Raw genomic sequence first — 121,896 nt, 5'->3', positions numbered from 1 at the left:
TTGGATGTTAAGAAGGGTCATTCGGATTTGGATAGCAAAATATAATATAAAAATGAAATAATGAAATTCTTAGTTTTAATTTTCTTATATTAGAAAAAAATTCTTCGATTAGTCGTTATAAGCTACCTTTTTTAATTTAGTAAAACAATTAGATTGGAATGTGCTTACTATTAATTAGTGTTAGTTTTTTCGAGATTCCTAAATCATTTAGATAAACAGATAATAAGACATATATCTTATATAGTATTAACATATTTGTAATTTTAATACAGTCAACCTATAAACAAAATATAGTTTTTAATATTTCTCCAAAAGCAATTATATAATTTGGAATTTGTTTTAAAAAAATGAATTCCCGTGCGGTATCGCACGGGTTCCTTACCTAGTATAGTTTAAAAGAGATTGAAGATTTTCCTTTTTTCAGAAAATCTAGGTAGTACCCTGTTGCACAATTCTTGTTGATTTACATTATATTTCTAGCAGAATGAAGGATCTTATTCTAGTTGGAGGATTTGGAACTCGATTGAGACAGCTTACGTTCAGCATGCCAAAACCCCTTGTTGATTTTGGTAACAAGCCCATGATTTTGCATCAGGTAGGTGGTGGTAGCTTCTTGATGTAGCGTACATCCTTATTCTTCTATCATTTGATTTCTATTTTGTTTTAGATAAACATTAGTTTTTCCTTATTTGATTAGGATTAAGACTTAAGGATAGAAGATTAGATTCTAATTCCTAAGGACTTAGGACTTTTCATATTATTATATATAGTGATCTCTTGATTTGTAAGAGACACAACTTGATTAATATTTTATAAAACTTAGAGCTTTGTTTTACAAACATCTCTTATCCTTGCAATCGGCTAGAACATAGGTGTTCTCAACGATCACACGAAGACTTTGATCTTAGGCATTCGCAGACTAAATAGGATCATCGTGTTATCGGTTACTAAACGGTACTTCCGCTCCGTTAATTGGTATCAGAGACTTGGAACTTCGACTTTGTTCGATTGTTTCGATCTTGTGATGGCTCCTCGAGCAGGCAAAGAACCAGCTAACGACTGGACACACTTACAACAATTCTTGGAAGATTTTCAAGAAAACTTTCATGATGAAATCCGCAGAACCTTGGCTGAATCAAGTCAGGCAGGAGTTCAAGCCGGAGTTCAGGCTGCACTAGCAGCTAACGTAGCAAACGCGCCACCTCCTCAACGACAGCGACGCAACAACAACCCTATCTTTGAGGAACAGGAAGATGACGACATAGAGAATCCTTTTGGAGATCAGCAGCGTCATCACCACCATCAGAGGCAACGACAGAACGACGACGATCCTTGTTGGACTTCGGGTATTAAGATTGAAATCCCTGAGTTTAAAGGAGGATCACAACCGGAAGAGCTACTCGATTGGTTTGTAACCGTCGATGAATTCCTCGAGTTCAAAGACGTACCAGAACAGAAGAGAGTTCCGCTCATCACAACGCGTTTTCGTGGACATGCCGCCTCATGGTGGAACCAACTTAAACTCTCGCGTACACGACGAGGGAAAGATAAAATCACATCGTGGGACAAGTTAAAGAAACATATGCGCAAGACATTCATTCCGTACAATTTTGAGCGTCTTCTTTTTCAGAAATTCCACAATATACGGCAAGGTTCACGCTCCGTGGAAGATTATGCTAACGAGTTCTACCAGATGTTGACAAGAGTCGACATTCAAGATTCTGAAGATCAGTTGGTAGCTCGCTTTATTGCAGGCCTACGACCACAACTACAGAATATGCTTCATCAGTTTGATCCGTGTTCTGTCTCTGAAGCACGCCAACGAGCATTACTTGTCGAGCAGCAAACTCGTGCCAGCACCAACCAATGGACAGGCAACACACGCCCTCGTAACACAACAACATCTGATGACACCAAATCTGCGACGACTCAAACAGCAACAACGACTTCGGGTTCCAAAACCACTACACACGCTGACGAGCAAGCAGACGCACGGCCTTCTCGCCCTAATGCTCTAAGGTGTTTTACGTGTGGGGAAAGGGGTCATATTCAAACAGCCTGCCCAAATCGTGGCCGCAGAGGGTTACTGGCTACAGATAAAGAACTTGACGGCGATCCTATTTATGATGAAGAAGACGACCAGTTCAATGATGTGGAGGAGGACCAAGTCACCGGAGATACGGAAACTTTCCTCATGATACGAAGAAATTGCTTTGCTCCAAAAACAAGTGAAGCGTGGCAAAGAACGTCATTATTCAGCTCTACTTGCACAATCAAAGGAAAAGTATGTCGGTTCGTGATTGATTCGGGATGATACATTCATTCTCATGAATCATACTTTTTTTTAAATGATTATTAAACAGATTGAAGCAGTAAAAGCTGCTGGTGTTACTGAAGTTGTATTAGCTATCAACCACCAACAACCAGAGGTAACTACTACCTTCATTATTTATTTACCCTTTGCGTAGTGATGATTCTCATTTTCTTTGTTATTTATTTTAAGGTCATGTTGAATTTTGTGAAAGAATATGAGAAGAAGCTTGATATGAAGATCACCTTTTCTCAAGAAACCGAACCCCTCGGGACAGCAGGGCCTCTCGCTTTGGCTCGGGACAAGCTCATCGACGAATCAGGCAAACCCTTTTTCGTGCTCAACAGCGATGTCATCTGCGAATATCCACTCCTCGAGATGATCCAATTCCACAAGAACCACGGCGCTGAAGCTTCCATCATGGTGACCAAAGTAGATGATCCTTCAAAGTACGGTGTGGTGGTTATGGAGGAAGCTTCCGAAGCGAGAGTCGAAAGGTTCGTCCAGAAACCAAAACATTTTGTCGGGGACAAGATCAACGCTGGGATATACCTCTTGAACCCGTCTGTGCTCGACAGGATCGAGCTCAGACGGACGCCGATAGAGAAAGAGATATTCCCCAAGATCGCTTCGGAGAAGAAGCTTTACGCCATGGTGCTACCAGGTTTCTGGATGGACATTGGTCAGCCGAAAGATTATTTGACAGGGCAGAGAATGTACCTCAACTATCTGAGAAAGAATGCGCCTGGGGAGCTTTTAGTGTCGTCGGGAGATGACGTGATCGGGAATGTTATGGCGGATGAGACCGCTGTTATAGGAGAACGATGCTTGATAGGACCTGACGTGGTGATTGGTGCAGGATGCGTGATTGAACCTGGTGTGAGATTGTTTGGTTGCACTGTGATGAGAGGTGTGAGGATCAAGGAGCATGCTTGTGTGTCTGATAGTATCGTGGGGTGGGACTCGACCGTTGGAAGTTGAGCTCGTGTTGCTGACGTGACGGTTCTCGGCAAAGATGTTCAGGTCGGGGATGCAGAGGTTATACAAATGTCTGCGAAACCAGAGATCATACAGAAAGTGTGATTCACTTTTTATTTTCTTAGCTCTTGTAGTATGATTTTATTTTAGGTTGATCAACTTTCTCATTCGGTTAACATTCTTTTGAATGCATTCCCTTGGTCGAACATCGAATGACAAAAATGAATTTGAGTGCAACTTATTTGTTATTATCCACTCTCTTCTCTATATCCAATTGAGTATGAGTAACAAGTATTGTGAAATTCAATGCTTAGTCTCCCCTCATGGCCTCACAGGTCTTTTTTTTTACTCTTACACATATTTTTCTTTCTTTCAATATTTTTGTTAATCCGAATCATTTTATAGAATTCTATAAAACTGACAAAAAAATACAAAAATTCTTCCTAACAATATAACGATTGGGCGATGAAAGAATAATAAATCAACATTCTGTTTTGGTATAAAATCTGTCATACTTGAATCCGAATTTGGTAAGTTGCCAAACTACAAAAAAGCTACAACGCATGTATGTTTTCAAAATGGAATAGTTAGATATCATTATCTCAAATTAAAAAAAAATACAAGCCCTTTTTCAAAAAAAAAAAATTAAAAAAATACTATTGTCTAAAGGTTTTTTACTATTGTCTAAAGGTTTTTTTACTATTGTCTAAAGGTTTTTTTATTTTAAAAATACATGTGAAAAATAAGAGAATAATTTAATTTGCAACCTTTTGTTTTTATTGTACAGCAAATCGTTATTATTTTGTGTGTAAATATTTTAAAATATTCAATGTAAAAAGCAATAAAAAATATTAAGTAGGGTTAACTTAATTGATTTTATTAATAACTAACGAACGCAAAAAGAATTAGAGAGATGGGACGGCAGTAAGTAAAGAGGGGTGGGTGGACCCGACCCGGGCGGCACGGAGAGACAGTTTCTCAATTTTCGTCTCAAAAATCCTTTCTTTTATAAATCTCTCTTTGTCTGAAACGACTTCGTCTCCTTCTTCCACCCATTCTTCTCTTTCTTCTTCCTCTTCATCTCCGCCTGCAACTTCTTCATATACCCTCTTACTTCTTCTTCTTCTTCGGTATTCATTACACTCCCTATTAATTACTCTTGTCTAATGATCTTTGATTGTCTACTTCTTGCACCGTTTTGATGCTGCGAAAAAATAAAAAAAAACTCATTTTATATTTAAAGTGATGATTTTTCGTATGAGCCGTCCTTCCTTTACAGATGTTTCGATTTAAAGGTTTTAAATTTTCAGTCAATTTGGAATATTAGGTCAACGACAATGGATGAATGTTCTTACTGTATTACCGGCTTTTAAAACCAAACCATGATACCAATGATTCTGACAGAAATTCTGGAACCAAACATCACATGTTTGGTTCTTTTATATATTCAGTTTTTTTTTTTTAATGATAACTGTCTCTTTATTTATTTTTTATTTGCGTAAAAGCAGGTTTTGCACTTTGTGATTCATGAGTTAAGTCACAGAGGGAGGGAGACAAAAGCATGTTCGACTGTGTCAAAAAATCAGTAAAATCACAAGTTATCAGTGGCCAACGCGAGAAGTTCGTAAGGTAACTTAGTTTTAATTGTTCAGACAAAGACTTTAGCATGTTTCAGACATCTTGTGTTGTCCTTTTATTTTTTTTGGTTTTGAAAGTTGAAGTCTGAGTTTGAAAAAAAAAAAAGAAAGTTAAAGTCTTTCTTTAGTTTCTTTTGTTCTTCACAGGTTGGATAGTATGGATTCTAGATACTCGCAGGGCGCTGAAGCAGGTCTCAACAAATGCACACTCAATCTCCAAGGACCATCACGTGCTAATGGTGCTGGCCAAGGCAACAACAACAATGCGTCATCTGGTTCGTTTAAGAAAGGTTTTAGAAGAGGCTCCAAAGGGCTCTGGTCTCTAGGAAGATCGATCGGTCTCGGCGTTTCGCGAGCTGTGTTCCCTGAAGATCTCAAAGTATCTGAGAAGAAGATATTCGATCCGCAGGACAAGTTTCTTTTGCTATGCAACAAGCTCTTTGTCACTTCTTGCATCCTCGCTGTGTCAGTGGATCCTCTCTTCTTGTATCTTCCGTTTATTAATGATAGCGGCAAGTGTATCGGCATTGACCGGAGATTGGCTACCATTGCAACAACGCTGAGGACTTTCATCGATGTGTTTTATCTTTTCCGGATGGCTCTGCAGTTTAGGACAGCTTTTGTGGCTCCCTCTTCTAGGGTTTTTGGTCGGGGGGAGCTTGTGATTGATCCTGCACAGATAGCTAAACGGTATCTGCAGCAGTACTTCATCGTTGACTTTCTTTCTGTGCTTCCACTTCCACAGGTAATAACAGTAAACACTTTCGTTGATTCATTGCTTCAAAAAATCGCTAGGCTGTAACTAGGTGCTTTATAGTCTATTATTGATTAGGCCGATTTTTTTAACACAATGTTTTATACAAAAATTGTTATGCCGACTTAAAGCTATTTTTTAGAACACTGCTTCATATTGAACTAAAATGATGACTAGTTAATGTCATTTTTGTTGTTGTTGTTGTTTCAGATTGTAGTTTGGAGATTTCTCTACACATCTACAGGTGGGAGTGTGTTGGAAACAAAGCAAGCGTTACGTTCCATCATTTTAGTTCAGTATATTCCGCGGTTTATTCGGATATATCCCTTAAGCAAAGAGCTCAAGAGAACAGCTGGGGTGTTTGCTGAGACAGCTTGGGCTGGTGCAGCTTATTACTTGCTACTCTACATGCTTGCTAGTCATGTCAGTTACTTACTACTTTTTGCACTCTCTTCCTTTTATATCTTTTAAAAACACTATGTTCATATAACTCTTTACCTTTTCAGATTGTTGGGGCGTTATGGTACTTGCTGGCTTTAGAACGAGTCAACGGTTGCTGGAAGAAGGCTTGTCTTGTTGATGGCCAGAACTGTACCAGAAACTTCCTGTTTTGCGGTAATGAAAACATGGATGGTTACGCTGCTTGGAACACTATCAAAGAGTCTGTTCTTCAGAAAAGCTGTCCTGTCAATGTGACTGATGGTGACAATCCTCCTTTTGATTTCGGAATCTACTTAAGAGCCTTGTCTTCTGGCATTGTCTCGTCTGAGAGCTTTGTTGCTAAATACTTCTTCTGTTTGTGGTGGGGACTTCAGAATCTCAGGTACATCCGCATTTATAACGTCATAACCACATGTCTTGAACATTGACTAACCTCGTTTGATGTCTAAATGCAGCACACTTGGTCAAGGGCTTGAGACGAGTACATACCCTGGAGAGATCATATTCTCCATAGCACTAGCTGTTGCTGGGCTTCTACTCTTTGCTCTTCTCATTGGGAACATGCAGACTTATCTCCAGTCACTCACAATCCGCCTTGAGGAGATGAGAGTGAAGAGACGTGACTCAGAGCAGTGGATGCATCACCGGATGCTTCCACCAGACCTGAGAGAACGGGTCAGACGTTATGATCAGTACAAGTGGTTGGAGACGAAAGGAGTCGATGAAGAGAATCTGGTTCAGAACCTCCCAAAGGATCTGAGAAGAGACATCAAACGCCATCTCTGTCTGGCTTTGGTCCGGAGGGTAAGTAAGTTAGAATCTTATTTTAATAAGTCTTTACGTAACCAAACCATCTTGTTACAGGTTCCATTGTTTGAGAATATGGAAGAGAGGCTGCTTGATGCAATATGCGAGAGGTTGAAGCCGTGTCTATACACGGAGAAATCTTACCTGGTCCGTGAAGGTGACCCTGTCAACGAGATGCTCTTCATTATCCGTGGCCGGCTCGAGAGTGTGACGACAGACGGTGGGAGAAGTGGTTTCTTCAACCGTAGTTTGCTCAAAGAAGGAGACTTCTGCGGTGAAGAGCTTTTGACATGGGCGCTTGATCCCAAGTCCGGCTCCAACCTGCCTTCCTCCACAAGAACCGCAAAGGCTCTAACAGAAGTAGAAGCCTTCGCTTTGATAGCTGATGAGCTCAAGTTCGTGGCGAGCCAGTTCAGGAGACTGCACAGCAGGCAAGTTCAGCATACTTTCAGATTCTACTCGCAGCAATGGAGGACTTGGGCTGCTATTTTTATACAAGCCGCGTGGAGACGGTACGTGAAGAAGAAGAAACTTGAGCAGCTTAAGAAGGAAGAGGAGGAAGAAGAAGAAGAAGGAGAAGGGCATGTTGCTAGCATTAGAGCTACGTTCTTGGCTTCTAAGTTTGCAGCGAATGCGCTTCGTAAAGTTCACCAGAACCGTATTGCAGCAAAGTCTACTAAAGAGCTTGTGATTTTTCAGAAGCCTTCTGAACCTGATTTCTCTGCTGATGATCCTTAAAAACAAAGATGCTGACTATATTTTACATAACTACATATATATATATATACATCTCTCTATGAATCCTTTTGACTCAGATTGAAGTTTATTTATTTATACTTTTCATTTGATTTGTATTCCAACATTACGATAAGAAAAATGTGGTAGTATAAATGATCATCTTAGTTTGTTGAAGACAGGTTTGTGAAGGAAATGGCAGGTTCATAGCAAACTCAGATTTGCCTTTCAGAAAGTTTTTACTTCACATTGCAATACTTATTGAAGACATGAACACTCTTTTTGAAAGTGAGCATAGAGCATATGCATGAACAAACGTCCATAAACTTCATATTGATGACACGGTCCACTTGGATGACCTTGGATGCAGAGGAAGTGGTCTCCTATTGAGAACATCTCGGCTTGGCATACCTCGGAAGAAGCAAGAACCATGGCAGACTCAGAGTTTCAGCACTTCGTCCTGATGGCATTTTATAATGGCAAAAGGGGAGAAGACCCGGTCTCCAAAGTAACTGCCAAGTATCTCATTGTGTCCTTAGCTATGGTTATGTTTCTGAGTCATATGTCCGGACTATCAGAGACGGAGACTTCTATATTGATAATTGGAAGAGATCATAAGTAATATATAAGTATCAACAATTGGTTTTAAACTGATTGACCACATCTATCTTACATATTACTTATCCCTTCCAACTATCTATGTTGGAGACTTTCCCTCTAATATAGACCTCTCGATCATATCCAAATCGGAAATGTGAAAACATAGATAAATATGCCACGGTTGAGATTAATAGGTTATACATAGAATATGAATAATGCAAGATCATAAAATCCATAAATGTTCCAATATAATAAGAGCCAAATAGATAACTTGGTAGTGAAACAACTAGTTAGCTGGAACTCTGCCTTTGAGGAAGTTCTTGCAAATCGTCTCCAAAAGTTTCCTGTCAGCTCCCTTACCCTCCATCGAGGCCTTTGCCGCATCAGCCATTTCTTGCTGCAAATGTGATTCATAACTCGTCAGATACATACCAGTGATACCACATTCTATTTCCATTGTTATGTTATATGATGATCATTTAAGTAAAACAAACCTTGATGTAGCCAAGACGAAGAACACGATCTACAATCTCAAACAGAATCTCTTTGTTATATTCTGGATGTCCTTGAATACAGAATAAATGATCTTCAATGGAGAACATCTCCACCTCGTACTTGTCTGAATAAGCTAGTACTTTGGCACCTTCCGGCAACACCAACACTTCGTCCTGGTGTAGTTTTATGATGTCTATGCTGTCTGGAATCTCGTCTCCGAAGTAACTTCCTGGTGTGATTGCATCCTTCACGATGGTTATCTTTCCAAGTTTAAGCTCTGGTCCCTTCCTTGCTCTCCCAACTGTTCCTCCTCTAACTCTAGCTATGATCTAAAGGAGTTCAAAATTTTCTGTTTAGAGGAGTCTTATCATCTCAATAGAAAACATTATATTAAGTGGCAAGTGAATACTTTATTAGTTCACTTGCAAATATTTTTTTAAATAATTAGGATTTTTTGGCTAGAATGGCGTGTTTTAAACCATGTTAATTTAATTTTTATTTGAAGATCACCCTTTCTTACGGTGATCCAATTTAATTTTTATTTAAACTTCTATTAGGTGATCCAATAATATTAGCCGTTAGATCAATTCTATCATTCGTATATATTTCACCCACTAATCAAAAAAATTATATAAAGAGTATGATTAACTTGTTAACTCAAAGACATTATACCAAGTGATGAGTGGTCCTTGCTAATATTAATAGATCTTAACTGTCATGTCATGACTTATTGAATACCGTACTACTTCATTCATAAACTAATATGATAAAGTTTAACTCAATATACTTTAGCAAAAAAAAAGCACTTAATATATCGTCTATAAGTAATAGGTTCAATTTAAAACCACTAGCTATGAATTAAATTGGTGAACAAAAATAATAATAATAAACAAGTGATAAGAAACTAATAAGAGGAAGAAGAAGATAACCTGGTGACCAAAGCAGATGCCAAGAACCTTCTTCTTCATCTCATCAAGTTTCTTGACAATCTCACATAGCTTAAGGATCCAAGGATCATTCTGGAAGGAATCATGAGAGCTTCCACTTATAACAAAACCGTCGTACTTCTCAAGATCTTTCTCGTCGGGGAACTCGCCGTCCACGACTCTAAACGAGTCCCAATGCTCTCCCTCGTCTCCGAACGTCTCCACGAACACGTTGTGGTACCCTCCGTACGCTTTCTTAACGAACTCTGAATCAGGAGTTGCTAGAAACAGAGCGAATTTCTTCTGGTCAACCATTTTTTAACCGGCTAAGAAAACACAAAGAGAGAAGTTGATTACGTGAGAAGAGAGAGAGAGAGAGAGAGAGAGAGAGAGAGAGAGAGAGAGAGAGAGAGAGAGAGAGACAAGGAGCAATGGAGAAGAAACACGTAAGTATGTGTGTATTTAAATGAGATTGGACTTGGTCGACCCATCAACTTGGTTTTTAATGTTGCACGTTTTATGTAATAATATTGTTATGGTCACACTTGGACAGCTTGCTAACCGTTGTGGACCGACCATTTGTCCAGACATGATTCACGCATTATTGAAGTTTAAATGATATCATTCTTACTAATATTAATAGAATTGTTTGTTTTAGAATGATTCCTCTGCCACTATCAGTTATATGTTTATATTATCTTATCGTATCTCATTCTCATGTAGTTTTCTTTTAAGAGAAATTTAGAGAAGTTACTTCTGTGATGGCCAAAATAAAATACCTGAGAAATTATACTGTCATCATTACTGAATTACTAAACGACTCTGGATAGAATAAAAAATATTTTGAGGACTTTTTCTTCACTATATTGAGGGGCTTGTAATTCTTATGTAATTGGAACTGAAATTTGGAAGTAGTTTCCTCTTATATAATTTTCACGTTTTTTTTAACCAAGAATTATGTGTTAAACTTGGTGAAAAATGTATTAAATTTAAACCCATCTTTCTCAGTATCGTGTCTTCTAGACCATGACCATTATATAATTCGCAAGTTGTAACTTGTAAGCAACGCGGCGTTACTAACGCCGGTTTTTAATGTTTTCTCCAACATGTTGAAAATAGATCTCATAGATTTTTTTTAATCATTTTTATTCTGAACACTGTATATTCTTACATTTAAAACCAATCAAGATCTGCGCGATCATGGGCTCTGGTCTAATGTCTTCTTCCCATGCACATGATTTGTTTGAGTTACTTATTGTTATGAAAATCGGTACTCTTAAATCTCAAAAGAAAGGGATGTGATCTCAAAAGAGAGGGATGTGTTTCGCGCTCCGCCTCTTGCAAACGATTTGTTAGCTTTCACAATTCACCATCTCTTCTATAATATTATTTGAGAAGTCATTTCTCTATGTGTCGCGCTTACGTTAACTTTCACAGTGGTTGATTACTACGATACCCCTAATAAAATAAAAAAGTACTTTCAAATATTATTCTTTACTTTTTAAAATTTTCCAAATAACAATATAAATAAAAAGGAAACATTTATAAAGTTTTAAAAATAATTTAAAAACGAAAAATATATGTACATATAATATGATTTCATAAAAAAAAAAGTTCACAAAATAGTAATATTCCATTTAAAAGATATCTTTAAGTAACAAAAAATATATACTTTTGAAGTAATAAAATACTTTTTTTTATCTACATCTTCTTAGATGAAAAAATATATTTGTATATAATGTGATTTCATAAAAAAAAAGTTCACACAAATGATCTTAATATTAGAAAAAGAAATATTTTTCTTTTAAAACATAATTTTACACAATACAAATATATATTTCAAAGTAACTGAATTTTACGTATACATACATATATATATATATATATATATATATATATATATATATATATCTATATATTTTCTTAGATGATTACACAAAATAATTAAGTAACATAAACATATATAGGTTTAATTGACAAAAAAATATTTTTTTTTATTATTATTATTGAAATGATTTTTTATGTGTTTTCATATATTTAGTTTACTATAATATCTTAAAATTACGGAAAAATAAATAAATTTTATCTTACTTAATAATTTATAAAATACAATTACATTTTTACTGTATATTTTAAGAGATACTGAAAAAACTAAAAATAAATTTTAGCAATAAACATATTAACAAATGAACATATTAGCAACTAATCCAACTTATATCTAAAATCATAGATGTAACTACAATAAGAATGTATAATTTATTAGCAACAAACCCAATTTATATAATAATAATTTATTTATTTTGTTTATATAATAATTATTTATTTATTTTGTTTCTTTTATAAATTTAAATTATATGATGACTTAAAACATATTAACAAATGATAAATAAAATATTAACTCACTGTTACAATTTAGATCTTTTGTAAAATTTATATATATACATGAGACTTTAGAATATTATCATTATATTAATTTATGTAATTTAGAATCATACATTTAAGTTTATTTTTTATTTCATTCTAATCACAATATATTTTAAATTATACATAATCTTAATAAAATATACTTATGTATTTAAGACAACAACCAACCTAAAATGCAAATAAGAAAATTAATCAAAAATTAATATATTTACAAAAAATAAATTTTATAATTTAATTCAAATAAATAGACAGAATCCAATATGTCCAAATGACAAATAAATTGACTGTAAAAACAACAAAATCAATTAGATAAATATTTAATTAAAGTAATATGATATAATTAATATAAATTATAACATACAAATTATAAATTAATTTAAAATTAAAAATAAATACCAATTAATTATTATATTATATTTATTTTATAAATATTTATGTCCGTGCAAGAGCACGGGAAAATCACCAAGTCGCATATAATAATACATGGCCTCAAAATCTTGTTTTCTTCTTTACAGTGATAATAGGTTCTCCTTATTCAGTAGAATTGAACATTATGTTTAAGGTTCGTTACAACCAAATATAGACAATTAGACATATTACTATTTCCGCGCCGTCCAAAAAGTGTTCTCACTAGTCATTTTTCGATTCTCAATTACAGTATTCTATAATTAAATACGTCTGAAAATATCTTTAGGAAAATTACAAAGATGAAACTTGAATATCGTCCCTAACCGCGTCCAGATACGTACACTGGAAAATTAATTAATATGATGTCTACATCTATTGCTTTTTCTTTTTCTTGTGTCCAGTATAATTTTGGTTTTATTTAATTAGTGGGTTTCTTTTCCGAATTTTGGTAATTCAAAAATTGTAACTCAAAAGATCATAAAGTTTGGTAGAAACAATAATTTAGTAAATTTCAAAAACAAATTGAATGATTTTTGGAAATTTTATTTCAGTTACATTAATCGAATATTATAAAGTGAAACTTAATGGTCCAAACAATTCGTTTCGGGATGTTTTTTATCATAAATTTGGAAAAAAAGTTTAATATAATGTTTTGGAATGTTATTCACTTATGAAAAGCAGATCATTTCAAGGGTTTGAATTTTATCACCGTTTAAACCAAAACACTAAATGGTTTACTCATAATCTCACCATTCCATGCCGGATCCAATTAATTTTGGATCTGTGAAACAAGTCTACAAACAAAAATATGGGCCTGAGAGGTAAAACAGTGTTACGATGGACAGAGGAAGCACATTCTGTCTCATTCATAACTCTTTTTCATATTTTTCTGCATTTCCTCTGTCATTTCACCTCACAAGTCACAAGTCATTACATCTCTCTCTGGTTCTTTCATCTTACTCTTATAATTTTCGTACACGTGTAGTTCTTTATCCCGTTAGATCTTTCTCCTTATGCAATAATGCAACACAACCAACACCTACCACAAATTTTCAGTTCCGGTTCGGTTCAATTATTACACGGGCCCCAATTATATATAGATATATTTGCGTGTGTACCATGTCAAAAGGAAAATATGTAAATTTGTATAGTGATTGGTGGTGATAGTCTCCATAAAATCTAGTTTCAACTAGGGTGCACATGTTACTGGTCAGACCATCTTAAAGCTTGTACTAATTTAATCATATAATAGCCATATTGGTTTGCTAATCAATTTACTATGACAATTAAAATATAGTGAACTAAAGTAACCCACCTTTAAATCTGTAATAACATGTTGACAAAAGAATCCCTACCTGTTATAGAATAATAAAACATCTAATACAATTTGACAAAAATTGAAGATTATTAATTTACAAATGACATTTGGTTTATATTCTTCTTAAATAAATGAACAAAGCCGATCAGGAATTCAAAACGTAGGTTTCCAGCAAGTCAATCCATATCAAAGGTAGAAATCACATAAATAGCTAGCTTCTTTTAATAGAAACTAGGTTATTTTCCTTGTAATAATCAGGGGAAAATTAGTTTTCCAAATAATGTCTTACTACGAGAGAAAGAGAACGTAACGTTTACAAGGAGGTTTCTTTTTTTTTGGTCAAGTTTACAAGGAGGCTTCTCTCAGACGAAACGAATAAAGAGCAAAATAACAAAGCTGAGAAAAATCCACAAAAGGTGAAATAAACAAGAAGAAGCAAATATGTGTTCTTACCGATCATTTACACACCATTCTTCTTCATCTTTACCAAAATGAGTTCCTCTCTCTCTTTCTTGTTCGTGTTGTTTTATGTTTTATCTGATTTTGTTCTTCTTGAAATTTTCTTTTGCAGAAGAAGACAAATGGATGATACTGAGTGTTACGACAATAATGGTTGGGGGTGCAAGAGATAGCATTTGACTATTTTCGGCAGAGAAGAAGGAAAATGAGTTTCAAAACTCGTCAAATGTCGTTGATCAGATTCATTTACTTATTATGCCTTTAATTATTTCCTTTTATTGAGAAAGATTAGGGTAACACTCTGGGAAGTAGAAGTAGTGGTATTTGGCAGAATGGCTCAAGCTCCTTGTCGCATTGTCACTTTATACACATTATTTTCCTCGCTCTGAAATTTTATTTTTGTTGTGTGGTTTCCATACTTAATCTATTAAACTAATAACTTGTTATTGCTTCTTGCCAAAAAAACCTTTGTACTAGTTACTTTCATCAATTATGCAAGAACTTGACTGTAAGAGGCCAAGAGCTTTGAGCAGGGTTCGTTTTAATTTTAAGCCATTGTATATATGTTTTGATTATACTTGTTCTGAATTCTCGATCTGTCATTTTCCAAGGATTAAATGTGTATATTTTGATCGGCGATGATATTGGCATATTGCATTATGTGTTTTTTATTGTGCAAACTGGATTTATGTCTAAAGACCCTAAACTCTAAAGGAAGAGAGCGAGATGGTTGTTTCTTGGTTATACATTATACGGGAGAGAGTGTGCCTTCCATAACACCGTAAAACCGGATAACTTTATTACTCATTATGTTACTTATTTAGGGCTTTTACTCAACTATTACGTACACTAGTTAGATACAGGTGAACAACTAATCAGTATATGCTTAATTATGGAATGATAAGAAAAATGAAATTATCATCTGAGCAAAGATAAAAGAAAATTAAAAGTAAGAGAAAAAGAGAATGTTTCAATGCAAAAAGCAGTAGTTCTAATAAGTAAACCCTACACATGTTGATACATTGTGCTAAACTTAGATATTGCCTATTATTTTCAAAACAAACTCAGATATTGCCAATAGTAGTAATTAACGTTCAAGTGAGTCTGTAGATCACATGCATCGTTAGTATTATCTCCACCTCTTAACTTCAAAGTATTATAATTTACAATATAACAGAACAATTCGCAGCAGATGTTCTATAGTATGTAAAAACACGAGTAACATTGATTTTATATAGGTTGGACAACAAATGGGGTGCAGCAAAAAGGCATATTGAATATGGGCTTTAAATTTTCGGTATAAATCATAATGGGCCTATTATTTCAGGAGTATTTTCCCACATCCAAATTCTAAATCACCGGTTTGTTCATCCGAGCAATTTTGAGTTTTGGCCCTTGTTTTCTAATTTGTTCTAGTTTCAAACTGAAAAAGGCTACTAATTAGGATTTGGTAGAAGATAAAATATAAAGTACATGCTTGCTAACTAATAACGATTACTATATATTCAATTTATTTCTTGACTACATGTATTTTCTTAGTTTGTTTAGCACTATAACAATGCTCACTTGCTCATCCTACTATATAAAAGTTACTAATTTTGAGGCTTTTTAAGAGTGCCACATAGGATAAAATATTCTCCACCAATCAAACGGCCACGTCATTGCGAATGTTTAGATGATGGATTTCGAACCATCCAAACCCATCAAAATAGTCAGCCCATTGTATAACTTATCGCTTCCTTTTCTTTAGCCTACTTGCCTCAGACGTCTCCAGCGACTCCAAATCTGTTCGTCTACCCAACTTCACCGGTGTAACTCTTACGACTACAACAATAGCACTTCAATGCTCCATTATAACTCATGAAGTGAAGACTCTTTGTACCTCTCTACATCCCTCCTCTCAATCTCTTGCCCAGTTCCTTAAATTTGTTTTGTCACAAAAAGTTAGTGCATCACGTAGTTTTTGAAATTCAAATAATACTAGGTGTTTTTCTGCACCATGTGCAATGATAATTTTTTTAAAAATTAAATTATATTTAAAATGAAATTTATTAATATTATATATTTTATTATTTTAACTAATATTTAATATAAAGTTGACTATTTTTGAGACTATAATATTTGCTATTGTGAACAACACATTTTTACAGTACTCTGTTTGTATCTTTTTTTATTCATCTTCCTGTTCTTTTTTTCTTTTTGGTAAAATGATTAAAAAAACAGACTGAAGCTAAAGTTAATCTTTTTGTTCTTGATCATTCACGTTATCTTCAAAGTTAATAACATGGCCAACGTAAATGATCGACGTTGAGATTTCAGCTTTTCTGATTTTTACTATTCTAATGTTTCAATATAATTTGAATATTCTCTTTGTTTTATAATATAATCGTTTAAAAGTATTTTTTGTTTCCCTATATAAATTATTTTTATATTTCAATGTAACTTTATATTTATTAGATATTGTGTAGCCAATTAAATTAAGTAAATTACTGTGTAATTGATTAAATTTATATATTAAATGACAGTTTTCTAAAGTAATAACTTTTAAATATTACATATTTTAATTAAAATTGATTACATTGTGAAACAGATAGAGTAATCTATAGACTAACTCTATATAGATATGAGGACAAAATTGTAAAGTGATCTCATCTTGAATTTCTCTCATTCTGTGCATTCTTAATTGGGAGGAGATAATCAACATCTAATTTTATGTTACTCTCAGTATATTAGAAATAGTCCAACCATAAACCAATTAAAGATGATGTAAGAAAGACATAAAGATGTATTTCCAGTTATCACAAATATAGAATCAATTGACAACAACTTAATTATGTCCAGCGTATGACAACATAGAAGAGTTTCCATACCTTCTAATATTATAATATCTCACTATATTATTGGTTAATCAGTTTTCTCTAGCACAAATACTCACTCCATTCTTAAAGTTTAAGCTTTTCTATCTGATGATATTAGTAGTTTGATCCCAAAAAAAAAAAGAAACGGTCGAACTGTACATTATAATTGGAGAAAGAAAACAAACAAAAATCAACCGAAGACTTTTAAGGTATATGAAACAAAAATTGGAAATATCAATTCTCTCCATTTAAAGAATAATGCAATAAAATTGTAAAAATACAAAATAAAACCAAAAAAATACACAGAAAGAAAGATTTAGTAAAATAAAATCATAATATAATTTCTATAATTGATAGTGCTCAGCTACACTAAAAAGTCTAAATTTACAACATACACAGTTTTATTTACATCTTGAAACCTATTATCTAATTAAAATGATTCTAAAAAAAGTGCCAGCACGAAGAGTTAAAAAATATACTAAAAATATAATACATAACGTTAAAAATATATTATCACTGATCACTAAAAAATCATGTTAGTAGTAATAAAAATGAAATGACAACACATTTATTAAAACCATATAACGACACGCAATAAGGTGTTATTAAATATACAAATTACAAATTAAATATGCTCAACGCAAACACACATAAAAATGAGACATCATATTTGGATATATTTAAATAAATAATTTTAAATATATTATATTCTTGATAATTTTAAAATTACTTAAAAGAAACTAAATTATTAAAAAAATAATATACAAATAAAACTAAAGCAATATTTTGTAACGTTAAAATAATAAATTAATAAAAAATATAGTATGTTAATAAAATAGATTTTAGATTTTAAAGACTTCCAATTCATGTAATATTACAAAATTCATAATTTGTTTATTACAATTAATATTTTACATTAGATATATTAAAATAATATTCTAGATCGATATTCAATTGTCAGTTTTCAACTATTACACGTAAAAAATATTATTAAGTACGCTTTTTTTTAAAAGGAGGTTTTATAATTTAAGTAGATTATTAGAGTACTTTTTTCGTAAATTTATTCGAGATGAGATTCCGATCTTTTAAACTAAAATAATTTGTGTTCTATACATAATTATATTTTTTTTACATAACTCTAAAATCTCGAACTTGATTCTTCCTATTTTATTAGTTAATTGTGTTACATATAATAGAAATATTTACTTCAAACTAAAAAAAAATCAAATTTAAAAGTTAGTTATATATAATTTAATATAGAAAATTTTGCATACAAATAAAAATGATAAATATAACAAATTTAAATATATTATCCGCGCGTAGCGCGGAGAAAGGATCTAGTATATATAAACTATAACCAAGAAATAGCAAAGAAGTATAAAAAATTAGAGAACGTGGAAGGATCAGGTCGACCACATAAGCAGTGGGAAATCACAGAAGAATAATCGCACTCCAACGAAGATTTGCTGCCCCAATTCTCTCCTTTTTATTAACTTCAATTTTTTTACTCTCTCCCTGGCTCCGATCCCTCTCTCTCTCTTGAAATTAGGTCTGGGTATCCGGATTCTCGGGTCGGGTCTTGTCGGATCCGGGTCCTAAAAATTTAGATCCATATAGGTACCTATAATTTTTGAGTCGGTTACGACTCGGGTCTTTGAATCCGGGTAAAATGACCAGGCCTATGTTTTTTACTTTTGATTTGTTTCTTTGTTTGCTTTCGGTAGGCTTTTAAACTTAACTAGGTTAAGATCCGCGCCTTTCGCGGGATAAACATTATATATATAAATTATTTTATATATTATATATTTATAACATATTATGAAATAAGAAATATATATTGAATAATTAAAAAGTCATTATCTACTACTTATATAATTAAATTGGTGCAAACATATAAATAAATTTTATAAATCGAAAAAAATATTTTTTCTATTTGATATGATATATAATTAAATTTAAATGATAGTAACATATATATGGTATATTTTAATATTAATATTTATTAGATGATGCTTTTTGCTCATATTTTTTTTATCATTTGTATATGTTATAGCAAAAAATCTAAATTAGTGATAACAAAAATTTTAATGTGGGATTAATGGTTTAAGTAATTTATAATATTTTAAATAATTAAGTTGTCAATATTTTTTCAAATTTTTTATCAAAAAAATATTCAAAGTAAATTTCAAAATTAAGATATTTATATATTTTTATATGGCATATAGTTTAATTTAAAATGATACATATATTTATATATATTTTATTTTTGGGACTTATTAAATGAGACTTTTAACCTATATTATTTTTTAATTATTTGTATCATGTCATAACAAAAGTTTTAAATCATAGATCACAAAATTTGAATGTGAAACTTTTAACAGTTTTAGTAATTTATACTCGTTTTTAAAAATTCAAAATATAATATATAAATAATTTTTAAAATTTTTATTATATAGTTACTATGATTGTTTAATTTATTTTAATAGCTTAAAATTAAACAAATATTATTATAATACACACTTATTTTTATCAAATCTTTATTATTCAAAATCATTAATTGTCATATATACTTTAGCCACATTAGGAAATTACGTAATCTTATTTAAGGAAATAATGAAGCACATTTAATAAGGTATTTATTGTGGTTTAATAAAAAACTTATTATATATTTAGATGGACCAACCTATTTCTCTAAGGATTCTAAGAACTATTCTAGTGATGACATGTGGCTACAAAAAAATGTTGTAATGCTTCTCAAATAATATATAGGGGATTTATACAAACTAAAATACAATTAACACATGTTTGCTTGTAAAATTGTTAACCTGATGCAAGTCACTAGAATTTTTATAGGTCATTAAATTCACCGGACTAATATAAACTTTTATGGTCTTACAAATATTTTAAAATAGAGATTTAATCAGGTAATAATCAGCATTTTTATATTGTTATTAATCTGATACTTGGTAAATTGAGCGTTTTCCACTTCTTCACTTTTTTGAACACTAACATAACATCAAGATCCATTAATTAATGATTGATGACTCATGTTCCATTGCTAGGCTGCACAATCAACACTGTTCTGCTACAACGATGAAGATATGCTTATACATTGTGAAGTTAGTAGTCACAAAGCAAATACAATTGGCCACCATAAAAGGTAAAAAAGTAACAAATAATATTTTTAAAGAACTTTAATGAAATAAAGCATTTTATAATTGGTGCATATCAGAATATGGTCCAGTGGATAAAAAGATGAAACAAACATTACTGAAGAAAATAGAAACAAAAAATAACCAACATTTTTTATGTGGTGCAAATTATTGGGAAGATGAATCTACTTTTATAAATCCCTTCGTGAGTGTTAATTATTTCCCCCTTTTGACATTATACTTAAAATTTTGTAAAATATATAAGAAGATTGAAACAAAAACCAAGTAGTTTTACATGACCCTTCCAAAGGAGTGAGAAGTCAGGTATTGGGTTCAAGTCTGCTTGGGAGGAATCTTGAAGTGACTCATTCCAACCTGGAAAAAATGTATGGGTCTTTGGGTTTATCAAAAACGAAGAAGAAGATTGAAACAGAAGCCAGAACGCATAAGAATGTTGATATGTAGCTCGATTTGTCCCATCATTCAGACTTTCTCCACTTTCTTGAACGACCAGAATTTTAAGTCACAAATTATGTTGATTTGTTACAGCCAAATGAATCTGATTCCGATTCTTAATCACTTGTGAAACATTCAACAGTATATCTCGGGGGTGAATGAACCCATCACAAAAAGGCCACCATGAATTATTATTATATGAGTAAAGAACAGATTATGAAGTTAATTAGGGAATATATATATATGAAACAAGTACAAAGATGCATGCATGATGTAATAAGGAAGGATCATTGATAATATGTGATGAGAAAATAAGGTGATTGGTTACAAAGCATCTCATTGCTTACCTCATATTGCTCATCCTAATTTGGCATTTTGACCAGCTCTTATTTTTGGTACTCGGTACATAGACTACTTCAAAATGTAATGAATATATCTAATTAAGAACATGCAAATTTCTAAAAACTTGTTTCTTATTAGCTTCGAGTTCGAGAGTTCATTGTTATGTGCGAAAATGTAAAGTGGGCAATGCATGATTGATTATTTATTAGTTAGTACATGTAAATGTTAACAAAAACTTAATTATTTTCTAGCATTTTTATACGAAAACTTTATTAAACATACATTCGAAACGTGGGGGTCATGAATGTTCTGGCAGTAAAGAAAGACGTGATTGAAAGGGGAAAAAGATAGAAAAAGTAATAAAATAAGGAAAAGAAAGACAAAGACGTAGTAATTATTAGAGGAGGGTGCAGTATTAAAGTAATACAAAAAGTGGGCAAAAATAATGACAGAGAAAAGAAATAAATCAAAAGTATAGGGACTTATCATAAATAGTGTAATATCACAAATAAATAGCACCTCATTAGGCAAGCGTGGATTATCCCTATTTCAAGGCTTTACTTGACTTGTTGCTAGTTTCTCTTGTTACCACTCTCTGATCTCATGTTATTGCATTTTGACTAGCATTTATATATAACAATTTCTACAAATGTGAATTATTGGATATATCACTACATTAAGTTTCAAAATTAGGTGGGGAGACAGCAATTTATCAAATTTCATCTTGTGGTAAAGGCTTTGTTTCCATTGAGATGGAAGAAAGAGATGAAAAAAAAAACATTAAAAAAAATAGAGGAAACGAATTTTAGAGTTACAAAATCACCTAAGTCCTATAGCCTGTCACTGGTGGTACATTACATCAATTCTGTCTTTTTTTTCTTCTCATTATACAGTAAAATGCAGAATAAAACAGATTTGTAAATTTGAACAACAAAAAAATGCATTTCACAGAGTTTATAATAGGGAAATCTCTTAGATATATACATATGAGTAGACTCCAGTAGCTTTCTAGTATATATATACTTTTTTTTGTTATTTTACATAAGATAACTAGAGATTTAACTTTAAAGCTTTGAAAACACAAACAAAATATTGAATAAATACTAAATTTAATATAAAAGGTAAAAAAATATTAATAATCAGAAATTAAATTAAATTAAAAATAGGAAATTAGCAATAAGAAAAGGAGACAGAAAAGAGAGAGAGAGAGAGAGAGAGAGTGTAGAGTAGACTAGCATCCTCCACCATCCCGGGTCCGACAGTCCGTATCAGCTTCCCCCTGATTCTCTCCCTCTCTCTCTCTCCATTTAAACCTCTCATCTTCTTCTTTACCTTCTTCTCCTCTCCTGTGTGAGAGAGACTGTTTGAGAAGAAGGTTGAAAGAAAGACTTCTTTGATAGACCCGAGACGCTTCTTTCTTCTTTGTTTGCTTTTTGCTTTCTCTTCTTTTCCTATGCGTGTTTGTGGTCACAACCCCAACTAAAAAATAATAATAATAACGCTCTCTCCCTTCTCCTTAGCTAAAACCTTCCACGGTGGTGGTAACTAAGAAGACCACCATGTTGAACTTGAATCAACTCCATCTCCTCTACTTGTTCTGCTTCCTCTGTTTCTCAACTCCTACGCTCTCTTCCGAGCCTAGAAACCCCGAAGGTAAAAAAACATTGCAATATACTAAAGACCGTATCATTTTGTTCCTATTGGTTTAAAAGTTCAATCTTTTTAATATATGATGGAACAGTGGAGGCGTTAATAAATATAAAGAACGGTTTGCATGATCCTCGTGGAGCTTTGAACAACTGGGACGAGTTTTCAGTTGATCCTTGTAGCTGGGCTATGATCACTTGCTCCTCCGACAACCTCGTCATTGGCCTGTGAGTTTCTTCTTTTTTTTTGTTCTGTCCTCTATGGAGTTCATTAATGGCGAAAAGTCTCACTCTTTCTCTCTCTCTCTCTCTCCAACTGTTTTAGAGGAGCTCCAAGCCAATCTCTCTCGGGAACTCTATCTGAGTCAATCGGAAACCTCACTAATCTCGGACAAGTGTACGATTACGACAACCTCGGATCCTCCATCCTCTCTTGTCTTCTTCCAAAAAAAAAATTGTTTTTTTTGTTTGTATCTCTAAACCTCAGTTTCCTATTTGTGGTTCCTTTTGAAGGTCATTGCAGAACAACAACATCTCCGGGAAAATCCCACCGGAGCTCGGTTTACTTCCGAAGTTACAAACTTTGGATCTCTCCAACAACAGATTCTCCGGCGAAATACCCCTTTCCGTCCAGCAGCTAAGCACCCTTCAATATCTGTGAGCTTCTGACTCTTTACTCTTTGTTTCACCATCTAATGATTTGATGATCAGTTCATTAATCATCTTACCTCGTACAAATAGGAGACTAAACAACAACTCATTGTCTGGGCCCTTCCCTGCTTCTTTGTCTCAAATCCCTCATCTCACCTTCTTGTAAGTATTATTATGTATATAAAGATTTGTCTTTTCTTCCTCTTATGAAGGTTGTCTTCTTTGTTATTATCTGATTTTTTTTTGGAATTTAGGGACTTGTCTTACAACAACCTCAGTGGCCCTGTTCCTAAGTTCCCAGCCCGGACCTTCAAGTAAGAAAAAAACACTTATTTTGTGTGTGTTTTTCAATTTAAAATATAATCAGGACTAAGTGTGGCTTCTGCTTTGTTTGTTGAGTCTAGTGTTGCTGGGAACCCTTTGATATGTAGAAGCAGCCCACCTGAGATTTGTTCTGGATCAATCACTCCAAGTCCTCTTTCTGTTTCTTTGAGCTCCTCGTCAGGTAAAATTCTTCTCCTTCTTGCATCAGTTGTTATTGATCGTTTCACTAACCACTCTTGTTATTCGTGTGTGTGTGTGTGTAGGAGGCAGGTCTAATAGATTGGCTATAGCTCTCGGTGTAAGCCTTGGCTTTGTTGTTTTACTCACCCTTGCTCTCGGTTTCTTCTGTTGGTACCGAAAGAAACAAAGAAGGCTACTGATCCTTAACTTAAACGGTTCGTTAGCTTTTGAGCTTATGTGCTATATACACCTTTGATTCATGAAGATGGTTTAAAGTTTTGCCTTTTTATAACAGACAAGCAAGAGGAAGGGATACAGGGACTTGGGAATCTAAGAAGCTTCACGTTCAGAGAACTTCATGTAGCTACAGATGGTTTCAGTTCCAAGAACATTCTCGGCGCTGGAGGGTTCGGTAATGTCTACAGAGGGAAGCTAGGAGACGGGACTATGGTTGCAGTGAAACGGCTAAAAGATGTTAATGGAACTACAGGAGATTCACAGTTTCGAACCGAGCTAGAGATGATTAGCTTAGCTGTTCATAGGAACCTGCTTCGGTTAATCGGTTATTGCAAAACATCTAGTGAAAGGCTTCTTGTTTACCCTTACATGCCTAATGGCAGCGTCGCCTTGAAGCTTAAATGTCAGTATAAGTCTTGCATCCTCAGCTTAAGTCTCATTTTCGTTGACTCTTGAGTCTTAACCAGTTTTTTGTTTTAACTGTTGTAGCTAAACCGGCATTGGACTGGAACATGAGGAAGAGGATTGCGATTGGAGCGGCGAGAGGTTTGTTGTATCTACATGAGCAGTGTGATCCAAAGATCATCCACAGAGATGTAAAAGCGGCTAATGTACTCTTAGACGAGTGCTTTGAGGCTGTTGTTGGTGACTTTGGGCTTGCTAAGCTCCTCAACCACGAGGATTCTCATGTCACCACCGCGGTTCGAGGCACGGTTGGCCACATTGCGCCTGAGTATCTCTCAACCGGTCAGTCTTCTGAGAAGACCGATGTGTTTGGGTTTGGTATACTCTTGCTTGAGCTCATAACCGGTTTGAGAGCTCTTGAGTTTGGTAAAACCGCTAGCCAAAAAGGAGCTATGCTTGAATGGGTAAGCAATGAGACTCATAATCACTTGTCTTTATTACTTTATATATTCAACAGAAGTCAACATTTTTCTTTTAACTTTGTGTTTAGGCGAGGAAGTTGCATGAGGAGATGAAAGTAGAGGAGTTAGTGGACAGAGAGCTTGGGACAAACTATGATAAGATTGAGGTTGGAGAGATGTTACAAGTGGCTTTGCTATGCACACAGTATCTTCCAGCACATCGTCCCAAAATGTCTGAAGTGGTTCTGATGCTGGAAGGAGACGGTTTAGCCGAGAGATGGGCTGCGTCGCATAACCATTCACATTTCTACCATGCCAACATCTCTTTCAAGACAAACTCATCTCTGTCTACTACTTCACATTGCAATGATCCAACTTATCAAATGTTTGGCTCTTCGGCTTTCGATGATGATGATGATCAACAGCCTCTAGATTTGTTAGCCATGGAGCTATCCGGTCCAAGATAACCACACAAAAAGAAAGCAAACAAACCCTAAGGAAGAAGAAGCTCTACAGCTTTTATAATATAGACATGTATATGTTGGTGAATGATGCAAATGTGCTCTATAGTTTGAGATTCTGTGTTGGTTATGGTTATGTGTATATACACTTTTTTGGTATGTATTTTGTTGTTGTTATGGTAGCAAAGCCATAAACTGTATGAGAGTGATGTTGTTTGATCTCTATGTCTCTCATTTCCATCAATACTTTAGCTTATGTTATCATACTTTAGCTTGTGGTCATCTTCTAGTAATGCTTATGCCTTGAGACTTTTGTCTAACTTTGACTCTCATGTGTCGTTTTCAGTTCTTATCACAATGTACTCACATTTTCACTTCAAGACAATTGTTTGGCTTGTAATGACCCAAGCTCATCTCTGTCTACTTCACATTGCAATGATCCTACTTATCAAATGTTTGGCTCTTCGGGTTTCGATGATGACGATGATCAGCAGCTTTTAGATTTGTTAGCTATGGAGCTATCCGGTCCAAGATAAACCACACAGAAAGAAAGTAAACAAACCCAAGGAAGAAGAAGAAGAAGCTCTACAGTTTTTATAATATAGACATGTATATGTTGGTGAATGATGCTAAAATTTTCTCTATAGTTTGAGATTCTGTGTTGGTTATGTTGATGTGTATATACACTTTTTGGTATGTATTTTTCCTTGTGGTTATGGTGGCAAAGCCCGAAACTATATGAGAGTGATGTTGTTTGACTCTTGTTTTGATCTCTTTGTCTCTCATTTGCATCAATACTTTTCTTTAGTTGTTATCATAACCTGTTTGATGTTTGTGGTCCTATAGTAATGCTTATATGCCTTGTGACTTTTGTCTAACTTTGACTCTCATGTGTCACTTTCAGTTTCTTACCACAAACCAACAATTAACTGAGTCACATTTTCACCTCACTCGACAACAAAACAGTTAAAAGAAGAAGAAAACGACAGCGTTTTTGAGATAAGAACAAGAAGAGGAAGACGGAAACAGAGCATATCTATACTATTATTTGCGAAGTAAATTTTTGGAATCGAGCTCTCACGTTAAAAGTTAGAGCGGTTAATATCTATAATACCCTTAATGAATTTTCTAAATAATTAATTATATAATCAAAAACGAATTTTAATTAATAATATTAACTTTTTGGAAAATAAGATAAGTCTTATATATTGTGTTGTTATCTTAAAATATATTTTTTAATTATAAAATTTAAAAATAAACTATAAAACAATTATAATAAATTCAGTGGTTAAAGTCAATGTTATCTTTAATAAATTTTAATTAAACATACATATTTAATTAGATTTTTGTCATATATATATATATATGTTTGATTTAATTTTTTTGAAAACATAAATAATAAGTTATTATGATGGTTTTTGAATTAATAAAAAATAAACTAATAAATATTTGTTAAACGATTAAGCCCGCATATGCGGGCAAGACACCTAGTCTATAAAGTAAAGAGTGAGCAATTCACTGAGTCACATTCCTCCTCATCCAGCCACAAACAGTTAAAAGAAGAAGAAACGCAGCGTTTTGGAGGTAAAGAACAAGAGGTTGAAGAGGAAAAACAGAGCATATATAAAGTAAACGAAAGAGAGAGTCTTTATACAATTTGGCGACATGGCGAATCAGTCGTCTCCATCTTCTTCTATCTACTGTGCTTCTTTCAATCAAGATAACAGGTGCGTTTGACAACGAAAAATTCGATTCCTTTCCTGGATTTTCCAGGAAAGTTGCTGCCTTTTTCTTTGGTTGCTCGATCTTTCTTTGGTTCGGTGAAAACGTAACTCAAAAGCTAACCCTTTTGATGTTGGCTGCTCGATCTTTCTTTTTGTAGTGGGTTTGCGATAAGTTCGAAAGATTCCTTCAAGATATTCGATTCAACTACAGGCAGACTCTGCTATGAACGAGGTGAGTTCTTATCATTCAAAGGATCAAACTTTATGTTTGGCTATGTTCTTTGTATTGAATCTCAGAACGATTAGGATGATGGGTTTAGTTAATCGAAGTATGATCGTTGTAATGCAGACATTAGGCTCGGTCAAAAGCTAGTGTAATTGGCATAGGATCATGATGATATGTATGTATTGAAGTTTGATTTGTTTGATGTTGGTATATAGCTGCTGGAGCTTTTGTCATAGTTGAGATGTTGTATAGCTCTGATCTTCTTGCACTTGTTGGTGCTGGTGAACAGGTTTGTGCTTTTATGAATCTTTTCACTTCTGTGATTGGATTTGATCTTTGTATGATCTGGGAAAGTTTTATATATATAGGCTTCTCTATCTCCACGGAGGCTATGCTTGTTCAATACCACAAAGGGTGCTCCTCTTAAAGAACTGAACTTTCTTACTTCTATACTCGCTGTCCGTATGAACAAGAAACGGTTAGTTACCAAACTGAGCAAAGGTTGTTTTGATTTGTCTTTTGAGTGTGAATCCATGGTGCTGTGATTGATTCTTATCAGGCTTGTTGTTGTGCTGGTGGAGAAGACATTCGTTTACGACTTGAATACGCTTGTGATGCTTGATACTGTTGACACCGTGCCAAATCCAAAAGGTAGCTCAGAAAGTTTCCTTCATCACTTTTATATTAGCAGTTCGTTTGTGAACAAGAATGTGTGTTTCCGTCTTTGGGCAGGTCTCTGTGCGTTTTCTCCAAGTCTTGAAGGCTGCTTCTTAGCTGTTCCGGCTAGTACAACGAAAGGAGCTGTTTTGGTTTATAACGTCATGGATTTGCAGTCTCATAGTGAGGTTTACTAGATATGCTTCACCTGATTTTTTGATCAACTATTTGGGTTCTTGAGTTGCATACTAAACCCAATTACTAACAAACCTTTTTATAGATTGATGCACATCGTTCTCCGTTGGCTGCGATTGCACTCTCTTCAAATGGAATGTATATTGCTACGGCATCTGAGCAAGGAACTCTGATCCGAGTCCATCTTGTTTCTGAATCAACTAAGGTGAATGAATAAGTTCTCTTCAGTACATTTGGTCTTTCTGCAGATTCTTAAATGTTTCTTTTCTTGTGTTTGCAGTCATATAGTTTCAGGAGAGGAACATACCCATCAACGATATACTCACTCTCTTTTGGACCGTCCACACAGCTACCGGATATATTGATTGCAACGAGCTCTTCAGGCTCCGTTCATGCCTTCTCTTTGATGTTGGCCATAAATCAAAGGTGAGGATTCAAAATACATTCACACTCTTACTTCCCTTACATTTGTGTCAGAGTCTTCTTCATGTTTTCTTTGTTCGCAGAAGCAAAAGGTCTACTAGCTTTCTTGGATCAGTTCTTCCTGACAGCGTGAGTGATGCACTAGACCCAGCACATCATCACGTGCTTCAAAATGCAGTTTCTTCCGGAATTAGAAGGTGGGAAGTCTATTCTTTTTGGAAGCTGCTGAATGACCTATTAGGCTATGTATAACTCCAAGAGGTTTATTGGCTGTTGCTTGCCTTGTGTTTAACAGTTATGCAGTGGTTAGGAAGGTAGACAAACTTGAAGGAACATCATCTCCGTCTCAGTTTACATCCATTAGGTAAGATATAGGATATCACCATGTTGAAGGAACATCATGGCCATCTCAGTTTTGCTGCTTGTTTTGGAACATAATCTTTCATGTTTCTCCTTTTCAGGGCGACGGTATCGGTGATTACATATAGTGGGTATTTCCAGGAGTATACGATGAGTATCAATAGCAAGAATGAATCGTTATGGACACTGGAGCGTGAGTTCAACCTCTACCCCGTAATCAGCAGTTGATACTATTAGTACTAACCCAAATACCAAAGATATCAAAGTACATGGCAGCTTCTTCTTTTTGTATATAACAATATGTACTTAGGTTTCATCAAAGATTGTTTTGTTGTTGTCTCATGTTCTCTGTCTATTATCAAATACTCGTCTTCTCAAACAGTCAATTTGTGTTCAATAAAACGAAGTACAAAATGGTGTCTCTTGAGTTCCAAGCTCTTTTTCATCATTTCTTTAATGACTCCATAGCTACTTACAGTCAAGTCTCTAGCTATGAAGAAGTTGTTTCACCTAAATAACATCCATGAACTCAAATAGTGTAAAGACAGCTATATCTGTCTGCTATAATAACTCAACAAAACAATAATATCTTCAGGGAGTTTACTCTGGATAACTAAAAAACCTCAATCTTAACATTAACAACATCCATTCAATTCAAACAGTGTAAAGACAGCTACAACCGTACAACAAAGGACTTTGCAAAGCCAAGACAGAGTGTTGTTGCCCGTTGATTTTGCATTTTGTATGTTTTGAGGAAAGATTTTCCCAAGTTATGTTGGCTAAAGATGATGTCAACACATTCATCGTGATCTTGTCCTGACGGCTTGCCCTCTAGAAGCTTTTCTCTCCATCTTCTCCCTCTTTTTGCGAGTTTTCTCATCCTCTACACCTCCCTACAGTTCAGTCACAGAGACCCATTACAGTCAATTTTATTAATAACGCTCCCTTGTTCAAAAATGACTGACTTTGAGAGGTATTCAAAACTAAGTGATTACCTCTGAACCTTGTGACATGAATCCTCTAATCAACCCAGAAGCTTTGTACGCTCCAAATGCAGGAATCTAAAAAAAAAGAAGAAGATAACATCATTGCTTTCCAACAGAAGCTGCAATCTATAGTTTGTCTAAGTAGTATTCAGTTTTTGCAAAAAATATTCAAATGGGCGTACCACTAGATAAGTGTACCAAAACTTTCCAGAGATGATAGATGCCAGCTGCACGAAGCAAGTAATGTAGAGCACATCGTGCAAATATCTACAAGGACCATTAGTTAGGCTTGTGATGAATATAGAAGACTCCATTATCAAAATCCTATCCACCATAAATGGTGACTCAAACATCACATGTCAAACAGTCCTCTAATCATACATAGAGACACTGAGACAAAAAAAGGCAGACACTTTCTGTTTCTTAGTAGAGAACAAAAACGTACCCACAAATACCACCAGTGCTCATGTCGAACCCACCATCGATAAGCTCCCCATCATCACTAACACTAGGCTTCGCCATCCCATCGAGAAACTTATAAGGCACCCCGTAACCTATCGACGTCACCACAAGACCAATCCAATGCTTCCACGTAAAGCTCGAATGGAAAATAACCATCCTCACTATCACGTACACAACCTGTGATACCCCAACCACATAAACCAATCCGATCAAATCAACGAAGTAACGAATCTAATTACATCGAAAGTTTGCAGATTTGAGCTCGAGAAAGGCGAGAAAATGAGAGGATCAAAAGAGGGGGAAGGATGTACGTTGCAAGCGATGATGATACGACGGAGCTTGGCCATGTGTCGAGCGTTCTCATCCTTCCGCTTCTTTGCTCCTTGATTCGCCATTAACAATCAGCTTAAGAGACGAGTCAAATGTGAGATCGAAGAGGATGATAGTTGTTAAGCTCCCGATGACTAAATTATATCAAGTTTTATGGGCCAAGGCCCAATAATCTATTGAAGCCCATGTGTTGGCCCAGTCTGCTGCTGGCGTAAGGAAAGTAAACAACTACTACGGGGTTTGGTCAGAAAGAGACATGATTACCAATGTAAGAACTGACGTGGGCACGTGGGAGCATGCGTAATGCAACCAGTCACCGTTAAGGTCCATGGGCCATGACTATGATTCATCTACTACTAATCAAGATTTCAAAAAGGAAAAATCTTTTGTTTTTCTAGTATTTAGACTGTTCAAAACACTATATTATTATTATTCAATTCAACTACTATATAAATACAACAATTTAAGAGAATTTATTGACGGGACCAAACTCTTTTAGGATGGGCGTTGAAATTTTCTTTTGTTAAGAGAGGGACCAAGAAGGATTCACGTCGGTATATTCCACGTGGAAGATGCTTAGCCCTTGAATGGGGCATTTGCAACTAGCTTAGGCCCACCGTTATGGGAGACGCAAACGCAACATCGAGAAGCTTCATTTTGAATAAGTATATGAGAAAAAGACTATAATAGCACTAAACCAAGTTTTTGTTCCCAAAGTAGCACTCAAGGCTCAAAGTCACAAAAATAGGTTTCATTAAAGAGGTAAATATACACTTATATCTCTTGGATTAATTAATCCAAACCTTAAGGTTTAGAGTTAAGGGGTGGGGTTTTAGAATTAGGGTTTAAAATTTTATAAAAAATAAATACTAAAATAAAAAATAAAAATTTTAAAAACTGTTTCAAAAAGTATTTTTAAATTATAAAAAGAAAATTTGAAAAAAAAAATTAAAAAAAATTTCAAAAAAAAATTTATAAAATTTCGAATCTGAAAACATATAATCTGAAACTATAAAAAAATTCTTTTTTTAATTTTTTTAATTTTTATTTTAATTTTATTTTTTTTATTTTTGTTTATTTATTTAATTTTAAATCAAGGGTATTATGGATATTTTACCCTTTATTGAATGTCATTTTTGTGACTTTCTCCTTCTAGTGCTATTTTTGAGACATAAACTTTAAAAGGTGCTATTATTGACAATCGCCCTAAGTATATAGTATTTTTTTTTTAATTAATGTAGTTTTATTATTAGGTAAAAAAAACTCATTTGACTTGTATTTGTTTATACATTAAAGTAGGGTAAGTTTAGTAAGTCATTAAAAATGGAAAAAGAAATATCTCAAGAACATTATTACTTCACAATTTCAAAGTCAACTCTTCTAACAATAACATTAATTGATTTTCTCATGATCTGGAAAACAACTGTGCATATAAGTTTAACACTAATAACAATTTAATAATTAGCGGATACCACTACTTATTCAATAATTAAACAAAAATAAAAAGAGATACACACGTGTCTCAGACGATAAAAGAAGGTATATCCTATTTTGATCACGTCTCTATCTCTCAAGTCTTAACTGTTAATCTTCTTCTTCTTCTTCTTCGCTGTTTTGCTTCTTTGATAACATCTCCTCCTTTCTTGGCCCTCTCTCTATCTGTATCTTATCCAGATATATCATCCCATTGCGTAATAAATTCTTCACACCCTTGTGCCCAATTCTATCATCCGGTTCAGATTCTTCATAATTTAATTCAAAATTTTCATTTTTCTTCCTGGGTTTTGTTTTGCCTCTGTAACTGAATCCACAAAGTTTTCCCTTTTTCCCCGGGAATCCAGACTTTCTCAAAATAAAAATAAAAACGTTCTGTAAAATAAAAATTTCTAGCTGTTCATAGTTCAAGGTGAGTACTTCATCAATTATTGCTCTGTTTCTGTAACATCTATTGTTGTTATTGAGCGTTACATCACATGTAGTGAGACTTTTATGTTAATATCAAGAAAAGAATAACTGCAATAATGCAAATAGTAGTATATGTCAATAGCTTTGAATATTTCTATCCTCTCTTTTTGAGTTACTTGATTCTTCTTTCATTGGATAAGCAAACCAAAAGAAAATAGTTTTATTTTTCCTGGTGATAGTGATACATTTACTAGACAATTCTCAAAACTATATGCATCCCTGTTTTTAAAAGAAGTAGTTTCATTGTTCTTCTTCTGGTTTCTGCAAGCATAATTCAGTTTTGCATTGATCTGCAGATGAGACCAGTCTTTAGATCATCTTCGTCTCTAAGTAGAATTAGATGGGCCCTGAGGAATCAAGAACGCTATAACTCCTCAACTTTCTCCTCCAAAAGCCGCAAACTTTTGATAGGTGCCAATCAAAACGAAGCTCTGGTGAACACAAACACTTGTAACTCAACTTTGCATTCGAGGTTAAGTTTCTCGAGAGGCTTATCAGCAGAGGCCGTAGAAGCAGCTGATGCTGCTATTAAGCTAACTGTCTCATCCTCAGGTTTGTTTCTTTCTAATCAAACTCGAGCAATCATCTCTGAGGTTTTTGTTTTGTTAGAGTTTAGTATGATGAATGATGTTTGTAATATGTAAAACAGCAGATGTGAATAGAACAGGACCGCTTGTTGAGTATGAGAGACGAATCAGTGATGGCGAGCTCATGACTGGTGATATCTGCCAAGTACGTTAAAAAAGAAATTGATCAATATGATTAAGCCTGGCTCATGTTACTTGCGGCTGAAGCTTTTGTTTGAAATGTTGCAGCTAGGTGCATTGAAAGAGCTTCAGAGACTACATGATCAGCTTGTGGAATCAGTAGATACATGTCGTCTAGATCGTTACAACACTTCTGATAAATCATCAAGGTGATTCTTCTCTTCTTTTGAGTCTCTTTGTTAGAATTGAGAATTTAAATCTCATGCAAACCTGTCTTCTTCTGTGAAGCAGAAGCCGTTGGTTCTGGTCTAGGATCATGCCACAGTCTTCCGTCTCACCTGTAAAAGGATTGTACCTCTATGGAGGTGTAGGCACAGGAAAAACCATGTTGATGGACTTATTCTTTGATCAACTGTAAGTTTCAGTATGATGATAACATTCTTTTAATCTTTCTTGATCTCTCCTTTGTGTCTCATTAGGCCTTGCACTTGGAAGAAGCAGAGGATTCATTTCCATGATTTCATGTTAACCGTTCATAGTCGATTACAAGTATGAATGATCAAACTTCCTTTGTTTATCTGCTTGAGATAGCTGTTTGATTTTGCTTCAAAATGTTAATGCAGAAGCACAAGGGTTTATCAGATCCACTTGAAGTAGTTGCACAAGAGATAGCTCATGATGCAATCTTATTATGTCTAGATGAGTTCATGGTATCTTCTTCTTTTTACATATATATATCCTTCTTCTTGAAACTGATCATCTTTGGTTCAACCCATTTTTAATTAAGGCTTGTGTTTCTGTTACTACAGGTAACTGATGTTGCCGATGCTCTGATACTTAACCGACTCTTTGGACATCTCTTCAGTAATGGCATAGTAAGAGTGATACTTGTTTAAATTAAGATGCTACAATCATCTCTTCTCATTTAAGTTGAAACTGACTTTTGTCTATATTTGTGAAAAACTTACTGTAGATTCTTGTTGCCACATCGAATAGGAATCCTGATAAACTCTATGAAGGAGGACTCCAAAGAGATCTCTTCCTACCTTTCATTGCCTCACTAAAGGTATCTCCATTACTTCCATCAATCAGTTTCTAGTCTTTTTTTCTCCTTTCGGACTCTCATAGAAGTTCCATCTCTTTGCAGGAAAGGAATGTGGTTCATGAGATTGGCTCAGCCGTTGATTACCGGAAACTAACTTCGGTATAACTCAAGAAACTCCCTAGATTGGCTTTCAAACTTAAAACCAAAGTAGAGTTTAGTAACCAGCATGGTTCTTGACTTGTGCAGGCTGAGCAAGGATTCTATTTCATCGGTACAGATCTCTCCACCCTTTTGAAACAGAAGTTTCAAGAACTTATTGGAGGCAATGTTGTTGCGCGTCCACAAGTAGTTGAAGTGGTTATGGGAAGAAAACTACAGGTATATTTAATACAAGCCTCTGTGTAATCCGAGTGTTGTGTCTATATGAGTTCATCATTAGACCAATTCTGCTTCATGAACAGGTTCCATTAGGTGCTAAGGGATGTGCGTACTTCCCTTTTGAAGAGTTATGCGACCGACCTCTTGGAGCTGCTGATTACTTCGGACTGTTCAGTAAGTTAGTCTCTCTCATCTGTCACATCAACCAACTCTTGTCTCAAATTATTTTTTCTTGTCCTGATGTTGCAGAGAAGTTTCATACACTTGCATTGGAAGGAGTGCCTGTCTTTGGGCTTCATAACCGGACTGCTGCGTATAGATTCGTCACGCTAGTCGATGTATGCAGCTCCCTGGTTCTGCCTCTTTACATTTTTGTAGTCTTCTAAGATGGTATTAACAAACTGAGTTGCAGGTGATGTATGAGAACAGAGCGAGGCTGTTGTGTACAGCTGAAGCAACTCCTCAAGAACTCTTGGAAAAGATTGTAACGATCTCTGATGCGAAGTCAATGTCTCCTAGAACATCGTCGAGGTCAAGAAAGAACGATGTATCCGAGCTATGCGTGGACAATGAGTTAGGTTTTGCCAAAGATAGAACCATCAGTAGGTAATGTCAATGAAAGAGAACCATCAGTATAATCTAAAAGCTTTATTAAGTTTCTTGCTCATCAAGTGAGTTTGTTTATTGCGTGCAGATTAACAGAAATGAACAGCAAAGAGTACTTGGAGCAGCATGCCATAACACACAAACTGTAACACACACAAAACACATTCAAGTTCCTCTGTGGGGTGCTTTTAAGGGATTCAATAGTGACTACTTGTATTTTCTGTACCATGTGAGAACATTATCCATTGTTGTAAGTTGTAACATTTGAATTTTGAATTTAAAGAAGAGATTGCACATCATTTTAGTGCCAATGCATCAAGAACATAACACATTGCAATATTAACCATTTTGTTGTTGCTATAAATCAAGTGGTAGAAAGAACTACATAATGATATAGTGACTAGTTTTGGAGTTAAACATGCAGCCTTGAAGTTGTCCATGCTCTTCCCAAATCGACCCAAAATCGAGTTTCCCATCTCCTTCAGCTTAGCTACAGCCACAAATACATCTACTCAGGGATATGTGACACCAAAGAACCACAACTGATGCTGATTACAAAAGATAAAGGTTTATGATGAGATACGCTCAGAACTTACTTAGAGCCTCTTCTTTCATCAAGAGTTCTAAGATCTTCTTCAAATCTGCATATGAGAAAAAAAGAGAAAGACTCAGAAGTGAACTCTTCCATTTAACCTATACAACAACAACTAAGACATAACTCCTCTGTGTTCTCACCAGCGACAGCTTCTTCAAAGTGTTCAAGCTTCTCGTGCGCTTCTGCCCTGCGAACCAAGGCCTTAAAGTAATTAAGTAGGATTCAGCTTTAACGCTTTCGTGCATTCCTTGATCGTCTCTTCGTACTTACCCTGAGCAACATTTCAGAAATAACATGAGTACTATTGATAGTGTGTGATCCCAAAACTCTCAATGTAGGGTTCTTCGAGAGGAAGTAAGGTTTGGGTTTCAAGTCGAGAGCAGAACGGAACACGCAAGGGGTAAGGGATGCCGCAACGGCGTCGTTTCGCTGAACTTGGTTGGTTATAAGTTTTTTATTGGGTCTACTCAGACACAATCTTGGCCCAATTAAGATTTTAAGTATTCAGTTATCAAGGAAACTGTATATTTGTTTGTCCAGAAAAAGAAAGGAAACTGTTCTTTTTTTTTTTCTCAAAAAGGAAACTGTTCTTTTATAACAAATAAATGATTATGTCACAGAAGCGTGGTTGTTTATGTAGTAGATAGTAAAATCAGGGTTCTATGATATGGTTGTAAATTAGAAAAGGAAATAGTTAATAAATTTATTGATAATTAGTGGAATTATCTTCGTCATTTGCATTTTAGATGTGTTATTATCAATGTTTTGAAACAAATATTATTTTTGGCACAAAACAACCAAAACTTTATAAAGCATTCTTATATATTAGGGAACATTGCTGTAAAGTATAAAATTGGCGAAGCATTGACATTGTGCTCCCGGGAAAATATAAGAGTTATTAACACTGCAGGACAGTTTTATGTTTTTTCTTTACACAGAAAGGCAGTTAATGCTACAAGGGTAGTTTTTTAGGTGAAATGTCTTAATTTATCCCTGAAGTTGTAACTCTCTCCTAACTGGAAATTATGGCGCCGGTTAGGTTTCTTATTTCGTTTCACATTTCGAAATTCGAAATCTGATGGAGGACCCCACCACCTTTTAATCCTGGCTTTAGTTGGTGGATTCATTTAATTAAAGAAACACGACGGGAGTTACCTTTTACAGAGAGAGGGAGAAAAGGTGAAACCCAAGAGCCGCCGTAGGAGATGGAGAACGATGACGGAGGCCAACGCGATAACCGCCGCAAAAGCTTACGACAGAACAAAAATGTAGGGGGAAGCGTATCTCCCCGTCGGAGTGCCCGGAATAGAACGACGTCGCCGGAGGAGGAAGCGACAGGGATCGGAGGGCCAAGCGTTTGTCTAAACAACCCGCGAATGGTAAGTTCGTGAGAGTGTTATGTTGTGGCTATATTGAAACTTCATTGGGTTTTGTAGACTCAAGTATTAACCTTGTATTTTTGTTTGTCTTTAGAGAAAGACGGGTGCGACGAAATTGCAAAGCGTTTGCCGGAGAGGCTTTTCGCGACCGATCGGTTTCCGAGCGAGAGGGTAAATATGTACTCTACGGTTGATTTTCTGTTGTGGGTTCGCGACGTTCTGAGGGGAACTCCGGAGATGGAATTGTTGTTGGGATCTTGTTTTGGAGGCCTATTTCGGATCCCCGCCCGGAGGCTTTTCGCCGGAAAAGTTGTGCACAGTATGATGACGAGACAAGTTGTTACGAAGAAAAAGTACGAGATGTGGCCCGTTTTTGGTGGGAAACCTTTGCGTTTCTCTCTTGTGGAGTTCGGTGAGGTTACGGGGTTGCCCTATGGCGAGTTCGAAGATGGCTACAGGTTTGATTACCAACTCCAGGCGACGGACGAAAATTATGAGTTTTGGGGAAGGTTAATTGGAAGGAACCGCAACGCCACTGTGGAGGATCTCATGGCGATGGTGGAAAGCTGACCCGCAGATGTCTGGGGAGAAGAAACTGAAGCTCTGTTTGATAGTTATTGTTGATGGTGTGTTGGTGGCGACCTTGCAGAAACCAAAGCCAACTCTGAAATATGTCAAGTTGCTGGAAAACCTTGATGAGTTTTTTGACTTTCCATGGGGGAGAGAGTCATTTATGTGGACGCTTAGTACTCTGAAGCCGCCACCTAAGGTGTTCGGTAAGCTCGAGGACCCCCTGGGTGTTTTTTGCCAAAAACTAAGGCAGCAGACAGTGAAAACTGTAGGCTTCCCTTCACCAGCGGAGGTCCATTCACTGGGGATAACCATGCAGTGGTCAGCCATGGAGAACGGAGGATGAAAACGGTTTCTGCTTCGTGAAATGACGGGAATGAAAAACAAAGAGGGGAGAGATTAGATTGACTTTTTCATGACCATGTAATCTAAACCGTAGATGTGTAAAGTGAAAAGGTAAATCAGAGGGCTGAAAAAAAAACAGATATCAGTCTTGTCAAGAAAAAGCAGAATAAATCTGGACCATCTAGGAGGTGTGGGGATCGACGGCTGGGGGAATCTCCCGCTAATAACAAAATCTAGTTAAGTTGTGGGTTGGTTAGCACATAACTAGGTAGTTGGTCCAAAAGGAAGCTGTTAGTGGAAACTGTGTTGGTATAAGAAACTGTCTTTATGTGATATTAAAAAGTCAAAACTGCCTTTTGGTGTAATTGTTTCAAAATATAAAAACCTCTACCCATCACCAGAGGTGTGCCTACGGTTGTAGAATATTGAAAAAGACTTCGGCTTAGGCTCCCGATTAATATGAATTTTTTAGGGTCCCAAAATTTAAAATAGTTTCTAATCTAGTAGTTTAAACTTGTTTTATAAGAAAAATCTTTCCATATAATAGACTAACTAACCTTTTTAATTCATGTGTTTTTTTATATGACATAATATAACATAAACTTATTCTTTTACAGTGTTAAACTTGTGTATTTGATGAAAGTGATATTTCATATTGCAAAATTATTTTTATTATAGTTGTAAATAAGTTTATTTTTAAAATTTGTCTTAAACCCATAAAACTTTTCTGCACGGCACTGTCCATCACTCGTATGAAATATGATTTTTATAAATAAATAGTTCACGAGAACACATGCTACTATGAAATATGAATTGAGAAGCTTAATATACAAACTATAACCCTTTCTTGTATAAGCTCCTCATCTTCAATTTAAATAATTTAAATATTTGTTTAACAAGCAGAGCCAGCTTCCACCAGCTTGCTCAATTTATTGTTCCTCAGTCTTTCTTCGTAAACTTCGCTTCCTTGCATTACACTCTCATACCTACATGACATTTATACACAAAGTATTAATTAGACTAAGTTGCATCAATTGGACTACCATCCTCGCATGAAAACAGCAAAGTTTATAGTCAATTATAGAATAAAATGTACCTCGGTGGCATAGGTATCAAAGGAGACAAACTCTCGACAAGCTTGAGAGCTTCTTCTTCTGTGTTAACGATTTGGTTGAAGCAGAAATATCGACCACAAGCTGAAACATCCTCGTATGCTCTAATATGAACATCCGCTAAAAATTTAACGTCTACGTACGCCAACACTCCATTCTCATACATTTGTGCAGCTCCTGTTACCAACACCTTTTCGTCAAATTCAAACCAAAACAAAAATATAGGGAAATATTTCCTAAAAACTTGAAACAAAAATACAGGGAGAAATTTCCTAATTTTTTTTTTCAGAATTTCAACCCAAAACAATATATATCTCATATAGGACCTCACTTTTTTTTTGAACTTTGGCTCATTTAGGACCTCTTTCTCAAAACTTTTTTTTGCTTCTCTACAATAGTACCTTCCTACATGCTTTCTAAATCAACTTGTGGTATTTTTTGAATTTTAGTAAGGAAAACATATAAAACGATATTGTCCTATATTCTTTAAATGTATGTATACTAGTTGTGGTCCTTGTGGAGCACTTCTTTTCTTACAGATTGGAACATAAACTCTATATATTTCGGTTGTTTACTTCTAAATAGTTTGACCGAGTTATAAATGTACATTAATGAACATCTACAAGTATATTGAGTGTATATACATGATTATGTAGTATGTACCTTTGAGGTAGGACATGGTGGGCCTAGGGTTATATTGTGCAACCGATGGTCCAACGATAAGACCAGGATTGATAGAGACCATGTTGAGCCTACGGTCCATGGCTAGTGCCCAAGCTGCTTTCTCGGACAACATCTTTGCCAATGCGTGCCACAACTGCATCCAACATACAAAATGTACGCACGTGAATTTGAGCTTGTGCGTATGAAAAAAGTAGTTACTACTAATAGTAACCAAAAAAGCCCCAAAAGTAACAACAAGAAAGCAAAAAAAAAAAGGTATGCCATTAATTTCAGCTTTTTTATTGACTGTCCGATTCGATGTCATACAGCTATAACACGTTAATATTGTCCCCGAATAATTTACGCACAAGTTAGATAAGTTCATTTATGACGATCACAATGATAACATGTATATAGTATAGGCATGCACATTTACATATAAAACATGTCACCGTTTAATATAGTGATGATAGTCATAAAAGACTACTAGATCAACTGTATCTAATTAATCAATAAACATTTGAACAAAAAAATTAATCAATAAACACAAATTATGCCCTTTAATTTTTCCAAAGGCAACTATACAGGAATCAAGAGCTGTATGTATTTATGAGTCATAGAATTGAATATATTCAATTAATCTGCAACCTTACAAATTTTCTATGTCGCACAATTAAATTATTCGAGATAATGTGACAATACATTTGATGAAACCCCAACTTTGACTATTAAAAAGATACCTATCCAAATTTATAAATTAAATTAATACTTTTAACATATCCAAGTTTTCTGCCAATAAATTAATTATGTGTATAGTTTTTCAAAATTCAAACATATAGAACTGACAAATAAAATACTGAAATAATTTGAGCTACCTACATTAAATGAAATGTCAGGAAAATTATATTTTAGCTATTCCAATCCGGCCTATAAACTTTTAGTTGTGGGTCCAATTTATTCACCAAAATTTTCACATAAATCAAATTACGATTAATACCTAAAAATCATAACAAAAGAGAGTGAAGAAAGATTAGAAACCTTTTTGTTGCGACAGAAGTCTTGATCACTCCAACACTTCTCATCAACATCCTTCTGAGTTCCAATGTTGTCTCTCCAAATTGAAGCTGTTAAAGAAGAAGAGAATACAATCTTCTCTATGCTCTCTGTTCTTCCACATGCTTCCACCACATTGATAGCTCCTCTCACCTCCAAATCCACTTCCTTCTCCTATAATAATGATTTACACAAAATCTCAAACAAAACTCTTAATCTACACAAATATATATTTAGAAGATGATTGATGAAGTCACTCACATCGTATCCTTCAGGGCTATCTAAGCAGCAGAAGACAGCGTTACATGTCTTGAGAGAGACAAGTATGCTTTGATAATCCAACACATCAACATCGTACACAACTAATCTCTCCTCTGTTGCTTCCATCTCTCGGATTGTCTCCTCAATTTCACTATCTCCTAATTATCAGACGAAAACAATTGAATGAAACAACCAGAAAAATATTATTTTTAGTTGCGCCAAGAAGAGATAGATACCGTTTTTACGAATAGCTGCGTGAACAGAGTATCCTCTGCTAAGCAACTTCTTGAGAATCCAGAAACCCACATAAGTGGAAGCATCAAGAACGCAGCAGCAGGAATGAGACTTTTCTTGATCCATTGTTTTCTTGTTCTTGTTCTTGTTCTATATTATCAAAAGCGTGTCTGTATTTATGTGTGTGGAAGAAGAGAAGGTTAGAAGTAGGAAGAGAAAAGAAGATGGAAGCATATTAATAGGAGAAAGTTGGGTGAACTATTTTCTGTTGCACGTTCCCAGCTACTCATCTTTTATTTATTGTCTCATCTCTTATAATAGTGCTAAAGTATTTCTTAATTAATGCTTAAAACCCTGTAACCATCTTAATTAATATTTTGGTTATCCAATATCTACAAGTCAAGCCCCTAATGGGTTCTGTGTACGCGTTGATCTTTTTTGGCAACGTGTCTTCTTTCAGAACTCACTTCAAAATTAGTTCCAGCTAATATCAAATCCCATAATCTTTTCTAATTGAATATTACAAATATATACAAATGCAATCAAAGAAGAGAAATTCCCTAGAATATACATAAATTTTTTTTGTTCACCTTAAAAATAAAAATGATCGAAATAGAATTAAATGTTTTATCAAAAAGTAAATATACACTTATATTTCTAGGATTAATTAATCTAGACATTAGGGTTTAAATTTAAGAAGTGGGATTTGGGGTTTAAAGTTTAGGGTTTAGAGTTGATGAGTGGAATTTTGGGAAAATGAATTCAGATGTCATTTTAGTTTTTGAGTTCTATTTTTGTGACAAAAACTTAAAAATGTATAATTACCCATAAAAAAAAATCCAGATACAAGATTTCTTAAAATGCATTTCTGACATCCCTCACGTCTGACGAAAAAAAAACTATATAAGAATTAATTTGCTCAAAAAAAATTATGAGAATTTTTTTTTATTTTAATGACCATGATTATTAATAATTTCAGATGTCTATAACTCGGACATCAGTTAACAGAGGGTACATATACACGCTAACTTTTTATAAGAATTGATTTAGATTTAATGGAAATGAAATAACTAAAAAATAATTGTTACCTGAATAAAATTATACTTATAAGATGTATATAAAAATATTAAGTAAAACCAAATATTTTTTTAAAAAATTGCTATATATTTTTGCAAGGAGACAATCTACCTTTTTTTTTTAAACTACCTATATTACGCACAATTCGTATTTGCCAAACTGTACACTAAAACTCATAGATATGTCGTGTAAATCTAAGATAGTTTAAAACATTTCTTTAAATTGGACTTGATACTAGATACAAAAAAAATTATGTATTGAAAATTATAAATCAAAAATCAAAATGTGATGCGTCACATTTCTATAACTCAATTAATGTGAATATGTAAGAAATTCAATATTTTTTTAAAAAACAATGGTGCTGACAATTAGTCATATTTATAATTTAGTTCATTTAAACTAGACTGACAATTGTAGTAAAACTGCTGCTTATATTACTATTTACTGCATAAATCAGTATATATAAAAACGATTTCAATATAGATGAATGTTGGAATACGGAATTAGAAAGAGTTAGGTTTCAGAATGCCAGAATTGAACAAACTTGTAGGTCGGTAATTACATACGCAAAACTCACACAAAGGTGGCTTGTATTAACAAACTATAACATAGCCGAATTTAAAGATTGTAGAAAATTAAAATATGATAGAAATGAGGAGGAAATATAAGAGCATTAATTAATAAACATAAAACAGCGAAAGGGCGCTGGGCGTAAAGTAGTTAGCAGTTAGTAGGTAGAGATTGTGGCGAGAAGAGAAATTACGTGGGGAAGTTTCATCGCAAGCTACATACAACCTACCAACATCTCGTAAGTATTTGTATAATCCATTAAAAGTTTGATATTTACGAGTTGATGTAGTTTTTTTTGCTAAGGATGTTAATTATCATATAAAATGAAATAAGTCTACCAGAGTTGCAAACCGTTACAAGAGATACCCTGGCAAAAAGAGAGTTGATGCAGTTATAGTTTATACTATAACTTTATGTAATTAACGAAAGATGTCATGTACTATCTACACAATCGAATTGTTGTGACTGAAGCAGAAAGAGCTAGGTCTTAAATATTGTGGAGATATGTTGATGTATACATGTTTGAACGTGATTGCATCAGTTATAAAATTAGGTTAAATGTTAATCGTAGCTAATATGTATCCTAATTAAGTTCCTAACTCTTATTTCCCATACAATTGTCTAGCGTCAATTCAATAGCGGTGATTATGATGCTCATGTGCATTAAATTCTATAAAAATGTGGTTGTATGATTAGTATAGTTGAAGTAATGAATGAAGTCAACTTGTTGAAGGATCAAATGTTGTTAAAACTTATGTTGAAGATAAATTATTTTAAAGAAAAGGTCAAGATGATCTATTTACCCTTATGAATACTGGTTTATTTCATTTTTTTTAACACTTTTTTTTTGAAACACTACTACTGGTTTATTTCTTTTTTTTTGGTAAGCAGGTATATAAAGACCTTCAAAATACCAAAGAGATACATATAGGTATCTATTGCCTCAGCCCTTCGGTTACAACTTGCCACTGAGCTGTGAATATCTATTCAATGATTCAGTCATTTGAAAGGGACACGATGTTTGTTTTATTGATGATGGTGATGACGACTAATGAGAAAACACAATTCAATACGTATCCCCCGCTAAAGTTTTTTTTTTCTGGGTTAACCTCTGTTTTTCTTCAGTAATATTGTTTACAAAAATATTGAAATAGAAGAGGGTTGTGGCGAAAGTCGGCAAGGCATTACACGTGGCAAAATCTCATAAAATTTGTGGCTAAAGATTGACGAATGAAACCGTGGGGCCCGATATGCGTGCCAACGTGGTGAGAAAGTGAAAAGGGTTTTGGTGAAGGTCGTCAAGGCACTACACGTGGCAAAGTCTCAAAATTTTGTACTTTTGCCATATAGTTGAACACAAAGAGGTTTCTTCGTGTTGCCCAAAAAAAGAAAAGAAAAGAGGTTTCTTCGTGAAAACTCAAATTTGGTAACTAGACAAATTAATGTATTGAAATAACTAAGCCACGTGTTCATAGATCAGGATCATGTCTTCATAAAGACCACACGAAATTGTTTATCCCTTCTCTTTTCAGTTCAGAAAGTTGACTTGTGTCGCATTTCCCGTTCACCTAATTCGATTCCTCTCATATTATATAAGAATACAAATAGGATAATAAAACTGTGGTAGTTTAACTATAGTATATCATTAGAAAAGTGATCTTATGAAACATTGTTTATTTCAAACATTGGCCAAGAAGTGTAAACCCGAGATTACTGATAAATGACTTGTCTATTCTTAGCTGTTATGGAAATCTGGAAGACTTATAAGTTCATCCAAAATAATTCACGACGCCAAAAATTTAGTGATAAGAACTCTGGTAAAAAAAACTCTGGTAAAAGTAAGAGGATTAAGATTTCTGAGAGGCCATCTTACTCTTAATGGTCCTTTCTTTGGCTTGGTGAATTGTAACACCAGTAATATCTTGAAAAAAATAGTTTGGAGTTTGTGGTGGGCTAGGATGTGGACTATAAGATGAAACACACAACATTCTCTAGTTCGGTGGGCCGGGTCTGAACACAAGCTAATAAAGCATGTGCTTCAGGGCCCGAACAACTATTATATTTTATACGGCCGATATGTACGTAAAGTTGATGTAACTCTATTGGATAGAACATCATGCCTTGATCTCAAGGTGACGGGTTCGGCGTATGAGGAAGCAATTTTCAACCTTTTTATATATTTTCTGAAAGTAAAGGGCCAAAAAAAATTTGTTTGCTTCAGGGCCAATTTTTCAGGTACGGCCCTGTTCGGTGCAAAAGCAATCCCACCAATAGTAGACAGTTGATTTATCGTTTCCCACAATATGGTAACACATTGCTTTAAGCAAAAAAGGCCCATTGTTTTGAGGAAGATGCACTCTCAGTAGATTCTTGTGTACCAAATTGGTTACAAGTTTATCCCATGTTCGTTTGGCAGTGGCTGGCAGCAGCGACTAGCGATAGCGATTAAAATGTTGTTCGTTTACCAATTGTTGAACCAACGACTAATTGATTGCTGCGATCAATGATAAATTACTCGCTAAATTTTTAAGCGACGAATCCAAAATTGTGTTTTAAAATTAACAGCATAGTGATTGATCGCAGCAAATTAAATTAAAATTTAAAATTAAAAATTTAAAAATTAAAATTAAAATTAAAATTAAAATTAAAATTAAAATTAAAATTAAAATTAAAATTAAAATTAAAATTAAAATTAAAATTAAAATTAAAATTAAAATTAAAATTAAAATTAAAATTAAAATTAAAATTAAAATTAAAATTTAAATTTAAATTTAAATTTAAATTAAAATTAAAATTAAAATTAAAATTAAAATTAAAATTAAAATTAAAATTTAAATTTAAATTACTCTTAAAAATTAAAAATTTATTGTACAATTTAAAGTTATTTAATTAAAAATATCAAATATCATTAAATTATGTATTTTAAAAATATATATATAATAGACTAGTAGATAGCTATAGCAAACCGAACAACACAGTGACCAATAACATCAATTAATCTCTAGCGATTACAAAATAGTGATTGTTAAACGAAAAAAAAAAATTATCGCTAGTCGTTGCCGCTGGTCGTTATCGTCAGCGATTGCCAAACGAAGCCTAGTTAAGGAGAAAGTATCACCGACCAATCTGACGGCCCCCATTTTTTTTTTGGGAAATTGCCCAGCCCAAATTTCATTGGGTCAAGTCCATGCACTAGTCCGTTCCATAGCGCCATAATATTTGATGGATTGTTGCTTACTTCTTGAAGCCTTAGCGATGATATTTGACTAGGCTGGTGTAGTGATGAAATTTCTAGATAATAGGGTTTAAGCGAGGTTGGGGAAAATCTCTGAGTCTGTATGGGTATCCAACCTATCATAACTAAATCAGATTAATATATGGTTTGCGTTTGACGCAAATTCCACAATTGTAATACATAAAAGATCCAGATGGAAGCCGAGAAAAAAAAGGAGATAAATGGGTAATGCTTGTTTTGCACGAAAATAAATACGTGGATGTTAAAATGTACAACGTTGCAACAACACCCTTTAGTGCCTGCTCCACTATCAAACTCTCCTTTAGTGGACTTCTCATAGGTCGGTCATGCCTCCAATTTTAACAATTTTTTTTTCTGCTATAGTTATAATGAAGTAGTGGTTGTCTTGGAGATAACGTTCTGATCAAGGTTATTATAAGTATGTTTTAGTCATTATTAGTTCTATATCATAATTGGTGTGTACACAAGTTTGACTTGTAGGATTTTCACTACCATATTGATAAGCTCTGGATTGCCTATAAATACCTTTAACATCTTGTATCATATTCATCAATAGCACTACAAAGAGATAGAAAAGAAAAAAAGGAAAAGAAAAACATTACCATATACGAAACAATAGATAAAACTATGGCTGTGAGTAAGTCATCATCACTGGTTCTGATCACCTTAATATTGGCCACGTCGTGCCTAGTCTCCGAGAGCCGGATTGCAAGAAAAGACTTGGGTTTGGACCTTGGCGGGATAGGGGTAGGGATCGGTACTGGCATCGGCATAGGTCTCGGTGGAGGTGGATCCGGATCAGGAGCTGGTGCCGGGTCAGGATCCGGAGGAGGAGGAGGGTCAAGCTCTTCTTCCTCAGCTAGCTCCAGCAGTTCTTCGAGCTCTGGTGGTGGTGGAGGTGATGCGGGATCGGAAGCTGGATCATACGCGGGGTCACGTGCAGGGTCTGGTTCTGGCAGAAGTTCCGGGTCAGGTCGTGGAAGAGGAGGTGGTGGTGGAGGGGGTCATGGCGGAGGGGGTGGAGGAGGAGGTGGTCGCGGTGGAGGAGGTGGATCCGGTAACGGAGGAGGGTACGGTGAAGGCGGTGGATATGGAGGAGGTTACGGTGGCGGCGGTGACTGAATGAAGAATATCGCATGCATGCAATATCTAATTGCTGCTATGTATTTTACGTAATTATTATTAGTATGAAATAAAATAAAATGTTAGAAATTTAATTTTCTAAAGTTGGTGAATAAAGGAGATGGAAAAAGCTCCTGACGTGTTTGGTTATTTATACTCTTCCATATTCGAAATGGATTCTTGTTGTTGTTGATGCTTTTCTTTTGTACTATATATAAGTTGTAATTTGAGGATTTTCCTGTTATGATAGTCGATAAAATAAATGCATTGTCGTGTTTTTATTCCCCGGCACGTAACGTTTGTTCTTTTTTTTTTTTTAATTTTGTCTTCTCAGTTTTTGCTTGTATGATGTATCAGTCATCAAATAACCTTTAACTAACAAAAATCAATCATCAAATTTATAAGATAGAGCAAAACAGAGTAGCAAACACCATGAAATAGAAAGTTTGCATTCATTTTTAGAATGACTTAACTAGTATATATAATTTTTTCCAGAATTTGAACAATTTTTGTCACGTGTTACAGTCAGTATGTTAGATAACGACATATATGCCAACAACATACAGATTTGCTTATCGAAAATTCACAAAATAATTTGTCAGTTGTATCTCAAAAAAACTATAATAAACAAACCAATCCGCACCAATCCATACATAATTTAGATATGTTAAACACTAAAATAATAATAAGAAGATGTGTATTGATTGAAATTATATTTTGTAATCAAATTAAAAATTTACGTTTAGAATATAACTTAGATCCAAAGATTTAAACATCCGGCGTCATACAAAAAAAAGTTAAAATATAGCATTTTAAAGGATCGTTGTCGTAAAAAGAATTACAATATATATTTACAAATGGTTGAATCTGCTAACTGCAAAGGTTACAATTTTACCTATATAATTCAACTTAGATCCAAGAATTATAACATCATACTTCATATAAAGGATTGTTATCGTAACTAGAACTATAATATACTCAAAATGGTTAAATATGTTAATCTTAGTGACTGTAAAAGCATGTTTATTGCAGGTTTTTTAGGTTGGATCTTTTAACGTAATATAAGATACGGTCTCTTAATTTTTAACTAAAAAAATTAAGAAATGTCTCTTATATCTCTTATTTAAGAGACGTCCCTTAACTTTTTTAGTTAAAAACTAAGATACCGTATCTTATATTACGCTAAGAGATCCAACCTAAAAAACTTACAATAAACATGCTCTAATATTTTTATTTTATAATATTCCAAAATCACAAACATAAATATTTAGGTTCAAAATAATCAAATAAGTATTGGTCTAAAATTGCTTTTGTAAGTTGATAGCCGGATTAAGAAAAAATGAAGTAAAATTTTTTGAATTCTATATGAGAAGTGAACATTATTGGTCATTCATGGTAATAACAACATAACCAATGTGAACGATCTTTCTCGAACAATTTAAGCACGTGTAATAGGTTGACCAATACTTCATAGTGGTGGGGACTATAGATTAGTGACTAATAATATATATGAGTGACTAGTTTCTGCGTGTATAAACCACCAGGTCCACCACTACTCTTCCACTCTACTTAGTGGTCCGTCGACTCTGGTGGATTGGCATCAGTAAAAAGATAATGCACACATCACCTGCATTCCTACCTTAAATGTGCACTAACTATTTCTATTATCTTTAAATTTTTGTTAGAACTAAATTAGGATGAGCTAACAATCTTTTTTTTTTTTTTTCTTCAAACGGTTGTTCTGTTACTCAAATTTGAGGTGGTCTAAGAAACCAGAGTGGAACAGAACAACCAATGTAATACAAGTCTCTATGGAAGGATCTCGCTATCTTAGCTAATGAATCAGACAAAACATTTTCCTGGCATGTTAACAATCTTGTTATGCATTACGGATGATCATAAATTATATATAAGACATGTTTGTGATTGAAACCCGTGAAATATATTTGACGTAGATTTATAGTGAAACCTCAACTTTTCCTTTTATTTTTTTTTACCTCACCGGTTAAAATACCTCGCGAACTAAATTGGGTTAAGCTTCAATTTTTTAATGTAATTTATAAGTCATCATATTTCATCATTTTACATATTTTACCGATCAAAAATTATATTTCGCCTACATATGTGTTTAATTGGTATTCATGGTTCTTTAAATGTAATTCTGAGGAAACTATGAATTAAAAATGACAAAGTGGTAAAAGTCTGAATTTGGTGATAAACACGTAATGGCTCACTCTATCCTAGAGCTTCTATAAATACCCGAACATGTTATTGTCTCTTCTATCTAATTAAGTGACTACAAACTCAAAACACACTGATTGGCAAGGTTTACACGCAAGTTTTTTTTAAAGGTCTTTTTACAAACGAAGAATTCAAAAATGGCCAGGGTCCAAGGTCTAGTTCTTCTTGGTTTATTAGTGATTTCAAGTTTACTTATGTTATCCGAGAGCCGAGTGGCAAGAAAAGACTTGGGGCTTGACCTAGGTGGGATTGGGGTCGGTCTAGGCGTTGGATTGGGGATTGGTCTTGGCGGCGGATCAGGCTCTGGTTCTGGTGCAGGTGCAGGTTCCGGATCATCATCTAGCTCTAGCTCTAGTTCGTCATCAAGTTCTAGTTCTCGTGGTTCGGGTGGTTCAGGTGCCGGTTCATCTGCTGGTTCATTTGCTGGATCTAGAGCTGGATCAGGATCTGTTAACTAAATTAAAAAAGTAAGACTTATTTCTACTTAAAGTGCGAAACAAAAAGTATGTTTTATGTTGTTGGTTTGTCGTAATTAATATCGTGTGTACGAAGTTGGATGAATATATTGTCGGCATAAGTTATGCTTTGTTTGAAACTTTGAGTGTGTCTATATCCCGACAAGTCTAAACTGTTCTATAGTCTCTTAGATTTGGGCCATAGCATGTGCAATCGTAAATTGCAGTCTTCTTTCTCGAAGAAATGTTTCGAAAGATTCTAATAAATCAAACCATATGATCACAAAGTTATACTATATAATAGACATACACTTTAAATAAAACAGAGTTTTTATACAATCAACACCGAATATAACAAATCACTGAAATTTATTTTCCTTTAATTTTCTAACATCAAAACTGAAACAAACAAAAAGCAACAAAAGAATAGCTTCAAATTTCTATATTGCTTCTAGTCGACTGTCGACATGCTGTCATGTGGCGTCGTTACCAAAGATCTATTTCTAGACGAAAAGACGAGACTTATGCTTATCGAATAATTTTTAGAAAGCTCAGTTAAAGTTCTTTACTTTTCATCTGCATACCAAAATCTAGTGTCATCTGCATACCAAACTCCACTCAAATGGTTAAACTCTTGTTTTTTTAAAAATATTAGTGTTCCGTCACTTAGGTAATAGTTTCGAACTTTTATTAATACAAAATTAATCTTTATTTAATCGAGTAAGTGCACCTAATGATAGTATATAATGTGAGCTTTATTTGCATAATTGTGTTTGTATTAGACACGTTTACTAAACAAAGTTAACGTGTTCTTGCATAATGCCCAACCTCAAATAAATAAAGTATGTTCAATCTACATGAATCAAGTCGAATAATTATATATCAACATTTTGATATTATATGACACTAGTTAAAATTCACTTTATTTCTCTATCACTATATGTATCAAAATAATCGACACAAATTCCTAATAAACATGGTGTAATTTTGGCGTCTCCGGGTACATTTTTTCCGCAAAACCTAACCAAATGATATAAGAGTTAAAGGATCCTAGTTTTTTTTTTTAATAATTAGTTACCATGGATTCAAATTTACGTAAGATAAATGAAGCAATGCTGCGTAAAGACAAAGACTCCAACAATGGTTAACCAGTGCTATGTATTTAAGTACTAGAAACTTGGTCCATTAAAAACGCTTACTCCATTGTTTAAATAAAATACAGTAAATATATAATTTCTAATTCAAGCGGGATCTCGCAAATCTTGTATTGCTCAAATCCAAACTTAGTCTGGAAACAAAGAATCTTCCCAAATGAAGCTAAAACAATGAACTAGCCGGAGACGACATTTCATGTAAAGAAATAGAACATAAATACATAATAACGAAACCCATAATTATCAACTAATTCACGCATTTGTAACGTGTCTTTTCTTTTCCTACCAAAAGAGTATGAACCTATTTTTAGTTTAAGAAAAAAAGAGTATGAACCTATTTTCCGAGATAGTTCGATTCGGTTTATGTGTTTGAACTTTGAAATAAATAATCCATTTTGAAAGATGTTCAAAAGATCAAATGAAGAAGTAATATACCAAATATAACCCACACCGTCCAAATTTAATAAAATCCGACAACGTAATATAATATCGAATATAAACATTTTCTATTACAAGATATACTGTATGAATCAGTCTTTGAGATTGTATAAATAATGTCTTATCTTTTGAAAGTAAAATTAATTCTTTTAAAAATGAAGGAACATTGAAGTAAAGAAGAAATATACCCAAAATAAATAATTTTAAAAAAACACGACCAGAGCACCGTCCAAATTCACCGGATATCACCGGTTGTTCCAGTCTCGAAACAGTAGTCTCTCCCGATTCTTCCGGTAAGAAGGTGGCCCATACCATTCTCTTTTATGGTGAAACCGTGACTTGGGGAAGCGGTAATGTTAGAGAAGGGCACGCAGTTTTTTATTGTGTCATTCTCTCATTGCTTTCCCAAAACAGCCAATGGTGAATGCTGTGGTCTGGTCCGCACGTCCTCTCTCTACTTTATCTTGTTTGAGAAAAGTACAATTATTTCCTCACACAAATTATTTAGACATTTTGTAATTAAAAGTTAAATAACAAAAAAAATTTCTGCTGAAATCTGACTCAATGCGGGCCATGACCAGTCGACAAAATCATATAAAGAGCACTAATTAGTAGAGTACTAGATTGAGTAATTACATATATCAAAATAACTTGTTATTCTGTTCTTTGGCTATCCGGAATTCGAAGGCACACTGCTCTCAATGCATCAACTATTCACATATCACAAGATTTACAACTTAATGAGTATTAGGGCAACATTATTGGTTCTACAAAATTTTGTCCTTAGAATAAATTAGTATTATTTTTTAGTTAGGGACAAATGCATAAGGACTTTTTTAATTTTGTTGATTATTGGTAGGACAAAAAAAGTCCTTAGCATATTTTATAATATTTATTTGAGACAAACGTTTGATCAAAATGTGTTTGCTTCTTTTGTTTGGTGGGATGGATAGAATATGAGACAAACGTTTGATCAAAATGTGTTTGTTTCTTTTGTTTGGAGAGAACGAGAGAAGGTGAACTTGTTATGCTAAACATGTTTTGACAGGGAACAAGATAATCTCAACAATGAAACGTGAAGCACAAATAAGTAGAGTAAATCTTTGATTACAAACTATATAAAAAGGTAGTTTCTATGTTCTATGTGCAAGAGACTCCTCCTTGCACAATCAGAACAACGATCACAAAATCAAATCCACATACCCGAAACCAAAAAAAAAGAACAGAACAATTAAGAAAAAATCAGATAATGTTTGCCCCTGCATCCAGATTTGCCCAGCAAAATCAGCTCAACCACAATCTTTCCCTCTACGCCTGCAAGAATCAAGCAACAAGAACCCAGAAGAAAGTATTACAACTTGCACATATATAAGAAGAAAACAAATTGTGGTTTGGCAAGAGAAACGTTATAAGCAAGAAAAAAAGAACAGGAACTAGTTGTCAAGTGTCTGTCGGATTCTCTCGGGAGCTCATTCTCCTACCATTTCACCCAGTAACATAGCAAAATAAATATGAACTGATTAAGCTAAAACCAAATTGGGAAAAACACAGAGCTTACAAGCCCAATGAAGAAGAGGGGACAAAGTAAACTTTGTGGGTAACTCATTCAGGTCAACCATTGATCTGAATATCAAAGTAAACTTTATGGGTAACTCCTTCTAAATCCTCTCCTACCTGATAAATCCCACAACACAGAGAAACCCCAATTACAAAGTCTGACCACATCTTTACAAAACCAAAAAATGCAAATGAGTTCAAGTTCAATGCTCACCCGATCAGCAACCTTCTCATTGACCATGGGATCAGTAACATCAGTCAATTTAATTTGAGTTGCATTAGTGAAACCCAGAAATCGTAAGTAATGTAGCAAGCCCAGATCGATAAACTATAAGAAAAGTGAGGAGCAAGGATCAAAAGTTTTAACCTGGATGAGGGCAAGTGTGATGCAGTCATCGGAGACAGTCTCGAAGAGGCGGAGGAGAGACATCTCGTGATGTTGGAGTCTAGGATTCAGCCTCTGCCTGATGATAGGCGTCGAAGAAAGGGTTCAGAGAAGTAGCCTCTGCCTGAAGCTATGGCTTCCCTTCTTCAGTTGCTGGGGATCATCGTGCCTTCCGCCATCGATCTTCAACTCTCTCTCTCTCTTTCAAAGAGACAAGGCCCAAAGGGCAACACGTGAATCATTTCTCAAACCAAAACGCTTCCACCATTCCATTGCCGACACGTATCACCTAAGGACAAAAAAAAAATATGTTAGCCAACGACAAACCGCGTCCGTCCCAGCGAAATTATACAATTTTTATTTAAATAAAATCATATAAAGCCTAACGACTTCCTCTATCATACCCCGTTAATGTTGCTCTTAGTTTTTCTAATCATATACGATTTTGATACATTTATTCAATTGTAACTATTAGTGACTGATTAAAGCTTTTTGTTGCTGCTAATATGCAAATTTGGATTAAAGATAATATATACTTTTATGCACATCCCACGCCTTGCAAACCGAACTATGATGTATCAGATGACCCAAAAACAAACCACACACGTTGACCTAAGCATTTGATCTTTTTTTAAGTTTAGACAACATTAGTTGTAAGTTGTTCGCACATTCTTGTTTTCAATATCTTTAACAATGTTGATTAGGGATTAGATAACATGTGCTAATTGTTGAATGAGTGAAACTGATGAGTTATTGGCCAAATTTGCAAATGGTTATATAAAATGAACTGTTGGAAGGTGCTGTAAATTAAATTGTCTAATTGTACATCTTAAATTTGGATGCTGTAAATTAAGTTAACTAATTGTAAATTTAAAATTTAGATGTTGTAAATTGAATTAACTAACTATATATTTTAATCCGGATAAGAAAATATTTAATTTAATAAAAATAAAACTATTACTAGGGATTTTTAGTTATTTACCTGTAAACAAATTAATCTATACTATTAAAGCAGAATACTTCTTATGAATCTGCCCCTGAATTTTTCTATTAATTACAAAACATTCCATTTCTTTTTTCAATTGTTTTTAGTGGGTTTCAGAAATTAAAAGCCCAACACATTTGCTTCTGTCCAACTAAACAAAACAGCCCAATAATTTAAAAACTTAAAGTCAAAGAAGGCCAACAATATTTTCTTTTAAAAATAATTATAAGTTAATTTAAATACATAATTATTATTTAATATTTGTGTAATTATAATTTAATATTTATGCATTATTGAAAAATATGTAGAATGAAAAACGTAATGTCTATTACATTTGTCATATAATATTTAATTAATAAGTTAAAATTGTAAATAAATAACCTTAGTAAATATATAATCACAATATGATTAAATTTATTGAGTAGAAGTTTGCACAAATTAATTAGTACACAAATTTATTATTATATAATAAAAAATAAAGAAGATAAAATTATAAAAAATTACTATAAACAAATATAAAATCTATTAAAATATAGATTAGACAAATATTTATTAATTTAAATAAAATTTTAAAAAGAAATGATTCCGCGCTTTGAAAGCACGGTTCAAAATCTAGTTAGGAGTTAAGACAAAAGCCAATCTGTCAAACTCAGAATTAACGCGTCTCCTTGTCCCCTTCGTCTTCTGTATATATACTTCTCCGCGTCTTCCTCTTCTCCTTAGCAGATGCTTTTGGAAAAATAACCAAAAACAAAAAAAATCTGCATCTGTCCTCTCTCTCTCTCTCTTCTAAATTCACCATTTTTATTTTCATTTCCATAAATTTTTCTAGAGAATATTTAGGAAGTTTTAAATCATGCCTTCCATAGAAGATGAGCTCATGTTCCCGTCAACGCCTGGTAAGTTCAAGATCGACCGTTCAAACCGACAGCTAAACCGCTGTTTCGCGTCAACAAGCACCATGTTCCTCTGGGCCCTCTTCCTCATCGCCCTCACCGCCTCCTACCTTAGCTTCCAGAGCTTCGTCGACTCCGGCAGCCGCTACCTCACCGCCTCCTGGGGCGGCATCCAGTGGGAGAAACAAGTCCGAACCTCCGCTCAGATCCACCGCTCCGGCGGCATCTCCGTCCTCGTCACCGGCGCTACGGGCTTCGTCGGCAGCCACGTGTCCCTCGCCCTTAGAAAACGCGGAGACGGCGTCGTGGGGCTCGACAACTTCAACAACTACTACGACCCTTCGTTGAAACGCGCGAGGATGTCTCTCCTCTCTTCCCGTGGGATCTTCGTCGTGGAAGGAGATCTTAACGACGGTAAGCTCCTGTCAAAGCTCTTCGACGTGGTGGCCTTCACTCACGTGATGCACCTCGCGGCTCAGGCCGGGGTTCGATACGCGCTGGAGAATCCTCAGTCGTATGTTCACAGCAACATCGCCGGACTAGTCAACCTCCTCGAGACTTGCAAGGCGGCGAATCCTCAGCCGGCGGTGGTATGGGCTTCGTCGAGCTCCGTTTACGGTCTTAACGAGAAGGTGCCTTTCTCGGAATCGGACAGGACAGATCAACCGGCGAGTCTCTACGCGGCGACCAAGAAAGCCGGTGAGGAAATCACCCACACTTATAATCATATTTACGGTCTTGCCATTACCGGTTTACGATTCTTCACGGTTTACGGTCCGTGGGGTAGACCGGACATGGCTTACTTCTCATTCACGCGGAATATTCTCCAAGGTAAACCGATCACGATATACCGGGGCAAAAACCGGGTCGATTTGGCCCGGGATTTTACTTTCATCGACGACATAGTCAAAGGATGTTTAGGATCTCTTGACTCGTCGGGTAAAAGTACCGGGTCGGGTGGGAAGAAACGTGGAGCCGCACCGTACCGGATCTTCAATTTAGGGAACACGTCGCCGGTTACGGTTCCCATCTTGGTGGATATATTGGAGAAGCATCTCAAGGTGAAGGCGAAGAGGAACTTCGTGGAGATGCCTGGAAACGGCGACGTTCCGTTCACGCACGCTAATATTAGCTCCGCCCGGAGAGAGTTCGGGTATAAACCGACAACTGATTTGGAAACCGGGTTGAAAAAGTTCGTTAGATGGTATCTTTCCTATTACGGGTACAATACCAAAGCCAAGCTTGTACAATAACGGTGAAAATTTGTTTTAAACGAATTTATTTATTTTTACACTCGGTTATTGCTGTTTATTTTGGGGAAGAGATGTTTATGACTAGGATAATAGAGGAAAATCTAAATATTCTTTGCTCTTAAGACAAGCAAAGAAAAAAAGGACAGCGAATAAATCTATTTTCTTAATTATATTTGATCTTACTTCTTAGCAAATCATTTCCTGCCAAAAAAGTGTTGATTACCGGATTTACGGTATATAAATAAAATCGTTGATATTCTGGGGGAAATAAATAAAACAAAACAAAATTGGAGTATCGGACAGCTGGGAGGCTGTGACAGCAGATAAAGTGGGCTTTTAGTGGTGTGTTGGGTCCACGATACTTGTGTATAAAGGTGAAAGAAGACCTGAGCTGTACGGTAACCGTTGGATTCGATGTGGGAATTTAATTTTTTCAGTCGTAATCTTACTGATGGTCCAGCTGTGAAGTACTCATGTCACGTTATCTTATCTGCCGACACTCAGTACAATAAACCATATTCATCATTTCACTGTGTGTGTCTGAAAGGAGTAGCAAAGAAAAGCCTTGTATGCGGGGGTAGGAAGTAGTTTTTGATTTTTTGTTCTAAAGTCTGTTAAAATTTAGCATTTTAAGTGTATATATATTTTTCAGAAATTGCACCCTATAGCATCCAAAAAAATTCTAATTCAGTGAGTGACACATGAACCTAATTTTCTAAGATATAGTGTATTTTGTGTAAAAATGCATTTTTCTCCTTATGAATAACCGGTGGAACCTGCTAACTCAAAAAAAAAAAAAACTAGTTTTCTCAAATATAAGTCGTGGCTCTTTAATATTTACGTATATCTGTAAAGATTATTTTTATTAGTAAATGGTGGGGAAGGTTAATCAATTTCTTTCATATGTGTTGTTTCTTTACATGGTCGGGAAGGGTTGTGGTGAAGAATAGAGTTTCAAAAGATTCGGCTAGAAAGAGGAGACTCGTTCAAGAGAGACTCGACTCGTGCGGCGAGAAGAATGTGAAAGTTATGGGTTGTCGGCGTCGGGTTTGGCGAGGAAGATGGTACTGATTGTGACGGCAAGTTTAAGGCGTAATTTCTGATTTGATTTCGACGACGTGTAGTATCGGAGGAAAATTCACGGAGGCTAGTTGGTTTGCTTCTCTTAGATTTTTTTAATATGCTTCTATACATCATTGTGTGTGTCGGAATCGGTTTTAGTAAACTAAGGTAACCACAAGTTTGTGAGTTTATTGTATGAAAAGGTTGTTCCTATTTCATTTTTAAAGCCAGTCCATATGAGTGAATATGTAGATGGAATAGATTTGTATCTGAACATGAAAAGAAATACCAACAATATGGTGGAATGAACAAATGTGCAGGGTGTGCACTTATATGAAACATGATTTAAACCATTGAGTCCTGAGAAGAAACCAGATGGTTGCTGCTGTCAATCTTTTCAACTATAAATTTTAGATAATATACCAAACAATTTTCCCTAATATATATTATTATATTTATTTTGTTCTATTCTATTTGGGTTTAGAGTTTATATCTGAATTTATGGTTTATATTTGAGTTTAGTATTTAGTTATTAGAGTTTAATATTTAAGGGTTGAGAGTGGAGTTAGGATAATGTTTATTATGTAGCGGTTCTGATTGGATTGGTGTACTATATTATTTTGGTGATATGAAATAGAATATTCTGGAAATTTCATTAACTTGTATTATATTATATATTATATTGTAAATCATTTGTATTTTTGTTTGTATAATATATTCTAATTTATTGATTTGTATACTTTATGTTTATCAACACCAAAATATATTTCATACTATTTTATACTACATAAGTTTCATACTATATGAATTAGTATGTGGTAAATAAGTGTTGAACGTGGACTTTGTTACGTAATAAGATTATAATTTGTTGTGCTTTACTTGTGCCCATAACTACGATCAACGACGTCATCCATTATCTTCCTTTTCACCGGATACTTGCCAAAGAAGAGGGTATAACCGGCTCAAATATGGACAAAATGTTAGTAAGTTAATAATGTTAAAGTCAATGTCATTTTTTTCATTTTCATTGAGATTTTGGTTACTCACCACATTAACCCTATATTTTTTCCACCAAAATATATATATTTCAGGAACGAGACGCAAATTTCTTCAACATCTTTGTGTTTTTTTTGGGTTCAGTCAAACGTGTTATACTTGGACAATGGATATATATTGTGGGTCATTGGGTGCAAAGAAGTACCTAGTTTAAGAGTGATTAGAAATAAAAATTGATGAATATATAAGTATTTGATCAAAACGATATAAATTCTTTGATAAACTACGGTGATAGTTTGTTATTAGTGAAGCTAGACTTGGAGTCTTGGACTATGCATTCATACATCAGTTTACATTTATTAGAGCAAACATATATCAGAGTTTGAGAAAGTGAAGAAGAAATAAATCTTGAATTAGTTTAATTGTTGCTGTATTTGGATTTATTCTGTTGGTTCCTATTAGGACAGAAGTGGATTCTTCAGATCTCCGTTACAGTTTACTGTGTTTGAAGAATCTTCGATCTGAATTTTCACGTCTGAGTTATTCGTAATGTCTCTCTGTTCTTGATTTATCATGACATCTTCGGCTTTACCCCAGAGCACAATGTAAAGTCCCATGATCACACATATTCCTCCGATTAAGCTAAGGAAAAGATAGAAAAATGATGTTTAATTAATTATGGATTGTATGTATTATTCTTATATTAAGGAAATATTACTTTACCTTCCGGTGAACATCTCTTCTTTAAGGATCAGAGAAGCCAAGATTGTGACAATGACTGTACAGAGAGGGTTAAACATTGCAGAGAACAAAGGGCCTCTCTTAGATATAACCCAAGCTTGGACCGTAAAAGCAAGCGCTGACGATACAACTCCCTAACAATCATATTTCAATATTAGGCTTTATGTTCATATTTTGATTATTCAATTGCTAAAAAGAGAAAAGAAAATATAAATCTTATATGTGCATACAGCGTAGAGACAAGTCGCTAACTCTGAGTAAGAATGGATAATCCAAGCGTTTGGGTCTTTATCAAAGAAGAAAGTGACGACTGCACATTGTATCGTGCCGAATAAACACATCCACGCTGATAAAGAGAGGTGGTCTGGGTAATAAGCAGAGACTGGGACCTAGGGTATGTTGTAGCAAAATTGCTTTCTTTGTGAAGCAAGAAACGTTACCAAAAGACTAACACTCTTTGCTGTTCAATAAAGTTTACCTGAAATGTTAGCCATAAAGAATAGCAAACAGTGCTAGCGAACACACACAAACAACCAATGAGCCACATGTTCTGGTCCGCAAGATCTCCTAGTAACGAATTTTCTAACGGTAAAGTAGATTCCGAGTTAAGAATCTTTGGTCCACGAAGCAAAGTCATGGAGATTGCTCCTACTACACATAGAACCGTCCCTGATATCTTTGCTAAGCCTCTAACATTCCGGATATTGACTGTCTCGTATCTAAAGATCAGCAATAATTTGTTACACATGAATCTTGTTTTCCCAATTTTTCATATAAAGAGAGGTGTATAAATGCTATTTATGTATGTACCCGGCGAGATATGAGATTAAGAAGGTTAGTGCAGGAATGATGTTACACATGGCACTTCCCGTCGACGATGAAGCTAAGTAAATACCTTCACAATACAGATTTTGATTCATTGTAATGCTGACAACAAAAAACAAGGAAAAATAGTCTAAGATTCATCAACTTAGAGGTCTTACTACAAAAGCACAAACAAATTTTTTATATATACTAATACACATATACACTCTTACCCTAGAAGCGAGGCCATGAATATTAAAGAAAAGCTCTTTAGATCCAAATAAGATATCTTTGATCTTCTCTCACAGACATACACACGAATTATCAAGAGCTAGGTACAAATTAATATCCATATATGTAGAGAGAGAGGGACGTGACTTAATTACCTTGAGAAGTAGAGAAATGGGAAGATGAAAATGGTTGCAAAGACTTGCCTGTATAGGATAAAAACCCGAGGGCTTGTTCCATTAACCAAAGTAACTCTTGCAGAAAGAGTCACTCCTGCGTAACACAGTTGCAACAATATCATCGCCATTACCGGCTTGTACTCCTCTACATTCCCCATCTCTCTCTCTCTCTCTCTCTCTCTCTCTCTCTCTCTCTCTCTCTCTCTCTCTCTCTCTCTCTCTCTCTCTCTCTCTCTCTCTCTCTCTCTCTCTCTCTCTCTCTCTCTCTCTCTCTCTTCGTTATATGTTTATGTTGTGAACAGTAGTATATTTTAGAAACTAATATGTTTTTTGCCAGTTTCATTCTTTATCCTCTTGTTAGAAACGATGACATATTTTATATATCCATTATCGTCGACGAAGGAGTCCATGAGTTATCACTATCTTTTTGTGAATTATATTTTTGTTTGATCAATTGTTAAAGTCGTGCAAAATGCAGGCACTTATTTAGTACTGTCAAAGAATAATATCTGCTTCTACGAATCTAAATATGAACTAAGATTACATTTAAATACAATTGTTATCGTTGCAGATATCTGGCCGTCCGTTCGATTATTTAGAAGATCAAATGAAGTATTATTCTTCCCAACCTCGTCTTGTTAAATCTGGTGAATTAACTGAAGAACGACATTAATATGAATTCCGTTATACCTATTACCTCCCTACCTTATATAGCTCTGAATTTGTGTTTCTCCTAATTAATTTGAAACAAAAATGTGTAAAGTTACTAATATAATTTGGTATAGAGGATTTTGAATTTCTACCTGATCTTAAAGTCAAATACATTGTTTAATTGCAATAAGATTATGTTTAGGAAATACAAATTCAAAACTTATATAATGATTACGTGTATTACCAACGACTTCTCTATATTTAGTCTGCTTCTTAACAATATGCAATATCATCGAATTTCAAACATATATTTGATGACATGTTTAGATATTTCTCAATGATAAAAACTATTCCCTGTGTTTCAAATTAGATGTTTAAAAAATCCCATAAACCAAAACAGTTAAATATTTAATCTAATTTTTATTAACTATCAAATTATATAATATTTATTATTTTAATTAATATAATTAGAGGCAAGTAGATAAAGAATAAAAGTTACAAGACTTACTAATTTATTTTATAAAACTTTTAACTAAATAGCAATAAATAATTTAAATGGAGAGTCTATTATATATGCAAAAAACTATAGCAACTCAACAAACAAGATCAAATTAAATAACACAAAGGATCGAGACTGATAATATTTCAATCAGTTTAATACTAACCAGGAGCCCAAAATAAACTGCGTCCCTATTTTTCAACACAGAATGTTCTAAGTTGGCACCATTATTATTATGGCATCTTCTAACGTTTCTATCAGCTGGCACCATTTTACTCATTATATTTTTTCCAAGGCTAAATTAAACTTAGATCTTAGTACAAGAGATATGATCTTCTTAACATGACAGCTCTTCTACAAGTGGTCTTGGGATAGTGCTCACGAGTTAGTCCAATGCTTATCGTAGGACGAGATGGACCACACTAAAGTTTGTTATTATTGAAGCTAGACTTAGATTATTTATTCATAACTACATTTACGTTTATTACAAAAAATATATTTCAAAATTTAAGAAACAGAAGAAGCAAGAGATCTTGAATTCGTTTAACTGTTGTTGTGTTTGGATTTCTGCTGTTGATTTGTGTTAGGATAGAAGGGGTTTCTTCAGATCTTTGTTACACTTTTCAGTGTCTGAAGAATCCTCGATTTGAATCTTCACTTCTGAGTTCTTACTATCGTCTATCTGTTCTTGAATTATCATGACATCAACATCTTTTGCTTTACCCCAGAGCACCATGTAAAGTCCCATGATCACAAATAATCCTCCGATTAAACTAAGAAAAAGGAATCAAACAGATATAATAAATATAATGTTTATGAATTGCAGCAATATTATATTAAGGAAAGTTTAAATTTTACCTTCCGGTGTACATCTCTTCTTTAAGGAACATAGAAGCCAAGATTGTGACAATGACTGTAGCGAGAGGACTAAACATTGCTGAGAACAAAGGGCCTCTTTGAGATATTACCCAAGCTTGGACCGTAGTAGAAAGCGCTGACGTCACAACTCCCTAACAATCATATTTTAAAAATTAGGGTTTATGTCTGCTTAAAAAAAGCAAAAATTCAACTGAGTTATTTATGTGCTTACAGCGTAGAGACACGTCGCTAACTCGGAGTAAGAATGGAGAATCCACGCCTTTGGGTCTTTCTCGAGAAAGAAAGTGATGATTGCACATTGTATCGTGCTGAATAAACACAGCCACGCTGATAAAGAGAGGTGGTCTGGGTAATAGGCAGAGATTGGAACCTAGGGTATTGTTGTAACAAAGTTTAACTTTCTTGTAAAGCAAGAAACGTTACCAAAAAAAAAGAAGTAATTATCGTTCATGTTTAATGAAGTTTACCTGAACAATGAGCGAAAAAGACCAGCAAAGAGTGCTAACGAACACCAATAAACAACCAAGCAGCCATAAGTTCTGGTCCTTGATATCTCCTAGTAACGATTTCGCTATCGGTAAAGAAAATTCCGAGTTGAGAATCTTTGGTCCACGAATCAGAGCCATGGAGACGGCTCCTACTACACATATGACCGTCCCTAATATCTTCGCTAAGCCTCTGATATTCCGGAAATTCACCTTTTCATATCTGAGGATCAGCAGTAATTGGTTACACCTGAATTTTCCCAATATTTGCATATAAAGAGAGATGCATAAATGTAATATTATGTATATACCCGGCGAGAAATGAGACTACGAAGGTGAATGCAGGGATCATGTTACACATGGCACTTCCCATTGACGATGAAGCTAAGTAAATACCTTCAAAATACAGATTTTGATACAGGGTAATGCTGCAACAACAACAAGGAAAAATAGTCCAAGATTCATCAACTTAGAGGTCTAAAGAAATAAAGCACAAACAAATCTCTTATGTGTACGTATACACTTACCCTATAAGCGAGGCCATGAATATTAAAGAAAAGCTTCTTCGATCCAAATTAGATATCTTCGATCTTCCCCTACAATAACACACACATATATAGGAATTAGCAAGAACTAGTCACAAATTTATATACATATATTCACAGAGAGGGATATATGACTTTAAGTACCTTGAGAAGAGGATAAATGGGAAGATGAAAATGGTTGCAAAGGCTTGCCTATATAGGATAAAAACCCGAGGGCTTAGTCCATTAACCAAAGTAGCTTCTGAGGTAAGAGTCACTCCTGCATAACACAGTTGCAGCCCCAACATGGCTATCACCGGCTTGTACTCCTCTACATTCCCCATCTTCTATCTTTCTCTCTTTCTATCGTGCGCTCTATTTCTCTCTCTCGCTCTCCCCTCTTTATATGTTTACGTTATTAATAGTAGCTAGTAGTATAGTAATATTATTTTTGCCAAAGGCAACCCCAGCTAGCTAACAATTGTGTAACATTTACAAACCTTTCTCATATTTATATGTACATGTTTGGTAAAAAAGAAACTTTTTGCTAATTTGATTTTTTTTGTTTTTTCGTTTCTTTTTGATAACCGAGTGTCTGACTCTACCGTAGTGGTCCAGACTAAAGACCGAACCCTTTAGCAGCGCTGACGCACACCCGAGGGTGGGTTGCCAGGCAACGGTCTTCGGTCTCGGGCGCCAGAGCAAGTCCGCATGTAAATTCCCTGATAGCCAGTGCGAGTAACCCGAGGCCGTACTTGGAGCCGCAAGCCGTTTACCAATTTGATTTTTTTTATTCTCCTGCTAAAAACAAGGTTTTATTTTTATATATTCATTACTGTAGACGAATGAGTCACTTTTTAAAAGTATATCTTTGCTAATTTCGTGTCAAATGCAGCCACTTATTTCTGCTTCGCACGGATATAGAATGTGAACTAAGATAACGTGTGAATACAATCTTTTTTTGGGTGTATTGTATGTAAATACAATCTTTATAGTCGCAAATACCTGCTTCCAACTGGCCGTTCAATTATTTAGAAGATAAATAAATAATTATTCTGCTCAACCTTCGTGAATTTACTGAAACACGACATTAATATCTGTTCAATTTGACCTACGACCTCATGTATTTATGTTTCTCCTAAATAAATTGAAGCAAAAAAAAAATGTAAAGTTTTTTTTGGTAAACAAATATATGTAAAGTTAACCGGTACGGAGGATGAATTTCAACCTGATCTTAAATTCGAATACATTGTTTGATTTCTATAAATGTTTAGGAATTAAAATTAAAACTAAATATTTATTAGATGTATTACCATCGACTTCTCTAATATACAGACTAAATTAAGATCCAACCTTCCCACATGCAACGACTTCTCCAATATAAAGAGGCACGAGCCTTAGGCAACCACATAATTTATAAAATTTGGGATCCCAAATCTTCATAAACAATTCTTTGCCTAATGGTTGAAAGATATTTATATTTGTGTTTTTTTTTTCTACTTAGCTCAAAACCAAACTTATTGTTTAGATTTTTGTAGATATTATAAAAAGAAAATATTTATTTACTTATTTTACTTATTCAAATTATAAAGATCCAAATTATTTTCATTTTTCAAATTTAGTTCCACAAAATATTATTTTACTTCCATTTTATAATTATTTGTTTTTCATATTTAGTGGTGTGAGTTTTGATGACTAACATGCTAGATTTTGATTTTGTTTTCTTATTATATATATACAAAATATTTGAATCCAAGAAAATTAAAAATGCTTTCATAAATAAATATTAATATAATTTATAAGAAAAATGAGCAAATAAATTAGAAGTTTTAAATGTTATATCCTTGTTGTTCTAAATGTTATTTCACTATTAGTTTTTTATCTTTGATATTTTATCACTGAAATTATATTACTATTATTATTTAAAAAATATATAAAATCATGTTTTGAAAAATTGCCTCAGGCTCCTAGAAGGACTAGCACGGCCCTGCTATCATGCAATCATATTAAAATTCACAATATGAAAACTATAGAAAAGGAGTTATAAGGTCTGAAGCCTTTGATCACGAACAAAAGTTTCCACATGGAAGCAATAACTCAACTAGGCAATATATAATTTATAGGTCATATGCATTGCATGATTGATTGTACCCTGAAAGCCTTTATTAATATTTAGTCTACGTCATGCAAATGTGTAATGTCGTTGACTTTTAAGCATACGTTTGAGTACATGCTTATCGTTTATCTCAGATGATACTATGTAATATTGCAAAACAAAACTATAGCAGATGCTGCAGATCAACAAACTAAGATCAAATTGTGAGTAAATCATGAGTCCAAAAATGATCGAGGTTGAAAATATTTCACTTAATTTAACTTGGGAGTAATCATGAGTCCAAAAATGAACTGGCAATTATATGAAAAACGTTTTTTACATGAATTGAAATCGTCCCTATTTTTCAACGCAGGATATTCTAACACAATTTACCAACTAAGAAGCGAGCAAATGACCCAAAGTCAACCTTTTATTCGCTTCCATTAACGTGAGAAGCTTTTTTTTTCTTTTTTTTTTTTTGCCAAAATGTGAATTTCATATTAATATGAGAAGAGTTTGTAACTATACAAAAGGGGTTTAAACTAGGTCAAGTTAGTCAAGGCAAAAAATAAACAAGGCTAAGTTGACAATAAAGAGATCAAGTGTTCTACTCATATCGTAACCAAAGCTGCATCAGAGGCTGAAAGCGTTTGAGCTTCCTTTTTCCTAGGAGGGTATCTCTGATGAAGCGATCAATCACCTTGAAAATAGCTGCTGGAGTTCGGGATTCTGAGTCATGAAGGCGCTTATTCCTCTCAGTCCAGATGCTTGAGATTGTAGCTTGTGAGACCAGCCTCTTAAGGGTTCTACTGGTGACAGAGTCGTTCAGTGCTGTCCATTCTGCAAAAGCTATCCAAGTGTGGAATGCGCGATGAGAATACCCAAGTCTTCTCAGAACCAAGCCCCAAATTTCCTCACTGATTTCACATTGCAGGAATAAATGTGTTCTGGTTTCATCCACCCTGTTACAGAGACAGCAAGAAGGTGATATATTCAAGCCCCACCTTATCAATCTTGCCCTGGTAGGGAGGCGATCTTGGTGAGCTACCCACGCCGTGAAAGCCTGACGGGGAACATGACCCTTGAACCAGATATTTCGAGTCCAATCTTTCTCCTCTTCCCTATTTCGAACCACGCTCCAAGTCTTACGAGTAGAGAAAGAGTTTAGCTCGGTTCCTTCAATTTCCCAGGCATAGGAGTCCTCTGTTGGGGAGAGAGCAGGAAGCGGGATAGTTGTGAAATGAGTCTGTAGCTCCTCTGCTGCTGGGGATCGAGCACCACGAAGAAGCCAGCCAGATTGAGTACAAGTTTCAGAGACGGTAGCGGAGATAGAGGTAGATAGTTCCCTTGGCCCCAAGTCACCAAATCTATGGATGAGAGGACCTAAAGGAGTCCAGTGATCAAACCAAAAGCTTATCCGCTGACCATTCCCAATTTTAGCTCTGATGAATTGAGCTGCTAGGCCCCTCAACGATAGTAACGCTTTCCAAGTCGAGGATGTGGTTTTATCTGCATCAAGGGACCAGAGGTTCTCTCCCTTCATCCGGTATTCTTTCACCCAGCTAGCCCAAAGGGAGTCATTTTTAGAGAATAGTTTCCAGATCAGCTTTAAGCACAGAGTTTTATTCCAAAGACTGATGTCTCTTAAGCCCAGGCCACCTTCACGCTTAGGGAGACAAACTGTTTGCCACGAAACTTTAGCAATGCATTTCTTCGTTTCAGTTCCACCCCATAAGAATTTAGAGCACATACTTTCAATTTTCTTTATGCATCCTTTAGGTAGAATGAAAGCAGACGTCCAAAAGTTTATTGATCCATAGATGACAGAGGATAGGAGCTGTCTCCTGCCAGCAAAAGAAAGCGCCTTAGCAGACCAGCAGTTGAAGTTTGAAGAGATCTTTTCCACCAGAGATCTGTAATCTGTTATCCTCAGCTTCCTATACATCAATGGCAGCCCAAGATACCGGATTGGCATTGAACCCATGTTGAATCCAAGCCTAGAGATGTCAAGAGTCTCTGCATCGTTCAGACCAGCGGTGAAAAGTTCAGTCTTTGCCCTATTCATTCTCAGACCCGACCATAAAGCAAATTCCTCCATGGTGTCAGCGATACATTGTACAGAGCGGGATGTTCCATCAGTGAAAATCATTAGATCATCAGCAAAGGAGAGATGTATGACCTGGAGAACAGCCGTGTTTGGATGGTACCCAATAGATCCATCTAAGTACTTCTGTTTTAGTTGCTGAGAGAATACTTCCAAAGCAAGGACAAATAGGTAAGGAGAGAGTGGATCACCTTGGCGGAGACCCCTTGTTCCTTTGAAGTAGCCACAAGACTCGCCGTTTATAGCCACTGAGAATTGAGTAGTTGTCAGGCATTTCTTGATAAGGTTTCTGAAAACTGGAGGGAAATCAAGTGCTTCCAGGGTATGGAGAATGAAGTCCCAATCAAGGGTATCAAATGCTTTTTGGAGATCAACCTTTAGCATGCAACGCTTTGAGATTTTTTTCCAGTTGTAACCCGAGACAAGTTCTGTGACTAGAAGAACATTCTCAACTAGCAGACGACCTGGAACAAAAGCCGACTGGGAGCTCGAGATTAGGGCCGACAAGTGTACCTTCAGTCTGTTGGCAAGGAGCTTTGAGGCCACTTTGTAGACTGTATTGCAGCAAGAGATAGGTCTGAACTCAGTAATCTTATTTGCATTGACCTTCTTAGGGACCAAAGTGATAAGAGTCGCATTCCATTGCTGTAAAAGCTCCCCTGTGTTCAAAAATTCTCTGACTGCACCTATCATGTCTCGGCCAACAGCTTTCCAATGTCCGATGAAGAACTCAGCAGGGTAACCATCCGGGCCAGGGGATTTATTCCTTGGAAGAGACATGAAAGCATCTTGGATGTCCATGTCAGTGAAGGGAGTCGATAGAGCAGTGATAGCATCCTGAGAGCATTTAATTTGCATGAGAGAAGCAATGTCCTCTGGCGTGGAGGTTGTTGGCACGTTAGAACCACCAAGCAGCCGTTTGAAATATGCTACATCATGCTGCTTAACTCCATCAAGAGTATCAATCACCGTGTCATCATCATCAATGAGGAAGTGGATGTGGTTTTGATTCTGTCTGACCCTTATAACTCGGTGATAGAAGGTTGTGTTTGCGTCTCCATCCACTGTCCATTGGATCCGAGAGCGTTGTCTGAGGAATTTGTCTTCAGCTCGAGCTAACTCAAACCATTTTGAATGTGCTTCCCGCTCCGCTTCATAGGTCGTAGAGCTTGGGTGAGTTAGAGACAGGTGCTGGCATCGGGTGAGGTGATCAAAAGCTTCTTGGACTCGTTTCTCCAAATCCGAGTAGTTTTCTTTATGGAATGAACGAATAAGAGGCTTCAGGTGCTTTAGCTTCTTAGACACACAAAGCTGCTTTGAACCATGAAACGACAAAGAGTTCCAAGTTGTTTTGATAAGCTCTGCAAAATCAGGGTGCAGGTTCAAGTGGGCAAAGAATCTGAAGGACCGCTTCTGTAGGGATTTCAATTGATCAAGGAAAACACAACAAGGACTGTGATCAGACATTCCTGGTTCCCCAAAGACTACAATAGATTCAGGAGACCGTTCCAACCACTTTTCATTACAAAGGACACGATCAAGCTTCTTGGAGACTGATGAGTTGGACCAGGTAAAAGTAGTACCACTGAACTGGAGATCAGAAAGAGAGCACCTTTGAAGGCATTCCCTGAAGTCTCGCATACCCCTTGATGAGGTTGATTGATCAGCGCGGGAGTGTTCTGAGGGTGAGATGATCTCGTTGAAATCACCCGTAACAATCCAAGGAAGACCGCAAAGCTGAGGTAAGCAAGAAGTGGTTTCAAGCTTGCCCCATAATAGTCTTCGTTCTTTTCTGCAATTTGAACCGTAGACAAAAGACACTCCGAACTCACACGACTGAAATGGCAGTTTGACAAGACAGGTGATCATTTGGAGGGACTTAGATATTATTTTCATCTGCACTGAAGGCTTCCAGACGACCCAGAGCTTCCCAAGATCAGAAAACTCATAGTTCTCCTCAGAAACCCAACCAGGCAAGATGTTATTTATCGTAGAGACCGCATTAATCTGCTGTACATGAGTCTCAACGAGGCAACCAAAAGAAGGATTATATTTGCGAATGAGACAACCAACGTGAGAAGCTTCGCACCTCATATGAGACATCCCACTTCTCCAGTGTCCCTTAACAATGATTGCGAAAATAGAATAAAAAAAGAGATTATTGTTTGGGATAATTTGAAAAATACAATATTTATTAATTAATGATAATTTCAAAAATATACTATTTATTAGTTTTCAAAGAAATTAAAAAATAGTGTAGTTTTCAAAATAAATTCTTTTTCTAAGGTATTTTCCAAATTTTCCTTTATTTTTTAATTTTGAAATTCAAGAAGTTCTTGGCCTAATTAAGTTTATAGTCTCCTTGGACTAAGCAAGGACAAAAGCCGGTTGTTTACTCCCTTGCAGTTGCTGAAACTCGCATCCCTATCCTTTAGGAAGAAGCTTGTTTTTTCATTGTACTATTAATTTCCTGTGCTAAACCTTGTTTTAAACATGTTTTACACTATTTGTTTGTTCGGCTACGACCATTGTAAGAACTATCCACATTAGATAAAACTTAAATGGATCTCTCAAATCATTATTTTAATAATTAAAAATGGTAGTCATTGTTATTGGAGAAAAAATCTCACATCGGAAATATAAAAGGAACTTGAGTAATATATAAGGAATTTGGGTCAATCCACTAATTGCCAATTGATTTTAAGTTGGAAGCCCAAAAAACTTATCATGGTATCAGAGCCGGTCCAATACCCTGACCCATTAATCCGGCCCGGATAGTGGCCCGATCATCTCATTAGCTGATGGCCCATAGAAGGCTCAGTTCCGCCGAGATCGCTAGAAAATAAAAGCATGATTTCGGAGGGGGTAGATGGATTCTGCGAGATTAATGGTTATATGCACCATTATTTCGAAGGAGGATATTGGAAAAAAGATCCCACATCGGAAATATAAAAGGAACTTGAGTAATATATAAGGGACTTAGTCCAATCTACTAATTGCCAATTAGTTTTAAGTTGGAAGCCCAAGAAACTTATCAATCGTAAAAATGACAATTTAAAAAAAAAATCATCTACTGCTTATTAAATGACATGTGCATCAATTTTCGATTTCTCAAATGAGAAACGATTTTGTATTTCTCTCATATTGTTATAGTTATTTATTATTTATTTGAGAATAATGCTGATGGCATAAATATTCACATATTTCAGTACACCAATTCATATATATCATATGTACGATTATATATATACATATTAATTACAGTGATATTTTTCTTAAATTATAATGAAAGCAAGAATGATAGTTGATTTTTCTTTCTTTTTATTATAACGTTCTGTTCTAGAAACTTGTTTTCAACATGTTTCACGTGGCTTTGTTTGTTCGGCTACGAATGAGTACATATCGTATACAAATTAGTGTTACAATGACATATTTTCTCAAAGCTTATCGTTTCATAGTAAAGTCGAAATTAAGCTTTTTTACAAACTTCTCCGATATGACTAAATTTAAGTAATTAAGGAGGGGGAATGTTTTTAATTTGGTCCTTGGAAGAGTAGAAGCCACGTATTAGTCTTCCCGTTAATTTAATGGGACAAACATATCATTATATCTTATCCTATTATATACTTATTTATTACCCGTTACTTTATATAAATCTTGGGCCGTCTCGGTCGTAGATTCGTAATAATATCTCATGACTCACGAAATTGAAGCTAATCCACTCATCATTCCGTCGATTCTACCGTTTTGACTTCAAGTGATTTCACATGGCTGATAGATTAGAACACCCTTAACAATGGTATGAGCATGGAACTCTTAAAAAGTGATTAGTTGTTAATTAAACCAAAAGTGATTGATGGAATTCTAATATCCACCTGATAAATTTCATAGTATAGAGTTCTCAAAAAGTGATTAGTTGCTAATTAAAACAAAAGTGATTGATATGGTTCTAACACCCACCCATAAATTTTGATAATTTATCCCATCAATCACTTTTGTTTTAATTAGCAACTCATCACTTTTTGAAAACCCCATACTCCTACCATTGATAGAGTTGCTCTTAGTTTGATATTGATTTTTCATGCATTAACTTTCAAACTCAATCCCAGAACACAAAAATCCTCTGTTCAATGACACATGGCCAACCTATATGTACATAACAATATGAAAAAATGGAGATCGTAAATAGCACATCAAATCATACAAAATTAATGAAAAGAAAAGTTGATTGGTAGACTTATATAGTAGAATTATATACAACTCCAAAATACTCGGATCCTCGCCAAATGAGTACCCTTTACTCGTTTATTACATCAAATTTTACGCGTTTTAGCTATCAAACCGGGTAACTCAATTTTTATGAATGTAAAACTCAAGTCCTCCTTCAATATTTAGAATATTGGTTAGTATTCATTTTCATACCAAAAAGATATTGAATATTGATATTTCTATGCAACCTGTATATATTAAGGGCACGAAATTTTTTCATAAATATTTGGGTATTGACAATATCAATCAACTGAATCAGAATCAGAATCAGAATCAGATATAGATGGTGGACGTGGGGTGGTGGGCGTTGAGAGTTAAGGAGAATGATTGTTGAACGTGAATTACGGATATCCACTATTTAGATATGAATGCTCGCGTTACCAGACTATCCATGTTGGAGAACAAATTATATATATTTTATAGAACGGCAAATTCTATATGCTGTACTGACTGTACATCTATCAATTTCATTGTCATCCATGTGTGAATATTTATGTTCAACAAATATCAGTTTTTTCGTTTTCTCGATTTAAATTTCCGGATAATAATTTATATATACATATCTTCTTTAAATTATATTATTGATGTTTCTCTTTTCTTTTCGAAACCAGGCTTTTCCAAAGTTTGCTATCGCCACATTTCACCACTAAACCGTGTTGATGTTTAATGTTGTTGTATGGGTATTAAAAAATTCACAGCCGGCAACAGTTTTTTTGTCAGTATCTGATTGTTTAGATAAAGTGGTAATCTAGATTAATTCGTTCCAAAAAATACTTATTTCAACTCAGTCTGGTCTACATGGAAAACATGACATCATTGCTTATCGCCTTCTTCGTAAGAGAGTCTACATGAAAAACTCGTCCCGGTGGAATGAGACTAGCTCAAAAGAAAAGACCGTCCAACAGATTGTGTTAATAATCATATCCACTAAATCTGAGCAATTCTTTTATTTGGACCGTAGTGATATGTAAATATCGTAAATAGAATATCGCTCATAATAGTCCCTCCATCTCAGCATGAAGAACCTAGAAACTTTTACGGCAACCTTGTAGTCCAAATTCCAAAACGATCAATTCCCATCTGATCAATATTGGTTCACCTTATTCCACTGATCAAACCATGATTGACCATGAAGCGTCAATTTTAACAGGTCAGATTTGGGATTCCACGGGAAACAATGGCATGAGCTTGTGATGCGTCATCTTCCTCGTTTTCTTCCCAGGGGTTAGATTTTCTCCAGTCTTCCATTTCATGAGAGGCTACTCTGAGGGTGTCTACTGGTGAGACATCCTTTCCTTTAATTTTTTTATATATCATTTTTTACCTTTGAAATGTACCACAAGATCTAAGGGATAGTGTCAATTAGTGGTTATGTATAGGTCACATCTTTTTTCTTCCAAAACAGAAAATCTATGTTTTGGCAAACAAAGGTACTCAAGAAGAAACCCGAAAAAAAAACAAATAGTCCGATGTAGATGGGTATAGTTTCCTCTGAGCCAAGCAAATCATATATGAATTTAACCGAGTAAACTTTAGATTTTGTATGATTTCATGGGTAGTCGCCCATGGACCATGTATGACTATGTCTCAAATCAAGGAGAAAATGAATGTCCTCAAGATAGAAAAATCTTGTAAGAAAGAAATATCTCAATCCTTGAAAGGAATGACTCAGGAGTATGGATGTATGTAAGTCACTCAGTCATAAGCTCTAGGTGGTCGTACCTCTGTGTCTGGGATCCATGGTTCGTTTCATACACTAATATTAAAGTCTGTTCCGCTAATCTTCCCTAAGCCTAATTTTAAGAGTGGTCTCGCTGCCATAATAATGGGCCAATCATAAGTAGACGAATAAATCTCTCAGCATCAACTGATGTGGTGATATATATATGCGTTTTAGGTTTGATACGAAATTACGAATAGTAATTTGTAGTAAAATGTATCAGTGTTAGCAAGAACCAGGGCTGCCGTTGTGCAATATTGCAGCATAGACTTTTTGAAAAAATTTCTTCCATGTATGTAAATGTTATTAGATTCAGAATTGGTCCCAAAAATATATAATAGAGTATTGATCAATATCATTAATCGCCAAAATAAATTATTGCTTTATGTGATTGTTTCAATTCAGAATCTATTACAGTTGGCAGCTATAAATTCTATAAAGCTCGATAACTAGTAAATTATAAAGAAAATATCCGCTTAAGTATGGATCTTTCTTTACACGCTGTCTTTGATATACAATCTATTAATGGTTATGATGGAAGGATTAGCCGGCGTAAGTATATATATAAAATGGATGGAGGGATCAATCTACAACAATTAAGCAGAACCACAACTAATAATATTTCACGTTCTTTAACATTTAAATCTCAAACGTGAGGTAAACTTTTTTAGGTATTATGTTTTTAATGAAACTTTAAAAATCAAAGTTTAAAGTTAACTAGACCATGGGTTTTATTTTTGTTTTTATACATTTCGAGTTTGTCCAATTCCTTTTTCTTTTGTTTAAAAAACAATATTTAAACTGTGTTTTGTATTACTAGTTTTTCATCGGTATATTAGAGATATAACCGTGCAGTAAAAACACTAACATAATATAAAGTAATACGATTTGGATCGAAATAACAGTGTATTATAGATGTTCTGTGAAACACTAACCTAATAGTAATAAATACGATTTGGATTAACATATCAATGTACTATAAACATAGACATAAGGTGAAAATACTAATCCAATATTAACGAAAACGAAATAGACTAACATCCCTGAGTCTTCATTATAATTCTAATAAAATAATTGTAATAATAAAATAGATAAACAAACAAAAGTGTATATTTAAAAAAAAAAAAAGATTAACCCCATGCGGATATATAAATGTATAAATTGATAGATATAACATTTTTTTTGGTTAAGTAATTTAAATAAAAGTGTACTAATCGAAAAACAATTATAGTTTTAATTTGTTTTTATTAATAGAATAGTATTTTCAATGTGTATGAAAGAATTCCAATAAATAAAGAAACAAAATGTGTTTGTTTAAAAAATTAAGTGCAATCATAAAATTGTTTTTGTTTTATATTTAATGTCAATCTAACTATTATGATCCATAAAGCAAAATTTTATTGTAAATGCACAAGTCCATATCTCCGTAAATATATTCCCTAACCTATTAAGTTAGGTATAATAAATACAAAATCTCTAGATTTTATTGAAACCGAGATTTTAGGTATAGTAGAATAAATTTGGAGAAGGGAGTTTTCCATATTAATGATTTTCAAATCTGGCAAATCGATTTTTTGATAGAGAAATTTAAAACTCCATATTTGATTGTATCCGAGATTTTAGGCATATAATGCATAACTTGGGGAATGGGTTTTGTTATAAACGTTTTTTTAAAGTATAAACTGATGTTTCTGTTATTGAAATAAGAATAGGGAAATACCTTAGGATATCACTAAAAAAAGTTTCTATCACAAATATAGATTCTAAGAATCAAAATGACCAAAATATTTCATTAAAGAGGTAAATATACACTTATATCCCTAGGGTTAGCTAATCCAAACTTTAGAGTTTAGAGTTAAGGGGTGGAGATTTGGGTTTGAGGTTTAAAATTTTATAAAATAGAAAATAAATATTAAAATTTTGAAAATAAAATTTTTTAAAAAATAGTTTCAAAAAGTATTTTCGAATTACAAAAAGAAAATTTGAAAAAAAAATCAAAAAAAGAATTATAAAAAAGTTTGAATTTGAAAACATATAATCTAAAACTATAAAAAAATATTTTTTTTATTTTTTTTGTTTTTTTTATATATCTAGGGTATTAGTGTACTTTTACCTATTAAGTGAAACATTTTAGTAATTTTCCTTTTTGTGGTCTATTTTTGTGACCAAAACTTGAAAATGATCTATTTACGAGAATTGCCCATAAGAATATACGGTTAATATCAAATCCGGAGATTTAAACTGATGTTTCTGTTATTGAAAATAATAATTATACCATGGACAAATCTAGGTGAAACTACTGGCAACTTTCTTGTTTCTTGTTTCTTGTTTCCGAAGATTTAAATTTCTTGTTTCTTTAAATTATACCATGGACAAATGATTTGGATATATGACCATATCATTTAAGTAACATAAATAAACTATGTTGTTATAGTTTTTAAAATATAATGACAAACAATGCTTTAGATATACGGCCATACGAGTTTTGTAACTTAAGAAGTTTTATAAAATATAATGACTACTCAATGTTGTTAATCTTGCAATGTGATATGGACCAGTGTGAAGAGTGCGTTTTTTATATATTGTAACTATGATATAATATAAGTATGACAATGTGAGTAAATGTATGTTAACGTTTGACATTAAAGCGAGGGTTTTTTAATAGATGTTTTTTTAATATATGTATAATAATAGATGTATAATGTGACGAAATAATAGATATAAAATAATAGTTGTATAATGTATAATAAGATAGATCTTACGGTGGATTTAAATAGAGTTATATGATGGAGTTAAATGGACTTTATTGAACCAATGGTTGATATTGAACCAATTAAGGAAATATTTAAATGTAAGGTTAGGCTATGAATAATAATGTGATGTCCAACTTAAAAATCCACCTAGAAGAAGTTGTAATGTTTCTGTTTTAATAAGATAGATCATTAGATTGTTATACAGGCCTTTTTCATCATCTTCTTCTTCTCCTTTATTTGCGTGGATTCTTATGCCAATGTGGTGGCTAAGCCGATTAATAAGCTTGTCAGATATATAGTGCCTTTTTTTGTCAACTGCTTGTCAGATAGTAATCATATGTTAAATCAAAGATGTGAGCAGAAGCGAATCAAAATAATATTTAAACGGGGTGCATTAATGGTATGAGCTTAAAATGAAGAAAATCTGGAGTTGATCGTGAAATGATATGGTGGGTGCACAAAACAGTTTTAGTCACCAAATTAAAAAAAGTACTAGTTTTTTTTTATCTGCACACCTATGCAGGTATTCGTTTTAACTTGTATGTTAATGTATTTTAGCATATATATAATTATTAGTAATAATACTATAAGTAATTAGTTATTATATATAATATAAATAGACTACTTAGTTTTGGAAAGGAAAAAAATTGATATGTTTTAATATTTTTGGCACAGTAAAAATAATTTTATATTGATTTTATATCATATCATTTGTATTAATTTATATTTATACAATTAATTACAGGTAAAATTAATTAATTGTTAGCTTTAAGAAAGATTTTTTTAAGATATATTATCATTTGAAACAATAATTAATATTTTTCATATATAAAAGAAATTGATTGTATATTTTTTAAGGAAGATTTTGTTAAGTTAACTAACGATGAAAATTAGGACTAGTTAGTTTCTAGTGGAACTATAGTGCTCTTTTGCGAAATACACACTTTTTGATATTGCAGAGTTAATAATTAATTTGGATGAAAGCAATAGTATTTACAGAATGGGCGTGGAGAATATTTGCAATGATCTTTTTTTTTTTTTTTGAACGTCAAACGGCTATTCTATTACTCAAACTTGAGTGGTATGGGTAACCAGACCGGAATAGAACAACCAACAAAATGTAACTTTCTATGGAAGGATCTAGCAGTCTTAGCTAAAAAATTTGAAAACTGATTGCGCGCTCGTGGAACATGAATGATGTTGAAATCCGGAAAGCAAATCAGCAGCGTCTCTATCCTTTCCAACTCTGTCGCAAAGCTGGGCCATGCATGAGGATCCTTTATCATTGCTATCAGCTCCTTGCAGTCTGTCCTAAAGTTCTGGCACGTTGAGTGTTGAAGCATATTCTCCATTGCCCATCGCAGAGCCTCTACTTCCGAATGCAAAGCTGATTCTCGTCGATTGAGATTTCTTGTCCCCAACAGTTGAATGTTTCCTCCACTGTCCAACCAGGCCCATCCACATCCAGTATACTGAGCGGAGGCTGTCCAAGATCCATCTAGCAAGCAAATGTTACCCAAGCTTATGACTTGGGTCTCCGCTGAAATGATTTCTTGTACCATAGGTTGTACCACTTCATTCGCATTAAACCATGCCTGACATTCACTCTCTGCATGTCGGACTGTCTCCAAAGGATCTCTATCTATTCCCCTGAAAAGTTTGTCATTCCTAGTCTTTCAAATGTACCAAATTATCCAGGGATAAGGATCCTTGCCCTCTTCCGGCTCGATAATGTTGTTTTTTCTCCAGAATAGGTAATCCATATTTGCGTAAATGCTTGATACAGGAAATAGGCCAGGACTTGACTGAGTGGATGCTAAGGTCCAGACCTGTAGAGCCGGTGGACACTCAAAAATAGCATGGCTACAGATTCTTCTAGCTCTCCACATCGTGGGCAGTAGTTGTCACATCTCATATTGCGTCTCGCTAGATTCCTTGTTACTGCCACATGGCCAGATAGCAGCTGCCATATAAGATGACATATCTTCGTAGGTGCTTTTACCTTCCAAGCAAAGGCTTGAAGTTCTGTGATACTCGGTTCTAGGGCTTCCTTCTCCCCCTCTATCTTTAGCTCATTCTGGGCGATCTAATATCCAGATTTAACCGTATATTGGTCATTCCTTGTATAATTCCAACAGAATGTATCCCGACGATGTGTCGAACTTGTGGTCAAACACCTTATCAGCGGTATATCCTCCGGGTTGACATACATCTCCAAAAGTCCAACATCCCACTCTTTCGTTTCCGGGTCAATGAAATCACTAACTCGCATATTAGGATGCATTACCGGCGCCAAAGGAAGAGCTGGTCTCGCAGGGGTCGTTGGAATCCATGGATCCTCCCACACCTTTACATCATAGCCTGAATGTATCTTCTGTCTGATTCCCTTCAGAAGCAGCTTTCGCGCAGCACTAATACTAGACCACACGTACGATGGGCTACTAGCAGAGATTACTCTAAGTGGCGAACTCATCCTGTAGTATCTTCCCCTTAAAACCCGAGCGACCAAAGAGTCTGGGAATTGAACTAGTCTCCATAGTTGTTTTGCCAATAATGCCAAATTGAACTCATGAATCATGCGAAACCCAATCCCACCCTCTTCCCTTGGTAAACAGACTTTCTCCCATTTCGCTCAGTGTAGTCCTCTTTTTGGTGGATTTGAACTCCACCAGAATTTAGCAATGGCACTTGCAAGGTTTTCACATATCTCCAAAGGGAGCAGGAAAGTAGACATTACATATGTCGGAAGAGCTAGCAGAATGGATTTAATCAACACTTCCTTTCCTCCTTTTGAGAGCCATCTGTCTGTCCATCCATTCACTCTATGCATTTGCAATGATCTTTATGAATACTTGGTTGAGAAGATTTAGGGATTTAAAAAAGAATATGCTTGAACATAACATATATTTGAGGCAAGATTACGGATAATAATAAAAGATACATATCCTAAATTTATGTAAATTAATTATAATCTACACATTAGTACATATGAAAACTATATGTTAGGAAAGCATATCAATATATATATATATGGTTTGTTTTGGTATTGTTTGATCTTCAGCATATAGAGTGAAGAATGACAAAGGATTGACCCGAGAGGAAGAAACAACTGTGTTTATATGTTGTTGTACCATGGTTGATTTTCTGGTTTGATCTTCAGCATATTTAAAAGTATGGTTTGAAATAGTATATTACACTTAAAAATACCATAATATTTAAAATACTCTATAGTTTATTTTTGAAAGTCTTTTTTTTTATATGAGCTTGGTAGATATATTCTTTTTTCGTTTAGTCAATTAAGATGTTTGAAACCAAACGTTTGGTTTAGTAAGAAACAAGTATTACATCTGAATATAAATATTGAAAATTATGTTTTACGGGAGTTATTTATTATATCTGAATATGAATATTGAAAATAAGGTAAATATGATAATTAATAAAAATTTAAAATATATAGTTATTATTAAGATAATGATATAAGATGGTAATTATCGAGTAAAACTCATGGCTACGTACAAAATGTAGTCATGTTTTAATATATTAAATAATTAGTTTTTTATGCTAAATTTTGGAATATCAAAACGATTTTGGGTGAACGTGTCCCCATATCCAACAACCTACATTCCTCACCAGTTGTAAACATATATGCGTTGCATTCATGCTTACAAACTTACAGTGTGAGATCATTGGAATAGTCACCGATTGCGAAAAGATAAAAATAAAAATAACCTAGAAACGCATAAAACCGCACATGGGGCCTGTTCGTTTGTCAATTTGGATGAACTATCTGGATGGAGATGAAAAATTTTTCGGTTTAGGCAATAAAAATGGAACTCATTCAGATAGATCATCGGATGACTTTTGGAACTTTAGGCTTAATTTTGAAAATCAGTTGGCTGATCCAAATTGAACGATCCGGATGGAGATGGTTTTGTCAAAATGGTATAATGTCTATTATACCCCTGATGTAATTTATAAATTACAAATCTAAATATAATATCATTTTGTCACACACGAAAAATAACAAAACTAAAAAAATGTAATTTTTGCTCAAAACTTAAAATACACTTTCCCGTCAAAATAAAAAAAAAACACATTTTTCCGCCAAAATCGCAAGAACATACTTTTCCACCAAAACCACAAAAACGTGGTTTCCCGCAAAAATCGTAAAATGCGTTTTTATGTCAAAACCGCAAAAACGTGTTTCCCGCCAAAACAGCCAAAACGCGTTTTCCTGCTAAAACCACAAAAATGTATTTTGTCCGCTAAAACCACAAAAAACGTTTTCCAGCCAAAACCGAAAAAACATGTTTTCTTGCCAAAACTGCAACCCGCCAAACCGCAAAAACCACAAAAAATGCGTTTCCCGCCAAAACCACAGAAACACATTTTCCCACCAAACCTGAAAACGCGTTTTCCTGCTAAAACCTCCAAAAAAGCATTTTCTCGCCAAAATCACAAAAATGTGTTTTTCCTCCAAAACCACAAAAACATGTTTTCCCGCCAAAACCTCAAAAACATGTTTTTCCGCCAAAACTGCAAAAGTGCGTTTTCCCGTAAAAACTGCAAAAACGTGTTTTCCATTACAACCACAAAAATGTGTTTTCCCGCCAAACCCGAAAAAATCTTGTTTTCTTGCCAAAACTGAAAATTGTATTTTCCCGCTAAAACGATTTTTTTTTTGTTTTTTTCCGTCAAAACCGAAACATCTCATTTTTTTTGCTAAAACCGAAGTTACATGTTTATCTACCTTTTTTTATTAGAAGTTATTACTGTAGTAAAATTTTAATACAAATCTAAATAAACAAATGTCAAAATGGTAATTTTAAAATAATTCTAATGTTAAATATATTAGACTAAATAATTAAAGGTAATATAGTTAAAATTAATATCAAACATATGATTAAATCAAAACAATGGTGTTTTAGTAATTTGTTTACTAAACTCATTTGGATGGGAATGAAAAAAAAACATAAGATCCACTTAGATGATTCATCTAGATGAGCTATTTGGATGGACAAACAAAGAATCTTAAAATTTTGAATGGATCATCTGAATAGATCATACAAATAGATCATCTGGATGGAGATGAGAGATGGTGAAACGAACAGCCCCTAAAACAAATGAGTCATCATCATAACTTTACTGATAAACTACTAATATGTCTCACAAATCCTCTTCTCAAAAGCTTTAATTAAAATCTAGATGCAACATCTTCCATTAACTTTATTTTCTACTTCAAAGAAAAAGGCTTCGTTGACATACTCTCAACATGTTACATGATGAATAAGATTTCCAGATGAGTTACAAAAAACTAAGAAATCGATACACTTCAAAAAAAATCTTTGAGAATGTTGTACTAAGCCACATATCCTATTTTTGTTCACACTAGGTTAAGAATCTTAGTTGATATTTCAAATCACAAAAATCAGATAAATATATTTGTTGCATGGACACATAAAAAACATATAGACTTTAAAAGGAAAAATCAAATCATAAAAATCATAATGTTGCATGAACACACACTGCCCACTCAGTCTCCGCATAAGACCGAAGCAAACTGAGAAAATGAAAATCGTTGAACTAGCTACCAAACGTGACAATTAGACTATGTACAATGGTTTCAAGATTCAACATCATCCATTTCATCTTTTAACACTCCATGTCATCTTGTCTTTCTTCCACATTATCATTCAACATACATTCAACTTTTATCCACTACAATGGTCTTGTTGAATAAAATTCAACACTCTATTTTATTAATTAATAATTATTTTTTTCTATATATAAATTAAATAAACCTAGTCTCTATTTATAGATAATCTAAAATGATAAATTTTAGTATAAGAAATAAAAATAAATTATGTAATTTATAATGAGATTAATTAGTTTTAAATAACTAAGAGAATATCAAAATATCAAAAATATTTAGAAAGTGATATGTATCGTCGGTGGTTCCCACTTTCTTCTTATTCAACATGTTGAATCTTTTCAACACCAATTAATCTACATCATCAAATTTCATTTTTCAACACCCTCATTGTAGCGATTCAACTGTTGAATTTTTTATTCAACACCCCCATTGTACTTAACAAACAATATTATCACATTTAAGGAAAAAGTTATCGGAAGCTGAATCAATTGGAACTCGCCACCTTTTAGGAGACCACCGCAAATTTTATTCAAATAGCTACTGAGCTTAACTTTAGCTTCTTCCCAAAACCGTTACTTCTAATCATGAACTATTATTTTGTTTCAAAATTCTCTTCTCATATGTTTAAGAATCTCAGTGCAACATCTTCCTATAACTTTACTTTCTTCTCCAAAGAAAAGGCTTTGATGCATACTCTCAAAAAGTTATAAGAGAAAGCAGTGTGAATATTGGACGATAGGACACAGAAATAAAATAAAAATAATAGCTTGACATAGAACCATGCACATAAGTTATAGGTGATTCTGTAGAGAATCTTTCCTAAGGATCCTAGTATGCTGGTGAAAGAAGTCGCGGACAAGGAGGTTTTGTCCGAGACAAGCTGAGAAAGAAATCCCTAAATATTTTTTTTTAAAAGAGCGAGAAATTTAGGACATTGTCCCTGAGTCGCGTGATCTTGTCTGAAGTACATTAATTCACTACATATATACATCTTTGCGCCACTAATAATAACAGATTCCATCATAACTGTTCTAAAAGAGAGAATCTCACATGTGCATGGTAAATACAATTTACCAATCTCTCTTCAGGATGGATAAGGAGTCAGCGTCCCACATGGCTGCTTGTGATTCGAACCTGCATAACCATACTATTGATTATACGAGTAACTATATCTTATATAGATATCTTTGAATATTTTCATGTGATTGTGTTGAAGAGTGCCATAGTGGCGACTCTGCTTATCAGCTCGATTAAGTTTTGTCTTCGTTTGATGGCTGATTGGAATCTTTAATGTGATTTCCAAGCCACTGTGTTCTAAGCTTTGCTTCATCTTATTGTCTTTTTGTGTACGCAGTTCATGGAAACTTTGTCTCGGCCCTTAATGAGTTCTTCAAGGTATAATGTGATAGCTTTCCATAAATCTTACACCTTCTTGTTCAACAAGGAGAAATACCCTCTTGCTTTTTTCATTGTGTTTTTTTCTTCTTCTAGTTTATGGCCTCGTATGCTCGAATGAATAGATAAAGTTAGCTAAGAATAAAACCTTATAGTAAAAGTTCATATACGAAATGGATTGTATCTTAGAAATGGACCATTTTGTAAATTTTAAGAGTTTGGAGCAGAAGTGAAACAATCTGAAAGTCGGAAGACCTGTTATAAAAATATCGAAGAAACCTACCATTGGAAAGGTTCGAGATTTAGCCCGAACTCATAAACGGTTCAGACTGGTCCCCGTAGATTTGGCCCAAGCATTTTAATTGTACAGACTAGAATTTCTTCATAATTGCACAAGGGTCCTCATGTTTTGTTTGATTTAAGAGACAACGGCTTGATTTCGACTCAAACTTCCAATTATAAAATTTAGACCATGTTATATGCAAACGTTATTTACATAAAGGGCCCAATACCTAATTTTCTCCATGGGCCTTTCCAGTTACAAATAAACCACTACTTCCTAATTACCTGTACAGTTAAAGCTAAAATATTTTGAATTTACTCGTAAAACATCTGTAGATCATTTGAGTGCGACTATAGCTGCCTAAGAAGGTATTCATATGCATAAATTATATTTCTAATTAGCATGTGTATAAGAACATGTATTCAACTAATATTTTCTTTTATTCAACGTCCTATGAAGTTGTTGGTTCTGATTAGAGGTACCAATTCAAATATTAGAAACAGAAAAGAACTAAAACCTTAAAAACCATAACAAACATGAATATCCATAAGAAAGAGACAGACAGAGATTACCATCTCCTCTATTTCAAACACAATCTCAATCTCTTCAACATCCTCATCAAGCTTCTTTGTCGATTCAACAGCCTTCTCCAGCTAAAAAACAAAAAGAAGAAGCAAAAAATATAACGATAGAAAAATCTAGTTTTTCATTGTGTCATTTTAGTGCATTTTGTTTATCTTGTTTGATTCTAATGTTATTATTTCATTTTTGTTAAGCGGCTTGGTTGATAGGTAAGATTGACATAGATGCATAAGATTTACATGTTCCCAAACTAGAAGATATTATTTGTTGTGCTCTTCTAGACAATGGGTCTCCATGTAAACAATATAACATGTAAAAAAAATAACGTTGAACTATATACTTATATTATATTAAATATTATTTGTTATGATATTATTTGTTCCGCTTAGTTTTAGGGGAAAAATGTTTTTAGTGGTAAACCCCTCAACTATTTTTGAATCATAAGAAAAATCTTCAACTAATTTTTGAATGTTTTAACCCATCAACTTAGAAAATGTTAACGCCTATCATCTATCACCCTCTGTCTATAATTTTGTAACGGCAGGTAACAGACGTTAACTGTTTATAAGTTAAGGGATTAAAACATTCAAAACTTAATTGCAGGATTTTCTTTCGATTGAAAAATGGTCGAGGGTTTTAATCACTATAACACATTTGAAATAAATTATTAAACAAATAATGAAAATTTGATTTTTCTATACGTATCAAATGTTTCTTGTTAATTAAGAACTCTTTGGCTTTGACAAAATGATTGTAAAATGTCAGTGGGATGATGGTAACCTAAGTACAGAAAGAACGTAATTGTAAAGCCAATTAAAGAAAATTCGTTTATCGGATAATGCTGGTTCCAAGTAAGAAATGTTTGATTAGCAATCGTTGCGGGATTATACAAAACAAAGATCGGGTTTTCTGGAAACAGTTAAGAAAAATATTTTAGGGAATGAGTTAGCCATTTGACGGTGATATTTTACTAAGCCAAATATGAAAACTGTCATTAAGTGTCTAGCTTGGTGAGAAATCTTGAGAAATCCTATTTAAGGATGCCTTGAGCATGTTCAATGGTCTAAGTCATTCTCTAAAACCAAATTCTTTAACTAGTTCCCATACACTCTATCTTCTTTTCGTATAATCTCGCTACAGTTGTGAATCAAACTTCCTTACTTTGAATCTGTATTATCTGATAACTGAACCTTTTAAAATTGTATTTACAGTCCGGTTATTTATGTACTTATGCTACTACTGTCTCATTGTCAGATTATAGTCATTTTGTCTAAGCTAAAATGTTCTTAGTTAACAAATAAACATTTGATAATTAGAGGAAAATTAACTTCTTTGTTCTTTTTTTGTAAATCAATTTCTTTAAAAATATGTTTTAGTGATTAAAACCCTTAACCATTTTCCAATCGAAAGAAAATCCCTCAATTAATTTTTTAATGTTTCAACCCCTCAACTTACAAACTTTTAACGTTTGTCACCTTGTATTATAGAATTATAGACGAAGGATGACAGAATTTAACGGTTTGTTAGTTGAGGGATTAAAACATTAAAAATTTAGTTGGGTCTTTTATTACGAATCAAAAATAGTTGAAGAATTTTATCACTAAAACCTGAAAACCATATTTTTGACTTATCTTGACTTTCTTCTCGCAAACTTGTTGTGTGAGCTTAATTTTTGTGGATTTGATCGCTTCTACACTATTGTGATATGTTGTGCGCTTGTAGTATTGAATAAAAGGGATAAAATATTCAGTTATCACTCTCAATAAAAATTTGTTTTAAATAAAATGTTTAGAAGTTTATTTTTTATTTTGCAACGTCAACTGATGTAACAAATTACAGTTATACAAAATTTGAATGTATTTATTGACAATAATCTTAGTCATCTTTTTAAAAAATGATGTAAGATAAATTTGTATTCGATTAGACTTGATAATAAAAAAAAGTCTTCATTCTGTTTATAATAATTTAATATGACTGAAAATTTTGAATGTTCAAAGGACGTAAACTATTCTTTCGCTTCTTTATAAATCAGATGTTTCATGTTATATTTTTATTATTGGAATATTTGACAACACATGTGTGATAAATTTCCAATATTATTTTTATTCATAACATTATTTAGATTGTTCAGCAATTGATATAATTTGGCATATGATTATTTTCTATTTTAAATCAAATTGAATAAATATAAAATAAAAATCTTCGATCGATTAAATTATAAATTTAATCTAACAACTCACATACACGGTAAAAAATCACTTAATGACTTTTTCTAATATATCGCATGATGTATTTCTAACAATGTTCAAATGTTATTAAGCAAAAAAAAAGTTGCATAGTTAACTACATATGGAAAGAATATGTATTCCTACCAATGTTCAAATGTTACTAGGTAAGAAATTAATCTATTTATTTTTGTTTTGACTAAATCTTTTTTTCTTTTTTTGAACGTTTCGACTAAATCTTATAAAAAAGTAATGCACATTACATTCCTTCTTTATCTTTGACCATGACAGCTATTTTGAATTTTTGTATTAGTATATATGTAATCAGTCTAAGACTCTAAGTAATATACTCAACAAAACGATTAAGAAGAACATCATCAAAATGGTTATAACCGTAAAAATTTGGTCTCATTTGTTTTAACTCTCTTTCTATTCATATCTTTTAACAACTGTCGTACAATAACTGCTGAAACTCCTTCAACAACTTTAGATTCTCCGGGTAATAACTTATTTTTAGTTGCAAATATGTTTTTGTCATGTGGATATTGTATTAATGATTTCTTTTATTGATAAACAAGATTTGGAATAGAAGACGTGTGCTTTGGAGGAATTTGGCTGTGTAAGGATGACATTCTCTTTGGTTGTGTTAGATATTGCAATAAATATAATTACGAATTTGGCCGATGTACTGACATCCAAGGATGTTGTTATTGAAAAAGTGTTTAAGATGAAATAATATAATAAAATATGTTGTTTGAAATATAACATCAATAGTTTTGATATGTTTTGAATATTTATACAAAGGATCTAGAGTAAGATACACGAAATTTACCAAATCTGTTTGGTGAAATTCAAAAGTAGGTTTTGTAAGCTGCACGAAATCTAAAATAAAATCGAAAGTACAAGTTAATGGATGCTGAATGACTTGTGTGTTGAGTGAAGCAGAGATTAGGTTTGTGTCAAGCCAGGTCTGGTCATATATGTTTCATAATGGTTCATGTGCATAATAGCATATGTTGCATCTTTGAACTAAGATGGAAGATGTTTGTACATAAAAGCTCAAAACCCATTAAAGCATTACTAGAAATTAAGGGGGAATGTAATCGAAAATAATATTGACTATAAGTCTATAACAATCTACATAAGCCTGATTAGAGAAATTAGCTAGACAAGCTCTATTCTACCACATGACAATTCAAAAGATAAAACAATAACATACTCAATGACGCATTACAATAGGAGGCGACTACAAACATGATCACCGTCTTTAATGCCAAAGTCATCGAAGTGATGCTCATGGGTTAAGGGTAGGATTATCAAGAATCATATATAGATGCTAAACTCAAAAATCAAGAAAAATGAATTGTACCATGAAATATTTCCAAAGGATTTGATGGGTAAGTGAGAAAACGATATAACACTCAACATCGTTGTAGAACCAACCAGCAGGTGGAGCAATAGAGAGATAGGTTTTATTATTATAAATTGGAAACTTATGTATTTGAATGTATTTTTTAATAATAATCTTAGTCATCTTTTTAAAAAATGTTGTAAGATAAATTTGTAATCGGTTAGATTTGATAATAAAAAAGTCTTCATTTTGTTTAAAATAATTTAGTATGACTCAAAATTTTGAATGTTCAAAGAATGTAAAATATCCTAACGATTCTTTATAAATAAGATGTTTCAAGTTATATTTTTATTTTTAGATATATTTGAAAGCACATTTGTCGTAAATTTTGACTTTTATTCATAATATTATTTAGGACAATTCTCTTAAATAGCATTTTTTAAAGTTTTTGTCACAAAAATAGCATTCAAGAAAGAAATTGACCAAAATAGCCCCTTTTTTATTTTGAAAATTTTAATATTTATTTTTTATTTTTTAAAATTTGAAACTCTATCCCCAAAACTCCACCACTTGACTCTAAACCATAAGTCTAGATTAGTTAACCCTAGGATTGAAAATGTATTTTTACCCTTTAATAAAACTTATTTTGGTTATTTTCTTCATTGAGTGCTATTTTTGTGACAAAAACTTAAAAATGGTATCCTAGGGAATTTCTCATTTTAATATTTATTTTTTATTTTTTAAAATTTGAAATCCTATCCCCAAAACCCCACCACTTGACTCTAAACCCTAAGTATAGATTAGTTAACCCTAGAGTAAATATGCATTTTTATCCTTTAATAAAATTTATTTGGTCATTCTCTTCATTGAACGCTATTTTTGTGACAAAAATTTTAAAAAACTATCTTAGAAAATTTGTCAATTTAAAAGCTAAGGGCCAATTCCAAAATCCAAACCAGCTAAAATAAGAGATGAGAAAAAAAAATATGGACCAAACCAACATTGAAGTTAAGATCTGTCGGCAAACATCAACATTAAGTTGTAAGTTTATAACAAATATTGGAGCATCAAAACATATTCAAAAGTAGAAGACAATGCAAATGTTTTCCATAAGTAACTACTCAAGTTTGCAAATTTAGAGGAGAAGTCTATCTAGTTCTCTTTGATTTCAGGCAATTGAGATTCATGTTCAACGAAGAGTCATCTGGTTGTGAAGGTTGAGACGACCTCATGAATCTCCGTGGTTTGACGTGTGGTCTCATGTTCAGCCAAGAAATCACAATTCAATGAGTTTCCAAACACATTAGTTTATAGAAGAACACATCATTGCGCCCCTTCCGCGTATAAAAGAAGAACTTTAAGATTTGTATGAATCACAAACACGAGAAGTAAAATCATTCACCACATAGGCATATATACATATCCACAAGCTAGCACCAACTCAGCTAGAGATGTTAAAATGGTACAACCCACTCCATTTAGACCCACCCCATTTAGAACCCACTCCATTTAGAACTCATATCCGTTTAGACCCATTTAAAAATAGACCTATTAGGGATACCCATTTAGAACCCGCGAAATTTACATGTACCCATTTAAACCCATTTAGACCCATTTAAATTAGATTCTTTTATTTATTTTTTCGTTTTAATTATGTTTGTAAAACTATTTTACAAAGATAATTTTTATTTTTTTATTTTTTAACCTTATGAACTCTAACTAAATTTAGTTAAACAAATAAATTATTTATCAATAACTTTTGATATGTATTTTTTAGAGCAAATTTGTTTCACTGAAAATTACTTGTTTAGGTATTTTTTAGAGCAAATTTGTTTCACTGAAAATAAATATGTATCAATAAATTATTTGTTTCACCAAAAGAAGCAAAGTGTCGAGTCTGCTGCAAAGAAAACCAAACTGAATATCACAGCAACATTTTGTGAAAAGATAAGACGATGATTTCACTTTTTCCTGAAAGAGCAACCCTCAGTAAGCCTAGCTTTACCACCAGTTTGAGAGTGGCTGAACACAGTTGTTCTGCAGATGAACACAAAAGCAATGCGTTACTAAAGTGTAATCACTCCACATCACGACTACTTACTACAAAGAAGTAAAGCGACTCTTACAAGAAGCAAAGAAACAATAAAATACAAGCCTAACCACTAACAAGCCTAACCACTAACAAGCCACAAATCTACTTTACTACATCTTCTGTCATCTACCAACTTAAAGACCAAACACAATCAATATAAGCAAGAGATTCTAACATCAGTCAATATAAACAAGAGATCCTAAGCAGTGTAAGATAAGAACCAATGATATTACCTCAAATGTTCAACGTACATTTGAATCTTCTGATCTTGAACCCTCGACTCCAGAAGTACTTGTAGTCTTCCTAGCATCTTCGTTGCACATATCATCAACATCTTCTATTGTACCTTCATACTCTGCAAATCCTCGCAACCAGTTACGAGTACAGAGTAAAGCCTGGACATTCTTGGGAAGCAAGCGACTTCGGTATGGAGTTAACACCCGAGCTCCAATACTGAAAGCTGATTCAGATGCTACTGTGGTGATAGGGATACTCAGTATATCACGTGCCATCATCGCCAAATCACCAAATCGAGCTTGGTTTTCCCTCCAATAGCTTAATACATCCAAATTGCGAAAAGACCTTCTATCTAACCTCTTCTCATCCAGATACACATCTAAATGTGTTCTTGTGTTTCCTACATTACTCCCAAGGCTTCTTTCCAATTCAAAGAGATCCTGTAATATATTACATTGCCCAAGACGTTTAGGTTTCCGGCGAGTTTGTTGTGAGAGATGTCGAGAGTTCCGAGATTGACGAGGCTAGAGAACCGCGACGGGATTGCTCCGGCGAAGGAGTTGCAGCTCAGGTTCAGAAATAAACGGCGGAGGAGGGTCGGGATACGGCCTATCTCGTCAGAGATATCGAAGTCGAAGTCGCAGCAGCAGAGAGATATCGATATCGAAGATGAAAACGGAAAAAAAAAACTAAAAGCCCTTAAGAAACCAAACGACAACGTTTAAACAAAAAAAAAATATTAGTGGATTAAACGGGTTCCCGTTTATTTTAGCAAAACCCCATTTAATAAATGGGTCTCAAGTGGGTTACCCATTTAAAACCCGACTAGCTTAATGGGTCTAAATGGACATTTATTTTTTTCAGAACCCATTAAAAGCCCGCGAACCTAAACCCATCTTAACATCCCTAAACTCAGCACTTGGTATGTTTTTGTAGCTGTCAAGCAATTTGCAAGCTGAACATAATTATCTCCTAATTATTGTGAATATAGCAAAGAAGAAACCTCATAGTCTTTTTTGGTTCCTGGATTTGGGTTGAAACGTGTGTTTGCCTTATTATTGTAACTTGCGAGTGGCAGAAATTAGTTAGAGCTGAAATGTTTCTTAATGCTGAATAAAACAAGTGCAGAGGAGTTTTGTTGTATAAGAATATAAGTTTCTTTAATTAGTTCTAGTTAATGTTTTGATCAGGAGTAAGTATGTTACCGTACCAAACCATAGTGACTTCGTTTGTATTCTCATGTTATACATAGATCCCCCACAGAGACATAGACTATAAGATCGTCTATGCGACATATAGCTGGTGACTTTCTAATTTTAGTATAAAGGAAAACCATCACATGTTCAAAACAACGAAGGTACATAAAACATTAGGACATGCATGCATCATCCAACACATATCATTTCGACAAAAGTTGAGACCCTCGGAATATCTCTTAACTCCTCGATGATCAAATTTTTATTTTCAAGATCGGGTTTCACAGAGATTATCGCCTTCCTTAAACGCTTAGAGTTAGCTAGGATATACATCACAAATTCTTTCTCTTCTTTTCTGCCTCCATATTCTCTATACTCAAAAAATTTGAGTTGTGACGACAAGCATCCAGGAATAGAATTTGGTTGGTTCCATGAAAGTGGGATCCCATCTGGGGTAAATGCCTGAGAAGCAATGAAGGTTCTATATTAAGCAAATAATGACTAACATTTTAGCCCGTTGAAGCTAAAAGAAGAGGCTGATATATATACGTACATAATCGACCAAAAGTTCTGTAAGTTTTGGAGAATTTTTAAGTAAAAGTAAGAGTGCTTCCAACCAGTCTGATCTATGTGGACATATTCTTAACTTCATAAGTCGAGAGAACTTGACGGTGCTAAAGGGAAAAATCTGCAACGAAACAAACGACAACATATACAGTTAATTATATGCCACAATGTAACCAAAACTAACAGGTTTGTTACACAGATAAAGAGATAGAGAGCTACCACTTGATCGGTCATATACAACACAAGAGACCGGACTGCTGAAAGAGATGTTTTCGACTTGTCGATATCGGGGAAAGACTTTACATTGATTAATGCAAAATCAAGACAAGGCATATTCTCAATCGAGAAAGAGTCTCCAGAATGATCAATGATGGTTAAGTCTAATAATGCCGGAGTATCTATAGCCAAACACTTACCGGTATCTACTACCTCATCCTCATCTGGCAGTGACGAAATAATCTCATCACTAACATAGAATAAGCCTTCTAAAGAAGGAATTTTCACACTAAACTTTGTTATATTGTCATCCCTGTTTCGTCTGTTTCGTTTCACCACCAAAATATTAAGAACTGGACAATGCGAAAAAAACCTATCAAGAGAAGCATCGTCTTTATAGACCACAAAGAGAAGTTCAAGAAACACGAGGGATGGGAGGAAACAAGACGATGGGAAATCCAAAAGAACTTTGTGAGCGAGAGTTAGTTCCTTGAGTGTTCCACATGTGTAAATTCTTTTAGGCAATCTGGTTGGGCCGTTGGAGCATGAAAGCTTGAATCTTAGCACAACCACTCGGTGATCAACAGCTTTAGCAATCCACTTTCTGACATCAATATCACTAGAACATCCAGGACCAAGTTTGATAAGCAAGGTTGTTAAAACAGGCGCTTTGTGGAGTTCCATTGACTTATCAAAAAAACACCAACTAGTTTTCTTGCTCTCATCATCATCATCATTATCAACAACTTTATCATCGTCATCTTCATCACCATCAGAAAAGAAATCATACTCAAGTTTAGGCAGGATCGTCCAGATAAAGCGCCATCGTTTAGACAAAATCATGGTGGCAATTGCATCTTTAATCGGGACATGCAACAGTATTGTCACAAGCAGATCTTCTGGTAAAGCACTGATCCTGTCTTCATAAACCATCTCTTCAATTTTGGCGGCAGCCATCCCCACGAGGCAAAACCCTAGTAAAAGGATTCGGCGTCAAAAGAAACACAAGAAAATCGTCATCACGTAATATGCCTACTAGAAAGCATTATATATAATACGTCTGAATTAACTTTTTTAAATAAATTATAAATACTAAATTAACTTTTTCAAATAAATTATGAATGGGAAAATCCCATTAAAAACCTCCAAAGTGGTCATGCCTTCCACTTTAAACCTTCAAGCTTTAAACTTCCATAATAAACCTTCAAACTAATAACTTTCTTAACAAAAACCATGAGAATGGCTTATGTGTTTCTTTATTATTATGGTGGACAGAATTATAAACACAATTGACGTGATGATTAACTCTGTTTGTTTTATTTAAACATATATTTTATTAAATTTTGTCTTTTTAGTAAAAAAAATGTCTTTCATTGCAGCGTAAGCAAATAAAATTTACCATAATAAACAATTAATATACTAAGAATATATCAACCAAGAATTATGTAAGAGTTTTGTTTTTTTGTCAGAAAAAAACATAATTTCTTTTTTCGGATTTTTAGGACTACTCTACACAATAAGCCAATTAGAAATTTAAAATTAATTTATTTATAAATTAAAATAAAGATATGTTTTGGTAACAAATTAATTAATTTTAATAAAAGGCTCATTCCTCGCACAATAAGTTAATACCTTTGTGTCATGAGCTCTACCCGGCACACCCACATAAGCATATATGAACTTCATATCAAAGTTACATATAGCAAGGACATTCATGGTTGGCTCCTGTTTTCTGCCTCTGTATGCTTCTGCATTTCGCTTAGGAGGACGGACTGAGATATGAGTTCCATCCAATGCTCCAATACAGTCTTTAAAAAATGGCCAGTATCGATCATCATTTCTCAAAGCAGGACATACTCTTGTGAACTCACCATCTTCTGGTTTTAGTGCATCTGCAGCAAATTTCAAGAGAGCACTTAAAACCTCACCAAGTTTCCTTTTGACTGTATCCAACGAACGCTGATATCTTTGTGCAATAACCCGTACTGTCTTATCTTGACCCACCACTTCAAGGAACATTGCAACCGCTTCTTCAATATAGACATTTTGCGTCTCTTGTAACCCATATCTCGTTGCTAACATTTTACACAGATCTTGAAATGTCCTCTGATTCATGCGAAGAATATCATAGCACTGTTGATCTGACCCGTGCATAAGCTGCTGAACATGATTCCATCCAGCACCTCGATCTGTTCTATGAAGCAATCTCTCTGGCTTAAGCATATCAACTTCATGCTCTTCCTCATAATCATCATCCTCATCATCATCATCCAAGTACCACCTAACCATCTGCAAAGCATTAAAATCACATATATATATAAGTTGATGTTGGTCACATTAAAAAACAGAGATTTGATAATCAAAATCTTGAATCTAAAAGTAACCCATATCAAGAATCAAAAAACCCAACATCCAACTTAATTAATCTAAAGGTTCCATTATTCTAACACAAAACGCTAAGAGAGAAAGAGAGAGAGAGAGAGAGAGAGAGAGAGAGAGAGAGAGAGAGAGAGAGAGAGAGAGAGAGAGAGAGAGAGAGAGAGAGAGAGAGAGATGGTGGAGAGAAGCGTGAGAGATGGTGGAGAGAGATCGTGAGAGATGGTGAAGAGAGGTGTGAGAGATGGAGATGAGAGATCGTGAGAGATGGTGAAGAGAGGTGTGAGAGAGGCGTGAGAGATGGTGAAGGGAGAGAGAGAGAGCCGAGGCCTGAGAGATCGTGAGAGATGGTGAAGAGAGAGAGAGAGAGAGAGAGAGAGAGAGAGAGAGAGAAGAGAGGCGAGAGAGATTTTAGGATTTAGGTTTAATGGTATTGTTTTGTAATTTTGAAGATAGATTGAGGGTATTTTTGTATTTTGAGTTTTTTTTTTTTTTCTGATCGCAGGTTTTGGTCGCAAACGCTGAATTTCTCGGCGATCAAAATTTTTAATCGCGGGTCGCTAGCGTCTGGTCGCTGCGATCAGTCGCTGAACGTGCGACCGGTAAACGAACAACGTTTAGTCGCTCAGGTTGGTCGCTGACGCTAGCACAACCACTCGGTGATCAACAGCTTTAGCAATCCACTTTCTGACATCAATATCACTAGAACATCCAGGACCAAGTTTGATAAGCAAGGTTGTTAAAACAGGCGCTTTGTGGAGTTCCATTGACTTATCAAAAAAACACCAACTAGTTTTCTTGCTCTCATCATCATCATCATTATCAACAACTTTATCATCGTCATCTTCATCACCATCAGAAAAGAAATCATACTCAAGTTTAGGCAGGATCGTCCAGATAAAGCGCCATCGTTTAGACAAAATCATGGTGGCAATTGCATCTTTAATCGGGACATGCAACAGTATTGTCACAAGCAGATCTTCTGGTAAAGCACTGATCCTGTCTTCATAAACCATCTCTTCAATTTTGGCGGCAGCCATCCCCACGAGGCAAAACCCTAGTAAAAGGATTCGGCGTCAAAAGAAACACAAGAAAATCGTCATCACGTAATATGCCTACTAGAAAGCATTATATATAATACGTCTGAATTAACTTTTTTAAATAAATTATAAATACTAAATTAACTTTTTCAAATAAATTATGAATGGGAAAATCCCATTAAAAACCTCCAAAGTGGTCATGCCTTCCACTTTAAACCTTCAAGCTTTAAACTTCCATAATAAACCTTCAAACTAATAACTTTCTTAACAAAAACCATGAGAATGGCTTATGTGTTTCTTTATTATTATGGTGGACAGAATTATAAACACAATTGACGTGATGATTAACTCTGTTTGTTTTATTTAAACATATATTTTATTAAATTTTGTCTTTTTAGTAAAAAAATGTCTTTCATTGCAGCGTAAGCAAATAAAATTTACCATAATAAACAATTAATATACTAAGAATATATCAACCAAGAATTATGTAAGAGTTTTGTTTTTTTGTCAGAAAAAAACATAATTTCTTTTTTCGGATTTTTAGGACTACTCTACACAATAAGCCAATTAGAAATTTAAAATTAATTTATTTATAAATTAAAATAAAGATATGTTTTGGTAACAAATTAATTAATTTTAATAAAATATATGCATTTTTATTAATAGAAAAATATATTTGAAGAGTAATATTTATTTTGTAATTTAATTACAACACTGCCATTTTGCAAATGTGTCCGCTCTCAATTCTTTTTAGTTAACTTATTTGAATACGCTTTCATTACTATAAAAATTACACATTATGCCACTAGCCTAAATAATTTCGTCCAACTGATACTCATACAAAGACGACAATAACTTCGTCCGACTAATTATCCTTCTTTTTGTGGTGATATTCAAAAAAATTTCATATGTTTACTTGTTTTATACTCTTACAAAACGACAATTTATTAGAATATACCAATTCGGTTCACTTTTTCTGAACGCACCAACACGGCAACACCATTATCAACTAATGGTTCTTCAGTGAATCCCATATACATTTGTACCTACAAAATGAAGATTAATAATTAATGTAGCTCATAGCCATTTTTCATAATCTAGATATTTTTGATATAGGTGCTTTACAAAGATTAGCCACTGTTTAGGATAGCATTTTTCAAAGTTCGACCCGCATTTTTCAAGGCCGGACGGGTTATATAACACATTCCACTAAAAACCGTTGGAAACATGTGCCAAAGCTAAGTTTAAAAAAAAAAAAAAAATCAAAGCTACACCATTGTATATAAGAAACATATACATGTCTATCAACGACTGTTTCAACAATTTCGGTTCACCCTCTGACATTAGTCGGAAAGTATTCTAAACTCGGGTCAGGCAGTGTGGTAGGCAATCCACTCTGTAGCACTAAGTGTGTTCCTCCCGAGACCGATCGGATCAGGCGATAGGGTTTATCAAAAAAGAAAATATTAGTTGTTCAATCTTTTATTATGGATGCATTACAATTTACGATGGTGAAACCCGGTAAAATGTAACATAGTTTAGTCTGGTTTAAAGTTTTACCAATTTCTGGTTTGTTTGATTCGCTTTTCTATTTTTCAATAGTCATTTACTTTGTCCTTATCATGCAATTAATAGAAGTACCTTAAGCTTTTGTTTAGTAACATAGATAGGAGTTAAAAGAAATAGCCATGTTTGGAAACATGGATAGCAGTAAGTTAGGAAAAAAATAATGGGTTTATACTATTAAAAAAATTAAAAATCCATTACATTATATTAAAAAATAATGAGTTTATGTTACTTGATATACATATTCAAATCAAAATAAGAAATTAAAATTGATTTATATCAAAAATTCATTCAAAAATATATATATATCCCCGGAAACTAAGCTCATACAAGAAAATCAAAAGTCTAAGAAACAGACCACCAATAAACGAAGCATTAAACGAGAAATTCTTTCAACAATGGCCCTCCACAACTCATTCGAGATTCACATTGGGAAGATAGTGACTTTTCACAATGGGAAGGGGTGGAATCATATGAACAATATGGTGATGATCAAGAAGAAGAGCATGATCGATACATTCCGGTGGGTGATAAGAGTGATGGAGAGTATGCGCCACTGTATTACTATGGAGATGGCAAGAGGAACTAGACTTCCATACTAGCATCATACAGGTATGTGTCTATGGTCTTTTTATGTTTTAGTCTTGTTGAATTGCTGGAATAAACAGAGAATCTGAGTGCATGTGTTCGCTAGATTATGAGTGTGGTTAAATTGTTTCAGTCTTTCTTTTGATGGGTCTCTCTAGAATGATGTGTGTCTTAATGAAAGGATTAAGAAATTGGATTTGAATGTGAACGTATGCTTTGTTTGCTTTGCAATGAGTCTGATATTATGTGTTTATGAGTATTGAATTGTTGGGTCTGTACACTTTTGTTCACTTGGGTCTGTACACTTTTGTTTTTGATTCTAGTTGCCTTCTATGATCAGGTTGCTCGTGGAGTGTTGTTTTAAGAGCCACAAAAGTTCTTACAGATTGACATTTTGCTCTCATTTGACAGGTTTTGATTGGATCATCTCTTGGAATCGGATGCATGAGGAATGAATTGTGTAGTTGGCTCAATTCTTAAAGCATGAGTAATGACTTGTGTTTCTCAAGCTTGTTATCTTTTGTTTTATCAAACTCAAACTTGTTATCTTTAAAACCTTGTTACCAATGCTTTTGAAACCTTGTTATCTTTCATTTTTTAGATTTAAATATCTTGAAACTTTATATCACATTATGTAATATGTGGGTTCTCATCTTCTAGATTTAAATATTTTGAAACTTTAATTACATTCTATAATGTTGGTTCTCATTTATGAATGTCAAAATGCAAATTTAAATATTTGAAACTTATAAATTTATGAATTTATGAATGTCAAAATGCAAATTTAAATAAAATTTTATTAATTTATATGAAAAAATTATAAATGTCAAAATGATAATTTTAAAATAATTTTAGTGTAAATATATTTTAGACTAAATAATAAAAATTAGTATAGTTAAAATTAATATCAAACATATGATTAAATCAAAGCAAAGGTATATATGTAATTTGTGTATCAAACTCATTTGGGTGGAAATGAAAAAAAAAGAAACAAACACAAAATTCATTCAAATGGTTCATTTAGATGGCTCATCTAGATGGAGAAACGAACAATCCCTAAAATCTGAATGAATCATCTGAATGGATCATACAAATGGATCATTTGAATGGAGATTACAAATGGAGAAACAAACAGGGTCTATTTAACAAAGTTATCAATGAAAACTCAGTTGGGAAAAAAAAATAGAGCTCGTGTGTGTTTTAGCTATTTCGTGAAGCTTTAGGAAGGAGAGAATACATGCCACCGTCACGTGACGGTACGGTAAGAGCATCAGTTAGAGCATGTTTATAGGCAGTCCTTAAGCTGGTATCTTAGGTTTAGTTGCATTAAAAATAAAAGAAAAACATGAATTAAACTAAGCTCCGTCCCTTAATTAAGGGAGCGAGGGCACGTCCCTTACGAGCCACGTGTCTATTGTTCATTGGATTGAGGAGAAGTAGGTCTGTCGGTTTGGTCTCTTTTCTTTTTTTCCTTCTTTTTCTTTTCCTTCGCTCCTCTCTGCGTTCGTCGATTTCTCTTCTTCAAGGAGCTTCTCCTCAACGAAACGTCGGCGCTCCCGGAGGCTTTTGTCGATGATGGAAATCAGCGTCCCCTCTATCAGTTTCTGTCTTCGACCAAAAAAAACGACGAGATCTAAAACTCGTGGTGGCTGTCGGAGACGAAGGAGAACGGTGACTGTTTCAAGCGAATCGAAAGGTCAAATCTTTCTCTCTACCAGACAAAACCCCCCAAGATTTTTTATAAAGGTAAAACCTTTGTCTTTGATCTTTTGAATTGGATATAACCGTTGTATTTGCTATGTTGAATTGGATAAACCGTTGTTTCAATTGGACAAAACCTTTCTATTTGCTCTGTTTTGATATTTTCCTGTCTTTGTGTCTTTAGATTGGAAGAACAAGAGGCATGCTAAAGTTAAGGGAGGATAAAGAAACGACAGAGTGATGGTTTCTCGGGCACCGTTGCATTGTCTTGTGATAGTATCTCAAACACATACCAATTGTTAATCAAGGTAAAAGCTATAGTTGAAGTGAAGTGGTGAAAGCACTGTGATTTGATAAATGGTGAAAGGTCTGTGATTTTCAGAAGAAGAGTATAGTTGTTGTTGTAGTCTTGTGTAGTCAGTCACGAGAGATGTAGTTGTTGTGTGTGTGTAGTGATGAGAAATGTATGTGTGTGTGTGTTCTCGTTGTAGTCTGGTGTCACAAGACACCCTTGTAATTCACGAGACACACTTGTAATTCATAAACAAACTTTATAAATCAGATACCATTCTTCTCTTTCTCAAAATATTGAAGTCTCCATCATCTTTCTTGTTTATCTCACATTCTTTATCTCCATTTTCTTAACTTGTGTTCTTATATACCATCATTAAGAAACAACCAATAAACCATTAAAATTGAAGGTCTCTTAACAAACTTTTTTATCTTAAATTTAATAGTTAAAAATTCACTAAGAACCACCTAAGGGTTTTACCAATAAACATGCTCTTAAATACAGTAGTAGTAGTATTTATTTACCACACAAACCATACACAGTTTCTATCAATTCTAATCTAACCCAAAAGTTTTTCAATTGTTCCACTGTAGCCCAGAGGATAAAACTTGGTCGTTTTGTCCTTAAACCCTGAGACGGAGTCCCCAAATCAGAGATCCAATTCCTTCTGGGCCTTCCAAATTTAGTAACGTTCTCCCCCAAATTCTGATCGGGGTTTTCTATTAATTTTTATCATTTATCAACACTGAACCTTTCGCTATCGGTCAATTTGAAGGAGGTTGGTCTTGCCTAATCTAAGGTATGAAATGATTACTATTTGTTATTTGACTTCAATCGTTATTTCTCATCAATGATTGGTTTTATTCTGTTGCTCTCTGGAAGTACTGAAGCTTGGGCTAGTCTCTTTCTTCAGGTACGTTTTTGCTCTATACTATAGAGTCTATACTAGGCTCCTTTTATGGCTTTGTGTATGTTGAAGATGGATATCTATAATAGCTCCACTACTTGTTCATATGTTATCAGTCACGAAACACACTTTGATATCCTTTGTTTTTGTTAGTCTTGTAACATGGATGAAGCAGCATAATGGAGTGGATGATATGAGTAAGCTGACTTACAATCTACAGAGGAGATACGCTCTCAATGATATCAACGTGAGTTTTTGCTTTGGAGGTTATCAGTATGACTTTGGAGTTTCTTGTTGTGATCTAAGACATGGTTCCACATGAAGTAGATTCAGTTTTTAGCTCATGTACAAGTTTTGGGTGTGTTGAAGACTGAAGACTTCAAATTTAGCTGTGAGGTATGCATTTAGGTCTGTTATCTTTGGATAATCAGTCTTGTATAATCATAGCCCACTTTTTGCTAGTTTGTCAACCTGCCCTGTGAATTATAAAGGCTGAATTTTCTCTCTGAAGGGGAGCTTCGTTTCCTTATGTAGTTGGCGAAAGCAATTATGTTACACATGTTTTTTTCACTCTGCTAGATCCCTTTGATGTGAATCCTGGCTTCCCCATTTGAATATTTTTGTCGCCGCTTGGTGTTTTTTCGCTCATTTGGAACTATTTGTGGTATAGTAACTTCAGTATCATTCTTGTTCCTGACTGTTGTATCTTCTTACAACTACGCACTATTTCTTTTGCAGACATACACTGGAAGCATTCTGATCGCTGTTAATCCCGTTTAAAAAGCTTCCACATCGCTACAACGGGTACATGATGGAGCAGTACAAGGGAGCACCATTCGGTGAGCTCAGTTCTCATGTTTCTGCAGTTTCTGAAGTTGCATGCAGGTGGTTCACCCTTTTCCCTTACTTGTGCTGACATTTTTACCTGTTACTCTCTGTCACGTTAATCAACTAACCGCATGTATGTTTCATAATTCAGAGCAATTATTGGCGACAGTCGAAGTCAGTCTCTATACTCGTTAGCGGTGAAAGTGGAGCTGGAAAAACTGAGACTACTAAACTAATCATGCAGTATCTTACATATGTTGGGGGACGTGCTGCTGAAGATAATAGAAGTGTTGAGCAGCAAGTCCTTGAAGTAAGATTTTGCTCACACAATTTGTAGCTTTTATCTTTGCTCAAAGATGTTTTTTTACTTACCCTCTGGTATCTATTTGCAAATAAATTCTAGGCGATCATATCTGACTTTCTTTGTTGCGAGTGATATAATCTAAGTATTCCTTTTCTGCAGTCAAACCCTCTCTTGGAAGCATTTGGGAATGCGGAAACAGTTAGAAACGATAATTCCAGGTGGGTTATGGAAATTTTGTTTGGCCCTGTTCGTTTCGTGGTCGCCAGCGTCAGCGACCAGAGTCAGCGACCAGCGACTGCGACATGATGTCGCTGATAGTTGTTCGTTTGAAGGTCGCGCGATTGATCGCAGCGGTTGTCGCTATGTTGTTCGTTTCTATGTCGCGCGATTGATCGCAGCGGTTGTCGCTATGCTGTTCGTTTCTGTATCGCTGGCGATCAAATATTTACTTTTGACATACATTTGCTCTTGTGTACTTAGGTTTCGTCAAAAACGTGGCTAAATCATTAAAACTGTAAAGTGTAATAAATCACACCATGGATGCAATATGTTTAATCGTTTCAGTTTCTTATATTTTTCCTTGTACAAGTTCACTTTTGTTTATGAGTTGTCACATTAATAAACTATAACTCTAATTAAAAAGTCTACACTTGAATATTATTCCTTGTAACTTAGAATATTGAAAAAGTCTAAATAATAAAAAAAAAGTGATCATACGAGTAACTTATAATAATAATCAGTACAAACTCAAATCAAATAAACTAGTAAGGTAATCGATATCCTCTACTCAACTCATTACCAATACGATCACGTAAACCTTCCATGGCTCTATCACCAGTCGGCTCATATGGAATATGTCCACCATGACCATCACCATCTTCTTCTTCTTCTTCATCTTCATCTTCATCTTCATCTTCCTCTTCATCTCTTTCTTCTTCATCATTATCACCATGAGTATGATATTCTTCTCTTCTCTGCCAATGCACAAAATCATTATCTTCTCGATGTGAATCACGTATGAAGTTGTGTAGAGCCATCGTTGCCGTCACTAGCTTTATCCATTTGATCAAACCATATTTTGGATGCCTACGGTCAAGAATCCTCCATTTTGCTTTCCACACTCCAAATGTCCGCTCAATCACTGATCGCAAGCTTGAATGTCTCCGGTTGAACACCTCTCGAGTGTTCGTTGGTGGTCCTCCTCTGTTGAACTGATCGAGATGATATCGAACTCTACGATACGGACCAAGATACCCTGTTCTTGTGGGATATCCAGCATCAACCAAATAATACTTTCCATTTGGCGGATGTGGAAAAAAAGGCTCATTCCTCGCACAATAAGTTAATACCTTTGTGTCATGAGCTCTACCCGGCACACCCACATAAGCATATATGAACTTCATATCAAAGTTACATATAGCAAGGACATTCATGGTTGGCTCCTGTTTTCTGCCCCTGTATGCTTCTGCATTTCGCTTAGGAGGACGGACTGAGATATGAGTTCCATCCAATGCTCCAATACAGTCTTTAAAAAATGGCCAGTATCGATCATCATTTCTCAAAGCAGGACATACTCTTGTGAACTCACCATCTTCTGGTTTTAGTGCATCTGCAGCAAATTTCAAGAGAGCACTTAAAACCTCACCAAGTTTCCTTTTGACTGTATCCAACGAACGCTGATATCTTTGTGCAATAACCCGTACTGTCTTATCTTGACCCACCACTTCAAGGAACATTGCAACCGCTTCTTCAATATAGACATTTTGCGTCTCTTGTAACCCATATCTCGTTGCTAACATTTTACACAGATCTTGAAATGTCCTCTGATTCATGCGAAGAATATCATAGCACTGTTGATCTGACCCGTGCATAAGCTGCTGAACATGATTCCATCCAGCACCTCGATCTGTTCTATGAAGCAATCTCTCTGGCTTAAGCATATCAACTTCATGCTCTTCCTCATAATCATCATCCTCATCATCATCATCCAAGTACCACCTAACCATCTGCAAAGCATTAAAATCACATATATATATAAGTTGATGTTGGTCACATTAAAAAACAGAGATTTGATAATCAAAATCTTGAATCTAAAAGTAACCCATATCAAGAATCAAAAAACCCAACATCCAACTTAATTAATCTAAAGGTTCCATTATTCTAACACAAAACGCTAAGAGAGAAAGAAGAGAGAGAGAGAGAGAGAGAGAGAGAGAGAGAGAGAGAGAGAGAGAGAGAGAGAGAGAGAGAGAGAGGGGACTGACCTTTAAGAGAGCTAAGGCGTGAGAGATGGTGGAGAGAAGCGTGAGAGATGGTGGAGAGAGATCGTGAGAGATGGTGAAGAGAGGTGTGAGAGATGGAGATGAGAGATCGTGAGAGATGGTGAAGAGAGGTGTGAGAGAGGCGTGAGAGATGGTGAAGGGAGAGAGAGAGAGCCGAGGCCTGAGAGATCGTGAGAGATGGTGAAGAGAGAGAGAGAGAGAGAGAGAGAGAGAGAGAGAGAGAGAGAGAGAGAGAGAGAGAGAGAGAGATTTTAGGATTTAGGTTTAATGGTATTGTTTTGTAATTTTGAAGATAGATTGAGGGTATTTTTGTATTTTGAGTTTTTTTTTTTTTTCTGATCGCAGGTTTTGGTCGCAAACGCTGAATTTCTCGGCGATCAAAATTTTTAATCGCGGGTCGCTAGCGTCTGGTCGCTGCGATCAGTCGCTGAACGTGCGACCGGTAAACGAACAACGTTTAGTCGCTCAGGTTGGTCGCTGACGCTAGCACAACCACTCGGTGATCAACAGCTTTAGCAATCCACTTTCTGACATCAATATCACTAGAACATCCAGGACCAAGTTTGATAAGCAAGGTTGTTAAAACAGGCGCTTTGTGGAGTTCCATTGACTTATCAAAAAAACACCAACTAGTTTTCTTGCTCTCATCATCATCATCATTATCAACAACTTTATCATCGTCATCTTCATCACCATCAGAAAAGAAATCATACTCAAGTTTAGGCAGGATCGTCCAGATAAAGCGCCATCGTTTAGACAAAATCATGGTGGCAATTGCATCTTTAATCGGGACATGCAACAGTATTGTCACAAGCAGATCTTCTGGTAAAGCACTGATCCTGTCTTCATAAACCATCTCTTCAATTTTGGCGGCAGCCATCCCCACGAGGCAAAACCCTAGTAAAAGGATTCGGCGTCAAAAGAAACACAAGAAAATCGTCATCACGTAATATGCCTACTAGAAAGCATTATATATAATACGTCTGAATTAACTTTTTTAAATAAATTATAAATACTAAATTAACTTTTTCAAATAAATTATGAATGGGAAAATCCCATTAAAAACCTCCAAAGTGGTCATGCCTTCCACTTTAAACCTTCAAGCTTTAAACTTCCATAATAAACCTTCAAACTAATAACTTTCTTAACAAAAACCATGAGAATGGCTTATGTGTTTCTTTATTATTATGGTGGACAGAATTATAAACACAATTGACGTGATGATTAACTCTGTTTGTTTTATTTAAACATATATTTTATTAAATTTTGTCTTTTTAGTAAAAAAAATGTCTTTCATTGCAGCGTAAGCAAATAAAATTTACCATAATAAACAATTAATATACTAAGAATATATCAACCAAGAATTATGTAAGAGTTTTGTTTTTTTGTCAGAAAAAAACATAATTTCTTTTTTCGGATTTTTAGGACTACTCTACACAATAAGCCAATTAGAAATTTAAAATTAATTTATTTATAAATTAAAATAAAGATATGTTTTGGTAACAAATTAATTAATTTTAATAAAATATATGCATTTTTATTAATAGAAAAATATATTTGAAGAGTAATATTTATTTTGTAATTTAATTACAACACTGCCATTTTGCAAATGTGTCCGCTCTCAATTCTTTTTAGTTAACTTATTTGAATACGCTTTCATTACTATAAAAATTACACATTATGCCACTAGCCTAAATAATTTCGTCCAACTGATACTCATACAAAGACGACAATAACTTCGTCCGACTAATTATCCTTCTTTTTGTGGTGATATTCAAAAAAATTTCATATGTTTACTTGTTTTATACTCTTACAAAACGACAATTTATTAGAATATACCAATTCGGTTCACTTTTTCTGAACGCACCAACACGGCAACACCATTATCAACTAATGGTTCTTCAGTGAATCCCATATACATTTGTACCTACAAAATGAAGATTAATAATTAATGTAGCTCATAGCCATTTTTCATAATCTAGATATTTTTGATATAGGTGCTTTACAAAGATTAGCCACTGTTTAGGATAGCATTTTTCAAAGTTCGACCCGCATTTTTCAAGGCCGGACGGGTTATATAACACATTCCACTAAAAACCGTTGGAAACATGTGCCAAAGCTAAGTTTAAAAAAAAAAAAAAAATCAAAGCTACACCATTGTATATAAGAAACATATACATGTCTATCAACGACTGTTTCAACAATTTCGGTTCACCCTCTGACATTAGTCGGAAAGTATTCTAAACTCGGGTCAGGCAGTGTGGTAGGCAATCCACTCTGTAGCACTAAGTGTGTTCCTCCCGAGACCGATCGGATCAGGCGATAGGGTTTATCAAAAAAGAAAATATTAGTTGTTCAATCTTTTATTATGGATGCATTACAATTTACGATGGTGAAACCCGGTAAAATGTAACATAGTTTAGTCTGGTTTAAAGTTTTACCAATTTCTGGTTTGTTTGATTCGCTTTTCTATTTTTCAATAGTCATTTACTTTGTCCTTATCATGCAATTAATAGAAGTACCTTAAGCTTTTGTTTAGTAACATAGATAGGAGTTAAAAGAAATAGCCATGTTTGGAAACATGGATAGCAGTAAGTTAGGAAAAAAATTAATGGGTTTATACTATTAAAAAAATTAAAAATCCATTACATTATATTAAAAAATAATGAGTTTATGTTACTTGATATACATATTCAAATCAAAATAAGAAATTAAAATTGATTTATATCAAAAATTCATTCAAAAATATATATATATCCCCGGAAACTAAGCTCATACAAGAAAATCAAAAGTCTAAGAAACAGACCACCAATAAACGAAGCATTAAACGAGAAATTCTTTCAACAATGGCCCTCCACAACTCATTCGAGATTCACATTGGGAAGATAGTGACTTTTCACAATGGGAAGGGGTGGAATCATATGAACAATATGGTGATGATCAAGAAGAAGAGCATGATCGATACATTCCGGTGGGTGATAAGAGTGATGGAGAGTATGCGCCACTGTATTACTATGGAGATGGCAAGAGGAACTAGACTTCCATACTAGCATCATACAGGTATGTGTCTATGGTCTTTTTATGTTTTAGTCTTGTTGAATTGCTGGAATAAACAGAGAATCTGAGTGCATGTGTTCGCTAGATTATGAGTGTGGTTAAATTGTTTCAGTCTTTCTTTTGATGGGTCTCTCTAGAATGATGTGTGTCTTAATGAAAGGATTAAGAAATTGGATTTGAATGTGAACGTATGCTTTGTTTGCTTTGCAATGAGTCTGATATTATGTGTTTATGAGTATTGAATTGTTGGGTCTGTACACTTTTGTTCACTTGGGTCTGTACACTTTTGTTTTTGATTCTAGTTGCCTTCTATGATCAGGTTGCTCGTGGAGTGTTGTTTTAAGAGCCACAAAAGTTCTTACAGATTGACATTTTGCTCTCATTTGACAGGTTTTGATTGGATCATCTCTTGGAATCGGATGCATGAGGAATGAATTGTGTAGTTGGCTCAATTCTTAAAGCATGAGTAATGACTTGTGTTTCTCAAGCTTGTTATCTTTTGTTTTATCAAACTCAAACTTGTTATCTTTAAAACCTTGTTACCAATGCTTTTGAAACCTTGTTATCTTTCATTTTTTAGATTTAAATATCTTGAAACTTTATATCACATTATGTAATATGTGGGTTCTCATCTTCTAGATTTAAATATTTTGAAACTTTAATTACATTCTATAATGTTGGTTCTCATTTATGAATGTCAAAATGCAAATTTAAATATTTGAAACTTATAAATTTATGAATTTATGAATGTCAAAATGCAAATTTAAATAAAATTTTATTAATTTATATGAAAAAATTATAAATGTCAAAATGATAATTTTAAAATAATTTTAGTGTAAATATATTTTAGACTAAATAATAAAAATTAGTATAGTTAAAATTAATATCAAACATATGATTAAATCAAAGCAAAGGTATATATGTAATTTGTGTATCAAACTCATTTGGGTGGAAATGAAAAAAAAAGAAACAAACACAAAATTCATTCAAATGGTTCATTTAGATGGCTCATCTAGATGGAGAAACGAACAATCCCTAAAATCTGAATGAATCATCTGAATGGATCATACAAATGGATCATTTGAATGGAGATTACAAATGGAGAAACAAACAGGGTCTATTTAACAAAGTTATCAATGAAAACTCAGTTGGGAAAAAAAAATAGAGCTCGTGTGTGTTTTAGCTATTTCGTGAAGCTTTAGGAAGGAGAGAATACATGCCACCGTCACGTGACGGTACGGTAAGAGCATCAGTTAGAGCATGTTTATAGGCAGTCCTTAAGCTGGTATCTTAGGTTTAGTTGCATTAAAAATAAAAGAAAAACATGAATTAAACTAAGCTCCGTCCCTTAATTAAGGGAGCGAGGGCACGTCCCTTACGAGCCACGTGTCTATTGTTCATTGGATTGAGGAGAAGTAGGTCTGTCGGTTTGGTCTCTTTTCTTTTTTTCCTTCTTTTTCTTTTCCTTCGCTCCTCTCTGCGTTCGTCGATTTCTCTTCTTCAAGGAGCTTCTCCTCAACGAAACGTCGGCGCTCCCGGAGGCTTTTGTCGATGATGGAAATCAGCGTCCCCTCTATCAGTTTCTGTCTTCGACCAAAAAAAACGACGAGATCTAAAACTCGTGGTGGCTGTCGGAGACGAAGGAGAACGGTGACTGTTTCAAGCGAATCGAAAGGTCAAATCTTTCTCTCTACCAGACAAAACCCCCCAAGATTTTTTATAAAGGTAAAACCTTTGTCTTTGATCTTTTGAATTGGATATAACCGTTGTATTTGCTATGTTGAATTGGATAAACCGTTGTTTCAATTGGACAAAACCTTTCTATTTGCTCTGTTTTGATATTTTCCTGTCTTTGTGTCTTTAGATTGGAAGAACAAGAGGCATGCTAAAGTTAAGGGAGGATAAAGAAACGACAGAGTGATGGTTTCTCGGGCACCGTTGCATTGTCTTGTGATAGTATCTCAAACACATACCAATTGTTAATCAAGGTAAAAGCTATAGTTGAAGTGAAGTGGTGAAAGCACTGTGATTTGATAAATGGTGAAAGGTCTGTGATTTTCAGAAGAAGAGTATAGTTGTTGTTGTAGTCTTGTGTAGTCAGTCACGAGAGATGTAGTTGTTGTGTGTGTGTAGTGATGAGAAATGTATGTGTGTGTGTGTTCTCGTTGTAGTCTGGTGTCACAAGACACCCTTGTAATTCACGAGACACACTTGTAATTCATAAACAAACTTTATAAATCAGATACCATTCTTCTCTTTCTCAAAATATTGAAGTCTCCATCATCTTTCTTGTTTATCTCACATTCTTTATCTCCATTTTCTTAACTTGTGTTCTTATATACCATCATTAAGAAACAACCAATAAACCATTAAAATTGAAGGTCTCTTAACAAACTTTTTTATCTTAAATTTAATAGTTAAAAATTCACTAAGAACCACCTAAGGGTTTTACCAATAAACATGCTCTTAAATACAGTAGTAGTAGTATTTATTTACCACACAAACCATACACAGTTTCTATCAATTCTAATCTAACCCAAAAGTTTTTCAATTGTTCCACTGTAGCCCAGAGGATAAAACTTGGTCGTTTTGTCCTTAAACCCTGAGACGGAGTCCCCAAATCAGAGATCCAATTCCTTCTGGGCCTTCCAAATTTAGTAACGTTCTCCCCCAAATTCTGATCGGGGTTTTCTATTAATTTTTATCATTTATCAACACTGAACCTTTCGCTATCGGTCAATTTGAAGGAGGTTGGTCTTGCCTAATCTAAGGTATGAAATGATTACTATTTGTTATTTGACTTCAATCGTTATTTCTCATCAATGATTGGTTTTATTCTGTTGCTCTCTGGAAGTACTGAAGCTTGGGCTAGTCTCTTTCTTCAGGTACGTTTTTGCTCTATACTATAGAGTCTATACTAGGCTCCTTTTATGGCTTTGTGTATGTTGAAGATGGATATCTATAATAGCTCCACTACTTGTTCATATGTTATCAGTCACGAAACACACTTTGATATCCTTTGTTTTTGTTAGTCTTGTAACATGGATGAAGCAGCATAATGGAGTGGATGATATGAGTAAGCTGACTTACAATCTACAGAGGAGATACGCTCTCAATGATATCAACGTGAGTTTTTGCTTTGGAGGTTATCAGTATGACTTTGGAGTTTCTTGTTGTGATCTAAGACATGGTTCCACATGAAGTAGATTCAGTTTTTAGCTCATGTACAAGTTTTGGGTGTGTTGAAGACTGAAGACTTCAAATTTAGCTGTGAGGTATGCATTTAGGTCTGTTATCTTTGGATAATCAGTCTTGTATAATCATAGCCCACTTTTTGCTAGTTTGTCAACCTGCCCTGTGAATTATAAAGGCTGAATTTTCTCTCTGAAGGGGAGCTTCGTTTCCTTATGTAGTTGGCGAAAGCAATTATGTTACACATGTTTTTTTCACTCTGCTAGATCCCTTTGATGTGAATCCTGGCTTCCCCATTTGAATATTTTTGTCGCCGCTTGGTGTTTTTTCGCTCATTTGGAACTATTTGTGGTATAGTAACTTCAGTATCATTCTTGTTCCTGACTGTTGTATCTTCTTACAACTACGCACTATTTCTTTTGCAGACATACACTGGAAGCATTCTGATCGCTGTTAATCCCGTTTAAAAAGCTTCCACATCGCTACAACGGGTACATGATGGAGCAGTACAAGGGAGCACCATTCGGTGAGCTCAGTTCTCATGTTTCTGCAGTTTCTGAAGTTGCATGCAGGTGGTTCACCCTTTTCCCTTACTTGTGCTGACATTTTTACCTGTTACTCTCTGTCACGTTAATCAACTAACCGCATGTATGTTTCATAATTCAGAGCAATTATTGGCGACAGTCGAAGTCAGTCTCTATACTCGTTAGCGGTGAAAGTGGAGCTGGAAAAACTGAGACTACTAAACTAATCATGCAGTATCTTACATATGTTGGGGGACGTGCTGCTGAAGATAATAGAAGTGTTGAGCAGCAAGTCCTTGAAGTAAGATTTTGCTCACACAATTTGTAGCTTTTATCTTTGCTCAAAGATGTTTTTTTACTTACCCTCTGGTATCTATTTGCAAATAAATTCTAGGCGATCATATCTGACTTTCTTTGTTGCGAGTGATATAATCTAAGTATTCCTTTTCTGCAGTCAAACCCTCTCTTGGAAGCATTTGGGAATGCGGAAACAGTTAGAAACGATAATTCCAGGTGGGTTATGGAAATTTTGTTTGGCCCTGTTCGTTTCGTGGTCGCCAGCGTCAGCGACCAGAGTCAGCGACCAGCGACTGCGACATGATGTCGCTGATAGTTGTTCGTTTGAAGGTCGCGCGATTGATCGCAGCGGTTGTCGCTATGTTGTTCGTTTCTATGTCGCGCGATTGATCGCAGCGGTTGTCGCTATGCTGTTCGTTTCTGTATCGCTGGCGATCAAATATTTACTTTTGACATACATTTGCTCTTGTGTACTTAGGTTTCGTCAAAAACGTGGCTAAATCATTAAAACTGTAAAGTGTAATAAATCACACCATGGATGCAATATGTTTAATCGTTTCAGTTTCTTATATTTTTCTTGTACAAGTTCACTTTTGTTTATGAGTTGTCACATTAATAAACTATAACTCTAATTAAAAAGTCTACACTTGAATATTATTCCTTGTAACTTAGAATATTGAAAAAGTCTAAATAATAAAAAAAAAGTGATCATACGAGTAACTTATAATAATAATCAGTACAAACTCAAATCAAATAAACTAGTAAGGTAATCGATATCCTCTACTCAACTCATTACCAATACGATCACGTAAACCTTCCATGGCTCTATCACCAGTCGGCTCATATGGAATATGTCCACCATGACCATCACCATCTTCTTCTTCTTCTTCATCTTCATCTTCATCTTCATCTTCCTCTTCATCTCTTTCTTCTTCATCATTATCACCATGAGTATGATATTCTTCTCTTCTCTGCCAATGCACAAAATCATTATCTTCTCGATGTGAATCACGTATGAAGTTGTGTAGAGCCATCGTTGCCGTCACTAGCTTTATCCATTTGATCAAACCATATTTTGGATGCCTACGGTCAAGAATCCTCCATTTTGCTTTCCACACTCCAAATGTCCGCTCAATCACTGATCGCAAGCTTGAATGTCTCCGGTTGAACACCTCTCGAGTGTTCGTTGGTGGTCCTCCTCTGTTGAACTGATCGAGATGATATCGAACTCTACGATACGGACCAAGATACCCTGTTCTTGTGGGATATCCAGCATCAACCAAATAATACTTTCCATTTGGCGGATGTGGAAAAAAAGGCTCATTCCTCGCACAATAAGTTAATACCTTTGTGTCATGAGCTCTACCCGGCACACCCACATAAGCATATATGAACTTCATATCAAAGTTACATATAGCAAGGACATTCATGGTTGGCTCCTGTTTTCTGCCCCTGTATGCTTCTGCATTTCGCTTAGGAGGACGGACTGAGATATGAGTTCCATCCAATGCTCCAATACAGTCTTTAAAAAATGGCCAGTATCGATCATCATTTCTCAAAGCAGGACATACTCTTGTGAACTCACCATCTTCTGGTTTTAGTGCATCTGCAGCAAATTTCAAGAGAGCACTTAAAACCTCACCAAGTTTCCTTTTGACTGTATCCAACGAACGCTGATATCTTTGTGCAATAACCCGTACTGTCTTATCTTGACCCACCACTTCAAGGAACATTGCAACCGCTTCTTCAATATAGACATTTTGCGTCTCTTGTAACCCATATCTCGTTGCTAACATTTTACACAGATCTTGAAATGTCCTCTGATTCATGCGAAGAATATCATAGCACTGTTGATCTGACCCGTGCATAAGCTGCTGAACATGATTCCATCCAGCACCTCGATCTGTTCTATGAAGCAATCTCTCTGGCTTAAGCATATCAACTTCATGCTCTTCCTCATAATCATCATCCTCATCATCATCATCCAAGTACCACCTAACCATCTGCAAAGCATTAAAATCACATATATATATAAGTTGATGTTGGTCACATTAAAAAACAGAGATTTGATAATCAAAATCTTGAATCTAAAAGTAACCCATATCAAGAATCAAAAAACCCAACATCCAACTTAATTAATCTAAAGGTTCCATTATTCTAACACAAAACGCTAAGAGAGAAAGAGAGAGAGAGAGAGAGAGAGAGAGAGAGAGAGAGAGAGAGAGAGAGAGAGAGAGAGAGAGAGAGAGAGAGAGAGAGAGAGGGACTGACCTTTAAGAGAGCTAAGGCGTGAGAGATGGTGGAGAGAAGCGTGAGAGATGGTGGAGAGAGATCGTGAGAGATGGTGAAGAGAGGTGTGAGAGATGGAGATGAGAGATCGTGAGAGATGGTGAAGAGAGGTGTGAGAGAGGCGTGAGAGATGGTGAAGGGAGAGAGAGAGAGCCGAGGCCTGAGAGATCGTGAGAGATGGTGAAGAGAGAGAGAGAGAGAGAGAGAGAGAGAGAGAGAGAGAAGAGAGGCGAGAGAGATTTTAGGATTTAGGTTTAATGGTATTGTTTTGTAATTTTGAAGATAGATTGAGGGTATTTTTGTATTTTGAGTTTTTTTTTTTTTTCTGATCGCAGGTTTTGGTCGCAAACGCTGAATTTCTCGGCGATCAAAATTTTTAATCGCGGGTCGCTAGCGTCTGGTCGCTGCGATCAGTCGCTGAACGTGCGACCGGTAAACGAACAACGTTTAGTCGCTCAGGTTGGTCGCTGACGCTAGCGACCTCCAAACGAACAGGGCCTTTATCTTTTTTTTTTAATTTTTAGATGAGAACTGAGGGGTGTTTCTCTAATTGCTATTATGTCATTTCTCAGCAATTTATTGAAATCTTATTTTGCAAAAAAAAAAAAAATGCATATGGCATTTTTAGCTGCAGTTATCGTGTGTGTTGCCCCTAAAGTTTTCAGTTACATTTTAACATTCCTAAATTTGATGGACTTACTGACCAAACTACTGACATTTTACAGGAAGCACCAGAAGGATCTTTCATTTTGCTTCGGATGTGCTCACAACCCAACTGGAACAGACCCAACACCAGAACAATGGGCGAAAATAGCTGATGTCTTTTCATGTAAAAACGTTTTTTTGGATGAATACAATTTAACATTTATTCAAAAAAAAAAAAAATAGCTGAAGTCATTCAGGAAAAGAACCATATACCGTTTTTCGATGTTGCATAGCAGGTAGGTGGTATGAAATTCCTACACTTATGAGTAGAGTTAACTTGTTTTTGATGCTACTACATACACACATATATAACCAGGGCTTTGCTAGTGGAAGCCTTGATGAAGATGCAACGTCCGTGAGATTATTTGCTGAGCGTGGAATGGAGTTTTTTGTTGCTCAGTCATATAGTAAAAGTTTGGGTCTTTATGCTGAAAGAATAGGTGCAATCAATGTTGTCTGCTCATCAGCAGATGCTGCTACAAGGTAAAAAACACTTAATCAAGTTTCTTATCTTATACAGAAATTTCAAGTGTAACACAAACTTTCTTTCAGCGTCAGGAGCCAGTTGAAAAGGATTGCGGCCTATGTACTCGAATCCACCGGTTCATGGGGCGAGGATTGTGGCAAATGTAGTGGGAGATTCAATTATGTTTGGTGAATGGAAAGCAGAGATGGAAATGATGGCGGGGAGGATAAAGACTGAGACATAAGTTGTATGATAGCTTGGTTTCAAAAGACAAGAGTGGTAAGGACTGGTCTTTCATTCTGAAGTAAACCGGCAAAATGCGAGTACCTTGCTGATGCCATCATCGACTCATACCATACCGTGAGCTAAATTTCGGTCTCTATAAGATGACAATAAGAACTAAAGTAATGTATACCCTTCTAGCTTCTTGAACTTATTTAAAAGAGATGGCTAAATGAATAAGCTAGCTCGCACAATGATCCCTAGACATTTTGCCAAGGAACCTTTTGGTTTTGATTGTGTTTCACAGGCATTGTTGTATTGGGAGACTCCCATCGAGTTATAGATGAACAATACTTGTTACTTATCTCTTGATTCTTCACCTAAAGGATACATTTGAATTTACATAATTTTACGATGAGACTTGTTCAGAGGAGAGTACTCTGAGTGTGTTTGGCGTTATATTTCAATTGTTTACATCATCTGCGACGTAAAATAAGCAGAGACTACATCCACAGAACAAATAACAAATCAGACACAAGAAGCTTGAAAGATTCTACGTACGCACTAAGTACCAGCGGAACACCAATGGACACATTGTTGATACATCATCAGACTACAACTGAGATAACTAGATCCTAATCCATGGTCTAGGTTTCCAGATGATGTTATGTAAAGCAAGACAAGCAACCAATAAGCAAGAAACTAAATCAAACAGTCCTAATTCATTAAAAGGTGATAGAATTGTATGACCTTTTTTTCTTTTTTCTGCTAAAAACTATTATACTACTTTATTTCTTATTCTTTCTCGCTCAGCAGCCTTCTTTGTTTCTGATGGTAAGGCCATGCTTCCGTCTACAAGCGTGTGCTTGTCATGAGTAGTTTGTAGGGGTCTCCGGTTGAGGAAAGAAAGCATATTTCAGTGGGATTCCAAATACAGCAGTTTATAGTCCATTAAAACAAATGAGTCATCGTCATAACTTTACTGATAAACTACTAATATGTCCCACAAATCCTCTTCTCAAAAGCTTTAATTAAAATATCAATGCAACAAAAATATAAAATAATATATTATAGACTTAAGCTTAATTATTTTGCAATTTAAATTTTTGACGAGAAAACTTTATTTGTGATTTTTTGATGAAAAATAGGACTTTCGGTTTAAGGAAAACATGATTTTGCGGTTTGGCGGGAAAAAATAATTTTGTGATTTTGGCGGGAAAATATATAACGGTTTTGGCGGAAAAACACAATTTTATGGTTCTAACGGAGAAAAAAAACAATTTTGCGATTGATGAAAAACGCGAATTTACGGTTGTGGCGGAAAAAAACAATTTGTAATTCTGATGGTAAAACTTGATTTAACGATTTTGGCGGGAAAACATGATTTTACCGTTTGGCAAAAAAAAAATGTGATTTTGCAGATTTGACGAAAAAACGAGATTCTAAAATTTTGATGAGAAAATACGACTTTATGGTTTTAACGGGAAAACACTATTTTACCGTTTTGGCAGAAAACACGATTCTGCAGATTTGATGGCAAATATGATTTTGGAGGTTTAACGGAAAATGTAAATTTAACGGGAAATTACGATTTTATGATTTTGATGGAAAAATACAATTTTGATGGGAAAATTTGAAAACGTTTCCTAGTCTATGTTCTATCAAATTTTGTAAGATTTTTAAGTTTTATTTTGGATATTTTATAACTTTTTCAAAAGTAATTAAATCAAAAATTAAATTGTATTTTAAATTAGAAAATGTTTCCTAGCCTATGTTCTATTTTATACCTAGTTTTCTTTCTTTTTTTCTCTTTTTTTGCTAAAAATATTATACTACTTTTTCTTTTTGTAAATTTGATATTATTATACTACTTTAAAATATGTTTCTTAGTCTTTCTCGTGCAGCAGCCTTCTTTGTTTCTGATGGCAAGGCCATGCTTCCGTGTACAAGCATGTGCTTGTCGCGAGTGGTTTGTAAGGGGTCTCCGGTTCAGGAAAGAAAGCACAATTCAGTGGCCTTCCAAATACATCAGTTTATAGTCCATCAAGGGCTTGTTCTTTTCTCGATCTGGATGAATCATCTGGATAGAGATGAGAATTTTGTTCGTTTAGGTAATTAAAATGCAATTCATTCAGATAGATCATTTGGATGACTTTTGGAATTTTAGGTTTAATTTTGAAAATCAGCTGGTTGATCTAAATTGAACCATCCGAATGAACATGATTCTATCAAAATGGTATAATGTCTATATACTCCTATTATACCATCCGAATAGAGATGGTTCTGTCAAAATGGTATAATATCTATTATAACATCATACATTCATAGTACAAAATTTTAAACATCATACTAAAAAAGCTGCCTAAGGTGGAGATCGTGAAAAGAATCAAGAAAATCTTGACGAGGAGGAAATCGAGATCAGCATGCAAAGAGGTCACAACAAAATCCAAGATACTCATCAAGAGAAAGACTCAAGGATAAAGAAACGTTGTCCCCGGTGGAGAGTTTATGAGCAACAACGTTTTGTTGATACAAAGACACTTTTTTTTTTTGAATGAATGTGAAATTATATTCAAACAAATGACTGTGTTACATCAGATGCATCCAGCTATAAGCGACAAATTGGGGCCCATGAGTTATATAATCTTTTTTCCTTTATGTATTTTTTGTTTATAATTTTCCCTATGTAAAGATATAATTTTATTTATTTTGGCTTAGAGTAGTAGAAAGAATTCCCAATCTTTGGACCGGTCCTGGGTGCATCTTTTTTATTGTAGATGTGTTTGAAACTTAAAAAGAAAAAAGGAACTTAATGAAAGAATAACCTAACTATTCGTCAGCCAAACCAAACCAGAAGGCAAAAGCCCCTGTTCGTAAGTTCTGTTCCCACGCAACCTGATTGTAGATAATCTGTTGCGAATTGTTTTGTCAAGGTGGTTCACAATTCTAATCGGAAGTGATGGCACAGAGCCCCATGATGAGGACAGTTCCTTTCACGCTAAATGTTGTGGACAGTTGCTTGGAAAGCATAACAGATAATGAAGAGTTTGACCTGGTTGTAAGTGGGATCTTTGATGAGTGTCGTGATGACATTCCAATCTGAGCTGTAATCATACCTGAGCCGAGAACTGACAGGAGAAGAACAAGTGATTTCTAGTCTCCATAGTGGATGGGCATAGAACACATGCCATACTGATATTTGGGTTCCACTGATTTTGTAGGTTACTTGTTCATATTAACCCACAAATACCCACAAATTCCTATTGGCAATGCCCCTCTAAAAAGCTTCCATACAAACAATTTGAATTTTTCAGAAGTGTTGAGCGACCAGACATGTTGTGTAAGCTCAAGGTTTGAGCGATATCACGTGATTTACACAGGCCGTGGGCTGTGTTACACAAGCGGAGTTCAGATGAGTTACACTGGCCGTGGGCTGTGTTACACAAGCGGAGTTCAGATGAGTTACAAAGACCGTGGGCTGTGTCATACATTGTGAAGGAAACAATTGAGAATTGTTAGTCGAAGATATCTATCCAAGATTCTAGGAGATTTGGCCAGTTGGCGAACAAGAAGATTGGAATAGATTTGAGTCTATCACAATATATGTCAGTTAGCTAGAAGATATATGTGTGGTTAGGCATTTCGACTAAGGTGTGCTTTTTAAGGGTTATACATCGAGTTTAAGAGAGTGTTCTTAACTGCAATCTTGAGTAGGCTAGTGGTGAGAGTGTCTCGATCACGTAGCTTGGGTAGATTAAGAATTGGTCCGTCTCTAGTCAAGTGTGACGTTGAGCAGGGGCGGAGGTAGTGAAGGAGGTGTGGGGTCAACTGACCCCACTACTTTTTTAAAAAATATTTCTTTTTTATTTAAGAAAATCTGTACTGACCCCATAAAAAAAGAAAATTTGACCCCACTAAAAATATAACTTCACAAAAATAATCACAAAACATTAAAGATTGAAAATAATTTAAAACTATATAAATAATATGTTTATTTTATTTGTGAAACATTTGATTTATATTAATTTTAGCTTAAATTTCAATAAACATGTTTTTTATATTAAATGTTAGTTACATATTTCAATAAAACCCAAATTGTATTAGGTCCAATAATTATTATTTTTTTTGAAATTAATGAGTGAATTTGAAAAAAAGTGATTTGTGCTTCTTTTTTGGACAAACGCAAAAAGAAAGAACTCTCATGTTACCCAAAGTTTTCTATTTTTTTTTGTTATACACTCTCCTCTTTATTTTACCAAACTAGAAATGATTATGATTAACTAATTCAATAAAAATGTTTAAGGTTTATATTCATGATCTGAGTATTTTTAAAAACTAATTTTGTTTTTACAAGTAGATTAATCTTTAAAATTTACCAGTTAACTAATGGATCAGTTTCTGAATCGGCGAAAAAATATCATCAAGTGAAAATTGTCAAAAAATAGTATTACAATATCGCAGTAGTAATGAGTACCTAAAATTGTTCTGATTTGTTTTATCGAAAATATTTTAAATTATAGTAAATAATTATGATAAACAAGTTTTAAAATATGAATGATCATAGAATATATTTATAGTTTTTTTGTGGTTATAAATTATGTATTTGGAAAAAAAAATTTTGACCCCGTTACAAAAAATTTCTGGCTCCGCCACTGACGTTGAGTAAATCGGATTAAACAGATCTAGGAAGATTGTTTAAGTGATTCTTAATATACAAGTTTGATTTTTCTTGGTACTGCTCTTGTTCAACTGCTTATTTGTATCCATCAGAACTTTCATGTTGTTTCCATTTGAATTCTTCCGGGTGTCTTCTCACAGCATTGTTACGGCCCCTATCCTCCAGAAGAGAGTAATATCCCGTATTGACACTAAGATTCCATCTTTTGTTTTTGCCAGCAAAATGTATCCTCCACCCTCGATCTATTATCCACGTTGCGTCGTCTCAGTTAAGTAGGTCTGCGACGATGAGATCACATTTTTTTTTAACATGACAGCTCTTTCTACAAGTGGTCTTGGGATAATGCTCACGAGTTAGTCCAATGCTTATCGTTAGGACGAGATGGATCACATTTTTGTAAGTACATGACATTAAAGTTTGTTATTATTGAAGCTAGACTTAGATTATTTATTCATAACACAATTTACATTTATTACAACAAATATATTTCAAAATTTAAGAAACACAAGAAGAAAGAGATCTTGAATTCTTTAACTGTTGCTGTGTTTGGATTTCTTCTGATAATTTGTGTTAGGACAGAAGGGGTTTCTTAAGATCATTGTTACACTTTTCAGTGTCCGAGGAATCTTCGATTTGAATCTTCACTTCTGAGTTCTTATTATTGTCTATCTGTTCTTGAATTATCATGACATCAACATCTTTTGCTTTACCCCAGAGCACCATGTAAAGTCCCATGATCACAAATAATCCTCCGATTAACCTAAGAAAAAATAATCAAACAAATATAAATATAATGTTTATGAATTGCAGTAATATTATATTAAGGAAATATTAAATCTTACCCTCCGGTAAACATCTCTTCTTGAAGGAACATAGAAGCCAAGATTGTGACAATGACTGTACAGAGAGGATTAAACATTGCTGAGAACAAAGGGCCTCTTTTAGATATAACCCAAGCTTGGACCGTAGTAGAAAGCGCTGACGTTACAACTCCCTAACAATCATATTTTAAAAATTAGGGTTTATGTCTGCTAAAGAATATGTAAAAAAAAAAATCAACTGAGTTATTTATGTGCTTACAGCGTAGAGACACGTCGCTAACTCGGAGTAAGAATGGAGAATCCAAGCGTTTGGGTCTTTCTCGAGGAAGAAAGTGACGATTGCACATTGTATCGTGCTGAATAAACACATCCACGCTGATAAAGAGAGGTGGTCTGGGTAATAGGCAGATATTGGAACCTAGGGTATTGTTGTAAACAATGTTTAATTTTTTTGTGAAGCAAGAAACGTTACCAAAAAAAGAAGAAAGTAATGATCGTTCTTGTTTAGTGAAGTTTACCTGAATTATGAGCGAAAAAGACCAGCAAAGAGTGCTAACGAACACCAACAAACAACCAAACAGCCATAAGTTCTGGTCCTTAATATCTCCTAGTAACGATTTCGCTATCGGTAAAGAAAATTCCGAGTTGAGAATCTTTGGTCCACGAATCAGAGTCATGGATACGGCTCCTACTACACATATGACCGTCCCTAATATTTTCGCTAAGCCTCTGATATTCCGGAAATTCACCTTTTCGTATCTAAAGATCAGCAGTAATTAGTTACATAAAATTTCCAAATTTTCCATATAAAGAGAGATGATGTTATAAATGTAATATATGAATA

General features: G+C 34.5%; 18 protein-coding genes and 4 long non-coding RNA genes across 29 annotated transcripts in view; 11 read left to right on the top strand and 11 right to left on the bottom strand.

Annotated features, from left to right (window-relative positions):
• The first annotated feature begins 454 nt into the window (after window positions 1-454).
• LOC125591319 (probable mannose-1-phosphate guanylyltransferase 3) lies at window positions 455-3,537 on the top strand. Its single transcript, XM_048765343.1, has 3 exons — window positions 455-595; window positions 2,364-2,429; window positions 2,504-3,537. The coding sequence occupies exons 1-3, from the start codon at window positions 485-487 to the stop codon at window positions 3,290-3,292; spliced, it is 966 nt and encodes a 321-aa protein (XP_048621300.1). The 5' UTR covers window positions 455-484; the 3' UTR covers window positions 3,293-3,537.
• Window positions 3,538-4,239: 702 nt separating this feature from the next.
• LOC106408942 (putative cyclic nucleotide-gated ion channel 9) lies at window positions 4,240-7,840 on the top strand. Of its 3 annotated transcripts, none has more exons than XM_013849625.3 (7): window positions 4,240-4,419; window positions 4,798-4,918; window positions 5,074-5,671; window positions 5,891-6,103; window positions 6,187-6,503; window positions 6,577-6,925; window positions 6,986-7,840. In XM_013849625.3, exons 2-7 carry the CDS (start codon window positions 4,851-4,853, stop codon window positions 7,664-7,666), a joined length of 2,226 nt encoding a protein of 741 aa, XP_013705079.2. In that variant the 5' UTR covers window positions 4,240-4,419; window positions 4,798-4,850; the 3' UTR covers window positions 7,667-7,840. The 3 variants fall into 3 exon arrangements, with proteins under 3 accessions (XP_013705079.2, XP_013705081.2, XP_048621299.1); XM_013849627.3 differs by having other exon boundaries at window positions 4,259-4,419; window positions 5,055-5,671; XM_048765342.1 differs by having other exon boundaries at window positions 4,259-4,419; window positions 4,795-4,918; window positions 5,055-5,671.
• Window positions 7,841-8,409: 569 nt separating this feature from the next.
• Window positions 8,410-10,176, bottom strand: LOC106408952 (gamma-glutamyl peptidase 1-like). Its single transcript, XM_013849646.3, has 3 exons — window positions 9,688-10,176; window positions 8,758-9,087; window positions 8,410-8,660 (listed from the first exon to the last, which is right to left on the bottom strand). Exons 1-3 carry the CDS (start codon window positions 9,997-9,999, stop codon window positions 8,550-8,552), a joined length of 753 nt encoding a protein of 250 aa, XP_013705100.2. The 5' UTR covers window positions 10,000-10,176; the 3' UTR covers window positions 8,410-8,549.
• A 1,975-nt stretch (window positions 10,177-12,151) lies between these two features.
• Window positions 12,152-14,838, top strand: LOC125591315. The gene is made up of 2 exons (XR_007327262.1): window positions 12,152-14,250; window positions 14,406-14,838. It is a non-coding gene; the product is annotated as an uncharacterized LOC125591315 (long non-coding RNA).
• A 7,511-nt stretch (window positions 14,839-22,349) lies between these two features.
• LOC106436918 (probable LRR receptor-like serine/threonine-protein kinase At4g30520) lies at window positions 22,350-25,732 on the top strand. Its single transcript, XM_022715437.2, has 11 exons — window positions 22,350-22,754; window positions 22,843-22,975; window positions 23,073-23,144; window positions 23,261-23,404; window positions 23,489-23,560; window positions 23,653-23,712; window positions 23,803-23,903; window positions 23,986-24,117; window positions 24,198-24,542; window positions 24,629-25,008; window positions 25,095-25,732. Exons 1-11 carry the CDS (start codon window positions 22,661-22,663, stop codon window positions 25,470-25,472), a joined length of 1,911 nt encoding a protein of 636 aa, XP_022571158.1. The 5' UTR covers window positions 22,350-22,660; the 3' UTR covers window positions 25,473-25,732.
• Window positions 25,733-26,992: 1,260 nt separating this feature from the next.
• LOC111213638 (autophagy-related protein 18b) lies at window positions 26,993-29,473 on the top strand. The gene is made up of 11 exons (XM_022715438.2): window positions 26,993-27,193; window positions 27,349-27,422; window positions 27,632-27,705; window positions 27,785-27,894; window positions 27,976-28,067; window positions 28,149-28,261; window positions 28,354-28,473; window positions 28,549-28,694; window positions 28,775-28,888; window positions 28,987-29,055; window positions 29,153-29,473. The coding sequence occupies exons 1-11, from the start codon at window positions 27,132-27,134 to the stop codon at window positions 29,277-29,279; spliced, it is 1,101 nt and encodes a 366-aa protein (XP_022571159.1). The 5' UTR covers window positions 26,993-27,131; the 3' UTR covers window positions 29,280-29,473.
• Window positions 29,474-29,585: 112 nt separating this feature from the next.
• Window positions 29,586-30,964, bottom strand: LOC111213639 (transmembrane protein 208 homolog). The gene is made up of 5 exons (XM_022715439.2): window positions 30,811-30,964; window positions 30,483-30,676; window positions 30,220-30,304; window positions 30,047-30,112; window positions 29,586-29,944 (listed from the first exon to the last, which is right to left on the bottom strand). The coding sequence occupies exons 1-5, from the start codon at window positions 30,892-30,894 to the stop codon at window positions 29,852-29,854; spliced, it is 522 nt and encodes a 173-aa protein (XP_022571160.1). The 5' UTR covers window positions 30,895-30,964; the 3' UTR covers window positions 29,586-29,851.
• Window positions 30,965-32,387: 1,423 nt separating this feature from the next.
• Window positions 32,388-35,829, top strand: LOC125591312 (AFG1-like ATPase). 2 transcript variants are annotated; one of them, XM_048765321.1, is made up of 15 exons: window positions 32,388-32,735; window positions 33,091-33,346; window positions 33,444-33,526; window positions 33,610-33,710; window positions 33,793-33,915; window positions 33,981-34,050; window positions 34,125-34,211; window positions 34,311-34,376; window positions 34,475-34,567; window positions 34,649-34,705; window positions 34,793-34,924; window positions 35,008-35,098; window positions 35,174-35,262; window positions 35,337-35,530; window positions 35,619-35,829. In XM_048765321.1, the coding sequence occupies exons 2-15, from the start codon at window positions 33,091-33,093 to the stop codon at window positions 35,677-35,679; spliced, it is 1,503 nt and encodes a 500-aa protein (XP_048621278.1). In that variant the 5' UTR covers window positions 32,388-32,735; the 3' UTR covers window positions 35,680-35,829. The 2 variants fall into 2 exon arrangements, with proteins under 2 accessions (XP_048621278.1, XP_048621282.1); XM_048765325.1 differs by having other exon boundaries at window positions 32,390-32,735; window positions 33,447-33,526.
• A 3,338-nt stretch (window positions 35,830-39,167) lies between these two features.
• Window positions 39,168-42,025, bottom strand: LOC106410491 (cinnamoyl-CoA reductase 1). The gene is made up of 6 exons (XM_048765316.1): window positions 41,745-42,025; window positions 41,509-41,666; window positions 41,233-41,421; window positions 40,195-40,348; window positions 39,516-39,708; window positions 39,168-39,405 (listed from the first exon to the last, which is right to left on the bottom strand). Exons 1-6 carry the CDS (start codon window positions 41,866-41,868, stop codon window positions 39,312-39,314), a joined length of 912 nt encoding a protein of 303 aa, XP_048621273.1. The 5' UTR covers window positions 41,869-42,025; the 3' UTR covers window positions 39,168-39,311.
• Window positions 42,026-46,984: 4,959 nt separating this feature from the next.
• LOC106444733 (glycine-rich protein DOT1) lies at window positions 46,985-48,058 on the top strand. The gene has a single exon (XM_013886180.3). It carries the CDS (start codon window positions 47,273-47,275, stop codon window positions 47,765-47,767), a length of 495 nt encoding a protein of 164 aa, XP_013741634.1. The 5' UTR covers window positions 46,985-47,272; the 3' UTR covers window positions 47,768-48,058.
• Window positions 48,059-50,021: 1,963 nt separating this feature from the next.
• On the top strand, window positions 50,022-50,603 carry LOC106444732 (GPI-anchored hemophore cfmA-like). Its single transcript, XM_013886179.3, has one exon. It carries the CDS (start codon window positions 50,146-50,148, stop codon window positions 50,464-50,466), a length of 321 nt encoding a protein of 106 aa, XP_013741633.1. The 5' UTR covers window positions 50,022-50,145; the 3' UTR covers window positions 50,467-50,603.
• A 2,521-nt stretch (window positions 50,604-53,124) lies between these two features.
• Window positions 53,125-54,996, bottom strand: LOC106444731. 2 transcript variants are annotated; one of them, XR_001288320.3, is made up of 4 exons: window positions 53,980-54,996; window positions 53,827-53,838; window positions 53,614-53,729; window positions 53,125-53,369 (listed from the first exon to the last, which is right to left on the bottom strand). It is a non-coding gene; the product is annotated as an uncharacterized LOC106444731 (long non-coding RNA). The 2 variants fall into 2 exon arrangements; XR_007327257.1 differs by having other exon boundaries at window positions 53,827-54,994.
• Window positions 54,997-55,691: 695 nt separating this feature from the next.
• LOC106441054 (UDP-glucuronate 4-epimerase 1-like) lies at window positions 55,692-57,301 on the top strand. The gene has a single exon (XM_013882828.3). The coding sequence runs from the start codon at window positions 55,839-55,841 to the stop codon at window positions 57,129-57,131; it is 1,293 nt and encodes a 430-aa protein (XP_013738282.1). The 5' UTR covers window positions 55,692-55,838; the 3' UTR covers window positions 57,132-57,301.
• A 2,346-nt stretch (window positions 57,302-59,647) lies between these two features.
• LOC106444730 (WAT1-related protein At4g30420-like) lies at window positions 59,648-61,269 on the bottom strand. The gene is made up of 6 exons (XM_048777098.1): window positions 61,121-61,269; window positions 60,741-60,857; window positions 60,409-60,649; window positions 60,161-60,319; window positions 59,913-60,064; window positions 59,648-59,831 (listed from the first exon to the last, which is right to left on the bottom strand). Exons 1-6 carry the CDS (start codon window positions 61,267-61,269, stop codon window positions 59,648-59,650), a joined length of 1,002 nt encoding a protein of 333 aa, XP_048633055.1.
• A 1,471-nt stretch (window positions 61,270-62,740) lies between these two features.
• LOC106441048 (WAT1-related protein At4g30420-like) lies at window positions 62,741-64,658 on the bottom strand. Its single transcript, XM_013882826.3, has 7 exons — window positions 64,345-64,658; window positions 64,183-64,251; window positions 63,967-64,083; window positions 63,638-63,878; window positions 63,382-63,540; window positions 63,150-63,301; window positions 62,741-63,064 (listed from the first exon to the last, which is right to left on the bottom strand). The coding sequence occupies exons 1-7, from the start codon at window positions 64,521-64,523 to the stop codon at window positions 62,875-62,877; spliced, it is 1,107 nt and encodes a 368-aa protein (XP_013738280.1). The 5' UTR covers window positions 64,524-64,658; the 3' UTR covers window positions 62,741-62,874.
• A 25,789-nt stretch (window positions 64,659-90,447) lies between these two features.
• LOC106442819 (putative FBD-associated F-box protein At1g05080) lies at window positions 90,448-94,686 on the bottom strand. 2 transcript variants are annotated; one of them, XM_048765283.1, is made up of 5 exons: window positions 94,550-94,686; window positions 92,921-93,891; window positions 92,688-92,822; window positions 90,935-92,596; window positions 90,448-90,646 (listed from the first exon to the last, which is right to left on the bottom strand). In XM_048765283.1, the coding sequence occupies exons 2-4, from the start codon at window positions 93,872-93,874 to the stop codon at window positions 92,324-92,326; spliced, it is 1,362 nt and encodes a 453-aa protein (XP_048621240.1). In that variant the 5' UTR covers window positions 93,875-93,891; window positions 94,550-94,686; the 3' UTR covers window positions 90,448-90,646; window positions 90,935-92,323. The 2 variants fall into 2 exon arrangements, with proteins under 2 accessions (XP_048621240.1, XP_048621241.1); XM_048765284.1 differs by having other exon boundaries at window positions 90,953-92,596.
• Window positions 94,502-95,206, bottom strand: LOC125607228. The gene has a single exon (XM_048777097.1). The coding sequence runs from the start codon at window positions 95,204-95,206 to the stop codon at window positions 94,502-94,504; it is 705 nt and encodes a 234-aa protein (XP_048633054.1).
• Window positions 95,207-99,827: 4,621 nt separating this feature from the next.
• LOC106441051 lies at window positions 99,828-103,092 on the top strand. 2 transcript variants are annotated; one of them, XR_001287820.3, is made up of 8 exons: window positions 99,828-100,233; window positions 100,373-101,279; window positions 101,363-101,393; window positions 101,541-101,634; window positions 101,712-101,783; window positions 102,126-102,272; window positions 102,367-102,525; window positions 102,679-103,092. It is a non-coding gene; the product is annotated as an uncharacterized LOC106441051 (long non-coding RNA). The 2 variants fall into 2 exon arrangements; XR_002663850.2 differs by lacking the exon at window positions 101,712-101,783 and having other exon boundaries at window positions 99,831-100,233.
• Window positions 103,093-103,280: 188 nt separating this feature from the next.
• On the bottom strand, window positions 103,281-104,843 carry LOC106381995. Its single transcript, XM_048777096.1, has 2 exons — window positions 104,784-104,843; window positions 103,281-104,525 (listed from the first exon to the last, which is right to left on the bottom strand). The coding sequence occupies exon 2, from the start codon at window positions 104,523-104,525 to the stop codon at window positions 103,281-103,283; it is 1,245 nt and encodes a 414-aa protein (XP_048633053.1). The 5' UTR covers window positions 104,784-104,843.
• Window positions 104,844-109,176: 4,333 nt separating this feature from the next.
• Window positions 109,177-112,442, top strand: LOC106441052. Of its 2 annotated transcripts, XR_007327255.1 has the most exons (8): window positions 109,177-109,583; window positions 109,723-110,629; window positions 110,713-110,743; window positions 110,891-110,984; window positions 111,062-111,133; window positions 111,476-111,622; window positions 111,717-111,875; window positions 112,029-112,442. It is a non-coding gene; the product is annotated as an uncharacterized LOC106441052 (long non-coding RNA). The 2 variants fall into 2 exon arrangements; XR_007327256.1 differs by lacking the exon at window positions 111,062-111,133 and having other exon boundaries at window positions 109,180-109,583.
• A 187-nt stretch (window positions 112,443-112,629) lies between these two features.
• LOC106422403 lies at window positions 112,630-114,202 on the bottom strand. Its single transcript, XM_048777095.1, has 2 exons — window positions 114,143-114,202; window positions 112,630-113,874 (listed from the first exon to the last, which is right to left on the bottom strand). Exon 2 carries the CDS (start codon window positions 113,872-113,874, stop codon window positions 112,630-112,632), a length of 1,245 nt encoding a protein of 414 aa, XP_048633052.1. The 5' UTR covers window positions 114,143-114,202.
• Window positions 114,203-120,579: 6,377 nt separating this feature from the next.
• The window catches only part of LOC111214505 (WAT1-related protein At4g30420-like), a 2,305-nt gene continuing 988 nt past the window's right edge, over window positions 120,580-121,896 (bottom strand). The window contains exons 3-6 of the mRNA XM_048765279.1: window positions 121,571-121,811; window positions 121,312-121,470; window positions 121,074-121,225; window positions 120,580-120,991 (exon numbers count right to left, since the gene is read on the bottom strand). Of these exons, the coding sequence (XP_048621236.1) occupies window positions 120,802-120,991; window positions 121,074-121,225; window positions 121,312-121,470; window positions 121,571-121,811 (742 nt within the window). The 3' untranslated portion in view covers window positions 120,580-120,801. The remainder of the gene's footprint in view (window positions 120,992-121,073; window positions 121,226-121,311; window positions 121,471-121,570; window positions 121,812-121,896) is intronic.

This window comes from Brassica napus, chromosome A3, assembly GCF_020379485.1.
Source record: "Brassica napus cultivar Da-Ae chromosome A3, Da-Ae, whole genome shotgun sequence".
NCBI lineage: Eukaryota > Viridiplantae > Streptophyta > Magnoliopsida > Brassicales > Brassicaceae > Brassica > Brassica napus.
This window is presented reverse-complemented; position numbering and strand designations above follow the sequence as displayed.

What these genes read in the sequence shown, in the direction of transcription:
- LOC111213639 (XM_022715439.2), bottom strand. Translation starts at nt 30,894, where the DNA reads ATGGCGAATCAAGGAGCAAAGAAGCGGAAGGATGAGAACGCTCGACAC. An exon ending in GTATCATCATCGCTTGCAAC is followed by an intron (nt 30,677 to 30,810) that starts GTACATCCTTCC and finishes GGGGTATCACAG; the next exon opens with GTTGTGTACGTGATAGTGAG. An exon ending in TCATGTCACAAGGTTCAGAG is followed by an intron (nt 29,945 to 30,046) that starts GTAATCACTTAG and finishes ACTGAACTGTAG; the next exon opens with GGAGGTGTAGAGGATGAGAA.
- LOC106441054 (XM_013882828.3), top strand. Translation starts at nt 55,839, where the DNA reads ATGCCTTCCATAGAAGATGAGCTCATGTTCCCGTCAACGCCTGGTAAG.
- LOC106444730 (XM_048777098.1), bottom strand. Translation starts at nt 61,269, where the DNA reads ATGGCGATGATATTGTTGCAACTGTGTTACGCAGGAGTGACTCTTTCT. An exon ending in CCATTTCTCTACTTCTCAAG is followed by an intron (nt 60,858 to 61,120) that starts GTAATTAAGTCA and finishes TTTTGTTGTCAG; the next exon opens with CATTACAATGAATCAAAATC. An exon ending in TTAATCTCATATCTCGCCGG is followed by an intron (nt 60,650 to 60,740) that starts GTACATACATAA and finishes GCTGATCTTTAG; the next exon opens with ATACGAGACAGTCAATATCC.
- LOC111213638 (XM_022715438.2), top strand. Translation starts at nt 27,132, where the DNA reads ATGGCGAATCAGTCGTCTCCATCTTCTTCTATCTACTGTGCTTCTTTC. An exon ending in ATTTGCAGTCTCATAGTGAG is followed by an intron (nt 28,262 to 28,353) that starts GTTTACTAGATA and finishes ACCTTTTTATAG; the next exon opens with ATTGATGCACATCGTTCTCC. An exon ending in TCTCAGTTTACATCCATTAG is followed by an intron (nt 29,056 to 29,152) that starts GTAAGATATAGG and finishes TCTCCTTTTCAG; the next exon opens with GGCGACGGTATCGGTGATTA.
- LOC106408952 (XM_013849646.3), bottom strand. Translation starts at nt 9,999, where the DNA reads ATGGTTGACCAGAAGAAATTCGCTCTGTTTCTAGCAACTCCTGATTCA. An exon ending in GCATCTGCTTTGGTCACCAG is followed by an intron (nt 9,088 to 9,687) that starts GTTATCTTCTTC and finishes GAACTCCTTTAG; the next exon opens with ATCATAGCTAGAGTTAGAGG. An exon ending in TTCGTCTTGGCTACATCAAG is followed by an intron (nt 8,661 to 8,757) that starts GTTTGTTTTACT and finishes TCACATTTGCAG; the next exon opens with CAAGAAATGGCTGATGCGGC.
- LOC125591312 (XM_048765321.1), top strand. Translation starts at nt 33,091, where the DNA reads ATGAGACCAGTCTTTAGATCATCTTCGTCTCTAAGTAGAATTAGATGG. An exon ending in ACTTCTGATAAATCATCAAG is followed by an intron (nt 33,711 to 33,792) that starts GTGATTCTTCTC and finishes TCTGTGAAGCAG; the next exon opens with AAGCCGTTGGTTCTGGTCTA. An exon ending in CCGTTCATAGTCGATTACAA is followed by an intron (nt 34,051 to 34,124) that starts GTATGAATGATC and finishes ATGTTAATGCAG; the next exon opens with AAGCACAAGGGTTTATCAGA.
- LOC106444732 (XM_013886179.3), top strand. Translation starts at nt 50,146, where the DNA reads ATGGCCAGGGTCCAAGGTCTAGTTCTTCTTGGTTTATTAGTGATTTCA.
- LOC125591319 (XM_048765343.1), top strand. Translation starts at nt 485, where the DNA reads ATGAAGGATCTTATTCTAGTTGGAGGATTTGGAACTCGATTGAGACAG. An exon ending in AGCCCATGATTTTGCATCAG is followed by an intron (nt 596 to 2,363) that starts GTAGGTGGTGGT and finishes ATTATTAAACAG; the next exon opens with ATTGAAGCAGTAAAAGCTGC. An exon ending in TCAACCACCAACAACCAGAG is followed by an intron (nt 2,430 to 2,503) that starts GTAACTACTACC and finishes ATTTATTTTAAG; the next exon opens with GTCATGTTGAATTTTGTGAA.
- LOC125607228 (XM_048777097.1), bottom strand. Translation starts at nt 95,206, where the DNA reads ATGGTTAGGTGGTACTTGGATGATGATGATGAGGATGATGATTATGAG.
- LOC106441048 (XM_013882826.3), bottom strand. Translation starts at nt 64,523, where the DNA reads ATGGGGAATGTAGAGGAGTACAAGCCGGTGATAGCCATGTTGGGGCTG. An exon ending in CCATTTATCCTCTTCTCAAG is followed by an intron (nt 64,252 to 64,344) that starts GTACTTAAAGTC and finishes GTGTTATTGTAG; the next exon opens with GGGAAGATCGAAGATATCTA. An exon ending in GTAGTCTCATTTCTCGCCGG is followed by an intron (nt 63,879 to 63,966) that starts GTATATACATAA and finishes GCTGATCCTCAG; the next exon opens with ATATGAAAAGGTGAATTTCC.
- LOC106422403 (XM_048777095.1), bottom strand. Translation starts at nt 113,874, where the DNA reads ATGGTTAGGTGGTACTTGGATGATGATGATGAGGATGATGATTATGAG.
- LOC106436918 (XM_022715437.2), top strand. Translation starts at nt 22,661, where the DNA reads ATGTTGAACTTGAATCAACTCCATCTCCTCTACTTGTTCTGCTTCCTC. An exon ending in ATCCCTCATCTCACCTTCTT is followed by an intron (nt 23,561 to 23,652) that starts GTAAGTATTATT and finishes TTTGGAATTTAG; the next exon opens with GGACTTGTCTTACAACAACC. An exon ending in TTCCCAGCCCGGACCTTCAA is followed by an intron (nt 23,713 to 23,802) that starts GTAAGAAAAAAA and finishes TGTTGAGTCTAG; the next exon opens with TGTTGCTGGGAACCCTTTGA.
- LOC106444733 (XM_013886180.3), top strand. Translation starts at nt 47,273, where the DNA reads ATGGCTGTGAGTAAGTCATCATCACTGGTTCTGATCACCTTAATATTG.
- LOC106410491 (XM_048765316.1), bottom strand. Translation starts at nt 41,868, where the DNA reads ATGGATCAAGAAAAGTCTCATTCCTGCTGCTGCGTTCTTGATGCTTCC. An exon ending in CGCAGCTATTCGTAAAAACG is followed by an intron (nt 41,667 to 41,744) that starts GTATCTATCTCT and finishes TCTGATAATTAG; the next exon opens with GAGATAGTGAAATTGAGGAG. An exon ending in CACCATGTCCTACCTCAAAG is followed by an intron (nt 39,709 to 40,194) that starts GTACATACTACA and finishes TGTTGGTAACAG; the next exon opens with GAGCTGCACAAATGTATGAG.
- LOC106408942 (XM_013849625.3), top strand. Translation starts at nt 4,851, where the DNA reads ATGTTCGACTGTGTCAAAAAATCAGTAAAATCACAAGTTATCAGTGGC. An exon ending in TGGGGACTTCAGAATCTCAG is followed by an intron (nt 6,504 to 6,576) that starts GTACATCCGCAT and finishes GTCTAAATGCAG; the next exon opens with CACACTTGGTCAAGGGCTTG. An exon ending in GTCTGGCTTTGGTCCGGAGG is followed by an intron (nt 6,926 to 6,985) that starts GTAAGTAAGTTA and finishes ATCTTGTTACAG; the next exon opens with GTTCCATTGTTTGAGAATAT.
- LOC106442819 (XM_048765283.1), bottom strand. Translation starts at nt 93,874, where the DNA reads ATGGCTGCCGCCAAAATTGAAGAGATGGTTTATGAAGACAGGATCAGT. An exon ending in TGTATATGACCGATCAAGTG is followed by an intron (nt 92,823 to 92,920) that starts GTAGCTCTCTAT and finishes GTTTCGTTGCAG; the next exon opens with ATTTTTCCCTTTAGCACCGT. An exon ending in CAGAACTTTTGGTCGATTAT is followed by an intron (nt 92,597 to 92,687) that starts GTACGTATATAT and finishes ATTGCTTCTCAG; the next exon opens with GCATTTACCCCAGATGGGAT.
- LOC106381995 (XM_048777096.1), bottom strand. Translation starts at nt 104,525, where the DNA reads ATGGTTAGGTGGTACTTGGATGATGATGATGAGGATGATGATTATGAG.